The following is a 104763-nucleotide window of genomic DNA, read 5'->3' on the forward strand; positions in this document are numbered from 1 at the left end:
GGCATGCAGATGTGCCGAGGGCCCCACATCAAGATTTGAGCGGCATCAGTCAAGGGATCTCATATCGTGTATCTGAGATGGGTCTGAGGATCGCCCACAGATTTGAGATATGATGGATTTAAATGCACCCTGAGGGCACATTACATTGGGTCAAGCGCCACTGTGTGTATGTGCGTGCACCCGTGCCTGTTTTGGGGCTAACACATTAGTGGCTAACTTACAGCAAAATTACTACTTACAGCACCAAGAAACTTAATCAGTGGCTGGGCTGAAATTAAAGATTTTGAAGTTGAAAAGCACCTGTACCAAGGTTGCCAGACTAGGAAGCGGAAGCGAGAAGCAATGCATTTTGAAATGTATATAAAATGGGAAGCGAGAAATAAAAAAAAGAAATATAATAATTAAATGTGAATCATAATGAAACACAAATAAAAACTAAAATAAAAGTAACTAATATTAAATTTCATAATTTTTTAGTGTAAATTAAATTTTTAACAAAATCTAGAAATGATGATTACCAATTTAAAGAAAGCACGTGAAAGTAAGTGAGAAGAGTGAAAGAAAACACATAAAAAACATGAAAAATTGAATAAGAGAACATATAAGATGAATAAATGAAGTGTGTGGAAAGCATAGGAGAAGCGTGAGGGAATCGAGGTTCTCATCAAGTTTCGAAAGCAAGAAGCATCGCGCTTTCGAAGCAAGTTTCCGGGAAGCGAGCTTTCCACCTATCTAAGAAGCTTCCGTCAACTCTGACCTATACAATGGCCCAGCAGCTCATGTGTTAAGCATGATGTGGTACTACAGCCCATTATGGCATGCTCAGACTGCAAAGATCCAACAGGTCTTCCCAATAGATATGTATACCCTTTTGCACATGAAATTAATAGTATGAACCAAAATTGTCGCCATACAAATTATGACAATGAATCCTAAATTTTACAGAAAAAACAGCTGAAACTCACCCAACTTAGCTACTTTCTCTTAAAATGTTCTCGGATGATTTTTTTCGCATAAGATGGATACTTCTCACGAATATAAGCTTGGATGTGATATGAAAAGTCGACCCATACACCATCTTTCCGTACAGAAAACAAACACCTTTGACTGCCTGAATTCATGATGCCTATCAACCATCATTCCAAATACACACTCTAATTCATAAATCAGTGAGAAACAAGGAAGATCTAGAATTCAATGCACAATCTTCGTTAAATGCTACAATGCAATGTAATGTAATAATTTCTTACACTTTCAAGAATGATTATCACAAGATTCTTTTCATCATTTTTTTTTTTGGATAGTCGAGGATTCTTTTCATCATTGATAATACTATATTTTTAACTTTTAAGCAACATACCAGGAGTCTGAATTCAGAAAACGGGCATTTCATAAAGTTTCTGCATGAGATACTAAGATCCAATGACCGAACAAATAACAAAGCAAGAAATTTGTCTTAATAAATCTGAAAATTTAATCATCCAAATTGATGGGCTCAGATAGGTTTCTTGACTTGAAGTGTTGGATCTTGGTACCAGATCCGGATATGGCCATAGGTCTCACAAGAGGAACACCAAGAGCCATTGTATGGTGGGCTCATTGAGGATTATAATGAGCCATTAATTCTAGTTTAATGAGCCTACCTAATGGTTATAGAGGGATTATTGGGTTTAATGGGGCATATCTTTAAGTTAGCGGTGGAATACATTCAATCCTCTATGATCGCGATGAGACACATGTCCTGTGGCACTGAGTGCTGCACTTATGTCGGACCAGCATCTGCACCCACTGGGTGCATCGGGTTATATGAAGAGTCCATATGACATAAATCTGAAATTGTCGTGCGTCCATTTATATTTTGCCAAATCATGTATGACATGGGGAAACAATAGATTTAAGTTGGTAACTCCTTGTCACAACCCAATCGATAGAAACAATCTGTCCAAGAACCCTCCCAATGCCTTCATTGTCTTAGGTGCTGGCCATTCCACCGTAGCCTTAACCAAATAGAGTCATCAAATATTTGTAATAGCTGTCATGTGTTTGGAAGGCAGTCTTTAGCATATCAGCCTATGGACACAAATTAGGTGGTACTCTAAACATGAGTCTAGCTTTGAAAAGTAATGCATACCTTCAAACTCATCAAGCAATTCATCCACAAATGGAATTGGATATTTATCCTATTCAGTTGTTTCATAGTCCATGCACATCTTCCATGTACCATCTTTTTTCTGAACTAGTGAGACTGGGAAGGTCTGTTGAGTAACAGTAGGTCCAATGACACCCATATCAAGCCTTTTTTTTAACTGTCTTCTTGGTTTTTGCATTTTAAATGTAAGAGTACTTGTAAGGCTTAACATTTGCTGACCTGCTTTTAAGTATATGCAGATCCAAAATTGGATTTACAAAGAAATCTATTAAAACTACCTGCTCCCATGACTAATATAAGAAAATTTGAAAATAGCAAGAAATTTACTAAAACAAAAAATAAACTAAAAGTTAACACATCTTGAATTCCAACTCAACTGCGATCTTGATTGTATGCCCTCTCATCTATATATAAATGAGATTACAATCCCAAGTGATTCAGGTTTCCTATCTAGGTAAGCACCTTACTAGGAAAGAAAATCTAAATCCTATACTAAACTGTTAAAATGGGATATGAACCAATTACCTAGATCTAATATCTATTACAATGGCCCAAAATGAGAAAATATGGATTGTAAATTATTCAATGAACCATGTACATCCAGATATGTGTAGCTACGCTCCTGCCTCATGGTACTAGTGATACATGGCAGTCATGTGACCACTGTGGAGGCAATGCTCTCGGTTCTTTGAATATGTTAAGAAATTTCACTACAAGTTTCTGTGAATATTTTGGTTGTCTGGAGCTATGATTTGGGATGTTTATCCCTCTTAATTGCACCATGAAAACTTCTAAAAAAATTCTTGATATTCATTACATTCTATGTCTAGACACCATTTGCACCTTTCTCTTTTAACTGTAATGTCTATTTGTTTCTCTCTAACAATGAAGCGCACAACCATGATACAAAATTCCCAAGTGATGTCACCACGAGTTCTCATCCATTGGGCTCTTAAGACTAGATCACAACCATCTAATGGTAGCAGAAACATATTAGTCTTCAACCCATGCTCCTGTATACAAATTCAAACATCAAAACACCTACAAATGCGGGTTATTGATCTCCTATGTGCTACTTTCACTTTGAACTTGAGATTTGTTCGGTCATGCAAGCCAACCGTTTTACTAAATATCCAAAAAGTTGTCAATACACTTTCAATCAACTAAAATTACAAGAAGTTGTTTCACAAACTCTTCCACCCTCATGAATTGTAGACTGGAATACCCTTCTAGTGCATGAACTGATATCCCATTGTATCATTGTTGGTGGGGATGTCGCCTTCTACTTGAATTTAAACTAGATCAAGCACACACTACAATCTTCTGAGCTTTCATCCCTTTCTTTAGATTAAACCAGTTCATCTACTGGCTCAAAAAGTAATTGTTTTTGTTTGCATTGGTGACCCTTGTGACATTTTTTGTCACAAGCAATGTTGTGAAAAGTGTTGAGGCGTAGCAAGACGCTCCACCAAATTTTGATTCAAGGCGTAAAGTGTAAGCCTCAAAAAAAAATTTAACTTAAAAAAACTATAAAAAATATCTAAAATTATAAATAAATAAAAAATGCTTTATTGATGAAGAAATAACCAACAAAAAATAAAAAATCTCAAATAAATACTAAAAAAATATGAGATTAACATATAAAAGTAACATTAATGCAACAACTTAATCTACGTAAGTATCTAAGAAATAAAATATGAGCATTCATTCAATAAAAAATTAACATTAACAACAAAATGCATATTAGCATTAACAATATCATGTCATAATTAGAAAATGCATGTTAGCATTAACAACCAAATGTTAATATATTTGTCCAAAACTCTTGAAAATGAGAGTGTTAACATTCACAATTGCAAATGAAAGACCCAAAAAAATATATAAATGGCCATAGCCCTATAATATGAATTAGGGCCTAGGCTCTTCTTATGTCTCGTCATCATCAATATCTAAGTCTTCAGTGGCATCATCTGAGGAATCCATATAAATAGGTTCTCCTTCATCTTTATTCTCCGATTCTTCATCATCTGCACTTTCTTCCTCCACGTCCTCTGTCACTTCTTTTGCTTTTCTTTTTTCTTCAATAAAAAATCATGTATTAAATACTTATTTTATCTAATTAAAAAATATATTTATATTTATAGCAAGGTAAAAGGAATATAACTTTACCCCGATCTCTTAAAGACTTGTTTTGCCTAAAACCACTTTGTGAATCATGAGGTGAAGTAACTTTTTCAATAGGCACATGCTCAATGGCATTTATGTCGAAGTTCGGATCCAACCATGAATTCTTCAACCAATTAGGATCACTAGGCAACACTTGATATTTTTTCTTCACAATCCACTCATCGTCTGAGTCTGCATGATCTAGACATATAGGGTCTTTGGTAGTCCTCATCTTGTTTCTCTCTCTTAATTTCATATTGTACATTACAAAAACCAATGCATTCATCTTCTCTTCTTCAAGTCTAAACCTCTACTTTGAATGCACCTATAATTATAAATAATTGGTAATCAATTATAAAATAATTATAATTATAAACATATATTTCAAAAATAAAATACAAAGTCACAAACCAATGAGAAAGTATACCAATTCTTCTCACAGCCCGATGCACTGCACGTCAAACTTAAAATTCAAATTACAAAATTCATCAATTCAGGATTTTTTTGCCCAAATGAACTCCACCAATCAGCTGCATTCAAATAAAACAATAAAAATTTGATAAAAGCATTAAAAATGTCATAATTAACAAAAACATAAAGAAAATATTAAAAAATAACAACATAATTGCAAACTTACCAGGACTTTTTAATTTTCCTGTTATAGTGTCTGCCTTTCTACCAAACAACCCCTTTGCCTTTTTAAATGCACTCATTTGTGTTGTAATTTTCAACCAAACATTTGCATCAAAAATCAATTTTTCTAAACAATCATAAAAGTCACTCATAACTTCTCCATTCGAGTTGAAGTTGTCAACATAATGAAAGTGAGGACTTAAATAATAGGCACCTGCATGCCAAGACTTATGAAGTTGCAAGTCTCATCGTTTATCAATGATATTCCAAATAGGTTTATATTTTTTTTCAACCTTTTCAAGGTTTGAGGCAATTTTTTTCTTTGCTCTATCCATTGCCTCAAACAAAAAACTCATAGCAGACTCATCTGCATCCACAAATCGCAACACTTTCATGAGAGGCAATATAATTTTTATTGCATATAATATGGCATCCCAAAACTTATGATTATAAATAACAATATAAGAAATGTTCTTAGCATTAAAATTTTTATAGTAATTAGATGATCTAAAATTTGAAGACAAGAACATCGACTTCAACTTTTTTTATAACATCCAATATTATGAAGTGTGAGATATATTGTGGCAAAATGAGTGATGGTTGGACGTAAAAGTTCTTTCTTCTTTGTGAACTTTCTCATCAAATTTAATACATATGCATGACTATAGATATATCTCGTATTTTTTTTTGTCTTTTCCACTGTATCTTTAAAAATTGATATCTTTCTAATATCTTCTAACATCATATCCAAGTAATGCGTCATACATGGTATCTAAAAACATATTTTTCCTGCTATTAAAATATTTTCAGCTGCCACATAATTCGATATATTATCTATAATGAATTGCATCACATTACTTTCACCAACTTCTTTAACAACTTTTTTAAACAACTTACACAAATTTGCACCAATTTTTTTCATGTTGTTGATGTCAACGGACTTCAAAAATGCAGTCTCAGATGAGTTGGTTATAAGAAAATTAATTAGGTTTTTTTCTTTTTCATCTGTCTAACCATCTGTCATAATACTGCAACCAATTTTTGATCATTCTTTTTTTAACTCTTTTAAAATTTCATAAGTACAATCTACCTCGTCCTTCAAAATCTACGTTATGGTCTCGTGGTAAGAAGATGGTTTGAACCCTTACCCATGATTTGCAATAGCTTCCACCATTGCACCAAAATATGTACTGTTGTAAAGATTAAATGATAGGGCATTTGAATAAAAAAATTTATCAATGACATGACATATGTTTTTTCTCTTATCCCGTTTGAAAGCAGTGTTTATTGTAGTTTGTCATTCTTGTGTTTGTTTTTGCAACACTACCTGATTCACTGGTTTCTTTGTTCACATTATCGCCTGTTGATGATCCAAAATAAACACTTCTCCCAATTTCAAACTTATTTTATTCATCCTCTTATTTCTTTTGCTTCTGGTCCCTTAGATGATTCTGAAAAAATCTTTTCACATTAGGTGGAACCGCTTCGCACATGCTTACACCATGTTTTGTGCCAGCGAAGTGATGTTTCAACATATATATGCCTCCTGTAGTCTCTTTATGATAGTAATTGCAAATTACATGTCATGTGAGTTTGAGATCTTTAGTGAGATTTGAAACTTTAGCTCTATGATCATATCCTACATCTCTTTTCATTATTCAGATGCAAAAATGCATATAAGAAAATATATATTAACATAAAAATTTACATTACAAATACCATTCTTTGATAAAAGACACATTCAACAACTTAAAACACTCTACCAAATATGCAACAATCACAATTGCATCAATTATTTAGATAAAAATAACATGTATACATCTATTGAGAATGGTACATCTATGAAAAAATCAATATAAAAATCTAATAAGTGAAAATCAATATTAAAAGTATAGCATGTCATTAATATTGTGATCTATGAAGAAAACTCAGGTCATCTGACAACACCTTAGGATGATTTCTCATTCAAACAATAAATAACATCCAAATGTGATCTCAATGTCCAAACAAATATTCTAAATCTTAAAGACTAGTATGCCTTGTGTTGATGTCACCTACATTTAGATTATCATGTATAAGGAGGAAAGAGGATACAGACATAGCACCATATAATTTAATGTAACAAAAAAAAAGATTTAAAATATGATTCAGTCGGACATCACTAAAAAAGAGTATCAAGCATGATTAATTCTTTCATATACAAATGCTAAAGGAGAGTAGAACTCAACCAAACTGCAGACTGCTATTTCGCACAAATATGTTAGCAAATCATTTTTAATTAAGCAACTAATAAAATTATCATTGAGGTATGTTGGTTGATATGCACTTACATAGTTCAAAGATGTAAAAGTGCAAATTCTATGGTGAAGAAGAAAAGAAGCCCAACAATAGAACAAAAAATTTATTTGGTACTACAAAAACTATTTCTAGGAGAGTATCATGAGAATTCCATGATCATTCTTTTTGAATTATTACAATATTTTGGAGCTCTTTTTAGAATAACCCTTTAATAATGAAATATAATTAAAACTATTGCATTTGGTGAGTATGGTATATAATATCTATGTATGGTCCCACATGCAAATGTTTGCATGTCCACACACATAGACACACATACATATACATGTATGTATAATGCATGAAGTACAACATAAATTCTATCTATTTCATGTTGTATACCAGCCCAAAATTGCGATCATAATTTCTTCACCCAAGCTAATGCAAACTACATGCCTCCTTATTAGAATTTCTTTTCCCAAAGCTGATGGAAGCTATTATATGCCAGTGGAGACAAAATACATTGACCCTTTATAAGAAAGGATAAGTCAAGTATATGTTGAAAGTTCAAGAAACGAAAATCAAGGATATGTTTAACGCTAAAGGAGAGTAGAACTCAACTGAACTGCAGACTGCTATTTCACACAAAAAAAATAACAGAAAAGAAAAACATATATAAATTTCTTTCATATATTTATTGAGAAAAGACACAGAATGCAAAATTAATTCATATACTAGTAGATTATGAAATTTTGTAAATGAAGAGGGGGAGGAGCATTACCTAAATAAAGAATCCCTTTGGATCGTAGGGGCAAGAAGGAGAGGTTGTGTGGCTGAGAGGCTCTTCAACAAATGGAGAGGGGGTTCGACCATGAGAGAGAGACTGCGTGTGAGAGACGAGAGAGAGAGAGAGATTGCGTGAGAAAAATATGAGAGAGAGACTGCATGAGAAAAATACGAGAGAGAGAGAGACTATGTGAGAAAAATACAAGAGAGAGACTACATGAAAAAAGAAAAAAATAGGGGCCTCGACCCTAATTAGGGTAGAGACCTCTTTTTTTAAACACTATTTTTTGGTCAAATGGGGGCTTTGACCCTCATTTGACCAAAATTCTGAGGCGTGCACACCTCACCTTGAGGCATGCCTTGTCTCAAGGCATGCACATGCCTCAAAGCTTTTGCGCTTTATACATGCTCCTCAAGGCATAAAGGCCTTTGCCTTGAGGTAAGGCATGCTTTTTACACCTTGAGGCACATTTTTAATAACACTGGTCACATTTTTAAAGGATAGGGAGATGTGTGGGGCTTTCTTTATAGAGCCTCATTAAATGTGAAAAGGGAGATGGAGATGGATGGGTCTCTTCTTATAAGTCATTGAATTGACTTTTTAATGTTCATTTTCATTATTTTATTTATTACATTTGCTTTATTTAATTTCTTATTTCTTATTTTAACTCCTTTAGAGTAGATGAATGGTCGACCCACCTTTTTCTCTTCTTCTCATCATTATTCTCCAAAAATGTGGGTCCTTACTAATTTTAAGGTGGAGCCTACTAGTGAGAGAAGGCCCACTCTTATCTCTTTTCCTTTGTTTTGTTATTTTACTATTTAGCTTAGTTTATCTATTAATTTAAAAAAAATCATTAAGATAGTTTGTTAGCTCTTAAGTGATAACACTAAATCTTAAAATATTTAATTAAAACTGAAATTTATATATTTTATTGAATCCTATATCTATATTGGATCCAATTCTATTTAGATTAAATCCATACATTATTCAAATTCAAAGTGAATTTTAGATTCTCTTGAGATCCGGATCTAAATATCAAACCCGATTATTTTTTCTAATAGATTTTAGATCGTCTTGAGATCTAGATCCAAATACTAAACTCAATTATTTTCTTTAATAAATTTTGGATCCTCTCACGATCCAAATTCATATACTAGGTCCACTTAACTTAGATAATGGAATTTGGATCTTTTTAGAATCCAGATCCAAAATTCCAAATCCGAATGGATTTAAAATTGCGAACTTAAATTTTAATTTTTTTAAAAATTCCTTGAAACCTTTAATTTCACTCAAATTGATATTTCAGATTTTTATTCAGCTTTGAACAGTTGATAATTCAGAAATTGCAGTGAAATCATCTTTTTATTTATTAGATAGATAATTCACGAAAAGTTCACAGATTTTACAGTTTGTATTCCCTAATCACCTCAATATCATGTCCGACCTAGTGTAATCCTGGGTGAGGGCCCCGAATTCACACTATCATGCATCATTATTTTATATTGCTGATCTGCCTCGATGAAGACATTGAATGCTTGTTTATTAAGATGCGAGAAAGCAGCCAGTGGCCATAAAAGATTTGCACTAGGCCCTTGGCATATTGTGCAGCCAGGGCTTGAATTAATTTCCCAAGCTCTTCAATCTGTCTATTGATTTAGAATCTAATGCAGATTTGGAACCAAACTGCCCAGTTTGATTATGAAAAATTAGCTGATTCAATTCGCCAGGTATTTGCTCTGGTACTAAATGTTAACACCAACCTATAATATGCAATAAAGATTATGTGCATATGGTTATTCAACTTAACTTGGCCTCCAAAGGATGCCATTACATACTACAAGCATCCCCTGTTACATACCTGTTTCACCCCCAACCCCCCAATTTCCTCCTCCAATTGAGCCAACCGTTCCAGTCTCTAGTTCAAATTCACTCTTGAACTACCCTTGTCACATCTTGTACAACTTTTTTATAACTTGCTTTATCTTGCTAAGTGATATTAACTCTACTTTTTGTTTTTTCTAGACATAATTGAAATTCATTCTATGTGTTAGGGGCCTACTTCTTTCATAGGCCAGTATGGCGTGACGGTCCAAGCCTTCCGATAGCACTGTGAAAGCTTTGATAATTGAGAGAGCGAGAGAGAATAGAGAGAAAGAGAAATCACAATCACTCGAAAGCAATTACAACCAGGATGAACAAAAAAAAACTCAATGCATTTGCGAAAAAAAACGTACAACCTATTATCTATATTGAATTAAAAAAAAAACTATATTGAAAAACGAAGAAAATCTAACAGAAATCAAGCAAAGAAATAAGCCACTTTCTAAGTTCGCTAATAATCTCTATAAAATTTTAGCCAATGAGGTGTGAAGTGTGAACTAGGAAGGATAACATACTATACTTTATTGTTGTCATAATCCAACGGAATCGAATCAGCTATTTTTTTATTTCGGTTTGATATTGGGCCGATTCAGGCCCTCTTCGGCTGTTTAGCCCGAATCAGCTCGATAAAGCCTGAACCAGGATTTTTTTTCATTTTTAAAATGTTTATTTTTTTTTATTCGATTTGGTATTGGGCCGATTCAGGCCCGCTTCCGCTGTTTGGCCCAAATCAAATCGATAGGGCTTGAATCAGGATTTTTTTTTTTCATTTCTAAAATGTTTTCAATAGACTGACTCAAACTTATTTGATTTGCTTCAAGCTGATTCAGTCACTTCTAAAACCGATTCAATTCAGAAACCAATTCCGGCAATATCGCGTAGATGGATGGATGGTCACACTAATATTAACCAACAGGTATGGAGTTCGACTTCCACCATCAAAGAAATGAGAGAGTCTTTTTGCACCTCTAAAGCTGGGGCTTCAAACGAAGGGGTTCTGGTTGAGTTTGGGCGCAGGAGGAGCAAATTAGACACACGTCTCTGAAGCAAACTTGCACATTGAATATGGACCGGATTAAGATACATCCGAATCTATATCCAGAGCTGAATTGCGTACGACAAGGTAATGTTGAATCTGGATCCCAATGTATGTGATGATGCTATATCTGATAAAAAATATTAAAATGAAAAAATGTAAGGTAGTTTTGTACCATGATACCATACGGTTAGGGATTTATGTGGACAAGGGGAAAATGGGGCCCGCTCCACCTCGCCCCATTTGGACCGGGGATGAAGGACAAGAAACGGGGATGGACTTACGCTTTCCCCCACCCCGTTGTGTCCCCAATCCTTCTTTAGGGATGGCAATGGATCGAGGGGAAATGAAGCCCCGTTCTGCCTTGCCCCCATCCCCAATCCTTCTTTAGGGATGGCAATGGACCGAGAGGAAACGGGGTACCGCCCCACCTCGCCCCGTTTGAACTGGGGATGGAGGTAGAGATGGAGGTTTAAATCAAAATCGTACGGGGACGGAGGGCAGGATTTTGAGATTTTTTTTTTTGTGTGGGGGTGGGGGGGGGGTGTTATCAAATACCATCCCTACCTACGGTGGTATTGTCTGGATCTAGCTATCATATGGTAAATCTGACAGTACAAATGTGTTTAACATAGTTTATTTAGTAGGTTAGAAGGTTTTATCATGTCCATCAAAAAAAATAAAAGATTAATATTTGGTCATGTAGGAAGAAGTCATTGGCATGGAACATGTCGACCCAATCTGAACTCAGAGATGGACTTGGCATGATTCTCGAATCATATTTTTTGATGAAAAAATATGACTTTGTAAGCCGAGAAATTGTTGAATGTTGTAAGCCTTCGACTTTTAAAAGCTCATAAGATCAATGCCTACTTGTTGTAATCCAACGGTTCAGGAGAAGCTGATTCCAACTAACCAAACCATGGAGATCATACTTGTAACCATAGGGGAAGCTTGGGGGGGGGGGCTGCCTCCTGGCCCAGTTAATTTTTTTTAAAAGCCCAGCCCTGATTCCATATGAAATAGACTTTTATCCATTTTTGTAGCCCAGTCCTGCCTCCTGGCCCAGTTAATTTTTTTTAAAAGCCCAGCCCTGATTCCATATGAAATAGATTTTTATCCATTTTTGTAGCCCAGTCCTAGCCCAGCCCAGCCCTGACTGCAGCAAATAGTTTGATTTGTCCCTATGAAATAGATTTTTATTAATAATTGTAGTTATTTTTTATTTTATCTCAAAAAAAAAAAAATTGGGGGCGCTGCCCCCGAACCCCAGACTATCACACAAATTATTTTTTCGCTACACCCCTGTTTGCCACCCCCACCCCCCGCGTCCCCCTCACATGAATCCTAGCTACGCCCCTGCTTGTAACGTTAGTTTCATGAAAACAACAACAAATTAAAAAATACAAATAAAAACTCGTTCAAACGTCATGATGACTTGATTATATATTAACTCAAAAAGGAAAGTAATCCAGATCATATTTTGATCAGAATTCAAATTAGAATCGACCTAAAATACTCATCTGAATCTGATCTAAATCCAAAAAGGATCCATGTAAGCAAATGTGAATACTCATCTGGATCATTCTTTAAACTTCCGAATCCAGAAATTTCATTTTTGGATTTGAATGACTTTTGACCATATCTTATTTGTTTTCACCCCTAATATTTTGAGCTGGATTTGGTGTGATGATAGTGTTAGGTGTAAGAAGGAAGGGAGAAAGAATTCAAATGAGAAACTGGGTTGTTTTGGAAAAGGTGGTCTTGATGAGGTGGAATAGTCTCATATTGCTTGTGCTTGAGTTTTTTGTGTGCTTTATAAGCCATATGTAAACTCATACACTTGTTCTTGAGAACAAGAGGGTGAGATGACTATCACACACATGCGCGCGCGCCAGCCCGCTGGGCCGGGCCGGGCTGGGTTCGGGTAATTGGCCCTTTAGGGTCATATCCAATCAAGACAAAAGTACATTTTTACCCAAAGTTTCTTTGGATATTTGGATTTACAAACATGCTGAGACAGATCCGTCGGAGTGACACGTTTCATAACCGTTCGTCTGCAATATTGGTTCGTTGAGGCTGTTTTCGAAGGACGATTCGTCGGAGTGCACCGTTCTGAGATCGTCGTGGCTATTGTATCCTGGGGGAAGGACGCCGAACCCTGTTTTGCACTGTATGTGGGGGCGAATCTTCTCTAAGGGGAGTACTTTCGTATGCCTTAGCCTGTTACATAATCTAAACATGTTTTTGTTCGTATGCTGTTGTCTGGATTTTAGTTGTATGCGGAAACCAACATGCCTGCTTCCTGTTATTGTTTCGATCGTATGTTGATCATGTTGTATCATGATGGCGATTGTGAAACTGTGTGATCCAAAAATTGATCCAGTAGATCAAGACTGACCATGGGTGTTATGCTATGCTCTCCCTTTCTTCGAAAGGGGAGCAGCTTTACAGGTGGCTGTTGATCACCATGATTAACGTTGATGATGCCAAATCACCCATGATCAATGATTTGACAGATCACCTGAAGTGTTCTCATTTCTTGAAGTATCCGATACTGGTTCCGGACTTGAGTGGCTGCACACCCTAGCTGAATCTAATTCGCATGTGAAGTGATCTGCTGGGTTCGGTTCAGGTTTGTGCAGGGTTTCACCGGATCTGATGCCAATTAATAAGTCTCTCAAGGCACTAGTCGAACATGTCTTCTATAAATTTCGTGGTGACATGCCATTCTATTATGGGTAGAAGAAACGCAGATGCCGTGAGCTAGAGATTTTCTTGTGAAGCTTTATTTATTTATTTGTATAGTCGAGGGTTCGTATAATGATGCTCTAGCCAGTTTGGTATAACTGGCTATGATAATAATATCAGCATACAGGCTGCCTTTGGATCGGATCACGATTGATTTGATTCCTGTCAATGCCAAATTTGGTTAGATCTGATTTAGATCCAATCTCAATATGCATGTTCTATGATAGGAAAATTTATATTCCTAATATTGCATACGATACTAAATATTAACTAAATAGATGTCCAAATGCAATCCAAAGACATAGAGGAGATCAGTTCATCTGGCAGAGGCAACTCGCAAATGGCACCAAGCTGAAAGGATGGCACGAGTTCAAAAACCACATCGGGCTGCAATGTCGAAGCTGGGTGTGCTCCCTGATGAGCAGAGGGGGAATCTCAAGGGCTTTACCAACCGGGAGGCCTGCCAACATGAAGTCGGTGATTGGGTATTTTTTTCCCTGGCCTAATCAAAAACAGGAAAGGAAATAAAAGATTGAATCTCAAACAGTGTGATCTGGACCACAATAATGGTTTCAGTCATAAGCAATGCTCGCTATCCCATCCACTATAACAACCCGGTAGCATAAGCATGAGATCCAATCCATTGACATCCCTTACCCAAACCAACATAGAAAAATTCAACTACTCCTGAGACACTTGGAAATCTAATTACCTCTGTTTGATTTATAAAACAAAATTAGTTACTTAAACCTTGATAACAATATAGTCCAAGTTAGATTTTTAATACATGGTAGATCAACCTTTATCTTTAAACGGGACCACTAGTATTTTTAATCAATACCACATTGCACCATCTTTAAGCCAATGCTTTTAAAAAACTAAGTCTGAGTGGTCCAATATCATCTACCACTTCCCATGAAGAAAAACTGATGCAGGTTTTCTCAAAATTTATAAGCATGTCCTCTGTTTGGCTATCACCACCTTAGGCAAATGCTAATAACTTTACGTATGCGTTGAACCAGCTTTTTCTATCCAAAAGGGCAATGTCTTCGTATCTAAAGCGCTGTTATGGTTTGCCACATGCTGATAACCTGTTTTCTACCTTGATATAAATTCTTAATTTTTGCGGATCCAACTTTGCGACAAGTTGGCAGGGGAGTGCAGGGGGGTCATGCCCCTTGCTCGTAAGGTGGAGATTGGGGGCATTAGCCACAAGGCAAATTTTTCGAAGGATAGTTATATAATTTTATCTTAAACTCTTTGTTATATTCAACAAAACTAATATACTACTTGTAAAACTCGTATACTCCTATTTAAAGGAGGCAATTCGGCTCTTGTATTGTATGGCAATTCTTGCCGAACCATGTAGGGTGGTAAATAAGTTGAAGTGTCCAAACTTGGCTCATTGTGGCAAGCTAAGCTGAAATCGAGCTCATAATGAGCTAGACTTAAATGAGCTGAGTTCGAGCTAGCTTGTTTATAGAAAAAGTACATTGCTTTAAAATTGAAGTAATAAGATTATAAAAAAAATACATGTAAAATATATCTAAAATATATTTATTAATACGAGCTTATACAAGTCAAGCCGAGTTGAATACCTATTGTTCATATTCTGCTTGCCGCCTATTTACGAGTTAGAACGAGCTCTTTGTGAGCCGAGCAGGCTTGTTTGCCTATTAGGAGTTGTTTACCGCAATATGAAAGTTAGGCAGACTCCCCAGTGGGCAAGAAGACCTCAAGAGCTTTACCAACTACATGATTGCCAATGTGAGGGATATTTTCCTTGACCTAGAAAAAAAAATTAGCTTTTTCTTCACACGTCTTCAGCAAACAAACTAGAACATGCTTGTTTCATCTTCATTTGATACACGTGGAGTCAGCAGTTCTAATTTTGGTTGCCAATACAAACAACTATGAATTAGATCCACCACATTGCAGCACTAATCAAAACCATTTTGTGATCAACACAATTCATATTTCAATGAAATCAAGGAATGAAAAACAGGAGAGAAAGCAGTGCAAGTGTGTTGAAATGTCACTGCTTTTCTGCTTTTGCAAGTCAATAGTCGCTTATAAGAAAATGACTATAACAAATCTTTGAAAAACGCGCTTCAAAGAGATAGAATGAAAGTGAAAACGAGAGGAAAAAATTTAAATCAACAAGAAATCTGTTGTTTGGTATGTGTCTTCTTATGCTTTCCTTGCTTTTTAGCTTCATTCATGGGAAGATATTGACTCGGTGTAATTGGGGTGGAGTGGTTGGAACTTGGATCAAGTGGGGCTTTACTGTCATGCTGAGGTTTGAGTTCAACTTGTAGATCCTTGAAAGAATATATATTATATATATATTGGCCTGCGTTTTTTTGTGTTGTAATAAATTTCGAAACAAATAATTTATGACAATAAGTTTTGAATTTTATATTTTGAATTGTTTTAGGGTTTATTTTGAAGAGTCGTGACGTTTGACCATTGGGATTATCATGAAAGAGTATAATCCTTCTATATCGGAGCAGATCCATTGATCATGCCTGAGTACTTTACAAAGTAATTGCGCCACACAAAACACAGAAAATAGTTGTCCGTGTAGTGATTTTTTATATTTTTATTTTACACAGAAAATTGCTACACTGTAGTGATTTTGCGTGGATGCCTGTTTGTTCAAAAATTGGTGTCCTTTTACAGCAACAATTCAATGATATTTTGCTGTGCAATGGTGTTTTATATATATTAAACTATTGATTATAATAGTTTTCTCATTATAAGATATAGTTGATTAAATTTTATACCTTATGAAGGTCTCATTTAGGGTAAACTGAGTTTTATTAACATCCGCATTGACTCATTCGTGGATGATGTGAAAAGACGGTCTAAAACAGACTGACGACTTCTTATGTCCTACTAAGTTATCAGACCTCTTTGTTTGGCAATGGGGTTTTTTTTTTTTTTTTTGGATAGGCAAGCTTGTGTAGATGGCAAAATTGTAATGCACCTTGAGTATGGTTGAGGATTCTCTCTCTCTCTCTCTCTCATGGATTTCAAATCAAGTTAAATGACATCAGAACCCAAATGTAGTTTCTGATCTAGGGCAAGATGAATATAGGTAATAATGGATCATATATGCATTGTTAAAGTTGCCTATGTGGGTATGAACCTAGTATCGTTCATCTATTACCTTCGCTTTTGGAAGGAAACTACACCTTTTTCAAAAAAAATTACCTTAGATTAAAAGGAAGAAGGTCCTTCACGTGGTTTATAGAGAGTAGAGTTGCTGTTTGAACTTTGAACATTAGATTTGAATTTAGATTTGGATTTTGATTAAACTTACGGTTCAAAGAAGGAGTCCTAGCCTTGAAGTTTTACATTGCCGGGCACGAAGACCGTAGGTATAGCAGGCTGAGCCAGTGTGAATGAATCAGGTGCAGTTTCTTTGGGTTATAAATTAAAAAAAAAAAAAATTTGGTTCTGACCGCCCTAGCTCGGTTTGGTTTGGTCTTGGTCTTTACCATCTTTTTGGTACTTGAGATATTTTTATCTTCAAAACCTTGATTGACTAATTAGTGATTGTTGATCGACCATTTTTAACCTGTTCATAAGTAAAACAACTATTGTTTGAAAGATAATGCATGCAAGTGCCGCCAAGCTTACCTGATTCAAGCTTAGTTGCTATAGTCACCTATTTTTCTAAAAAGCATTATTGTACAAATTGCAATTTTCACTAACCATATTGAGACAGTGCCTAAAGGATGGATCTGATTATGGTTTAAACCCACTAGTTTATAAAAGAATCACGATTTAAGGGTCCACATCCAATTAAAATCCAACATTTTGATGCCTCTTCTTTGATTCATCCTTCATAAGAAAAAGAAATAAAAGAACCAGTAAAGCTGGTTAATGGCTTACAAGTTAAATACCGAGCTATGCAAACCTTATAGATATTTAGTGAGCCACAGATAGGCCCTGGAAATCGATCCAATAGTAGTATGATGACAATATACGAGTTTGGATCAGATAATCTAATTGATCTAAGTCCTTACCTATCTAAAAAATAAGAAGAATATCTACTCCGACAAAACTAGATACAGGCTCGATTGCCTTATTGGTTACTGAATTCTACAGCAAAATCAGAATCTCTCTCCAACTCTTTTTACAAGAAGATCCATATCCAACCAGGACAGAATGCTAATTGGATCCATGTCCAATAAAGGCCTTCTTGATTTGTACCCAAAATCCGACTTCAATCCAGTTAAGCTACATCGAACTATGTCCAATCCGGATCTGACCTGATCCATTTGCTGAAGCTCATTGGATTTGGAACCCGAAAAAATCATGGCAATGAAAAAAAAAAAAAAGGAAAAATATGAGCACCAAAGTTTAAAAGGATAAGAAAGAGAGAGCGTTCTGTCATTTTTTACAGAGAAAAGTAAATTCCCAGCCGTTGTATTGTTGGACAAACTTTGGCCATTACATACTGTACGGACAGCACAGAGTCTTAAATGCACTCTTCTATTACCATTATGCTCTCCATCCACCCACGTTGACTGCTCACTAGGTCAATTCTACGCACCAGCCGACACAGAGCAAAATAGGGATGCACATGGATCGGATGCATGACTTGTAAGATCCAACCCATATTATTAGATCTGGATGATATGTATCTGACCTGACGTGAATCGCATCCGATCCTTTGTCATTTGTACCATAGACGATGGAGCAAGGTTTGATGGTGATTATGACGATGATAACCACTCAATCTATTAGTTGAATCAACACTAGGGTGTCAATGGGTCGGGCTTGACTCGAACCAAACCTTATAGAGTCAGGGTTTGGTGATTAATAAGAAGGTCCTATTAGCATCTAGGTCACACCCGAAGGATCTAATTAATATATGAATCTGGTGAAATTGTGAGGCATCGTCATCATCATTGATTCTAAAATGTGAACCTTTCTTATGTTGGACGGTCCTCCTTTTATATATATATATAGTCACTAGAACATGAGAACTAGAAATATAGGCATTTTTAAAACTTTTTTTTGCAAATACAATCATCTAGCTGTGCTTGTTACGGTGAATTCGCTAGCTGTGCTTGTTACGGTGAATTCGCTAGCTGTGCTTGTTACGGTGAATTCGCTAGGAATTGACTATTGGGTTTGTATATTTTTCATGAAAAAAATACAAATTTTGAATGCTTGAATATTTATAAAATTATGAGCCATTGATTTTAAAGCCTCAACCGACATGATTCAAAGAGCTGATTCTTATCAAACCAATCATGTAGATCACGTTATAACGATTACATTTGAGAGAAAACAACAAAAAAACATTCCATATCCCGTCGAACGACACTCGTTTGTTAATTTGGACAATTGTGTTAAAAACCACCTAATGATTTTGGCAAAAAAAAAAAAAAAGGCTTTGACGGCAGTTGCCACCGCTGCTAAAGCATGTTTTTTGGTTTAACAGGTGCTTGCCACCCACGATCAGCGGCGGGCGTGCATTCAACACAACACTGGACGTTTGTTTGTCTACTGTTGCAGTTTACTATATATGTATTATGCATTTCTCTCTATATATATTACACAAATTATCTAACAAGCTCACCCAAGTTACCCCAATGGGGTTTGGTGTAGTCGGATGGAACCTAGGCCACTAAGCTGGTGGTCTATGTTCAAATCCCATGGGCATCAATTTTGTGCAATCCAAAGCAATGGCTACTCCTTGAGGGCAAGGAGCTCACCAAGTTTTACACTGACAGGATAGCGAGTGTAAGCTGCCATCTTATGGGTGGTTTCTCCGTGTTAACATAAAAAGAAAAACTCACCCGGTTATTCGAACTGATCACAAATTAGTTTGTGACGAGCTGAACCAAGCCCAGTCACTAGTTAGTTTACTACCTCCATCTAGACCATCAAATCAAATCTGGGCAACAATCAACACTACATTTCCTGACCCGCATTTCCGGCCAAGCATGGTACAACCAATGCCTTGTCCAATCACCACCTACCATCTCACGCTCCATCTCGCAAGAACGCCCACGCTCTTCCCTCCCTAACCAGAATACGCTACAAAAAAATTGGAAAAGATCAGTAATATGCTATGATTCTTCAAAAGTAAGTGCAGAATAAATTTGCTGCCACGTGTTGATTGTAAACTTCTATCCAAAAAATACCCTTATTTTCTTACAGCTGGAAGAAAGATTTTAGTTTTGCTTTTTTATAAAATGCTACCCGAAATCATCTAGCCAGGAGACAAACGCACCCCATCCGTAAGGATACATCGGTCATTTTCATGAATCCATAGTGCCAAAATCAACTAATTTGTCCCCATAAAAACCGAGTCACTGAAAAGAGACAGAGGGGAGAGAGAGAGAGAGAGATGTGTGGCTGTGGTGGCGGTGATAGACGACGGAGGACCACCAAAAACTGAACTAGAGAGAGGGGAAAAGAAAAATCTCATCAACCCAAATCCCCAAACACACCTTCAATATATATAGAGAGAGGGATGAATTGGTTATAGGAATTGGTGGTGGTGGTGAAATTGGTGGAATTGGTGGGGGAGTAGAACGTGAATGGGACAGGCGATGTCGACCACCGGAATCTTGTGGCCGGACCGGCGGGATTCGTCCAACCGGCGCTCGATGCGAAAGCGAGACTTTCCCGGGATGGCGGCACCGGCGGCGGTGGCAGCGACGGCGACAAAAGCTGAAACCGATCCCGGCGAAGAGGGGCCCCGGGACTACACCTCCGATCTACCGGACGAGTGCCTCGCGTGCATCTTCCACACGCTGCCGCCCGGCGACCGGAAGCTGTGCTCGCTCGTCTGCCGGCGGTGGCTCCGCGTCGAGGGCCAGAGCCGCCACCGCCTCTCCCTCGACGCCCGCTCCGAGCTCCACCCCTTCGTCCCGACGCTCTTCTCCCGCTTCGACGCCGTCTCCAAGCTCGCACTCAAGTGCGACCGCCGGGCCGTCAGCATCGACGACGACGCGCTCGTCCTTGTCGCGATCCACTGCCGGAATCTCACGCGCCTGAAGCTCCGGGCATGCCGGGAATTGACGGACACCGGCATGGAGTCCTTCGCCAAGAATTGCCCCACTCTGAAGAAGGTCTCTTGCGGATCCTGCACCTTCGGCGCCATGGGGATCAAAGCCCTCGTCGACCACTGCCCCGCCCTCGAGGAGCTCTCCATCAAGCGCCTCCGCGGCCTCACAAATGGCGCCGGCGAGGCGGTCGGTCCCGGATCGGCCGCCACCAACCTCCGCAGCGTCTGCCTCAAGGAGCTCTACAACGGGCAGTGCTTCGTCCCCATGATCGCCGGATCGAAGAAGCTGCAGACACTGAAGCTCTTTAGGAATTCCGGAGATTGGGATCTCCCCCTCGACTCGATCGTCGCCAGGGCGAAGGGGTTGACGGAGATCCACCTCGAGCGGGTGCAGGTGAGCGACCGAGGGTTGAAGGCAGTGGCTGAATTGGAGGAGCTCGAGGTTCTGCGCCTGGTGAAAACTCTGGAGTGCACGAACGCCGGCCTCATCGCCATCGCCGACCACTGCAGGCTCCTCCGGAAGCTCCACATCGATGGGTGGAAGACGAATCGGATTGGGGACGAAGGGTTGATGGCCGTCGCTCGGAAATGCCCGAACCTGCTGGAGCTAGTTCTCATAGGGGTGAATCCGACTTCTTTGAGTTTGGGGATGCTGGGGAGCAATTGCTTGAATCTGGAGAGATTGGCTTTGTGCGGGAGTGATACCGTCGGAGATCCGGAGCTCTGCTGCATCGGGGCTAAGTGTGTGTCTTTGAAAAAGCTGTGCATCAAGGGATGCCCTGTTACAGACCAGGGGATCGCGGCGCTCGCCGGGGGATGCCCCAATTTGGTGAAGGTGAAGGTGAAGAAGTGCAGGATGGTTACGGTTGAAGGTGGAGAGTGGTTGAGGGCGAACAGGGGGGCGGTTTTGGTAAATCTGGATGTGGGCGGGGGCGAAGAGAATCTGGACGCAAGCACAAGTGATGGCGGAGGAGTGGCACAGGAGAATGGGGAGCAGCCAGTTTTGGCTGCACCGGAGATGACCCCCTCGAGCTGCCACTGTGGAGGAGGGTCGAAATCGAGGTTGGGGCTGTTCACAGGCCGGAATCTCATAGCTTGCACCTTCAGAAGGTGGTCTAGTTCTCACGGCAATACGTCTTAGTGGAAGAGAAAGAGAACGGAATCTGATTGTAGCAATGAAGACCACCAGGTGCGCTTGTAAGCGATTTGTTTCCTGATGATTGTGAGTGTGGTGTTTTCTTGTTTTACTTAATTGGCAATAGTGCTGCCCTTAGCCCATCTTCATATAAACAAATGTAATTCTCCTTTTTTTGGTTTACTGTAAGTGAATGAATATAGATAGGCTTTTCGTTTTCCTTTGTGAATGTTAACATTGGATTGCTTATTGATGACGGGGATTGTAGAATGGAGTATGAAAGGCAGCACTTGGTGATTCTAAATGGGTTGTACCAAGAACGTGCTTATATGTCCGTGTGTGGCATTGTGGTTTTGTCCATCCAGCTCTTAAATCTTAGCTCCAACTTTAGTTGGATAAATGAAGAAGGTTGGAGCAATTTATGATAGCTAGTCAAACCTCCTATTGTGCTTCTCATTCTAACCTTCCAACTGCATATGAGCCTGTTCCCTTCCATAATTTTTTGTAAGCGACTGCTTTAGATTTGAGAAGTTCCTGTGTATGCTCTCACCATCTATTTGTTGGAGACTTGCTTTAGCCCTTGTTCTGTGTTTTCCTCCAAGATTTCACTGTCCTAAACGCCCTGGTGAAACTTGATTACATCATCTCAAGTGTCTGATATAGAGGCAATTGCTGTATTAATAATTTTCTCGTTGCAATGCACTGCCTAGTACTCGGATTCACTTTCATCAGCCTTCTTTAAGAAAAAAATTATTTGTATACCTGCGTCTCCTGTGGTTTGCAGAAACACACCTGAATTACTCTTCTTTACCCTGCATAACTGCTTATATTGGATGTATTCCAGTGATGACGGAAATCTGGTAGAACTATACCTAAGCTGGAAGTTGGCTAATCAACTACCAAAAAGATGTGAGGCGTGATACCATGATCAGGAGGAATTGTATCAAATGTTAATCAATTCAACAGAACGGTTGATGAACGTACTTTGGTATGACATTTGATGTGAAAGCATTTGTTGGTTGAATATGGTGACGGCAACGATATCACTAATAGGTGAAGCTGTGTGTACGAAGCAACAAATATCTGTTCTGCTGCTATGAAGCACCCTTCACCCTCTTGCCCTTTATCTGGTTTGTCACTACTTCAGTACAGAGAACATGTGCTGATGTTTCGATTGGTTCTACGTACTGTCAGCTGTGTTTAATCAACTACGTACTGTACTGGCATTTGTTTACTTTGAGCATCATCCCATTTGTTTTGTATATATTTCTACGGTTGTCTGGTTGAGTCGATTAACTTGCTATTTTTGTTAGGTAGATTATCAATTTATGTAAGAGGAAGTTCCATCTCTGTCGAAGCACTTGACTTAGCAATAGTAACAGTGATGCAGGTAGACCGTCTTCACATTCAGAAACAGGAATCCTAGCGTCACTTCCTGAGATATACCAAAGACTTGGTTAGGCCATCATTTTTGTTCTCACAATTAAGTTGATGGGCTCTGAAAGTTCTTAAGAAATGTAACATGTAAGTTTTTATCCTCATTCAGTTTCTCTGTCTCCAACATCCTGCTGCTCTTTAGATATGAAATCTCCTGTCACTTCTCAGTTTTATGGATTTCTCAGATATTCAGACCATTCAAGTTGAAATGAAAACTCCTTGTGAAATACTGTGCACCCCTAGGGAGAATCTAGCTTGGCATCACTAGTGATTACACTGTACCACTTAGTGGGCATTACAGCTTCTCCTTGAGTGAAATTTCCTTTTCATCACCCCCAAACAGCATAGTGTCTTCTGTTTGTCTTCATGAATGCTTGAAAATTTGATGTCTAATGTGGATGGTACCACGCTATCCTTGCTTCAAACGGCAGACCACGTTTCATGATCTGTTCTGTTTCACATTTTCTAGACCGGGAACCTTTGCCCCTCCAGGCATTATCAAGAATCTTGTTCACACGTCAAGTCATTTGGTTTCTGTTTCCAATGCTACATGGCCGTACCTTTGGATTCTAGCGCACGTGCATTCACATTGTCATTCGTTGGGATGCCTTGAAAACCATAATTTTTTTTGTTTTGGGGCTTTACAAGTCCACTCCACTCCATTCAGGAGCGTGCATTTTGAGGTGCTAGTTTTTCATTGAGGAGTGCAAGTCAATGGGTTACTGCCTGCCCTTGCTCTTAAATACCCCAGGTGGCAGGCAAGGTTCAGCGTGCTCAGAAAACAAGCAATTCTGTCCTGAGAAATCGTGCAGAGATTCTTGGTTTGATGTGGATTTGCCATCAGCTGCTGTTTGGGGTCCCCTAAGGGGGTGCTGAACTCCTGTGTGGCCTCGTGACTGGTGGCTTTTGGTGAATCGAATTTCTCTGTCTCGGTCATGGAGAGAACACGAACATGAACCTGTTTTCTTTCCCTCTCTAATGAAGGTACCTGTTGGAAGAAGCGTGAAGATATGGTTGTGTGCTTCTAGCCTCTTGACTATAGATAGCAATGATTTTTTAAATAGTAAAGCTTGGTTATCCCCTCTGTAGGATTCGAACCTTAGACCCCTCGGTTATGACTCATTCACCCCCCTTACTGATATGATTAAAAAAAATTAAAGAATGAATGCATGATTAAAAATGTTAGGTCTTGATTTTATAATATAAAATAAAGAAAAGGCGTATATTGATTTTTTTTCCTTGAAAATCAAGCTTAAAGGGTGTATGAAATTAGAGATTTGAATCCAATATGGAACGCATTTTGAACTCAAGATTCGGTGTTAGAGTTTTTTTTTTTATATTTTCAAGTATAATTTTCATGTTATAGATGTTCTTTTCAAAAGATTGAGTTACTTGACAGCATTCTGAAAAATACAGTTACAAATTCAATTTTTCTTTTTTGGTTTTCAAAGATTTATCAAAAAAAGATAGGTTTTGAATGGAATTTTGCCAACTGTGGTATTGAATTGGACGGCAATGACTGTTTGGTGGGTCAAGCCGTAAACCATTCATCTTTTGACAAACATCTCTTCAGAAATTGCATGAGTAAATTTAGCACCAAGTCAATGGGCTCATTAAGAATCAGATGAGGTGTGCGGAAGACTTGCTCAGGTTCTACACATAGTTGGGTAGACTGGGTCTCCCTTACGACTTTGGATAGAATGTGCAAGGCTTGTATGTCTAAAAATAAAAGAAATCATTTTTTTACACCAAAACAAAATTTTATGCACCTAGTCTAAGGGGTGTATTCAAAGCTGAAGCCTAACCGTTCAACGAATGAGCATCTAAAAATAAAAAACATTTTTGTAATACCAACACAAATTTGTATGCACTTAGTCTAAGGGGTATATTGAAAGCTGAAGCCTTGAACTGTTTAACAAATTGGTCTCTAAAAAAAACATTTTTGCAATACCAGAAAAAAATATTATGCACTTAGTCTAAGGAGTGTATTGAAAGCTAAAACTTTGAACAATTCAACAATTGGGCGTCTAAAAATGAAAAAAGCGTTTTTGTTACATCAAAACAAAATATTGGACACTTTTTTTTGTGATAGTCCAAGGAAGAAACCCATCCCCCCTGCCCACCGTGGAGTACACTCAGCTTCGACCTTGCAGCAAAGGATGCTGCACCTGTGGGTTTCAATTTCGAACTTGTGACATCCCGTCGGCTTGGTGACATTCACAGGTCGCCCCTACCATATGAACAGAGCCCTTTGTGGGCAAAATATTGTATACTTGAGGGGTATATTTTTTTTTATAGGCAAGCTGGGGTTCGGCAGACCCCTACCCCGTTGGAACCTTCAACAAATGGGTACCAAAACAAAATAAAAGAAAGCATTTTGGTTGTTACTTGGTTTCTTTCTCAGATCATTTTTTATTTCAAAAGCAATCAAGGGATCCAAAGCAGAGGATTTAGAATCTGTTAATCCTCTTTCTTGCTATGAAGGTGAGGATATCAAAAACCATGGCAATTGGTCCCATTGTGGCATGTTGAAAATGATGGTGGGCTCCCCCACAAAAACAGTGGGTTTTGGTCCAAATCCAGGAGTGACAAACGCTCTGCACATGGTTTTTCAACAGCTATCTTCTTAATTAAGTCGTCCTGGCTTAGGCTTGATGGCTTCTGCCCTTGTGTGCATGTAAGTTTGCATAATAATGCAGAAGTGTTGGCGTGTAAGACTCTAAGTAATAGATGTTTGGCTTTTCAAAGCACTCAATGTCATTATCGTCATAGGCATCAAAGGGCTGTTTTCACTCTCACCTTTATTTGGGCAGCCCTGCTAAGTGTATTCCTGCACTTTTCTTTATTCCAATAATCCTAAATATTATGTGGAGAAGGCTTAAAGGTTTGGTTGTCATTTTGTAGCTTATCTTGTATACTTTTCTTAGGATGCGTTTGAATGGCCACAGACCCACAGAGATTTATAGACATATTGCTCAAGGTCTGATCTGGCGTGGGCTCCCATGCCAGATCCGGTCTTACATGCAAACAAGAGATTTGAGATCTTTGGATTTGGGAGCCCCTAAAACAACATAAATCCATGGTTTTGGTCAGCTTGGGTCTGGACAAAAGTCAGATATGAGATCCTGGGCTATCAAATCCGGATCATCCGATCTTGAAACTCTCGAGCTTCGCTTTCTTTTGAAGGATCGGTCGACTTTTCATCTACGCACTCTACGCTTGCTTCTACAGAGCTCACCTTCATTAGATCCAAAGCAATTCAATCACACTAATGTCTGGCTGACCTGCAACAACATGACCAGACTGAACCTAGATGTAGGCTGTCTTTTTTTTTAAAAGCCAAGCTGGGGTTAGGCACACCCCACCAGTTATCATCCAACGTACCACTTGGTTTTGAACCTGCAACGTCCCACCACAAGGATACGTGCACTGACAGCTACAACCAAACCATGCGGAGCCCCAGTTGGTGCCTAGACGTCGTCTCTGGTTGACCACAACAGCATATTGATTGGGTAGACCTAAAATGAAGCCCCACTTTCGGATGCTTTCCAAGATATTAACATGGTAGAACACATTCACATTCTTTAGGGAAAACAGAAGCAAAATTTCTGGATAGGCTCGAGCCCTTGACCTTTATCATGCCCAATAGGATATGGGAACAAGGAAGCATTTTGAGGGCTAGACTTACTTTTTGAATCACCAGGATCTCAACAAGACCTTGAAGTCAAATCCTACTTTAACACGTTTGTTATAAATATCTGCGATATTTTGAATTTATTGCAATAAATTGGCACAAATGTAGGGATGGAAGTGGACCGGCAGAAACCGGGGCCCCCCTCCGCCCCGCCTCATTTGGCCAGGGGATGGAGGACATGAAACAAATGGGGATGGAGGTTAAAATCAAAACCGGTGCCGGGATAGAGGTGGCGGGAATGGACTTATGCTTTCCCCCGCCCTGCTCCAGCCCCATCTTAATCCCCGCCCTGTCCCCAATCCTTTTTTAAGGATGGCAATGGACCAAGGGAAAACGGAGCCCTGTCCCGCCTCGCCCTATTTGGACTAGGAATGGACATGAAACGGAGATGAAGGTGAGATAGACGTTAAAATCAAAACCGATGTGGAGATGAAGGGCAGGATTTTGAGACTGGGCGGGGTTGGAGACCTTGGTCCCCCACCCTGCCCCCGGTCCACTGCCATCCCTACACAAATGATATATTCCCAATAAAAGCATGTTATTTTAAAAAAATTGTTTTTCAGTATACCATAATTTATTGCAATTCTACATTTTCTTGATTTTTATTTTTATTTTAGTTTTTTATTTTGCCAAGAACCTCCCGTTATTTTCTGAAACAAAAATTAGTCTATCGCCAAATTTTTCTTGCCAAGAGTTGTGACTATGTGTACACGGTCTGCAAAACTCCAAAAACATATATTTTTCAATATAACTTTGAAAACAACGAAACAAATGAACATCTTTTTCAAAAAATGTCGACAGAAGAATCCCTTTCAAGAAAAACACTTTTAGGGTACGTTCGGCCCCTAAACTCGCACTCTGATTTGAAATCAAAATTATTTCTCAGGGCCGTGATTTCGAAAATCATGGCTGCTTGAAATCTCATGTTAGGTTGAACATGAGATTTTGTTTCTTTTAGAATCACTTTCTCAGGGCCCTGAGAGAGTGATTCTAAAAGATGCTAGGAAAAAATTTCTATTAAAAACTACTTTTTAAAAAAAAAAACTAACACGGATATAATTATCATATTTCTTATACCCTACCTTGATTTTCAAATGAATTTCTTTATGTATCTCTTTTTTCCATGTTTTATAAAATAAAAAACAAGTTAAATTCATTTTGATTAGGTCATTTGTCATGCCTTTCTTTTATTCATCTATCTAATGCAAAATACTTACAAGCACTCTTATTCCTTTTGAAAGAAAGAGCAAAATCATTCAGAGAAAACTGGATAATATACAAGGCCGGGAGATGAGAAACTAGGGGTACGTTGGGGGTGCCTCAACTGGACGAAATCATTCTGTTTCCAAATCCCAGGGCAACCCGTGAGATTTGAAATCTCATTCAAAATCACAGGTTGAACATGAGATTTCAGGCTTTTAGAATAGCTTTCTCATGTTTACTTGAGAAAACATGATTCTGTGGGAAAGAACCGAACGTTCCCTAGTTTTCTTACATGGCCCCTCTTCTCTCTCTCTCGAGGGAGATGGAATAGAAATAATCTGTTTTGAGAATAATAATAATAGTTCTTTTTTAATTTGTTGATGTACAAACTTTGTCTTTGATAGATCCACTTACTAAAAGTCGGATTTAACTCTTGCAGTGTACCTATCAGACTATTTACTATTATGGTGATTTATGTTGTACGATTCATTTTTTGAAGAAAGAAAAAAGTTGGTGATTATGATTGCATCAGATTATTTACAATTACGGTGATTTATGTTTTACAATTCATTTTTTAAAGAAAGAAAAAAGTTAGTGATTATGATTGCAAGAACATAACTGTGTCAGAGATATGTCTTGGCTATAGTATGATTCAACTTAGCGAGGCTTGTAACCAGTTGTATTGAAGATCATGCGGATGCGCGCAGTTGATCGTGCATATCCAAATGGATGATGAAATCTAGGCTACAGAAAATTAAGGAAATGTAGACTTCGTTAAGTTGGAACGTCTATCTCAGCCAGGTATGGAAAGCCATAAAATAAAGGATGTTGTAACTTACTTTTGATTTTGTATCCCTACAGTTAAGGATCAGTTTTACCTTGTATTTTCTATTTCAAGTATTGTATTTCAAATGATAATGAAGAAATTACCACATCAAATTAAAACTTTTCTGTTTTCACGCTCCAACTCATTTCAACACGGTATTAGAGCAGTGAAGTTCCTTGGAGCTGTCGTGATCATCATCGCTGCCCGTCTCCACTCAGGTTCACCATGATGTCAATAAAGAAAATGCAACACGTACCCAACAATGGTGAGCAGACCAATAACCCCTATTTCCTCCATAACTCTAATAATCCAGGTCAGATCCTTGTTTCAAGCTCACTCACTAGCAAAAACTATGCTTGTTGGAGTCATCATGTTGTAAATAAGATGGATATGTGATTAAACCAGAAGCATTGTTCTCATGCTTGTTGGATGAACCCGATGTAACAATATAGTTCTTTCATGGTTACTAAACTCTCTCTCTCACAAAAGTAATTCGAGAATGTGATTTTCGATGAAAGTATGAAACAACTTAAAAGAACAGTTTTCTCAATCCAATGGAGCACACATTTTTCAGATCAATCCGGCTATTGTAACTCTTCACTATAAGAAAAATGTTAATTAGCGACGGAAATTTGCGACAGATTTTTTCCGTCGCAAATTAGCGACGGAAATTTGCGACGGATTTTTTCCGTCGCAAATTAGCAACAGATTAGCTAGAGAAAACTTTCTTAATGAATTTGTCGCTAAGTAGCGACGGATTAGCGATGAAAGTTGTTTCATCGCTAATCCGTCGCTAATTAGCGACGAATTAACAACAACAATTATTTCATCGCTAATTCTCAATACAAGAAAAATATTTTAGCGAGGGATTTAGCGAGAGAATTTTTTCGTCGTTAATTAGCGACGGATTCGCAAGGGAATTTTTTCGTCTCTAATCCGTCGCTAATTTTCGATTTAAACTGAGCGCAAAATTTTCCCTCTCTCCCCGTTCGAAATTTAAATCGATCGCGCTCGATTTAAACCGAGCGACGTCGGAGAGCGCGTTGGAGAGCATGTACATGAGAGTGGAGGACGACGACGCCGGAGGACAGTCGGCGATCGCTGGAGGACGTCGGCGCCGGTTCACGGAGGACGACAACGCCGATTCACGGAGGACGGCGACGCCGGAGGACGGCGACGCCGGAGGACGGTCGACAATCGCTGGATGATGTCGGCGCCGGTTCACGGAGGACAACAACGTCGCTTCACGGAGGACGGTGACGGCGGAGGACGGTCGGCGATCGCTGGAGGACGTCGGCGCCGGTTCACGGAGGACGATGACGCCGGTCCATGGAGGATGACGGCGACGCCGGTTCACGGAAGATGACGGTGCCAGTTCATGGAGGACGGCGACGCCGGTTCGCGATGAGGCAGAGCGATCGTTCTGTGCATGCAATGCCTGTCGGGTGCGGTATAAGTCCGGCTTAGTGCTGCTGGAATACCGCCCGACAAGGATCAAATTTTTTTTTTTTAAATTTAGCGACAGATTAGCGACGGATAATGTCCGTCGCTAATCTGTCGCAAATTAGCGACGGAATTAACGACAAATAATTTTTTCCGCTAATTAGCGAGCAAAAATTCGCGATGGCCTCTATCCATCGCTAATCCGTCGCTAAACAGTTTAGTGATGGCTTAGCGACGGATTAGCGATGGATAGAGGCTGTCGCTAATCCACGGTTTTCTTGTAGTGCTTCATCAAGAAAACCTCTCAATCGCTACCTATTATACGAAGATGAAAGTATTTGTTTTAATTTTTAAATTCAAGAAAATTCAAGTTAAACTCAAGTTAAAAATAAGTTAAATTCGAGTGAAATTAAAGAGTTATAATTGAATTAGGACTCTAGTTAGATTCGTTATGAGCCGTAGATCTCATAGGAGATCCGATTTAATGATTTTGAATTTAGATTGGTTTGAAAAAATACGTTTTTCAAAATAGACCAACATCTAATTTAGGTTTTAAACTTAGATTGAACCCAGGATTTAATTTTTCAAAATTGATCTGGCTGTGTTTTGGACACAACCCAGAGTCCTTGTGGGGCCCAGCAGGTCACGCCTAGCCCAGTGGAGCACCAAGTGTTAATATGGGGGCCCACAGGGATTGTGGAGGTAGCCAAAGGTATTTTTTTATGGATTTTGGATAGGTCAAATATGGATTCAAACCTTAGCATTTAGATCTAATATAAATTAGAATTAATTAATGTATTTGAGTCTTTAATTTAAGGAGTTTGGTTTGGTTTTGTTTATGGTTTATAGATTTAATGTCGATTGGATTTGGACTTATAGGGTGAGATGGCTTATATGGGACCCACCTAATGCCTTAGAGTCCACATAAATGAGACTCTCAACCATATGAGAAGGGTTTAGAGGGTGTGACATCCCCACCTCTCTAGCACTAATAATTAATTAAGTAATTAGTTAGTTAAAACAAAGATAATTTAGAAAAAATGAATGGATTAACAATTTTAAAACTAATAGGAAGTGTATATGAGTCAAAAACATAGGAACTTTAAAAAAAATAGGAGACTCTCTCCCCCATCCACATGATTTGGGGGAGAGAGACCCAATTAATTAGAGTTTGTGGTGGAGAGGGTTACATAAAGGTACCTTCCCACACACCCCTCATAACTCTTATTTTCTCTCTCTTTTATTCCAAACCTGGTTCTTTCTTCCTATATCTTTTTTTCTACCTCCTCAATTTTAGAGTTTTTTCAGTAGCCATTAAAGTTGCTTCAAGGTGCTATGATCGACGACAAAGGCGGTAGCATATTCGAGAATATGATTACGTTATGATTCATCTAACTCGTAGTTGTACATCGAATGCAAGTGCATAGATCATGCGCCTTGTCAATTCTATGAGTTAATCAATGGTAAATCAAACCTAAAACGAGTTAGAAAAGTGTTTTAAAGTTGTTTTTGAATCAATATCATGCTTTGAAAAAGATTGAAAATACATTTTTGGTAAAACTATATACAAATGCCCAAATTGAAAAATGCATAGTTTTGTGTTCCTATGTGATTTAAGATTGGTATGTCATTGTTTTCAGCATTATCAAATGAATATGTGTTTTATTTTAGGTGTTTATACTGTAATTTATATTTCTGCAAATTTATCTCATGCGTTCTACGATGATTTAGCATGCTAGTATTATAAACTAAGTATTATATGCATAAATCATGAGTTATATAGATAATTTAGGATCTGATGCATATTTATAGTGCGTAAGTACTGTGTATATGGTCAATGCATGAATGAAAATTAATATTACACATTGAAGCTTGTGTTTTCCTTATATTTATCATGTTCTTTATTATGATATACACACTGTCATGATTTTTCTTGCCGACTTATTGCATTAGAAAATTTGTAGCTCTCAAACTGAATCACTTCTAGCCAAATCTCTTTATAGAGACCTTTTAAAGGCTGAGATTCTTACAGGATTGGGTTTGGTGACTACTTTCTTATGAAACAAAATTAACATACTCATACACACTTAAGCCTTAAGAGGTATTGTTGGCTCTAGGATATTTATATAAGGTATGATCACGAGCTCATTCTTAAATAGCTATAAATTATGGTGTTGTGTTGTAGTCCTCGAAGGAGGACTAGGCTAAGATAGCCTCTGGAAGCACTTAACAACCTTAAATAAAGAACATCTAGTATCCTATTTAGATCATGATTATTTTGGAGAGGGTGATCGATACACATGGTCAAAAAATATGTTGTTAATACTTTTGAAGAGCAAAGATGTCTCTATGGGTTTTTCATCTTCAAAAGTAAAGATCGGGGCTACCAAAAAGGCCTAGGAAGGTAGTCCATTACTCTGCGAAGTAGGAATCAAGATTATGCATGGTTTATTGTGAGTTCTCACATTTACAGGTCACCTCAATGAAAGTTTGCATATTTTTAAATTATTGAGATAATTAAACTATATAGAATAATAAACCCTTCTAATGGTTGTTGAGTGAGAGTTAAGCACAAAGAAAAAAAAAGTAATATAATAATGTATTAAAAATATTCCCAAGTACATAAGTATCATGTGTTACATATTTTTATGATTACTAGGTGGTGATATTGACATACTTTACTTTGTAATGGTCTATAGTCAAGATTTCTAACATGGTTGCAGGTGTTCTTATTTATAGGTAAGATTCTGTGTGCCTATTGCTTAATATAAAATCTTGGTTTCTGTTGTGTGTTTGTAAAATATTAAATTATCATGTTATAAATGTTTTGGATTATGCAAAGAATACTTGTATTCTTGATTATGTTATGTAATTTTTTTTATTGAGATCGTTGTTAATGTTTTTACTTTTTAACATTTTTAGGTAGTTAGTAGGTGACAGCAGGAGATTCGGATGGTGCCAATAAAGTTATTTTTTTTAAGCCTCTTAAAAGACTTATTTATTTGATTTAAAATTTTTATTGAACTTGTAAACTCTTACAAAATGAGAGTATTTCTTAAAAATAGTGTAAAATTAATTTTAAAAAATTCTTAAATTTTAGGTTTAAAAAATTAGAGAGTGCTCCACCGCTACCTCAGGGAACCCATTTGAAGTGTTGAATGAGAAAAGAGGAAAGAAAGCAAACCTATCTCAGTGCTCCCCCCCATGAAAGAGATACGCCTAGGAGGCTCCAACATGCAAGTTGATGCCCAAGAAATCCACCAGCAGTCGACAGTGTATGATAGCCACCGCGAGACACAGCCCCACCTCCCGCAAATGCCCACAACTCAAGCCCAACCTCAGGAGATAATGATCCACCCAAGCGCAACGCCACCGTCCCCAACCCATCATCGATTGGATTCGTTGAAGAGGAAGGCAAATCGGCAATGGCACTCGACGCAGTTGCAGCGGACACGATTTGCTCGATCACGAGGCACCACAACAAGACACCACCCGAACATGTCTTCTACATGGCAGGAACCTGGACATGAATCCCCAAGTCCTTCCCCTCCAGCCCACACCTGTTGTACGACCTTCTACACCTGTCTATGAGGCACCAAGTTAAAAAAATCCCTCCCTAGCCTCTCTCAAAAGATGAGCCAACTAACTCATCCTTTTTAGTTGTAGAGGAACCAAAATCTCCTCCTGGTTTTAATACAGTTAAATTCCTCTCCTCCACCCGATTACTCCTCCCTTGATGGACCCTAAACCCAAGCCTTCGGCCTAGACACCCCGACCCTGTACCTATCCGCAATGTCTTCTCACCTGATGGGAAGGACAATAGAGGGCCTAACAATGCCAATCCGGCGGTCTTCAAGAAGAAGGGTTCCACAAACCGACATTTCAAAAACCCAACGTCGAATGGAGTCTATATGCGTAAGTTCCCCAGTACCGCGGAGGGGTCTCACTCCTCGGATGGCTCTGGTGGCACAGAGAAAGATGGATGCTCGGAAGATAAGGAGCTCGGAAGCTAGTGCACCGTTCCGGTTCTCATACCCTCCCTATCCCCAATGAAATTTCTGACCCGACAAATCTGCGAGGTGTTGCAAAAACAGCAGGTAAACATTGCATTTGACGGACAACAGGTTGTTCCTTCAAAGCTGCAAGTGCAGATGAGAAAAGGTGTGCGGACGTGGCCAAAGATCTTGGCGCTAGCTGGCCATGATGACAGAATTTTGATGGAACCAAGCCATTCTGATTCGATTGCGATTCATCTCTTCACAAGCTGTGAGATATGTTTTGTATTGTCATAGTTGTTTATCTGCTCAATTTTCAAAATTCAATTTTAATTGTATAGCCAAAATAACTTGCTAATTTTGTAAAGGAGGGAATACATAAAATATGGAAAGACCACCCCTTGTTGGTCCCCTTTCCAGGGAGAATTATAGTTTCTGTAAGTTTTTCACAGTTAATGAATCTGGTAGGGGTCTGCCTAACTCCAGCTTGCCTTTAAAAAAAAAAAAAGTAATGCCTTTTCATGAAACAAACACCTTCTACTTGGGCTATGGAGGAGAGATGTAGCAATCACTAATTGAAAAGCCTTGGTCAATTTTGTGGTTCCTAAACAAGTGGGTTTTAACTTCTCAGCTGACCTTTATATAAAAAATCCTTCATTATTATTATTATTATTATTATTATTATTATTATTATTATTATTATTATTATTATATATATATTGTTGGATGTGATGGCCGCTGTTGGTTGAAGACTACAAATTGCTTCACTTAGATGGTAACTATTAATATAATCATTTTCACAGACATGGTCCTAGCGTAATGCATCAGTTGGAGTCTTTGGACCATTCATAAGGTTGATGTTTGTTTCTAGTAGTGCAGCCATTTAGAATACTCAAGAAATGGTGCCAGGTGTATCAGCTAGCGCTGGCTTATTTATGGCAATTGGACTCTTTAAAAGCTCAAGCGCCAAAAACTCTGTCCACCATTATTGTTGTTAACATGGAACCCATCCACATCAGTAATCTCTCACATTCATCCAAATTGGTTCGAAGTTATTGGCATTATGAAGGATTACAGATGCATCGAACCATTTGCTTTTTAGAGCAGAGAACAAGAAATCTATTGGGATTGAGTAAATGTGCTACTCTTTTGAGGGTCAGGAGATCAAGCTGACATGCCAGGATCATTGGCGAGCCAACCGATGTGGACAGTGCCTCTGATGACTTAGAGTCTGGCCTCGATAAGAATGAATATGAGTTGAGAGAGCTCCCTCTGACTTAGACAAGACCAGACCGGGTTTCATCAGACTGTGTCAATCCAGCCAGGACTCAAAATCAGATGGACTCTGCAGAAGCATCTCTGCTAGAGCCATGTCGACTATTGGTAATGACTTGAAAGGGATGTAAGTGGGATACGTATCTGCTACGGTCGATTTTATGCACATACAGTTTTTTTTTTCTTTTTTAATTTGGCATATCTAATCATGCTGATGCGATCTACATGCACCTGGATAGGAGAGAATCGTCTCTTGAATCACTGAATTCCACATATCAGCGGGTCGCTTTCCCGCGATTCAAAAATCAAAATTTTCAAATCCCATGCTACAATCACGTTGAACTTTGAATTCAAATATGCAGATTGATTTCCAAAGAAGAATATCATATATACCTCCCTTCTGGTTTTGCAAAATTGTTACCAAATTAAGCCTCTCTCTCTCTCTCTCTCTCTCTCTCTCTCTCTCTCTCTCTCTCTCTCTCTCTCACACACACACACACACCAAAATTGTTACAAAAACTAACCCCTCCCCCCTCCCCCCCCCCCCCCCCCCCCCACACACACCCACACACACACAAAGCTAAAAGGTCATGTGCAAGGGTCTTGCCAACCTAATCCGACTTTAGAGATGGATTTAGTATGGTCCAAATTCTAGCAACCATCTCTTGAATTGTGTTTTTTCAACAAAAAGAATGCAATTTTATGAACCAAGAAAAAATCACACATTATAAGCCATTGATTTTCCAAGTCTCATAAAATCATACTCAAGTGTCATAATGAGATGATCCAAGATTCTTACTAACCAAACCATGTAAATCACATTTGTAAGGATCATTTTATGAAAAATAAAAAACAAAAACAAGAGCAGAGGTGATCTATCAAATCACAGTCCATTGCTTCATCCCACAAGGACACAATGTGGAAGGTGAGGATACCAAATCACTTTTCTAAAAGTAATTTGACATCTAAAAGTGATTTTGATCTGCTCTCCCTGAGGATAGAGTTGACAAACAAACTGAGGAGCTCATGACTTTGCTTGGTTCAGCTTGTCACAAACTTGTTCATGATCGGTTTGTGTCGCTGGCGAGCAAGCAATGAGCAACTTGTTTAACTTAAACGAGTCGATTAAAAATAGATGTTAGGCTCAGCTCAACTTTGGCTCAGGTGAGCACATTTAGATAAAAAAAAAGATACAAATTTTAAGTGTAATCGCCAAAAGCAACACAGTGATACCAGTTAGGGGTGTCAATGGGTTTGGTTTGGTTCGGATTCTGATGAAATATGCTACTAAGACCCACCATAAGAGGAACCATACCTGGATCCTATAAGGATTACATGAACCAAGCCCGGACCATACCCAGTAAAATAATAATTTATATCATTTTTACATTAAGAAATTACGGATCTTAGTCGGAACTCAGGTCATGCCTGGGTCTGGTATGAAATTTCAAAAACCATATTCTTCTCCATATATTAATTGGACCCTTCGGGTCTGACCCTGATTCTAATAGGGTCTTCTTATTTACCACCCAACCCTGACCCCATAGGGTTTGGTGCGGGTCGAGTCCAGGTCAAACCCAACCCATTGACACCCCTATTACCAGTTAGAGGAAGTGGTTTTCAACCTTGATGTTTATGGTTCAAATCTCGCTGTTTGCATTCTTTTCACATAATTTTTTTTTCGCAAGCCATCTCATACTCAGCTCAACCAGCTCGGGGAAAAGCAAAGCTCGAGTTCGGCTCAGCTAGACACGAGAGCCCAAGCCAGTTTTGTTCAGCTCGTTTACCAGCCCTACTTAGGGATGCTAAGATGTCGACTGCATTGAAAAAACCGGATTAAAAAACTGCATAATAAAATGAATTACAAAAAGTTGACAAAATAATATATACAAGTTTAATTCAATCTTAATTTTATAAAAGAGGGTCATATAAACAAACATATATACGAAAATTTTCCTTGAAAATCAGGGGTATAGGAAATGCTGGATACAAATTCAGAACTCAATGTGATCCAATCACGAGATCCGGTAAAATTAGATCCGCAATCTTTTTTTTTTCAAAATTATTTTTCATGTTCTAAAAGTGTTTCTCTTAAAAGAAAGATCTTTTGCTGATATTAAAAGAAGTTGTTTCTTTTTTTTGGTCTTTAAAGTTTTCTTGAAAATACGTATTTTCTACGAAGTTTTGCTAACAATGAAATAAACAAGAGTAGCCATACAAAGTTTGTTATGCATGTTGTGAGGTTCTTTGAAAAAAAAAACAAAAAACACAAGGGAGGTTTTTGGAGAAAGTCAGATACAACTCTACAGATGACGGCAAAAAATGTCCCACACACACATCAACATGCTCCGGTGGTATCCCATGTGGTAAGCGGGGTCCTGTGTCAAGCTGAAGGCCCAGGATCGAATCCCTCTCTCACATGGGGCGGCCGTTGTTCTGGTAAGGGTCCGCCTAACCCCAGATAGACTTTAGAAAAAAAAAAATGCTCCAATGCCATGCAAATTGTTTTGAACGGTTTTTTTCTTCTGAAATCATAAAAGCCTGCAACAGTCCTAAACGCAATAATAAGATAGGTGCAATAAAGAGAAAGCAGAGTTCTTGTTTGTGACAATATCATGCATTCATGCATACATCGAAAGCTCTGTCTAAGAAAAATTCTTCCCAAAGCAATGACTACAGATTTCACAAGTTGGTGAAAAAAATCCTTGAATTTACTGCTGGGAGCTCCATGAAATTTGGTCAACTGTGTAAGTTTTGTCAACCCCCAATTGCAGAACTTTTACACTCGAAATGACGATGTGAAAGCAGAACATAAAGTACAGCTCCTTATTCATCGACAATATCAAACTTAACAAGTGTAAAACTTGGAAAATACAAACTATGGAGTTGCATAACAACTAAAGGATCCTACATTGAGTGAAAAACATGGATTAATGGACCCTATATGCAACTCTGTTCTGATACATAAGAGTTGGTCATACTTCCTTTCTGAAAACAATGTTTTGATAATGAAATAAAGAGAGCCATCGGTTGGCAGCATACCTCAAAGGATGCCAGTGTCAATTGAGGGTCTCCGACTAGTAATCTTGGAAGATCCAATGAACAATGATATGCAGAACCTCACCGCTTAAAGTCATCAACATTTTGCTTCAAGAGCCAACAATGCTCAACTCTGCTTAAAATAGACTGTCAAGTATTGTTGCATGTCAATGCCCAGAAGAATACATCTTCACAGGTCTTTCTTCTCCTTTTTAACAGCTAGTTTTAGGTACATAAGAATCTGACTCATTAATGTTTCATTCATCACAATACCAATTACAGATCCCAAGATCACTTGATCAGGTCAAGGACATAAGTGTTTGCCTTTTCATTGAGCAATAAAATGTTTGTGGATGCTATATTGGGCGTAATAATAAAGAATGCAGATTTAACACATCAACTTTCAGGTTGGAACTTTCCTACAAAAGAAATGTATATTGGAAGGATAACATAAAACAGGAAAGCATAGGCACATACTCACACAGTGGAATGGGAAAGAAGGCTTACATAAGCTAATTGAACAGTAACACAGCTATTAAAATGGCAAATTCATCCAGTTGCCTCACTTGGCCCATGTTCTAGAGGATCTTGACTACAAGAGTATCCCTAATGAATCGATGGAGAGTACCATAGGGATTAAAAACGCATTAAAATTCATCAGCAGTCGCAAGATTAGCCAGGGAAGAATGGAACGGCCAACGAAGAGAACTAGTAATAAGAACCAACCAGCATTTATGTCAGGAAGGCCAAAGTCATTAAATTACTTTTCTATTGAGATTTCTTATTAACTTATAGAAGTCTTAGAATAGACTCGAAGCAACTGATCTAAGATTGATGGCAAGTAAGGACATTCCGAATGGATGTACAAAGTCTATCTTAAAGGCATATGTGAAAACATAGAAAGTGTGAAAATCATGTTCAAGTAGATGATTTAACAAACTATAACTGTATCAAAGGTTTTCAACTTGCTTATTATTACTATTTCAAAGTCATAGACCAATAAACAAGAAGAATGCAAAAAGACATCTTATGGCATGTTGCGCTTATAGGTAATATTGCATAAATCATTTAGTCTTGATGAAAAGCAAATAAAAAAATGCGAAACAATGAAGGAATTCCCTTAAACTCGGCTCAAAAGTATGCAACAATTCATCAGGCAAATGAGTGAATATGATGTTATGGTTGAAGTAGATCTTGTGTTGTAGTGAAATTAAATAAGCAATACTATGCAAATTGGGTATAAGATTGATGAAGTTAAAAAAAGAGAGCAGGTTTATAGAGTAGGAGAATTCCACCAAAACGCCTATTAGTAAAGACAAATGCCAACTCCACATCCCTTCAAATGCTATTGATTGCTTGCCAGTCGAAATTGGAGGTTTTTTGTCTTAGTGACACTCAGGATGTCAATACCCAATTGACGTATCCAATTGCAAACAAATAGTTTCTCATAACTATTAAATCCTCAGACATTCTAGATGGCTATCTTCATTTGCAGTCTATTGACATGTTAGGGCTTCTTGCTTGATCTGCAAAGTCTAATCGGGGCAGAGGAAGGAGTCAAGGGAGAGGAACACGCTAGATGCTTGGTCTCCCTGAGGTTGAACGGAGATTTGGTGGCAAGCAGAGTTCTGGTTCCCATATTAGGGTTCTGCTGATCTGGGGAGATTTGGACCTTGAGAGACTATGGACTTGTATGTCATAATCGCATGATTCAAAACTCATTTTATACTGAACTATACTTATAGGTCACATCTATAAGGTTAATTTAAAATAAAATTAAAGAATATTAAGAGAAGGTGATTTTTTTTTTTAGAAGTAAGAAAAGAAGGTGATTTATACTATATAGTTTTGTGCCTTCTATAGCACTAAAATATTAACCCATTTGAATTTGTATAAGTATTTTAATAAGTACTTTTTAAAATATAAAATTATTGTATTCTATTATAATCTCTGATTTGCTTTTTGGTTTTTGAAGTTTTATTAGAAAAACGTGTTTTGTAGGCAGAGAGAGAGAAGGCCATCTTGTCTAATTAGTTTTTTTTTCTACAGACAAAAGCTGGGGTTAGGCAGACCCCTACCCGTTATACAACTATACCATTTGGGGTTCGAACTTGCAACGTACACTAACTGCTTCTGTCAGACAAGCTGAGCGCCCTCCCCCCCCCCCGTTGGTTGTCTAATTAGTTTATTGCTTGAAAGGATCTGCACTGACCGACCAGACCCCACTCCTCCCAATCTTTGAAATTCAAACGATCCACACCAAATAGTGTGGGGGGCATCATCTACCTTTGGATCCCACGATCCAACGGTGCGAACGTCCCCGACCTCATGACCGTTACGAACCCCACAATCCCATTTTCAAAACGACAGCAGAACCGATCGACTTCTCTCTCTCTCTCTCTCATTGCCACTCCACACTTCTGCACGGAAACCCTAATCCTGAGGAACCCAGCAAACCGATCGTCTTCGTTTCCTTCTTCCTTTTTTTTCTTTCCTTCGATGCGATCGCTCCCCATTTCCTCCATCCGAAAACCCTAGGAGGAAGAGAGATGCAGGATATTTTCGGATCGATCCGGCAGTCGCTAGTCTTCCCGAGGTCCGCGTCTGATGCCGACGAGGATGGAGGGCTGATGAAGGGGATCCGGAACTGCGTGAGGCGGTCACGGATCGGATTCCTCCAGAGATCTCCGCCACAGCTGCCGCCACCGCGGCGCCTCCCCGACGACAATGCGCCACCGATCCGGTGGCGCAAGGGGGAGACCATCGGGTGCGGAGCGTACGGGCGCGTCTACATGGGGATGAATCTCGACTCTGGGGAGCTTCTGGCCGTTAAGCAGGTCAGTTCTTCAGGGCATTCTCAACGGTTCGCATTTTTTCTTGAAATTAGGGTTTTCATTGTTTCCGATGTTTGCTTCTTGATCCCCACATTTTTTCTGTGTTTTATAGGTTTTGATTGGGGCCAACAATTTTTCCAAGGAGAAAGCGCAAGTAAGAACCTTACTTGTTCTAATTCCCCTTTTGGTTGCTCCTTTCTAAATATATATGTTTTTTCGATTGATTTCCATGTTTTCTTTTTCGCCATTAGTTCATTGTGTCATAAAATTTCCGATGCCTGAACACTCTGTATACAGAAAACATATTTTTTTTTGCATTATAGATGAATCAATACACTGCAACTCTTGTGGAGTTTCTTGCTTGCTCTGCTTATTCCATGGTCTGAATTAAAATTGGTCTTGTTTTTTTGAAGGAATTGTTTCAAGGACACATAATCGCTTTTTGAACACCAGTGTTTGTGTTCATTGCTCATGTTTTTCAGTTGCTACAAGAGGAGGGGATGATTGTTTTTCCTTGAATTTTGCAATTCATTCCCTATTGAATCCTTGGATCTTGTAATTCCCTCTTTATTTTTCTTTTAGTTGCTGGGTTTTTATTTTTCCCTTGGATTTTAGGCTCATATTAGGGAACTTGAGGAAGAAGTTAAGCTGCTGAAGAATCTCTCTCATAAGAACATAGTGGTGAGTGTTGCACTACATGGTGCTTTTATTTTTTTCATGCTTATTATCTAATCTGCCTTCCATTAATGGTTCCTTCATGTTGGGTTCATCAGCGCTATCTGGGGACAGCTAGGGAGGAGGAAGCCTTGAATATTCTTATGGAATTTGTCCCTGGTGGATCCATATCGTCACTTCTTGGAAAATTTGGCTCTTTTCCAGAACCTGTAAGTGGTTATTCCTCCCCTATGTCGCTCGGACACTCCATTTTTTCCTCCGTACCCTTGTCAATACACACCTACATGCATCGACACCTGGACACTCCATTTTACCCTCCGGACATACAAGTTTGTATTCAATTTATAATTTATAATTTATAATTAATAATTAATAATTATATTTTCAGTATATAATATATATTTTAGATATAGAATATATATTTATATTATATTCCATTTATTTTTAATATATATATATATATATATATATACGTATCCCCTTACCCACATTTTTTGGAATTGCTGTGTCCTAATCCGTACCCAGGTGACATAGTTCTTCCCTGACAATGAAACACAAAGTGTATAAATGTTGGTGCTTTAGCTTGTTTTTGTTTTTGCACACATATGCAGGTTATAAGAATGTACACAAAGCAACTGCTTCAGGGGTTGGAGTATCTCCATAGAAAAGGAGTCATCCATAGGGATATCAAGGTTTTAGTTGTTTCAAAATGTGTTTGTGATGAAATATCACATTTCTGTTGTTTGTATCTTTTGACTCTTGAGTTGGCTTATCGGTCTTTGAATATGTCTTTGTATTTCAGGGGGCAAATATTCTAGTTGATAACAAAGGCTGCATCAAGCTAGCTGATTTTGGTGCTTCCAAGCAAGTAGTTGAGCTGGTAATTTTATATGTTGTTTCCTATTCTTTTTGATGTGTGCATGCACACTTACCCCTTTTTATATACCTTTCTATGCTAACTTTGCTATTGCGATTACAACCTGTGGAGCACTAGCTCATTGGCACTTGTGGGTTATGACAGGCGACTATATCAGGTGCCAAGTCAATGAAAGGTACTCCCTACTGGATGGCTCCAGAAGTTATTCTTCAGACTGGGCATGGCTTGTAAGACCATTACTAAACCTCTATAATATGTGGTTTAATGTTTTGTGGAAATCGTACTGTTGCATGAGTTAGGTTCATCTTTTAACGTTACTCTTACTTGTAGATTTTTATCCTTATTAATGTTAATAAATTGAATTGAATGCTTTAAATATGTTAATGTTTAAACCTTCAAAAAATTCAAGTCTAGAAAGAAGATCCACTCCTTGGCAAGAGTTTTTCTTTTCCTTGGTTGGCCTGTGCATGTGCATGTGTTTGTGTGTATGTGGTGTGTGTGCATGTGAGTGCATACATGCATGTTCATTTTGGAGCTGGCATTCATAAGAATATGAGCCATTCTCTTGTCCATGTGCAGATGATTATGATTTTCACTATCTCATACCTATTTTTCCTGGCATGCTTTCACAAATAAGTAATTGGTTATGCCTAGGTAAACATGATCACTTTTAAGTCCAAATTTTCTAGGCAAAGTAGCTGATGGTTGCAAATAACACAATGATGAACGTAACACTTCAATTCAAGATCCTTTTGCATTTCCCTTTGAAACAAAACAGTGAATTTTGTTAGCAGCAAACATGGCAGGAGCAGAAAGGCAAAGCTCTATGTTGAGCCTTAACATTTGTGAGTCTTCAAGTTAATTTTGAAAGTGTGGACTATAGAAATGCGAGTGATATTTTGCTATATTTGAAAATGTAAAATATTTGTGTAATATAAATTACTTCCTTTGTGTAATATAAATTACTTCCTTCCATGAATCTTATAGCCCTGTGTTATCAAATACGCGCCTTGAGGCGCAAAAGGCGCGCCTTGCCTTGAGGTACGGCCCTCTGTGCCTCAAGGCGCAAAAAAAAATTATATATTTTTGTACAACAAGATTTCAGAGACATAATCAACAAAGTTTTTGTAGGTTAATCTCATATATTTTCCAGTTATTTCAGTTATGTAATAAGTTTATTAGTATATTACTATATTTTAACTTTTGTTGGTTAATCTCATATTTTTGTTGTTGTTGTTGTTGTTGTTGGTTAATCTCGTATATTTTTCAGTTATGTCAGTCATGTAATTACTTTCTTAATATATTTTAACTTTTGTTGGTTAATCTCATATATTTTTCAGTTATGTAATCAGTTTTTTAGTTAATTTTATATGTTAATCTCATATTTTTTTAGAATAATCTCATATATTTTAACTTAGGTTAATCTCATATATTTTTCAGTTATGTAATGAGTTTCTTAGTATATTTTAACTTTTGTTGGTTAATCTCATATATTTTCCAGTTACGTAATCAGTTTTTAGTTACTTTTATATGTTAATATCATATTTTTTAGAATAATCTCATATATTTTAAATTTTGTAGGTTAATCTTATATATTTTCCAGTTATTTCAGTTATGTAATCAGTTTCTTAGTATATTTTAACTTTTTTTTGGTTAATCTCATATAGTTTCCAGTTATGTAATCAGTTTTTTAGTTACTTTTATATGCTAATCTCATATTTTTTAGAATAATCTCATATATTTTAACTTTTGTTGGTTAATCTCATATATTTTCCAGTTCTGTAATCGGTTTCTTAGTATATTTTATCTTTTGTTGGTTAATCTCATATATTTTCCAGTTATGTAATCATTTTTTTAGTTACTTTTATATGTTAATCTCATATTTTTTAGAATAATCTCATATTTTCCAGTTATTTCAGTTATGTAATCAGTTTCTTAGTAAATTTTAACTTTTTTTGGTTAATCTCATATATTTTCCAGTTATATAATCAGTTTTTAGTTACTTTTATATATTAATCTCATATTTTTTAGTACTTATTTGAGATTTTCTATTTCTTATTGGTTGTTATTTCATCAATAAAGCATTTCTTTATTTATTTGTATTTTTAGATAATTTTTTATAATTTTTTTAAAGTTAAATTTTTTTTTGAGGCTTACGCCTCGCCTCTGTTTTTGGTGGAGCGCCTCGCTACGCCTCAACGCTTTTCACAACACTGTTATAGCCTCAGAACATGCTCCTTCATTTCTTCCACTATTGAATTTTATGTTGCACTATGTTTCTTATGAATGGATGGAACCATGCCCCCTATTTATATATTAACGGAAATCAATTTTGTAGCTCGGCTGATATATGGAGTGTTGGGTGTACTGTGATTGAGATGGCAACAGGGAAGCCTCCTTGGAGTGACAAGTACCAAGAGGCATGTGTTTTGGATACTCTTCCAAGTCATGTATTTCTTCTTATTGTGTACCAAAACAACATTGCATTGGATGAAAATTATTTCAATTAAAATTTTGCATATTTTGTTAACTTATTATTTGTGCTCTACTTCAGGTTGCTGCATTGTTTCATATTGGAACAACTAAATCACATCCACCAATCCCTGAACATCTTTCTCTAGAGGCGCAGGATTTTCTGCTTAAATGCTTGCAAAAGTATGTGGAATTTATAGTTTCTTTTGTTTCATACCTAGCCTGTAATTATATTAGTTTTTACTATCAATTCTATCTCATGCCTTTCTATGATATTCCTTATCAATTCAAAATTTAGCAGCATCAAAATTAGTTCTATCTTGACATGGAAACATTTTTTATAAATACTTTTTCTTCAATCATGAAATAAAGATTGTTCCTGTAACACCACTCATTGTTCATTAGAGTGTAAGTGTGTAACATCTCATTCTTAAAAATGTACTCTATTTTATTTTGTTTTATTTTTTTTAAATTGTAGGGCCCCTTCTTTTATTGCATGTGGCTGGCCATACTTCCCACATGCTTTTAAAAACTCATTGATGTGTTGAAGCCATGAATAGTCAAAATTATTTTTAATCATTTTTTATCTCTTGACAAACATGTTAATTCACTAAAAGTGGGTCTATAATGTTAGGGAATGCACAAAACTATATTACCCATGTGTGCTACTGCTATCCCTTTCATATACATAAACATTGTTTATGGGAGTAATATTGTATTTTTTCAACCTTGTATTATTCCAGGTTCGTAAGGGTACTTTAGGAATATCAATGTTAGGGTATGGAGGTCGACCCCTTTTATTATTGTAACCTTTTCATTTTGAAGTTGATGAAGCTCTTTGAAGTTTCTCTCGTTCTTCTCTTTATTTGCCCTAATCTCTTGGATTTCTATATGGCATCAGAACCATAGTCATATCTCGGTTTGTGTGCCGCTTGATGATGTCAGCTCAGTTGAAGGGGGTATGCTTGAGTGAGGTAAGGGATTGTTTGCTAGTGATTTTATAAGGTGTGAATAAAATTTTTTGATGATCGGACATATATTGGAATTATTATAGGGTTTTCTCTGAATTTCTGAAAGTGGTGGTAGATAAGTACCAGTTTTGAAGATTTGATGTTTCTGACCTAATTGATGCATGTTAAAAGGCTGTCTTTACATGGATTTTGGCCGTTTTTGTCTAAGAAACTAATTGGTACCATTTTTGTGTGGTGTTGTGGTTTTGGAGGTGTTCCAAGGAGATTTTGGGTGTGTATGTCTGACGGTAGGGCTATTTTGGGGTGATATCTCATTGGGTCTGTGCTGCAGTGTGTTGATTGCAGCAAGGTTGGTAGTAGTTCTTGGTTACTGCTTGAATCGTGTCATTTGGATGCGTCTTTGACATATTTAGGTAGGCTATTGCTTGTTGATTGAATACATTATTGGTGTTGACTATTTGTTTGCAGTTGATATTGTGCAACTCCTTTGATTGGAGTTGTTTTATAGTAGTTTGTATTGAGTATTTGTTCTCTTTGGTGTTTGTGTGACCATGTTTAGCATCAAATTGTAGTTTGGAGGATTGGGTATGAAATGAATAAAGGAGATCCTATTCAGCTTACTCCGTGAAACTCGACGGGACAAGCTATGCATTTTGGTCCAATTTCATGACAACCATCATTGATGGAAAAGGCTTGGGAGGGTATCTCGATGGTACCAGTGTGAGGCCTAAAGAAGGTGATCCCAATTATGAGACTCAGACAAAGGAATGAAAAATGAATAATGCAAAAGTGAAGTCATGGAAACTTGGTTCTGTTGAACAGAAGATTGCTATAAATATCTCTAAGTTCCAAGAATCCAACGATGCATGGGGATACTTGAAGCAAATTTATATGCAGGAAAATCGGGCAAGATAATATCAACTCATGCAAGATCTGAGGTTTCTAAGGCAGGGGAACAAGTCTATTCAAGACTTATTTTGAAATGCAACGACTATGGGATTCTCTTGCCTTGATCGAAAGAAAGTAGCAAGTGTGAGAAATGCAAAGATTGCAAGGCATGCGTGGATGCCCAAAATTAATCTAAGGAAACTATGAGATTGATTGAGTTGCTCATGGGACTACATCTTGAATATGATAATGTGAGAAGTGCTATCATTCACAGGACTTGTCTTCCTCCAGTTACAAAGGCTCTCTCCAAGCTGATTGCAGACGAGACTAAGATGAAGTCTCTTTAGTCCTATCCTATAGGAGATTCTGTTATGATGGCATCCAAACAAGGAGGGAGTTATGTTGGAGCTAAGGTTGGGACATCCAAGTTTGACATGAATGGGGTTATATGTCAATTATAAGGAGATGGGGCACATGAAAAAGAATCGCCCAGTGCTGAAAAGGAAGATTACTAAGATTGGTGGGAGTGCTTCTGTATCTAGTGCTTTGAGTGGTGAAAATAGCATTGGAAGGGATGACAAAGCAGTGATGGCAGCAACAACTTCTTCCACCTCTAACACTTCGTAATCTCTTCGCCCAAGGCTAGACCAATTGCAACAACAAATTCAACAACACCTCTCCTTATCCACAACTTCAATTGTTTCCACTTCTTTGGGTACCTCTGGATGTGCTTTTGTAGGTATCTCTGGTATTGACCTTGGTTGGTTAATAGATTCAAGAACGTCTTGTCATATGACTGCTAATGAATCCATATTGACCAATTGTAAACCATGTTGTGGTACCTTTCATACCGCATATGGCTCCCTTATGGATGTTTCTAAAGTGGGATAAGTTACTTTTGCTTCTAATCCTAGTGAAAAACTTAATGTTCTTGAAGTTTTCTTAGTTCCTTCTCTTACCATGAATTTGATATCTGTTGGCCAAATCACCCAATACAATTGTGATGTTGTTTTCACCCCTAACCATTGTTTTGTGCATGATCGATCGTTAGGGAAAAAGATTGGGACTGGGCATAGGCGAGACCATCTTTATTTCTTGGACCAATTGGATCAGTGTTATTGAGGTGTTGATAGACATAGTGTTGGTGCTGCTGTTTTGGAGACTTCTGTCTTATATCCTTGGCTTGGTCATGTGCTTGTCTCTATGTTAAAGTATGTGATGTCTTCTGGTATTCTAGGTAGTGATTGTACTTGTGAGGTATCTGAAGAGGTCCAGTGTTGCTAGAGCTGTAGGTTGTCTAAGAGTCATGCTCTTAGGTAAGTTGAGTATGCTTGTCCTTTGGACAATGTTTAGGGTCTATTCCCGGTTGTGTCCAAATGAGGGTCCATGTACTTTGTGACTTTTATTGACGACTTTACTGGATATACATTGATATATTTTATGAAAAAAAGAAGAGAATGGTTTGAAATCTTTACAAAATTCTATTTGTATGTTGAGACTCAATTTGCAGCTAAGTTGAATTCTAAGTTCATATTAAGGGGGAGAATATGTGGGGCATAATTTGCATGAATTTTTGTTGGAGAAAGGAATGGTGCATCAGAAATCATGTCCATATCAATGTTTTAAAACCCGGTGACTTGTCACTCGGCTCATCCATGAGTGACTTGTGACTCGGTCGGGTCAACTCGGTGACTCAGTTGGATCATGTTAACTTTTATTTTATATAAAATATATAAATATATGTATATATTATCTATATTTAATAGTATTTTACCAATATATAATATATAATATATATTATATGATATTTGTTATAAAACATTTAATGTAAAATTATATTAATACATGTATAATCATATTTTTACATACAATGTACATAATATTTATATTATATTTCATATAATATATTTAATTATATATAAAATACATTATATTTCATATAATATATGTAATTATATATAAAATATATTATATATGTATATATAAGCATGACTTGCCCATGACTCGGTTGACTCGCCCATGACTCCTTCAGTTTTGTTAAAGCCTGGTCACACCTGGTTTTTGACCTGGTGACTGGGAGATTCGGGTTGAGTCAACCGAGTCATTATGTCAACCTAGCGAGTTTTTAAACCATGGTCCATATACGCCAAAACAAAACAGAATGAAAATGGAGTGGCAAAGAGAAAGGACATTCTTATACTTGAAACCATCAGAACCTATGTCACATAGGTGCGGGTGCAGCGATGCAACACTTTAAAAATACTTAAGTGTAGGGGTGCGAGAGGGTGTGTGTGTGTGTGTGTATATATATATATATATATATATATATATATATATATATATATATATATATATATATATATATATATATAATGTCACATGGGTGCAAGTGCCGGTGCCGGGGCGGGGGTGCAGCACTTTCAAAAAACTTGGGTGTGGGGGTGCGGCAAAAATATAAAAAATTATATATATATATATATATATAGTCCAAAAATTGGACATAAATGACTCTGGGACCGTTGACTGCACCCAGAGTCAGGTCGACTGCATCGGGTGCGGGTGCGACGCGGGTGAGGCACCTAGTTGGAGAGTCCCTGTGACATAGTATATATATATATATAATTTTTAACAGTTAACGATAACACTAATAAAATAAAAAACAATTATCATAATATCATCAAATCAATTCATCACACATGCAATAAATCAAATTAACAATCTACAATTCTATTCTTTATCATAAAAACTAACACCACAATTAAATCAACCTAAATATATTATAGAAACAATCAAATAAGTAAAGCAAAAAATAAGTAAATTATACAATATACTAGTAAAAGAAGTGAACAATGCATAATTATATACCAAAAGTATATCCTACACAATGTATATGACGATGAGGTAATAGATCCTAATAATTTTCTACTTCATCATCAAATGCATCATAAGAAGGAAAACTAGGCTTAAATAAGTCTATGTTTGTAATGTTGAAATCATGCTCTTCCTTTAAGTCACACTCTTCTGGGTTTACATCTCAAAATTTGGATGATCCTTGTCTACATTACAAACCTAATTTGAAAATGTTAAATATAAGTATATTTAAATGAATGAATTAAGAAATAATCAAATAACTAAGAGCACAATTAGTACCTGTATTCATCATTAGTTCGCGAAAGTAGTTGAAAATTAGAATGAACATATACTAAATCCTTTACACGCTTGCTGGTGAGTTTTTTTCTCTTCATATTATGGATTTGAGAATGTGTGCTCTAATTTCTTTCACAATAGGATGGACTAGCAGGCTGGGATAACAATCTCAATGCAAGACATTAGAGAATAAGTGTTTTTTATCCAAATATTGACCAACATATGATAGAATCTATATTCTCCTCCTCTCTCGCTATTAATGCATGTCCACTTGTGTGACTTGATTTAAAATATGTGATTCTCGATAAAGTCTTGTCGTATAGATATTTCTATACTTTGATAGCTTTGAGTCTAAATTTGGAGGGACACGACCAATACTACCTTCCTGTCACTTTGCATAATATTTGGGATTAAGAGAATGTGCCATGCAATGTAAAGGAGTGTTGCTTTTATCTCATCTTCTGACTAAAATTGAATGAATATGATTAAATTTTTTTTAATCATCCAATGCATATTTTTTTTCTCATGCTTGAAAATTGATGGAGATGTAAATCATAGGATAAAGGTTGGGTGGATGAAATGGAAGAGTGCAACTGAAGTGTTGTGCGATCATAGAATGCCATTGCGGTTGAAGGGAAAGTTTTATAGGACGACTATTAGGCCCGCTTTACTATATAATACAAAATATTGGGCTACCAAGAGACATCATATTCAAAAAATGAGTGTAGCTGAGATGCGTATGTTGAGATGGATGTGTGGAAATACAATAAAAAATAAGATTCAGAACGAGGAAATACGTAAGAAGGTAGGCGTTGCACCCATTGAAAATAAGATGAGAGAGAATCGTTTACGGTGGTTTGGACATATTCGACGAAGGCCTAATGATGCTCCAGTTAGAAGGATGGAGAAATGGGAAAATATATTAGTTAAAAGAGGTCGGGGTAGGCCTAGGAAGACATGGATGGAGGTGATAAGAAAGAATATGAATGCTTTGAACCTCATCGAGGACATTGCATTGGATAGAAATGAATGAAGGAGAAGGATTCATGTGGAAGACCCATAATGATTTTCTTTGTTAGTTTTAGGATGAAGGCGTAGTTGTTGTTGTTGTTGCTTGAAAACTACAATTTGTATTTTTTTAATCATATTATCCCATATTTCATAGACTTTATGAAGTATGAACTCATCCTTATCAACTTCTCTCAACATTTCTCAAATAGGTCGCGTAAACTAAAGTATATGATTCTATCCCAAAACTCATCATCAATAATTAATTTCTTAATTTTTTGAGCCTTGACAGAATGTTTAATTCTCATCAGCTATGTCACAGGGATTCGGCTAGCAGGGTGCCGCACCCGCGTCGACGCGACTCGACGCGGGTGCGGGTGCGACACCGGGTGCGGTCAACCCGATCCTGGGTGCGTTGACCGCACCCAAGATCATTTAGGTCCATTTTTTTTTGGATTTAAAAAAAAAATTGCCCTATGAAATGGGCTGCGAATTTTTTTTAAAAAAAATTCTGCTGACAGCAGTTGCTCCTGATCCTTCTTTTTCGTAAAGGATTTTCTCTCTCCATAATAAATGATAGACAGCAACTGTTGCTCTTAATCCTTCTTTTTCGTAAAGGATTTTCTCTCTCCATAATAAATGATAATGATGGTGGTAGCCTTGCTGGCGATTAGTATTCACTGTTCTCCTGACGAGATGGGTGCGTGCAGCTGTATATAAAATGAAATTTGAAAAAACCCGCGTCGGGGGAACGCCCCGACCCCCCCTATATATATTTTACATTTTTTCCCCTGCCGCACCCCCGCACTCGGGTTTTTTGGAAGTGCTGAATCCCCGCACCCGCACCCGCACCCATGTGACATAGCTCATCAGTCACCATGTTAACCAAAGCATTCTTCACTTTCTTAATCCTTTTCACCATCACAATGATGGACGCAAAACACATTTTAGCAACCTTCAACAATTTCAGATCAAAATGCCTATTAAATGTAGCATTAGCATGATAGTGGTTGACAACAAAATTTCTAGTGCTTTTGACATTTTTTTCTAATTCTTCGATCCATAAACATAGAGCATATGCTGGTGAATTTTCTTCTTCTTTGGGGTTACAGACGCTCTTAAGGGCTAAATTAAAGTTGTGTGCTACACAAGGAGTCCAAAAAATATAAGGATACTCACTCTTCAAACTCAATGTTGTACTTTTACAAACTGGAGTGTTGTCTATGATGATTCGCATTACTTTTTGATCACCTACTTCTTTTATTACTTCTATAAACAACCCCTTCAAATACTCAATATTTTTATATTGCTCAGATGCATCGACTGCTTTCAAGAATACTGAACCACTAAGCGAATAAGTAATGAAATTAATTAGTGGAAGCTTTTGAATATCTGTTAATTTTGTTTCCATGAATATTTCTTAATCTCTAGCAATTTCTCAATTTTTGCCCTCTCTTATGCAAGAATTGTCATTCGTAGTTTTTCTGAGTTTGGAGGGACATAGCCACTCAAGTTTCAATTTACCAGTGAAATAACTAAATCCTTCCAATAAGAGTTTCTAGCTGCATTAAATGAGAGTGAGCTAGAATAAAAATACCTTTTTACTTTTCTATTCATCTCCTCCCTTCCATATGTATTGAATGATGCTTGTATCGTTCTTCTTTCTCTATCCTACATCTACTTTTTTTTTAGCATATTCTTGGTGTCTTAAAAAGGGTATACTAATTATACAAGAATCACTCATTGTCTTCCTTTTATCATATTCATCTTGTATTTTCTTGTATTGTTTTCGCGTTTCCTCATCAACTCTTTTGCATCCTAAAATTCTATGTCATGATATCTTCAACAAATGAGCCTTAACCCTTGTGTAAGACCCAACAAAATCTCTCTCACAAAGCTTACATCAAAATATTTTGTTTCTACTATCTTCTCCATTTTTTGCAAGCTTATCCACATGTACCCATAGTGGCTCTCCATCATCACATGTTGCAGCTAACGAACTTGAATCAACACTCTCACTATCACTACCAACAACACTAGTTTCAGAACTTACATGTAGGGATGAGGATGACGTAAGTCCTTTCTCTTTATCTGTCATTTTTGTCAAAAAAAAACTATATTAAAATCAATTATGCACACAATCAAGATTGATAATATTGAGTGTAAGGTCAATAAGTTATACATTTTGATGCATTCACAGGAACACACTTGTAAAACTTGTCAGACCTTTCTTCTAAAAAATATAGCATGTAAAATTGTGTTTTAGCAATAATAAAAATATGATAAACAAAAACTAATCGAAGGATCTTTCACTTGTGTTCACAGGAATAATTAAAAAATTTGACAAAATCAGTACCCAAAAAGAACACAATCAATTAAAATCCCTCTATTGAGTGAACCAATTAATCATAAAGATATATATTTTTCTTAGAGGGCATTTTTTATGCAGTAGCACTGCCGTTGCTTACAGCCACCCATCTTAACATTTCTTGAGATGGAGACCATGCCCATCTCGAGAAATGCCAAGATGGGTGGCTGTCAGCACCGCTGCATATGATGTGAACACTTTCTTCTAAGGCTAAATCAACAATCTTTGATATGCACTTGTCTGGGTTCCAAGATGAGGCCCACATCTATTATAAATAGAAGAAAGCAACTAAAACAAGATACTTTGATTAGCTATTGCAGGGGAATAAAAGCTCCCTTCCAGATTGCAACTTTACATTTGAGCTTCAATAGGTGGCTTTCTATTTCTTAGCCTTTCTTGGCAAAACTGGGCCATATCTTGTAGGAGATTTTAATGTGAATGGGACCCAAAGGTGGCATCACCATGGTGCTTTTGGCTAAAAACCAAAGAACTTCTGAAGGGACTAAAATAAAAATAAGTAAATAAAGAGCTCAATTCCACAAATTATACAATCATCGTGATAGTAACCTCTGTGATTAGCACCACCACGACATGGGTAGGCCTAAACAAAACACTACCAGCTTTTCAATAACAGAAACCATGCTTGTGTCTCCCACCATGCATTGCAGTCCATTGCGAAAACTGACAATGGCCGATCCCCTCTCTCTCTCCCACCCAATAAAAAAAACTTTTCATTTTATTGCATAATAAAACTTTTTCTTACATTGTTCATCATTCATAACAGAAGAAAAGCAATTACATCATTTTCAATGACAAGGAAAGTAGAAATATACCACTGCTCTGCTGAAGACTGAAAAAGAACTGCTCACAAGCGACTGATTTAATACCTGGAACCTACAGTTGTAATTAAACACAAATGGGGGTGAGTCTACAACCCAGTAAGAGATAATCATAAGTAATTAAACAACAATTTACAACTGTAGTGGGCTCTAAGCCCCTAGTCTTATTTTAATTCTCGATACACCACACATGTTTGTATATTTTAATTTCCCCCATCATCATTCTCAAATACTCTCTTTCACACAACTATCACTAGGCTGGCTATACCGGTAATAGTCATCTATGGGCGTAGCAACCCTGTAGAACACCCCAATTCCACATGTTGGCCAGACAACGAACCATACACTCCCAGTGGTCCTCGGACCACTAGGCACTGCAGTGTACCACCACGGGGACCCCACCGGTAGCTAGCCGGGAGGTCAAGCTCTCAATCTCGGCATGGTTCATGCTACATCCTAAACATGATGGTTGATCCTCTAGAGTCCCAAACCAGTGTGAGTGAAATCCTAAGTCATAACTAAGTTCACATATTGAACAAATTCTCAATTATAAAGTTCACTCGTTCCCTCACGAGTGGTGTCATGAATAATCACAACAATCTCATTCTTAATCTCATGATGACGTTAGGACTCACACCGCTCTCACTTAGCATGCAATGATGTAGTGTCTCTACATCATTAAATCACCGGCGGCCCACTCTTCATGGTGGCTGCACTCTGGCCGCGAACCAGGTAGCCCTTGCCACAGGTCGCCACTTTCGGGATTTAAGGGGTCATGTATGCTGATCTCAAAATGTCCATTCATACAACATGAATAGACTAAAAGGGACTCTAATCTAAATATAATCTCATCACAATGCATGATATTAATCAATGATCTAGACATGCAATCTCAATAAAATTTCTGTTCATCATGCATGACTTACCAAACTAACTTGCATAGTAAATATGTATAAAATTTTAACTCATAATGTCAAGCATGGAATTTATGCATGTCATGGTCTCTCAAAACTATCATGCTTAATAAAACACAACATATAATCACAACAAACGTAAAAATGTTTATTTACATCTAAGATTACTTATAATATCCTTTACCTCAAGTGCTGACTCTGTGCTCTCTCCGAAATCGAGCCTCACGAAGCTCTAACACTAGGATCTGGTCATTAAGGTAATATACTTTAATCAGTTCACAAACTTCTTACTAAAATTATCAAAATACCCCTCCCGAATCTTATTAAAGAAACCACAGTTTCTGTATTTTGAGTTTGACTGAATTTCATAGACTATTGGATTCCCCTCTTCAATACGAATCCAACGCACCAAACCTCACTCGATTCCGAGTTCGGAGTGCGAATATATGTCCATTTTACTGAAATGGATCTCACGGATCCAAATGGATCCCTTAGTACATTTCGGATTCGGGCCACTTCGAAACTATTTTCAGATCCAATCCTGATCTGGATCCAAACCCTGTCTGTTAGGATTCAGATCCTTCTCATAACTGGATCCAAAGATAACTCCTTGTTTCTGAGCTTTTGCACTTTAGTGTCCAGGATTTCGATGGGCTTTTCTCTCATACTCAGATCATCTTGCAAATCTAATACAGTCTCGATTGTATCCAATATATGGGAGGGATCTGGCACGTACTTTCGCAACATGGAAACATGGAACACATTGTGAATTCGAAATAAGGAAGGAGGTAGAGCTAACCGGTATGCTGCCTGACCAACCTTCGCAAGTATCTCAAAAGGTCCAATATATCTGGGGTTCAACTTTCCCCTTCGACCAAAATGCATTACTCCCTTAAACAGAGATATCTTTAAAAACACGTGATCACCTTGCTCAAATTCTAACTCACGACGTCTTTTATCCGCATAACTCTTCTGACGACTTTGTGCTGTGAGAAGACGCTCTCGAATGAATCTCACTTGATCTGCCATTCGCTGAACCATCTCTGGTCCTAACAAACTCCTTTCTCCGACTTCATCTCAACTCAATGGAGTTCGACATCGTCGACCATACAATGCCTCAAATGGAGCCATGCCTATACTTGCTTGAAAGCTGTTGTTGTAGGCAAACTCCATTAGTGGCAAATTATCATTCCATGAGTCGCTATACTCCAAACTACATGCTTGGAGCATGTCCTCAAGGGTCTGAATGGTTCGCTCTGACTGACCATCTGACTGAGGGTGAAAAGCTGTACTCATTTTTAATTGTGTCCCCATAGCTTCTTGAAAACTTTGCCAAAATCGCGATGTGAACTTCAAGTCTCTATTTGAAATAATTGAATCTGGTACTCCATGAAGTCTCACAATCTCTCTAATAAACATTTGAGCCAGTTGATCACACGAGTGAGTTGTCTTACAAACTAAAAAGTGAGCTGATTTAGTTAGCCTGTCGACAATCACTCATACTGAATCCATCCCATTCTTCGTCTTAGAATGCCTTGAAATGAAGTCCATTGATATATCCGCCCATTTCCACTCGGGTATGGGAAGTGGTTGCAAAAGACCACCTGGTCTTTGGTGCTCAATCTTCACCTGGTGACATACTAGACATTTGCTAACAAACTCAGCAATGTCTCTCTTCATACAATTCCACCAAAACGTATCTTTCAGATCTCGATACATTTTAGTGCTACCGGGATGGATGGCATATCTAGAATGATGTGCCTCTTCTATCAACAGATTTCTAAGTTGATCATCCTTGGGAATGCAAACTCTCTGACGATATCTAAGAAGTCCTTGATCATCAATATTGAATTCTGATTCTACACTTTATGAGATCTTCTTTCTTACTTGCATAAATTCTGTGTCTAAGAGTTGCTTTTCCTTAATTTGATCCCACAATTCTGACTTCAATGTGGTTTGCACAAATAATAATCGACCTGGTAAGCATTGAGCTTCTGCCTTCTGATGAGCCACCGAAGAAAATAACTCCCAGTCTGCAAGTCTAGCTAGAGCTCCTGCCTTTCTGCTAAGAGCATCAGCGACAACATTCGCCTTACCCGGATGATATTTTAACTCAAAATCATAATCTTTCAGAAATTTCAACCATCTCCTTTGCCTCAAATTCAATTCTTTCTGAGAAAACAGATACTTAAGACTTTGATGGTCGGTAAAGACTTCAAATTGCTCACCATAGAGATAGTGCCTCCATATCTTAAGGGCAAAAACCACTGCTGCTAACTCCAGATCATGCGTCGGATAGTTGACTTCATATATTTTGAGCTGACGAGATGCATAAGCTATCACTTTTCCGTGTTGCATCAGAACACAACCCAATCTCTTGTGAGAGACATCACTATAAATAGTGAAACCTCCAGATCCAGAAGGTAAGACCAACACTGGAGCAGTGGTCAAACACTTCTTTATCTCTTGAAAACTTTGCTCACATTTATCGTTCCATTCGAACTTATATCTTTTTTTGTGAGCTTCGTCATAGGAGCCGCCAACAACGAGAATCCTTCCACGAATCTCTGTTAGTACCCAGCTAATCCCAAAAAGCTGCGAATCTCAGTAGGATTCTTGGGTCTTGACCAATTGGTGACTGCTTCAATCTTTGCAGGGTCTACCATAATCCCGTCTTTAGAAACAATATGTCCAAGAAATGACACTTGTTCTAACCAAAACGCACACTTAGAGAATTTGGCATAGAGCTTATGTTCTCTAAGTGTCTGCAGAACTATCCTTAGATGCTCTTCATGTTGCTCCTTCGAGGTAGAGTATATGAGGATGTCATCGACAAATACCACGACGAACTTGTCCAAATAGGGTCTGAAAACTCTATTCATCATGTCCATGAAGGCAGCTGGTGCGTTGGTCAGACCAAAAAGCATGACCATAAATTCATAATGGCCATATCTTGATCTGAATGCTGTCTTAGCCACATCTTCTTTCTTAATTCTCAATTGATGATAACCTGATCTCAAATCCAACTTCGAGAAGCATGCCGCTCCTTGCAGTTGATCGAATAAATCATCGATTCTCTGCAAAGGGTATTTATTCTTTATGGTTACTGCATTCAATTGACGATAGTCTATACACATACGCAGTGATCCGTCCCTCTTCTTCACGAACAAAATTGGAGCACCCCAAGGAGATACTGAAGGTCGAATAAATCCTTTCTCCAACGCACCATGCATGTGTCTCCCACCATGCATTGCAGTCCATTGCGAAAACTGACAATGGTGATTTGAACACAATCAAATCTCCATCGTCGAGTTTCAAAATGGATGACAAATATAAGATTAGCCACCAAATTTCAGTGCCTCTGAAATGCAGCATCATAACAAAACTGAAGACCGAGCTCAGCCATGGAGGCCCAACCTTGTCAGAGTCAGGGGTGGGGCTTTAGCCGAGAGAGGTAATTTGCAGAGAGAGGTACACAGGGAGAGAGGCGGGGCAGGGGTTTAGCCGAGAAGAGTGAGGGACGCGAGGGGAGAGAGATTGAGAGAGAATGAAGGAGACATACCTCGCCGTGCCGCTGGGTTGAAGATGGAGAAGAGGAGGCGTCAGGGTCAGGAGGGATGGGCAATTTTTTTTGCCCTAATCCCCCTCCCAGCAAATTTCATCGATTTTTTTTTAAAGTCCAAAATTGGATACTTTAAGACCCTGGGTGCATTTGACTGCACCCAATGTCGGTTTGACTGCATCGAGTGATGCACCCGCATCCGCGTTGCATCGCGTCGTGTCGATGCAGGTGCAATACTTGGTTGGCCGAATCCCTGTCACATAGATTAGAACTCTTTTATTCGATAGTGGGACTCCCAAGGAGTTTTGGGCAGAAGCTGTGGGAACTGCAGTCTAATTGATAAATCAGATGCTAGGAGCATTTGCAGTACTTGTTTTGTTCATATTCCTTCTCAATTTAGGGATAAGTTGTCTTCTAGATTAGTTAAATGCTGTTTCATTGGATCAGTGTTGTGAAAAGTGTTGAGCCGTAGCGAGGCGCTCCACCAAAATTTGAGGCGAGGCGTAAAGTGTAAGTTTCAATTTTTTTTTAAACTTAAAAAAACTATAAAAAATATCTAAAATTATAAATAAATAACAAATTCTTTATTGATGAAACAACAACCAACAAGAAATAAAAAATCTCAAATAAATACTGAAAAATATGAGATTAACATGTAAAGCGGCTAGAACATAATAACAATAGTGCTCCTAAGGGGCACTACTTATTACAGAAATAAGAAACATAAAAAACAAAACAAAATATAAAAAATACATAAATACCTAATATATATTAACACATATATACACATTTAATGTATATGTTGTTAAAATATGTGTACTCCTACACATATTTGTTGAAATATAATCCTTAATTGTACATATATATATATTTATATATATATAAAGATACGTATACATATATATATATATATGTATATGTATCTCTATTTATATATATATATAAGTATATATATTTTATCTTCCTAAAATACCCTCAAGGGTATTCTTGTAATTTGTCATTTTACGCATATTCCAATTGGAATATGCATTGTAATTTTTCCTTTAAATTTCTGTTTTTTATTTTTTATTTTTCGTATTCGTACCACATTGGGGGCCTCTCAATAAAGACGTTGGGAGCCCCCAACGGTCACAAATGTGACCGTTGGGGGCTCTCCAACGTCTCCCTTGGGAGCCCTCCTGGTGGTCCCTTTTGTGCTTATAAATAGGGGCTTGCCCCCTTTGTATTACTCACTCCTTGTAGGAGCTTATGCTCCATTGTATATGGTTTTTACCCTCTTCTTCCTTTTTCCTCAATAATATTCAACTTATGACTTTAAGTCATATTTACCCCTTTTATGGGTTTATGTATTAGCACATGATGTGCTTGTGTTGTTCCATTGAGTGGGTATATTTGCACTTCGTGTGCATGTGTATGAGTTCATTATTGAACCCAATGTATTCAAAGTCACTTTCTAACATGGTATCAGAGCTCGGTTGAGATCGAGTTGCTCTTTGGTGCATCGGGAAGCGTGGTATTCAAGAAATTTTTAAAGAAAAATGGTGAAGTATTCATTTCTCTCTCTTTTCTTTCTTAAAGTTATTTGGTATGCATTCTATTTCTTTAAGTATTGTATGAAGAATTTAATATGTTCTTTTTTTATGTGTACTCTTTGACATTATGTCTTTTTATAAAAATTTGAGTTACTTGATACGCTATTGAATTTTTTTCGTATACATACTTTTTCGTATGTTTTTCTTTGAAAAATTTTAAATGATAACTTGTTTGGCGAAAAATTAGATGTATGATTGCTCAAAACTTGCTTTAATGAGTCGGTAAAAATTTATGACCATTGGAGCTTTGAATTTATATTTTAAACCTAACTTTGTTTATAAGAATACCTTTTATATGAATGGTAAGTCTTTAAAGAAAGGTATGTTAAGATTAAAATGTTTGTGAGGTGTAGTTTTTTTGAAAAATGCTTGACATATATGAAAAATTTCTTAATAAGTTTTGATTCACTTTCCTAATGTGTCCTTTTTATATGAGCAACATTTAATTAAAAAGGTTTTTTTCCGGTTGAATTAAGTTTTAAAATGGTCTTATGGAATATGGTGATTTTCTTTGCATCTTTATACTCTTAAAAGATTTTTCAATTTGATTTAAAGAGCTTGTCTCATTATAAAATTTATGGTCTTCACTAATGTTTGTTGCGTACTTGTTGCATTAGAAGTTGGTAATAACTATTAAGTCATGTTTTTTGATAAAACTTAAGAGTTTTGAATTTTTTCTCGATAAATGTTTAATTTTATAGATTTATGCATAGTACAATCTTACTTTATCATAAGGTTTTTTAATAAATCTATTATTCTTCTTTGTTGGGATTTCTCCCACTTCTGTGGAGTTTCCCCCTTTTTTGGGAATTTTGTGTGTTTTTTGAGCTCTCTTTAAGGAGCCTTTCGGTCCTTATAATCTTCTTGTGAGTATATACTCTTTTATGAAGATTTCATGGTTGTTGTGAGAAGATTGGTTGTGAGCATCATTTTTTAAGTTACAATAGTGGATTTCATAAGATTTTCAAACTTCACCATCTTTATGAATGCCTATATTGGCCTAAGTTTGTTATTTGCTCATTCAAGATTATTGTCATTTAAAAATCTTGCATTGCATAAAAGTGTGTCTATTATCATTTGGTGTGCATTTAATTGCACTTTATATCTATCATAGTTGAGGCTTGTTTTTGACTTTTTGATTATTCCAAATCAGTTCTTACGCATGATGTTGCTTAATATTTCATAAATTGTGTTAGTTGCATAATAAGTCTTTTTTGTATAAATGACTTCTTTTGAAGATTAAGCATAATTCGGATTTATGCAAAATTGTTGTTATAAAGCATATTATTGTGATTGATTATATTGGACCTTTGATTCAATTTTTAATCGGTCCTCTTTTCTTTGAAAAATGATTCCTAAAGTGTTTATTGCCTTTTTGTGGCATTTATATTTGTCCATCACATGTTATTTAATGCATCATTTGTTTGGCCTTATTATTGTTTTATTAGAGATGTTTGTTGAGGTGAGTTATGGGCACCTCTTGTTATATCATTCTAAATTGTTCACTTGCCATATTGTAGATGGTTGTTGAGGTGAATTATGGGCACCTTGGGACTCTAAAATGATTTGTTATATGATCTCTAATTATGAGTGTGTCACTCATTTTTTTCTCTTTTGGCCATTGATCTAATGGATGCTCTTATTTATATGTAAATGTGATGGATATATGGTGTTTAAAACCTTAAATGTTTTAAGGCATATTAAAATCAAGGTTTTGGGGATTATTGCCCAACCTTTTATTGTTTATGAATCATATGAGTGCATTTGCACATTTATGTTTTGTGCTTTTGTGCACAAGTGTTCTTGGTGTGTGTATATTCACACATTTATTCCAAAATGATATTGTTATGGGTATTCTTTTTGAAGAATATTGTTTCAAGGTTTTATTTATATGTTTGTCATTACAAGTTTTATTGCCTCAAAAGTCTTCTCCTTTTATGCCCCTTATCTAAGTGTCATCATATGTAAACAAGAATTTTATTACACCTTCGTGTGTTGGTAGCCCTTTGTTGGCTTTTGCTCTCTTGGTCTAGTAGCTAAACACACTTGTCTTGAGTGTTATTTTATGTAGACAAGGCGTGTTGATTCACACCATGGTGTGTGATTTTAGTCCATGTTGGCGTTTGTGTCCTTGTTCTAGTCGCTGAGATGTATGTCCATGGTTGGCTTATTTCACTCATTTCAAGTGCCATCTTATGTAGACAAGAGATGTATTGTGAGCCCATGGTTGGCTTGTTGCTCTTGTTCTAGTAGCTGAACATACTTGGTTTTGAGTGTATTTTTACGTAAACAAGAGATGCTTTTGGTCTATGTTGGCGTGTATTCTCTTGTTCTTGTCGTAGATGCACTCATTTCAAGTATTATTATATGTAGACAAGAGGTTCTTTTGCACACCTTTGTGTGTCTTTGGCCTTTAATGACATTATATTTATATTCTTGATCTAGTAGCTTATACACTTGATTTATGGGTTTTGGAGGACTAATGAGGTAGTTGTTTGTAATGGATGAACTATTGTTGAAATTTGCAAAATTTCATTCATGACTTGTGTTTTAAGATATTCAAGTGAATCATATTTTTGATATGCATATTTTAAAATCAAGTTGATTTTTTTGGCATTTAATCTATATATTAAGTGCTTAAGGTTTATTTGGCCACTTTTGTATGCAAAATGTGTTTTTTGTCAATTGAGTGAGATTTTCCTAAATGGGTAAGATTCTCTACTCAAATAACACTCTTCGTTTTGCTTCGTAAATGGATTTAAAACCTTGTGAACTCTTGTGTTTATTTTGTCTAAAGTATGCTTAGAGACTTCGTTTCTCTTATTTGACACTTCATTACATGTTTTAAGCATGTTCATTAATGATTCCTTTAAGTATTAATTCATTTCATGATAATATATACATATGCTCTTTATGGCCTTTTAGAATCTCATTCAATAAATCATATGTAATTTATGTCTCTTCGTAGGCTTACTGTGGTGTCCCTTAAGAGACCATTGTGTTATTCCCCATTATGGGGTTGTGTTTGTCCAATGTTGGACCTTATGAATGCATTATGCATTCTTGCAATTCGTTTCCGCTCACTCTTTAACATGATATTTGATTTTTGAAACTTTGGTTTTCTAAATTTTATTTTCATGCTAAAGTAATTATCCTATTATGCATACATTTTTGCACCTTGTTAGGAATGTTCCATTTGAGTAAAGTGCAAAGATATTTTTTACTTGTTCTTTGTTGTTATTCCACAGGATCTTGGAGATAGGACAAAGAGAAGTACCCTGGATGGTTCGGGAAATGTGTTCACCATTTGAAGACTATTGGAGGAAGGCATTTTCAAGTTTCAATTGCATCCTTGCCGAAGCCTCTTGGAGTCTTGCCCTTTTTTCAATCTTTTCGTTTCCCCGCAAAGATTGAGGGGGGGTGTTAAAATATGTGTACTCCTACACATATTTGTTGAAATATAATCCTTAATTGTATATATATATATATATATATAAAGATACGTATATATATATATATATATATATATGTATACGTATCTCTATTTATATATATATATATAAATATATATATTTTATCTTCCTAAAATACCCTCAAGGGTATTCTTGTAATTTGTCATTTTACGCATATTCCAATTGGAATATTCATTGTAATTTTTCCTTTAAATTTCTGTTTTTTATTTTTTATTTTTCGTATTCGTACCACATTGGGGGCCTCTCAATAGAGACGTTGGGAGCCCCCAACGGTCACAATTGTGACCGTTGGGGGCTCTCCAACGTCTCCCTTGGGAGCCCCCCTGGTGGTCCCTTTTGTGCTTATAAATAGGGGCTTGCCCCCTTTGTATTACTCACTCCTTGTAGGAGCTTATGCTCCATTGTATATGGTTTTTACCCTCTTCTTCCTTTTTCCTCAATAATATTCAACTTATGACTTTAAGTCATATTTACCCCTTTTATGGGTTTATGTATTAGCACATGATGTGCTTGTGTTGTTCCATTGAGTGGGTATATTCGCACTTCGTGTGCATGTGTATGAGTTCATTATTGAACCTAATGTATTCAAAGTCACTTTCTAACATATGTATGTTAATATATTAACATATATATTTACAAAGATACTATAATTTAACAGTAGTATGCTAACCTAAAGAAAAGTATCTTCTATAACAGAGAAAGATTTTGCTGCATTTTATGATTCAATAATTCAATAGTCAGCAAATGCACAAACAAACAATAAACTAATAGCAGTTGCAATCTAAATAATGAATGTTGCAATCTGAATAATGAATGCATGCATGCTTGTGTATATGAGAAACCAATAAGTGCACAAGATCTTCTTTAACCAAAAAATGTGAACTAAGCCGAACCAAAAGAGTTAAATGGAACAAGGCTAATCAATTCAAACTTTTGAAGCATAATACCAAAAAGGAAACAAATCCACGTAAATACATGCAAGTGCACTCCATAAAATCTTAGAATAGAAAAGAAACAATAGTTTTGGAAGGATGACATACACTGCCATGCCCAACAGCTTCATCTAGTGGCAACAAGTATTTCCGGGCATATTCATAGTGCACAAGGCTCATCATAGCATCAACAACTTCACATAGTAAGTCAGCGCAATCATCAACATGTGTGTGAAAAAAAAATGAGAGAAGTTCACATGTTTTCATATGAATGAAGTCTTAGAGAAGTTCACATGTTTTTTTTACACGCAGACTCTGAACATTGAAAATTGTAAAAAAAGCTTCTCTCCAAAGTTTCTGAAATCATCAACTTATGCTAAAGTAGGAGTTCAAATCAAACTACACTAAACACTCAACATAGTCATCAAATCAACATGCGAACTTTTCTTTCTAAGACTGCGTGTGGAAAAAAAAACGAGAGATGAGAGAGACAATACCAGTTTTCGGTGAGAGACGAGAGAGAGTGGCTGCGTGAGAGACGAGAGAGAGAAGCTGAACGAGAGACGAGAGAGAGAGCGGTTGCGTGAGAGACGAGAGAGAGAGGCTGAGTGAGATACAAGAGAGAGATAGGCTATGTGAGAGACGAGAGAGAGGCTCCGTGAGAGCTCTATAAAAAAAAATAAAAGGGTGTAGGCTCTAAATTTTGGTCAAATAAGGGTTTTGACCCGTATTTGACCAAAAGCAATGAGACATATGCGCTTCATCCTGAGGCGCTCCTCAAGGCCTATGAGGCGCATGCCTCGAGGCTTTTACGCCTTATACTTGCGCCTCAAGGCATAAAGCCCCTCGCCTTAAGGCAAGGCATGCTTTTTGCGCCTTGAAGCACGTTTTTAATAGCACTGCATTGGATACACTGAAGAACAAAAAGGATATAAATGTTAAGATGGATGCTCTTTTCTTTATATATATTATCTTAGTCAACCTAGGTTGACTTCTTCTTTGAGTGTTTGTAGTGAGGTTGTTTCTAATTTTACATTTCTTTATGTATTATTTCAATTCCATTCTTGTTGAAATTATTTATTTTATAATTCTTATGCTCCATTGTTACTTCTATGGTGAGTATGTATTCAAATACATTGTATTTTTAGTTTTGGTATCCATTATGGAGTGCATCGGGATTCGTGCCATTTCATAATACGATATTAGAGCGAGGCATCATGGTATTAGAAAAGATTCGTATGGTATGGATTCAAGTTCTTTGCATTCCGGTATATACCTTTGGCTCCTTTTGGTTTCATATATGTGGTAGCTATGTTACCGAGGTACGGGTACAAGTACAGAGGGTATAAGGACACTGCTATATATATATATATATATGAATATATATATATATATATATATATATATATATATATATATATATATATATATATATATATATATGAAAATCGGTAGTTGCTCACTCGTTAGGTGCTTAAACGAAGGTCACTTACGTTGAGTGTCCATTGTATGACCTGATGGATGTTTTGCGTCATTTTTGCTCTAAATGACTTTTAATGGCGCTAAAATAGTGTCAGTAAGTCTTTTTGTGCAAAAAAGATGTTGAGTGTCAGTAACTTGCATGAGGGAAAAAACATGCTGGTTGGGACGAAGATCAAGGTGCTTATTGTAAGAAAGTATGCAGAAAGGTATAACAAGAATGCTTAATGCATTCACACGGTCCAATGAATGGACAAGCACAAACCCACGATGGGGAATATAGAAATAGTCTACTAAGGGACAACACAAAAAGCCTTCAAAGAGGCAACACATAAAAAATATATGAAATTTATTGAATAAGGGCTTGAAAAGCCATAGGAATACGTGGGGTAGATACCCTTATTTATACAAGAAATGAGGGCTGAAAAAGGGGAGCCATTGGGGGCTCGGGAGCCCCCAACGACTCTATGTGGGGCCCCTTATGCGTGAATCCCTATTCATTATAAAAAAAGAAAAAAAATAAAAGAATTAAAAAGAATTATTTAAATAAAATAGTTGTTTCTAAAAACAACTATGTAAAATTTCAAAAATACCCCTATCGAGTATTTCACACATATTTATACATTTTATAAGTATATATATGTGAGTGCATATATTTTAACACTGACCCTCAAACTTTACGTGGGGAAGACGAAAAGTTTGAAGATACAAAGAAATGATTCCAAGTCTTCAAGGAAAATCTTCATCTTTATGACATCTCAACAAATATTTTTAAATATAAGTCTTCAAAAATGCCTTTATTGGTGATCACCCCCAAGTACCTTCATTGGTTGAATCCATGATGTTTCTAAGGCACCACATCTTAACAATCCTTTATAGAAAGAATAAACCAAAAGAAGACTCCAAGTACACAAGAGAAATATTCTAGCCCATGAATTGCAAAATTTTTTAACCACAATATATTGTAAAGCAAGAATAACATGGTTTAAACCAGAGTTACCGGAAGCGCCCCTATAGAAGGGGAAGCACGCTTCCCCGATACGCGCTTCGGAAGCGCGAAACGTCGCGCTTTCGAAACGCGTGGGGAAGCGCACATTTCAAATGGGAAGCGCGTACCACTTTAAAGGGAAGCCCCCCCCTTTAAAGGGGTACACGTCCCCCTTTAAAGGGGTAAACATCCCCCTTTAAAGGGAGACGCACTTCCCTTTAAAGGGGTACGCATGTCCCTTTAATGGGGGACGCGTACCCCTTTAAAAGAGGACGCTTTCAAGGTTATGACTAGTTTGCCCTTAAATATTTTTTTTTACACGTGTGCTTTAAAAATCAACACGTGAATATGCCCTTTAACTAAGGGTAAAATCGACATTTTACAAAACCCGTGAAAAAACAAAACCCTGAGGGCTTAGGGTTTTATTTTTTCACGCATCCGAGCCCCCCCCCCCCCTCTCTCGAGTTTTCAGCGAGTTTCGAGTTCCAGCGACCTCCGACGACCTCCTCCCTATTTCTGGCGATGAATCCATTCAGGTACGCTCATTTCTCTTCTCTCACTCTATTTCTTCTTTCTCCTCTCTCTCACGCTCTCTCACTCTCTCTGCTGGGTCCTCGGTGAAAAGGGGTCGGCATGGGTTTTCTATCAGACTTGCCGATGTGTTCCCCTTTATTCATGCTGACACCAGGCTGGCTTTTTGGGAAGCTCATTCCCACCTTGCTAATGGCCATGCTAGTATGCCAACAGCTAATCGGTCAGGTGGGATTGACTTCCCACCTTGCTCTGCTGGCCTGCCAACAGTAATCAGTTAGGTGGGATTGAGTTCTCACCTTGCTAATGGCCCTGCTGGCCTGCCAGCAGTAATGAAACTTCAGCACATTTATGGCTGGTATTAGAGTATTGTGTTGGTGAAGATCTTATTGTTAGAAAATGACATATATATGTATATACTTGAATATATATATATATATATTTATATATATATATATATAAATACTTTTCGTAATACAAGAGTATGTATATGTATATAACTATATATTTAAAGTATATACTTATATTCTTGTAATACTTTTTTATTTATTTATTTTTGTAATTTTATTTCTTTCTTATTTTTTGTCTTTTTGTCAAACAATCATAATCGACTAGAGCTGTTGGACTGTCAAAACAGCCAACAACCTTTTTGTCAGGTTCTGTCAAACAGTCAAAATGTTGACTTGTTTGAATAGAGTTGTTGGGCTACTCCCAAGGGCTCTAATTAGAGCTGTTGGGAGTAGCCCAACAGCTATCCCAACAGCTATTTTAATAGCTCCTCTCATGTAACCTCTCTATAAATAAGGGCATGCTGCCCATTGTAATTTATATACAAAGGTAGAGGGTTTTACCTCTCACATATTCAGATTCAAGTGCATTTATGCACTATTCTTATGTTTGTGCTGTGGAGCATTTTGTATGCTATTTTGGTTTACCATATTGGGTGAATGTATGTTTTGTCAAGTTGTTTGTAGACTTGATTGTGTGAAAGACTCTTTACATGGTATCAGAGCTTGGTGTATGATCAACCGTGCATTGGTGAGCTGCCTCGTAAAGCGTGCCTTCTTTCTTTCGTGATTGGTGGTTCCTTTTTTTCTTTGGATTCATCATGGGTGAATTTTTTCCGCACAATACAAGCAACTCCAACTTCATTCCGCCATTCAAACTTGAAGGAAGCAACTATAACATTTGGGCGGGACCATGGTTGCCAGTTGAGGAAGCGGGAGCGGGAAGCGATACGGGAAGCGGGAAGCGAGGCACTTTCAAAATTTTAGGAAGCGGGGGACCACTTAGGAGCGATTCGGGAAGTGTCTCGGAAGCGACCTAGGAAGCGTCTCGGAAGCGACATAGGAAGCGTCTCAGAAGCTAGGGGGAAGCGAAAAAAATAAAAATAAAAAATAAAAAATACAAAAAAATTGAAAAAAACAGGGGAAGCGTGGGGAAGCGAGGGGGAAGCGTGGGGGAAGCGAGGGGGAAGCGCGCTTCCCGTTAAAGGGAAGCGCGTCCCCCATTAAAGGGAAGCACGCTTCCCAAAAAGGGGGACGCGCTTCCCAAAAAAGGGGGACGCTTCCCCCCACGCTTCGGAAGCACGACGTTCCGCGCTTCCGAAGCGCGCTTCGGGGAAGCGCGCTTCCCCTTTTAGCTAGGCGCTTCCGGTAACTCTGGGCGGGATACTTGGAGACATTCATCAAGGGTCAAGGTTTGTGGGGATTTGTAAGAGGTACTATTCTTGAACCCACTCCCAAAATTACATTAGGTGAAAATGACGTTGAGACTAGTCTTGAAGAAAAAAACAAAGCCATGGAAGAATACTACAAAAAATTAGATGAATGGGAAATGAAAAATGCCAAAATTCTTTCATGGATGCTTAGTGGAGTTGAGACAAAAATTGCCTCAAACCTTTTGTGTTACAAAAAGGCAAATGAAGCATGGGAATATCTTAGAGGTATGTTTACCGAAAAAGATATGGCTCACAAGTATTATCTCCAAGAAAAAGTTAGAAACATTAAACAAGGAGATAAGAATATAAGAGATTATTTTATGGAGTTATCTTCCATTTGGACCCAACTTGCCCAATTTGAACCCAAATGGGAAGGAAAGTGTATAGAAATGCGGAGAGTTCAAGTTGAAGAAGAGAGACTTTTCGCTTTTCTCTATGGTTTGAGACCCGAGTTTGAACAAACAAGGGCCTCCTTGCTATCATCTTCATCACCTCCTCCTATTCATGAGATTCTCACTAAACTTAGTGGAGAAGAGACTAGGCTAAACATGAGTAAAAATGTTAGTGTGCTTGCTACTTCTAGCAATGGTCAAGAAGAGTATTGTGCACTTGCCGCATCAAAACCAGGACACTATATCAAGCCATATAAACCTCCTCATTTTAATAAGAATCGAGGAGAATAAAAAATCATTTGCCATAATTGTAATGAGCCCGGTCATATTAGGCCTCAATGTCCTAGATACAAATATAGGCCTCAAGAAAAGCGTGTTGCGGCTGCACCATCAAAACAAGATGAAGATACTTTGAATCTTAAAGACCTCACCAAATCATTATCTCAATTGACGGAGGCATTACAACCACTGCTTAAAGGATCTACCTCAGGAGCGGCCATTGCAACCTCTTCTACTCCTGATATGTGCTCTTGGCTTCTTGATTCAGGAGCTTCTTTTCATATGACCCCACATAGATCTATACTATCCGAATGTCAACCTAATTCAAATGCATCATTTGTTTCCACTGCCGATGGTACTGCCTTGGAAATAGAGGGTGTTGGAATTTTTAAAAATGATTTGTCAAAACATAACAACTTTTATATTCCGAAAATAAGACTTATACCAAAACTTCATCTTAATCTACTTTCTGTTTCTCAAATCTCGGATGATGGATGTGATGTCATTTTCTCATCAAGTAAATGTTGGGTGCAGGATCGCCAATCCGGGAAATTGATTGGGGAAGGTTCTAGGCAAGGAGATCTCTATTATATGGATTTCCTTTGTATTCCAAAGGAATCATTTTGCAACACTGCCCAAACAAAAGACATACGGACTTGGCATCATAGACTTGGGCATCCAAATATAAGAAAATTAAATTTTGTACCTATTACCAAGAATCTTTGTAAAGATAATTTTGAATGCAAAGAATGTTTACTTGGTAAAATGAAAGTCTTGCCTTATGGTCAAAGAACTTTTTACTCCTCAATGCCTTTTGAATTAGTTCATTCGGATGTATGGTTTCCTGCTCCTGTAGCCTCTAAAGGCGGATTATCCTACTATGTTGTGTTTATTAATGACTTCACTAGATATTGTTGGATTTACTTTCTTAAGTATAAATCAGATGTATTTGCAACCTTCAAAACATTCCATAACATGATTAAAAATCAATTTGAAAGTAAACTCAAAATTCTCAGAACTGACTCTGGAGGAGAGTACTTGTCAAATGAGTTTAAACAATTTTTAGAAAATGAAGGAATTTTACATCAAAGATCATGTCCTAGAACCCCACAACAAAATGGAGTTTCAGAAAAGAAACACAAACATATTATGGAAACTACAAGAACTCTTCTTATTGCTAAAAATGTTCCAAAAAATCTTTGGGCTGAAGCTGCATTAACCTCAGTATATCTTATAAATAGGATGCCTTCCAAAACTTTATCTAATGAAATTCCTTTTGAAAAATTATTCAAATATCAACCTGACTATCAAAGACTGAGAATCTTTGGTTGCAAATGTTATGTTTTGAATGATAAAGGAGATAAACTATCTTCTAAAGCTATTTCCTGTGCATTCATTGGTTATTCAGAAACACAAAAAGGATTTAAATGTTATGATACCAAAAATGATAAACTTCTCATTTCAAGGAATGTTAATTTTGTTGAAAATGAAAGTGGATTTGAAGAAAACATGTCGGAAGACATAAACTCTGATTATTCTTTCTTGTTCAAACTATTGTCTAATGATGAAAATATTTATGTAGAACCTCTTATTGAAAATAGAACAATAGTTGAACCAATAGTATACACTAGAAGAAATCGAAATGCATTCAATGAAGGTGTAAATCAAAGTAATCATGAAGCATCAGAAATTCCTTCAGAACAAACCACTATTCGTAGATCAGAACGAACCTCAAGAATCCCAAATAAATTTGTGTCTTATGATTCATTCTCTCCTAAACATAGAGCATGTCTTATAGCTATCCACTCATATTTTGAACCCTCATGTTACAATGAAGCAAAAAATTTACCTGAATGGATAAAAGCTATGCACATAGAATTAGAAGCTCTTAAAGATGCTAATACTTGGGAAATTCTGGATTTACCTATAGGAAAAAAGACAATAGGTTGTAGATGGGTTTTTAAAGTAAAAACCAAAAGTGATGGATCCTTGGAAAGGCATAAAGCCAGATTAGTTGCCAAAGGATATTCTCAAGAATACGGAGTAGATTACGAAGAAACTTTTGCTCCTGTTGCCAGGATGACCACTGTTCGAATGCTTGTAGCTATTTCAGCTATTAAAAATTGGAATATATTTCAAATGGATGTTAAAAATGCATTTTTAAATGGGAATCTCAATGAGGAAGTATATATGGATATTCCACCTGGATTAATAATTCCTTCAGGTAAAGTGCTTAAATTAAAAAAGGCATTATATGGCCTCAAACAAGCACCTAAAGCTTGGTTTGATACTTTTAACAATGTTATTACAAGGTATGGTTTTAAACCATGCTATACTGATACAACTTTGTTTATCAAGAACTCTTCTGCTGGTATTATAATTTTACTTTTATATGTTGATGATATGTTAATTACAGGTAGTGACAAGGAGGGAATCAAGAAAGTAAAACAATTTTTGAAAAATTCTTTTGAAATGACAGATCTTGGGTTTCTAACATACTTTCTTGGTATAGAAGTTTCATACTCTAACCGAGGATACATATTGTCACAAACAAAGTTTGCTTCAGATATTATTGACAGGTCAGGACTTTCAGATGATAAAGTTGTTGATACTCCAGAGATTGTTGGAATGAAAATGCGAGCCGATGATGGAGTTCCTTTGGACAATCCAACTCCCTTCAGACAGCTAGTGGGATCTCTTATGTATTTAAGTATTACAAGACCAGACATAGCCCATGCTGTACATATTGCCAGTCAATTTCAACATGCTCCAACATCAGCTCATATGAGTGCAGTCATGAGAATTATTAAATACATCAGAGGCACTATAAATAAGGGAGTCTTTTTGTCCTCTTCTTCCTCCTTAGATCTTTTTGCATATTCTGATGCTGATTGGGGAGGAGATCCAAATAACAGGCGCTCAACAACTGGTTTTTGTATATTTCTAGGTGAATCTTTGATTTCATGGAGGTGCAAGAAACAACAAAAGGTGTCATTATCATCTACAGAAGCTGAATATAGAGCAATGGCAACTACTACTATGGAAGTCGTGTGGCTCAAACAACTGATTTCAGATATGAGGATTCACCTTCAGAATCCTACAAGATTGTGCTGTGACAATAAGAGTTCGATATACATTGCTCGAAATCATACATTTCATGAAAGAACTAAGCATATAGAGATGGATTGTCATTTTGTTCGTGAAGAATATTTGAAGAAGACTATTGATCTTCCCTATGTGACATCAAAATATCAACTTGCTGACTTCTTCACCAAGGCACTATGCTCACCAAGATTCAACTTTTTACTTGACAAACTTTCGGTGATTTCACCATAAGTTTGAGGGAGACTGTTAGAAAATGACATATATATGTATATACTTGAATATATATATATATATATATTTATATATATATATATATACATACTTTTCGTAATACAAGAGTATGTATATGTATATATATATGTATATAACTATATATTTAAAGTATATACTTATATTCTTGTAATACTTTTTTATTTATTTATTTTTGTAATTTTATTTCTTTCTTATTTTTTGTCTTTTTGTCAAACAGTCATAATTGACTAGAGCTGTTGGGCTACTCCCAACGGCTCTAATTAGAGCTGTTGGGAGTATCCCAACAGCTATTTTAATAGCTCCTCTCATGTAACCTCTCTATAAATAAGGGCATGCTGCCCATTGTAATTTATATACAAAGGTAGAGGGTTTTACCTCTCACATATTCAGATTCAAGTGCATTTATGCACTATTCTTATGTTTGTGCTGTGGAGCATTTTGTATGCTATTTTGGTTTACCATATTGGGTGAATGTATGTTTTGTCAAGTTGTTTGTAGACTTGATTGTGTGAAAGACTCTTTACACTTATGACCCTACTAAGACAGATAGTTCTCTTCTCCTATTCCTATTTTCACCACAGAATTCCGCAGAATTAAATATTCCATTAGCAAAGTTTTTTTATTATACTTCCTAGGTCCATGTCGTGCTTCATATTTTTTGCTCATGACCTTTTAATGGTCATTTTTTTTGTTGGAATAGGTAACAAGACACACAGACATGATTTATATTGCTCCTCATATTGGACAAGAAAATCATGCCATTTTAGTTAATTTTTATTGCTAACATTCTCAGAAGATTCCCCCTCTCTCTTGTCCTTTTTATTTCATGTAACTGATAACAAGAATATTTAATGTAGTTTTACATTTTGTAGTGGAAATTATATAGTTAATCTTGACTCCAATTTTAGCCAAGTGAAACTCGGTGTGGTAGCCAGACAATAATATTGTACAGCATTGTGAATATTAATTTTGACCAAATGCATAAAATGTTTATATCCCCTAGCCATATCCATGTGACATTGAGATAAATGTAATCTCATTGTCTCAGCAGTTTGTGGAAACAGGAGCTATTTAAATTTTGAAACACATGCCACGGGGTAACTTATTTGGTTTTAAATGTAAAGGCCTCTCAACAAGAATTTGTTTTCATAATTTAAATGGTTGAGAGTGTCAAAGATAATACCTATTTATGTAATTCATACTTAATAGTGTTACAAGTTGATGGGCCTTGGTTAAGCTGTCTATAGTTCAAACTTGTGACCAAGTCTTTTTTTAAACCACATTTACCAAAACCCATCTTCTTTATTCATCCCTCTAGAATTTTCTAAGCATCAATAGCAGAAAGGTTAATCAAAACCATTTTCTAAGCCCCATTTTTTTCATTTTTTTCGCTTCCCCCTCGCTTCTGGTTCGCTTCTTAGGTCGCTTCCGAGACGGTTCGTAATTTTCTTCTAAGTGGTCCCACGCTTCCCCGCTTCCTAAATTTTTGAAAGTGCCTCGCTTCCCGCTCTCGCTTCCCGCTCTCGCTTCCCGCTCTCGCTTCCCGCTCTCGCTTCCCGCTCTCGCTTCCCGCTCTCGCTTCCCGCTCTCGCTTCCCGCTCCCGCTTCCTTGAGTGGTAACTTTGGTTTAAACAAAATAGTAATAACTTTTTGAATCATTAAATATTAAGAAAGACAAGAGGAACATCCCTCAAGGATGAGATTAAATCATAATCAGCTTATTTTTAGAACATGATCCATTAAGACAAGATAATTACTTATGCATAAAAAATGTTTTTAGAAGAAATAGTGGTCTTCTAAGAGTCATACTAATCTCTCAAAAGAGTGTCTATTAGAGATATTTCAAACAAATCCCATAAAAGGATATACAAAATGGAAGATCACAATAAACAAATGAATCTTTATTTATCCAAAAAAAAAATTAAGCATTTTAATCAAGCACTATTTGATACATTCTCTATATTCTTAACGAAAGATATGTGCACTCAGGCACAAGAAATTGCTCACAAAGGAGATCACATGCACAAAGGCCTGAAAAATAACGAATCTTTATTAAAAGAGGATGAGCAAAGGTTCCATGCATTTGAAATGTCTTCAGATAGACAATGTGCATATAAACACTAATCCTCACAAGGGATGTGCACAAAGGCATAAAAGAGACTACACATTATATAGTTAAAGCATGCTCAATATACATAAATCAATAATGAAGAGATAATTAATTTTATCAATAAAAGATGAGTTAATAATGACTCACACTTCTTAGAATGAAATATTGGAAAAATACGAAAGCCCACTAGAAAGCCGAAGAACCACAAACACTTAATATGCAAAATACCCAAATTCCCTATAGGGTAAATACCAAAAAGTAAAAGTGATTTCCAAATATGCATATCAATGATATGAACTTTTATCGATAAATATTTTTCTATGCAAGGAAGAAACAAGTAGTAAGGATTAAAATTTAGAAAGAAATCCCATATGATAAATGGAATGATACATGCAAATCAAAACCAAGTTAAGAATTCCCATAAATATGGAATTTTGCAAATCTCAACAATAGTTCATCCTACTACAAGCAATCACCTCATTAGACCTCTAAAACCCATGATTCAAGTGTATAAGCAACTAGAACAAAAATATAAATATAATGCCACTAAAGGGCCAAAGGCACACACGAAGGTGTGGATAAACACCTCTTGTCTACATATAATGATACTTGAAATGAGTGTATCAACGACTAGAACAAGAGTACAAAAGCCAACCATGGGCTAAAAATTACACGACTCTTGTCTACATATAATGACACTCAAAATCAAGTATGTTCATCGACTAAAAGAAGAGTACAAAACCACCAATGGGCAAAAAGAACACACGAAGGTGGGACTAAACATCTCTTGTCTACATATAATAACACTTAAAACAAGTGTATCAACTACTAGAGCAAGAGCAAACAACCAACAATGGCCTAAAAATATACACAAATGTGTGAACAAACAATTCTTGTCTACATATGATGACACTTAGATGAGAGGTATAAAAGGAGAGACAATCGAGGCAAAAAAGCTTGTAAAAAAATATCAATTTTTTAATATATCTAGAAACACTATGGATTCAAAAGTTAGACATCCATCACAAGTACATATAATTAAGAGTATCCATAATAAAATCAATGGCCAAAGAATAAACGAGTGATACCACACACTCACAATCAGAGATCACATAACATGTCTTTTAGAGTCAAACTACAAGTTGACAATCTAAAAAGACATAACACAAGGTGCACATAACTCATCCCAACAAACATCTCTGTAATAATAACAAGGCCAAGAAAATTGATGCATTATATAAAGTTTGTGATGAACAATACAAATGCCATAAGAAGGTAATAAGCACTTACCAAAATCATTTTTCAAATAGGTGATTTTATAAAGAGAGCCGATTTGAAGAAGTCAAATCAAATATCCAATAATGGTAGATAACTAATTTTAAATAAAGCGCAATCATATGCACAACAATATGCCTTATGACAACAATTTTGCATAAATACGGATCATGCTTAACATAATCAATTCTTCAAAATGAAGTTAAAAAAGTATATTATGAGACAAACACAATAAATATTAAGCAAATAATGCATATGAAGTTTTTAGAAGGATCTCTTATAACACAATTATTACTAATCATGAATAATTGAAAGATAATCCAACAATTTATATAGAGGCTATGAAATTATGCCAATCATTTATTCATAATGCAATCTATTTTGTGTGATTATGGCACATTTTTAGAGGAAATTGAGTTAACATTATAAAATGTATTCAAGACATCCAAAAATCAAACTAGAGATGAACAAAAATCTAGGATCATTCTCAAGCATTATCAATCTAAGAATTAGTTTTGTATTATGAAAAAGCATCTTAAAGTTATCAATTGTAATGAAATATACAAAAATACTCATTACAAAAGATAACACAAGAGAGTTTAACCGAAGCATATGAATAGATAAAAGAAACCATATGAGAGACCAAATGCATACATTCTCATAGAGAGATCAAAAGCACTCATGCAAAAATTAAAGCCACATGTCTCATACAAAGGGCATGCTTCCAATCAAGTTTAAGTATATATGCGAGTTTAAGCATGTAATGAGTCAAGGGGTTTAAGCATGAACACACATGTCTATCAAGAATGAAATACAAATTGTAATTGACGACTATCATATATATATATATATATATATGTGAAATGCAAGTTAAGCGAGAATATATTTTGTGAAAGCGGACATCATTATCAAATTATTTTAAGATAAGAATATGATTGACGAACCATCTAGAATTAATAATTCATGATTATATATATATTAGAGTTATTTTCGAAAAAGCTTTGAGATTCAAACATGATACATATATTTCGTTTCCTTAAAATAAGTTCAACAATGATTAAAATACTAAAATTTTCAAAAAACATACAATTTGTTTTTTATTTTAATCATACAATATATATATATAATGATAAAGAAAAAACAAGTGTTTTTCTCATGCGTAATGCATGTGCTAAATACTTGAAAAATGTAAAAATACATGCCAAGTAACTCCAAGGAGAAGAGAGAGAATACAATACAACGATGCTGCTTTGCAAGAACAAGGTTACATACCTTTGCAAATGAAGCATGAAAATCGAGGCGAAAGCTTTTCAAAATCTAAAAAATTCCGTGGCTCTAATACCATGTAAGAAAGTATGCAGAAAGGTATAAAAAGAATGCTTAATGCATTCACACGGTCCAATGAATGGACAAGCACAAACCCACGATGGGGAATATAGAAATAGTCCACTAAGGGACAACACAAAAAACCTTCAAAGAGGCAACACATATAAAATATATGAAATTTATTGAATAAGGGCTTGAAAAGCCCCAAGAATACATGGGGTAGAGACCCCTATTTATACAAGAAATGAGGGCTGAAAAAGGGGAGCCATTGGGGGCTCCCCATAGAGACGTTGGGAGCCCCCAATGACTCTATGTGGGGCCCCTTATGCATGAATCCCTATTCATTATAAAAAAACAAAAACAAAAAATAAAAGAATTAAAAAGAATTATTTAAATAAAATAGTTGTTTCTAAAAACAACTATGTAAAATGACAAAAATACCCCTATCGGGTATTTCACACACACACACACACATATATATTTATACATATATACATTTTTTAAGTATATATATGTGAGTCTATGTCACATGGGCGCGTGTGCGGGTGCGACACAGGTGCGGCGCAATTTTAAAATTTTTGGACACGGGGACTCGGCTATATATATATATATTATTTTTTTAAAAAGTGCACAGACACAGACTCAGTCTGTCTGTGACTGTGCACAGTCACAACACTGTGCACTGTGACTCTTTTTATATAAAAAAATCATTTTTTTAGGGACAAATGAACATTTTTGGAATCGGTCAAAATTGACCAAGTCCAAAATGTGGACGGACTGAGCCTCGACTCGTTGACCGAGTCTGACTCGGCATTGACCGAGTCCGGGCCGAAGCCGCACCCGTGTTGGGGCGTGTCGACTCGGGTGCAGCACCTCCCTAGCCGAGTCCGTGTGACTTAGATGTGAGTACATATATTTTAACACTTATTTTAGGCAATTGGAAGGGGCATGATTGTACAAGTGTTGGGTTAAATCGACATAAAGCATCTTTTGTTAGAGTGAAAGAAGCAAACCCTTGATTGCTCTTAATATTATTGCCTCATATTTCATGCATCCATAGAGTTATAGACTTCTCCATAAAATAAGAAATAGCACCTCCTTTTTTTCAGACATTATCTTTTTTGTCATCTTTTGATGTTCTTGACATGACTTGCTGCTAGTCTAGTTTCACGACTCATGACATACTTAAGCACAAATTGATGTAAATCTTCTGAGGTTTTTTGATATTTTATGAGTACTTTGTTTTTTTTAGACTATTTTGGCCATAAGTGAGCATGATTATGCGTAAAAAGAAAACTACCTGCTGTGGGTTATGTCAATTTTATGTAGTTATTTGTTATAGCAGTTCAGTGGTGTGCCTTTACCGTGTCCAAATCTGATTCACATTTTCTTTTAATTGCCTGAAGTATGTTTGAATTCCTGTATGACTAACATGGCACGATGGCAGGGAACCAAACTTGAGGCCATCTGCTTCTGATTTATTGCAGGTAATTTCTCAATCTAGTGCACATTACAACATATTAGTCTACTGTTTGAGTTCATGCACATTGTTCTCTTGCTTTTGCAGCATCCATTTGTTGTAGGTGAATGCCAGGATGTTCATCCTTTTGCTCGTTCATCTGTTATGGTGAGTTTTAAACCTCTTCATTTTGCGTACAGTGAAAGTAGTAAAGCATCCACTCCTGATCCAATGGAATGTTGTTATCTTAGGAAGAATCCATGAATTTTTTGCGGCAATCAGGGTCTTTTCTAAGAAACTCGTAAGTTGTTATTCACGTGTTACCTTTTTGTATTTTCTGATACTTGTGTGCTATTTGATATAAACATAAGAATCTTTCCCATGGCAGATTTAACCTGATGAACAGGTCAAGCACAACTGGGAGCCTTCAGGACGTCCCAAATCTTGGAAGTGTGAGGTTCTCTACCGTATATCCCGAGAGGAAAACCAGAGCAAGTCCTATTTGGGAGACCAGGACAAGTGGTGATTTGTGTCGGCTAGGTGATGAAGAGGAGGATGTGTCAGTAAGGCTTGATCCTGTCCCAGCAGATGATCATTTTACAAGGGTAATAGGAATTGTAAATTTTTAATGAACAGTTACTCGGTCATGAACTTTAGAAGCTTACTTTGTTGGTTTTGACTCCAGAGCTTCAATCCTATGTCTGAGCCATTTGATCATTGGCGGGATGATGTTAATAAGTCTAAGAACGAAACTATTAGTAGGCTCAGAATGTCTGCAGATGTTGAGAATGAAGGGAATACTTTCAGCTTTCCTTGTGGTCAGTCAACATATGAGGATGATGATGAAGTGACAGAGTCTAAAATAAGAGCTTTCCTAGATGAGAAGGTGTGTACATCTCATTTTCCATAGAGCCAAGCAACATTTTCTGCAATTTCTCTGTATTGCAACATGAGAACTTAAGAGATAATTCTAATAAAATTGATTTGGTAAATTAACTGTGGTAATGTGGGTCAAACTTGTAAAAACCTGAGCAGTGGCTTACATGGCATTATTTGCCAGACTGCCACCCCGAAGGTGGTGAATATGTGTAAGCTTGTTCACAGCTTTTGATCATAGTGATGGATTTGAGAAAACAACTTTAGTGACTTTGAATCTCTCATATAGATTGAATGTTTTATTCTTGGAATTCTATTAAAAAGTCTGTAAAACATTGCAATAGGAAAAGTTGGAAAACAATGATCAAGTTGTAAAATAATAAAATAAAGATTGGGAAACAGCAACTTTGATTACAATCTTCTAGTAAGTAATGTGAAAGTTAACTAAGACTAATAATCAACTTTACCCACGGGGGCTCCACTTGTCTGGTAGGAGCAGTTAATGCACGTCACCTTGTGTTGGGACGTTGCAAGTGTGAATCCCAATGGTATAGTTGTATAACTGGTAGGGGTCTGCCTAACCCCACCTTTCTCTGTAAAAAAAGACTGATTATCAACTTTTTTACTCAAAATTACGCTGAAAAGATTCTTACATTGAAGAATAAAAAATGTTTTAAATTTTCAATTTTCAATTTTCAATTTTCGATTAAAAGATAAAAATTTCATAAAAAAGGGCAAAGGGATTAGCGTGAAACCTAAAAATTCTTTAAATATTTGAAGAACCTCTAATGCAAAATAATAATTGAACTTGAAGCAAAAGCAATGAAAATTTGCACTTTTTCTCTTCTGCTTTTCCTTTTCCTTCTTTTTGTCGTTTTACAATTTTGACTATTCTTGGGTGTCCATTCTTGGATGGGTTCTTTTAAAGAAGCTGATATTCATGCTTTCAGAAAAAGAAAAAAAGAATCTGATATTCAAAATAAATGAAAAACCAAAGCTGTTTCCTGCCTCTATGAATTGAATATATTGCATAGGAATCACAATATGTTTCAATTGAAGTCACAGTAGGTTCAATCTTTCATGATTCTAGTGAAATGTTACAGTGCTGCGAAGCTCGTTTCTCAGGAAGCTTGCTTCAGAAGCATAAAACCATGCACTTTTTTATGTTTCTGTTTTTTTTTGAGAAGCTCGCTTTCCCTATTATAAAATTGAACTTTCTTTGATGTTAGAAATGCCCTTTTCATGTTAGAAGAACTATATTTTCTTTTTACAACTTATTTTTTGTGATAAAACTTACATGAGTACTTTTGGATGCTTCCTATTTGCTTCCATTATTGCTTTTTATTTGCTTCCCTTATTTTTTTAATCACTTAGAGCTTCATATGTTAAGTATTTTTTGAACACTCACTTCTCGCACCCACTTCATACTCCGGTAACTGTGTCAGACTGCTTTTGACCTTTGTTACCACAATCTCTGAACAAACACCACTAATATGAACTCTTCTCCTGTTACTAGGGGTGGGCAACGGGTCGGGCGGCTTGATGAGTCAAGCCGACTTGGCCCATCATGGGAAGGGTTTGGTGGGCCAAGGTTTTAGGCCAGGACCCGGTAGGTGAAAAGATGCTGTCATTCACGTTTGGGTTCTAGACCCAATTCGTTTTATTTAACTCTTGTTTTATTAAGAGTTGTATTTAAAGTTTAAACACATGCTCATTAATGGCATGTTGTAATTTTAACATATCATGTAATGGGTATTTTCGTACCCTAAATATTGCTCATGTGTATACTTAATGTAAAAAGCAAGCAACCAAATACCCTATTGGGTTTTCTGCAGCCATCGACGCCTCTCTCCCTCTCTACTCTTCTTCTTCTTGTGATTGACGGTGGAATACCATTTTCTAACATGGTATCAGAGCTTCAGATCCTTCATTGAAGATCGTGACCTCCTAGAGCATTCAGTCCAACCCCTTTGTTCTCTTATAAGGTATTTTTCTCTTCTTCTTTTCCCTTTTTTCACTGTTTCTTCTTATAAGGCATTCAATCCAATTTCGATTCCTTCTTCTCCTGTTTTTTTTTTTTTTTTGTTCTCTCACTTTTTTCTTTTCTCTTTCTGGTATGCTGCATCTTGATTTCATCCCTACCAAACTCTTACCTAACCACGCAATACCAAAATCCATGTTTGCGTCATTTCAAAGATTGAAATCACGTCAAACTCGTTTTTCAGAATCTGATTTCTTCTATCCCATATTGACGTCAGTACAGACTTGTTGTTCTGCCTTGATTGATTAACACCACCCTATCTCTATTCTACTTTGACGTTTTCCCTTTTAGAAAGAAAACACGTTATTTTCGTATTAACGTGTTTTCTTAGTGATTGAATATTTATTTTTTTCTCAGAGTAGTTTTTTCTTTTCTTTACTTCATATTCTGCCTCGGGTCAACAAATTAAAAACAAAAGGCAGTCGAGTTCTCTGAAATTCATTGTTCTAAATTTTTATTTTGTTTACTCTAAAGTGACTTCTCTTTCCGGTCTCTTAATCCTCCTCGTTTTTCGCTCCCTATTGACTATGGATTCATTCTCTTCTTCGCAATGTAGCCTTTCTTTCAACTTTCTCAGTCAGCTTGTGTCTGAGAAGCTGAACAATTCCAATTTTCTAACCTGGAAAAGACAAATCATCCCATTCATAAGGAGTCAGGATCTTTCTGAACATCTGGATGACTCTGTTCCTGTTCCTCCAGAGTTCATATCACAAGAAGGCAAGAATGGGGAGAAGTTTTACCATAACAAACATTCCCATAATTCGGAATCGGTACGGGATTGGTTCAATCAATGGAATAGTATTCCATATTTTTTATTGATCTCTTACTCTATTTTTTTATTTTATATTCTCCACGGATGCATATGTATATCTAACAAGTATCCAGTTTGACCCCAGATTCATTCTAGCGTATGAATGAAATACATTTTTTTCATAATTTATAAGAAAGATGAATAAACAAGTTAGTTAACAACCTGATCATTTGTGTGACACTTCAATTACCTTTGTTAGAAATCCAGAGTACGTATCCTGGATGAAGTGGGATCAGGCTTTGGTTGCCTACATCACTTCCACTCTGTCACAAGAGGTGCTTGTGGCAATCCCATATGACTACTTAGCTATGCAGTTGTGGCATAATCTTGTTCAGACATATTCTCAAGTTTCTCGGGCTAAAATTTTATTTTTAAAGAAAGAGTTTCAAATGTGGAGGAAGGACTCCATGACTATCATGGAGTACTTAAACAAAATGAAGACTATCACGAATCAGTTATCACATGAAGGCAACAAACTTTGAGCGGGTTGGAACCCAATTATCACATGATGGTTACTTCTTTGTTGTGTTTGCCAGAATTATCTATATTTGAAGACGTTCGTGCTAAACTCTTACAATATGAGATTGTAATGAAGTGCCAAATGAAAAGAGCAACGTCTCCAAGTGAAAGCACGGAAGCACGCACATACACAAGATGCCACTAAAGGGCAAAATAAACCACAAAAGTGGTCAAGCACAAAAAGAAGATAAAAAAATATATCTCACTTCATAGAATGCTTCAAAAGAAGCTTAAGGAATACATGGGGCTGAGCCCCTTATTTATACACAGCAAGGGACCCAAGGAGGGGCTCCCATAGAGTCGTTGGAGCCCCTCCAACGGTCATATTTATGACCGTTGGAGGGATCCAACGACTCTATGTGGACCCCTCTCAAATGTAAAAAAAGAAAAAGTAAAAAATACAAAAAGGAAAAAGAAAAAAGGAAAAAGAAAGAAAAGAAAAAGCATATCAAGGATATGCGTGTACAGGTGAAATGACAGAAATACCCCTGTGGGGTTTTACAAAATATATATATATATATATATATATATATATATATATATATATATTTATATATAGATAGACACGTAGACATATATATATCATATATATGTATATGTGTCGTAATCGATATATATATATATATATATATATATATATATATATATATATAATATACATCATATTTTAACACCCCCCCTCAAACACACGGTGAAATCACCGAGAGTTTGCTAAGGAGGAAATAGAAGCGAGGCGAAGGCAAGGCTTTGGTGAAGAAGTCCGCCAACTGATATTCGGTAGGAACATATGGGAGTTGAATGGTGCCATGTAGGAACTCATCTCGAACATAATGACAGTCCATCTCAATATGCTTCGTTCGTTCGTGAAAAGTGTGATTGCTAGCGATATAAATGGAGCTCTTGTTGTCACAGCATAGCTTTGAGGGAGTTGAGAATGAGACACCCATATCTTTAAGTAAGCTTCTTAACCATATAATCTCAGTTGTGGTAGTGGCCATCGCACGATATTCAGCTTCAGTAGATGAGAGAGAAACTTTACGCTGCTTTTTACACCTCCAGGAGATAAGTGACTCCCCAAGAAACACACAATAACCTGTGGTAGAAATACGATCATCGGGGTTACCCCCCCAATCAGAGTCAGTATACGCAAGTAAAGTAAGAGGTGAAGAAGAGGATAAAAATACTCCCTTAGTTATGGAATCTTTTAGATATCTGATAATCCTCATTACTGCTGCCATGTGAGTGGTGGTAGGAGCAGTATGAAATTGGCTTGCACTATGAACTGCATGGGAAATGTCAGGCCTGGTAATAGATAAATATGTTAATGATCCAATCAATTGACGATAAGGCGTGGGATCTGCTAAAGGAGTGCCATCATTGGCTCTCGTCTTGGCATTGATCACTTCTGGAGTCTCCACCCTTTTGTCATCTGTTAGCCCAGACCTAGCAATAATATCAGAGGCAAGCTTCATCTGAGATAGGACATACCCCTTGGGGGAGTATGCAACTTCAATTCCTAAGAAATACCTCAAAAAACCCAGATCAGACATATCAAAATTTTTCTTAAGAATATTTTTAATAAGATCAATACCTTTCTTATCATTACCTGTGATAATCATATCATCAACATATAATAAAAAAATGGTTATGTATTCATTAGAGGATTTAACAAACAAAGCAGTATCAGTGTAACATGAGGAAAAACCATTATCAAGAACTACTTTGCTAAAAAGATCATACCACGCTTTTGGCGCTTGTTTTAACCCATAAAGAGCTTTGTTTAATTTTAGAATATTGCCTTTCCCAATTTCAAGACCCGGAGGAGGATCCATAAGAACTTCTTCACATAAAGTTCCATTTAAGAAAGCATTTTTAACATCAAGTTGGTATATAGGCCATTGTTTGATGGATGCTAATGCAATTAAGGTTCGTACACTAGTCATTCTGGCCACGGGAGCAAAAGTTTCTTCATAATCAATCCCATATTCTTGGGCATAGCCTTTTGCTACCAAACGAGCTTTGTATCTTTCAAGAGACCCATCACTTTTAGTTTTGACTTTATATACCCATCTACACCCAATTGCCTTCTTCCCTAAAGGTTGAGGAATAATGCTCCAGGTTTGGGCCTTGTTAAGAGCCTCTAATTCGATTTTCATGGCTTCAATCCAATGTGGGTGATCTTTAGCTTCCTTGAAAGATGTAGGTTCGTGATACGAATGTATTAACATAAGACAGGCCCTATAATTTGGAGAAAAAGATTCATAGGACACAAACTTTTGTGGTGGCCTACTGGTACGAGAAGATCTCCTAGGTAGATTGTTGTCAGTAGATTCTTCTAAAGAGAAGTCTTGAGAGTATCTGTCAATAGCAGGTTGATGTTCATTTCCTATCCGTCGGGTATAAACATTTATATCATTAAGGTTTTCATTTTGGGAGGTATTGTCATGTTGTTGTATATTATAATGTGAAATTCCATCACAACTAGTATCACAAGAAATAGCCTCAGGAGACTCAAATCTAGGAGCTAAGTCAAATAGAAAAGAATAATCGATGTCTTCTTAGATGTGTGGATATCGAAACCATTTTGTTCTTCAATAAAGTTTGCATTTCTCGACACATATAATTTATTGTTTCGAATATCAAAACATCTATAGCCTTCTTGATTCTCACCATAGCCAATGAACACACATTCAATAGCTTTAGGTGACAACTTATCTTGTCCTAAACTAAGTACAAAACATTTGCATCCAAAGATTCTTAATCTATTAAAATCGGGAGTACTTTTAAATAATTTTTCAAAGGGCGAAACATTTTTCAAAGAGGAAGAGGGCATACGATTCACAAGATATGTTGCGGTAAGAAGAGCTTCGGCCCAAAAGTTTTTAGGAATACATTTAGACACAAGAAGAGTTCTTGTGGTTTCAATTAAATGCCTATGTTTCCTTTCCGCAAGACCATTTTGTTGCGGAGTTTTAGGACAAGATCTTTGGTGCAAAATTCCATTTGTTTTAAAATAATTTTGGAAGTCTTTAGACATGTATTCTCCTCCTGAGTCGGATCTAAAAATGGCTATATTGTGTTGGAATTGATTTTGAACAAGAGCGTGAAACTCTTTAAAATTAGTGAAGACATCAGATTTATTCTTGATAATATAAACCCATGTGTATCTAGTAAAATCATCAATAAAAGAAACATAGTAAGAGAAGCCTCCTTTGGACATAACGGGTGCCGGTCCCCATACATCGGAATGCACAAGTTCAAAAGGCCTTTTTGACACAAAATTGCTATGAGAATATGGAAGAGAGTGAATTTTCCCAAGAATACAATCATTGCATGTAAATGTATTTGTATTACAAAATTTTTCCAAAAATGGAAAAAGGTACAATTTGGAAATACTAGGGTGCCCAAGTCTCTTATGCCAAGTCTCAATATCTTTGGATTGAACATGATTACAAAATGATTTGGATGGCAAAGACAAAAAATCCATATAGTAAAGGTCCCCTCTTCTATGGCCTTGCCCAATCCGCTTCCCGGACCGGAGATCCTGCACATAGCAATGGGTTGGTGAAAAAGAGACATTACACTCAAAATCGGTGATTTGAGAGACGGAGAAAAGATTTAGATTAAGTTTTGGGATGATTCGAATTTTGGGAACAAAAAATTCTTTGTTTTGGTCATAAATTTTCTCAAGGTTTCCAATACCCTCAACATTTAAAGAAGTTCCATCGGCGGTGGATACATATGATTTAAACTTATTGAGACTTGGTTTGGGCAAAAGTGATGCATTTGGAGTCATATGGAAAGAGGCACCCGAATCAAGAATCCAAGAAGACATACCTGGGAATGAAGAGATGGCGGCACCGGAAGTGGAAGGTGAGGATGATGATGTAGAGGCGTTCATCTTCATAAATTGTTGGAGAGTTTCGGTTAGATGAGCGATGGAATCCTTTATGTCACCATCCTTCTTTGAATCTTCATTGATGATTGAAGGAGTTTCTCCCACGGAAGCGACCTTCTTCTTGAATTTAGGGCAATCGGGACGAATATGGCCCGGTTCATTACAATTATGACAAATGATTTTCCTTCCTCCACCATTGTTCTTCCAAAAATGTGGTGGTTTATATGATCTTACATTGTTGCCGGGTCTAGACACGGCATGTACTTCATCAACATCCCTTTTTAAGGCCAAACGGGTTTCTTCTTGACATAAATCGGCCAAAATATCGCTTAGAGGAGTAGAGGCTCTATGAAGTAGAGATCCTCTAAGTTGTTCAAATTCGGGACGAAGCCCATGAATAAATTGAAAGAACCTCTCTTTTTCCATTTGCTCTTGTCTCATAGCAATAGCACTTCCTTCCCATTGAGGTTCGAGAAGGACAAGTTCATCCCATAAAGAGGATAGAGCACTATAGTAGTCCCTAATGCTCATATCACCTTGCTTGGTAGCTCTTACCTTTTTTTGAAGAAAAAAATGCCTAGCAAGGTCTCTTTGAGTGTACATACCTTTCATGAAAAACCATGCTTCATTAGCCTTCTTGAATTTAGCAAGATTTGCACAAATCTTCAATTCGACGTTATTCATGAACCACGCTAAGATTTTAGCATGTTCACTTTCCCAATCTTCCATTTTAGAAGAGTAATCAAGAATAGCCTTTTCTTTTTCTTCTTCATTCAAGGCCTTTTCTTCACCTCCTTCAAATTTAGTTAACTTAAGTTGTGGTTCCGGAATGGTTCCACATACATAACCCCAAAGCCTTTTACCTTTGAGATTATTCTCCATAGCGGCCGCCCACATACGATAATTGGTCCCATCCAATTTGAATGAGAGATCGATTTTTGCATCTTTGTTGGCCATTAGAAGAAAAATTTATAAGACAAGAGAGAGGAGAGGTATTACTTGTCAATGGAGGATCCAATGAAGCCTTCTTAGCCAAGGCTCTGATACCATGTAATGAAGTGCCAAATGAAAAGAGCAACGTCTCCAAGTGAAAGCACGGAAGCACGCACATACACAAAATGCCACTAAAGGGCAAAATAAACCACAAAAGTGGTCAAGCACAAAAAGAAGATAAAAAAATATATCTCACTTCATAGAATGCTTCAAAAGAAGCTTAAGGAATACATGGGGCTGAGCCCCTTATTTATACACAGCAAGGGACCCAAGGAGGGGCTCCCATAGAGTCGTTGGAGCCCCTCCAACGGTCATATTTATGACCGTTGGAGGGGTCCAACGACTCTATGTGGACCCCTCTCAAATGTAAAAAAAGAAAAAGTAAAAAATACAAAAAGGAAAAAGAAAAAAGGAAAAAGAAAGAAAAGAAAAAGCATATCAAGGATATGCGTGTACAGGTGAAATGACAGAAATACCCCTGTGGGGTTTTACAATATATATATATATATATATATAGATAGACACGTAGACATATATATATATATATATATATATATATATATCATATATATGTATATGTGTCGTAATCGATATATATATATATATATATATATATATATATAAATATACATCATATTTTAACAGAGATGACCTTGAAGGGATTCTCCAAAGGCATCCATAACCCCATTGGAGCACACGATGTTCTTGCCACAAGAGTTACCTATGGTCGAGGACGTGACAGGTATGAATCTCGGGAAAGAGGAGGTCAAGAGAAGAATGGACAAGGAGCTCATGGAATATTACCTACTCTCAGTATGCCTCTTAATCTGCAAAGGCAAAGGACAATCAATACCTACCTGCTTTCTCTGCAACAAAAGAGGGCACATTAAGGCAAATTGCTGGTATAACCCGCAAAATAGAGGAAAACAATTGGAGACAAGAAAGGGCACAGATACATTGAAGAATACTGGAGAAGTCAAAGAGTTGTTATTATCTGTCTTAGCTGAATTGAATATCAAACAGAATGATCAAGGTACTTGGTATGTTGATTCTGGTGCAACCACTCATGTCACTGATGCTGCTGGTAAAGCTCCTAAATCTTGTTCCTTATATTGGTAGAAATAGTATTGTCACTGAAGATGGGTCTCATCACCATATTTCGTACATTGGAAATTCTGTAATTCCTATTTCCAACTCTTCCCTTACTCTTTCAAATGTCATTCATGCTCCAAATATCAAGAAAAATATTGTTTCAATCTCTAGGCTTGTCGATGACATTAATGCTTCAGTTGAATTTACTCATTTTTTTGTTCATGTTAAGGACCCTGCACATGAGGGAAACATTCGTTGAAGGAAAACGACAAGGAAATATATACGTGTTCCAAGAGAATCCTTCATCTCGTGTTCAATCTGTTGATTCCATCTTGAAGCTCAAATCATCTTCATCATCTTTAGTTCCTCCTAAGAGTGTTCTTAATATTTCTGAATATATTGAGCCACATCTTTGGCATGGTCGTCTGGGTCATTGCAGTAGTCATTTTATTGATAAGCTTGTTTCAAACAGTCTTATTCCCAAGTCAAGTCTGAATTTAAGTGTCGATAATAAAAAATGTTCTTAGTTGTCTTCAGAGTCATGTTCTTCCATTTCATTCCATTAATAAAAGAGCTTCAAGACCATTTGAAATAATATGTTTTGATGTTTGGGGTCCGACTCGAGTTCCTTCCATGTTTGGCACTAGATATTATCTCATCTTTGTTGACAGCTATTCTCGATATACATGGATCTTCTTTATGAAAAGTAAATATGAAACCTTTAAATTGTTTCAGAATTTTCATTCTTTTGTTCAAAATAAATTTTGTGGCAGGTGTCTTGCCCTCGTACCCCTCAACAGAATGAGATTGCTGAACGAAAGCATCATCATATTGTTTAAAGTGCCATGAGCATGATACATAATAGTAATGTTCCAGTTAACTTCTGGGCAGAGGCTTTTCATACAACAGTCTGTCATAAATCGCTTGCCCATGAACATCTTGCATGGTGTGGATCAAAATTATCATGATTTGCGTGTATTCAGGTGTGTATGTTATGTTCATGTTGACAGTTCAATGCGGCACAAGTTTTAGGATAAGGCCTTAAAGTGCAGATTTGTGGGGTATGCTGATGATTACAAAGGCTACAGATGTTATGATTGTGAAAATATCTCAAAAAGGAGATAAAGTGTGCGATAAGCACAACACCACCAATGTGCACAAATGCACAAGAACACTTAGACCAAATGTACACGAAGGTACAATAAAGAAACTCAAATGCACAAAGGCATACAAAATATAAAGAATTTTATTGAGAAGAATGGAGAACAAAAGCTCCAAGAAGTGGTTTTTACAAAGGGGGAACTCCCCTATTTATAAGCAAGCAAGGAGCCTTGGAGGGGCTCCACTAGCTGTTGGAGCCCCTCCAACGGTTAGAATTCTAACTGTTGGAGAGGCTCAACAGCTAGTGTTGAGCCCCCTCCAAGTTGACTTGAGTCAAACAAAAAGGAAAAATAAAATGAAAAGAAAAAAAGAAAAGAAGAAAAAGTAAAAGTACAAAAATATTGCAACATATTCATAATTATGAATATGCGCAAAAGAAGGGAAATGACTATAATACCCTTGTAGGTTTTACAAAAAGAGTGAGAAAGATATATATTTACATATATATATAAAGATAGATACATATACATATATACATCATGTATATATGTATATGTATCTCTCTTTATATATATATATGTAAATATTTACATAAGAGAGATACAATTTAACACCCTCCCTCAAACTTAGGGCATAGTGACCGAAAGTTTGCTAAGGAGAAAGTTGAATCTTGAAGAGCAAAGCGCCTTGGTAAAGAAATCTGCCAACTGATATTCTGAAGTCACATAAGGAAGGTCGATGACTTTTTGTAGATATGCCTCTCTGACATAATGGCAGTCCATCTCAATATGCTTTGTCCGCTCATGAAAAGTGTGATTCTTAGCAATATAGATTGCACTCTTATTATCACAACACAACTTTGTGGGTTCTTGAATTGGAATTCCCATGTCTTGCAACAACTGATGAATCCGGACAATCTCCATAGTTGTAGAAGCCATGACTCGATATTCTGCTTCGGTGGACGATAGAGACACCTTCTGTTGTTTCTTACATCTCCATGAGATCAGGGATTCACCTAAAAAGATGCAAAAGCCTGTAGTGGAGTGACGATTATTGTTAAAATGTATCATTCAATGTTTGTAATCTTATATATATTTTATATATATAAAGGATGATACATATACATATATGGTATATATGCATATGTATCTTCTTAATTATATATATATAATATATATGTCTCTATTATTAGGCATAAGGGTAGTTTAGTCATTTTCCCTTTTTACGCATATTCCATTTGGAATATGTTTGTAATTTTATTTTTATTTTTATTTTTTTATTTTATTTATTCTTGTGGTTTGCACCACCTAGGGAGGCTCCCCAAAGAGTCGTTGGGGAGCCCCCAACGGTCACAAATGTGACCGTTGGGGGCTCCCAACGACTCCTTTGGGAGCCCCCTATGTGGCTCCTCTCTTGTTATAAATAGGGGTCCCCCCCTTGTAATTTAAGCACTCCTTTGGAGGAGCTTTTGCTCCATGTAATGGGTGTTACACCCTTCCTCTTTTCAATAATATCAACTTATGCCTTATAGGCATTTTTGCCCCTTTGTGGGTTTAGTGTTAGCACATTATGTGCTTATGTTTTCCCCTTTAGTGGGTATATTCACACTTCATGTGCATGTGTATTGGTTCATTATTGAACCTAATATATTCAAAGCCGTTTCCTTACAATTATTTGGGTCACCTCCCCAATCAGAGTCAGTATATGCAATTAAATTTAACTCAGAAGATGAGGAAAGGAAAACTCCCTTGTATATTGGGTGTCAGAAGTATGCCACGACCTCTATAGGTGTTTCTCCTTTGGCCTCCTTTTCCTCGAAAAGAACTTCCTCTTCCTCAGTCATAATTCATTCCCATGGCCAGCACATCTTGTGTTCCTGAATTCCCATGAGAATCTTCAGAAGATCCTTTCAGAGTCATCTCATATTGCAATAATTTCGCACGAAGATCTTCAAACTTTGGAAGTTCTGGTAAACATAATAAGGTAGTCGTCATAACATGATAGTCTGATCCCAATCCACTCAAGGTTTGTTGTACTTTATCCTTTTCACTGACAAGACACCCAACAACAGCTAGCTGGTCCGTGATGCCTTTCATTTTGTTTAAGTATTCCATAACAGACATGGAATCTTTCTTCAGCATTTGGAACTCTCGCTTAAGATACATAATTCTTGCCTCAGAAATTTGTGAATACGTCTGAACTAACTCATCCCACAGTTCCTTGGCCGAACAATCATCAGGAAGAGCAATGACGACTTCCTGTGAGAGAGTTGAAGTGATGTAGGCCACTAACGATTGATCCCTCTTCATCCAAGTAACATATGCTGGGTTCTTAAGAAGAACAACAGATTGTTCTCCTTTATCGTCCGCCTTTTTCTGTGAGAGGAATTCCGGAGGCGGTGGAACAGATCCATCCAGATGACCAGAGAGGTCTTGACTCTTTATAATTGGAATGATCTGTCTTTTCCAGGTTAAGAAATTGGAGTTATTCAATTTTTCAGAGACTAGCTGACCGAGAAAGCTTGAGGACAAGCATGACTGTCCATAAGAGGAATCCATGGAAACCTGTTCCAGAACTCACGAAAACAACAGCAGAAATGGGAGAGAACTGCTGGTTTTTTTTTTTTTGGAATATCACAGCCGAGATCTCGGCTGACAGGGCACTTGGCGTGAATACTTCTAGAAAAGGTCGATTTCCAGAAGCCACAAAGCAGCAGTTTCAGAATCACGAACTCAGAGACATATATTTCAGAATCACGAACTCAGAGGAAAAAAAAATTTCACACAGCAGGAATACTTCCAGAAGCCACGAAACAACAATTTCAGAATCACGAACTCAGAAATATCTTTTTTCAGAATCACGAACTCAGCGTGAATGCTTCCAGAAAGGGTCGATTTCCAGAACCCACGAAGCAGCAGTTTCAGAATCACGAACTCACCGTGAATATTTCCAGAGAGGGTCGATTTAAAATCACGAATTCACCGTGAAGAGGGTCGATATCACGAACTCACCGTGAAGAGGGTCGATATCACGAACTCACCGTGAAGAGGGTCGATATCACGAACTCACCGTGAAGAGGGTCGATTTAAAATCACGAACTCACCGTGAAAAGCTTTTGTCTTTTACCGTGAGATCGAGCCACCGTGAAACGAAAATAGTTCTTCAGGCACACTCGTCACGCTGCTCTGATACCATGAAAGAAAGGAGCCTTCGATCTCACCTTGCCTGTCACAGAGAAAGAGATGGAGGAGAGAGAGGGAGAGAAAGAGAAGAGAGAGAGGTTTTAGAGAAAGGGGTTCAGTCGATCATCGGCTGACCCTATCGTTCTATTTAATGTATTAAGAAAGTAAAACCTAGCGTACGAAAATACCCCTTTGAACATGTTAATATACATATACACTAATTGGGTCTAGACCCGATCCAATATATAAATGGATCGGTCAGACATATACACCGTGATGACTTCTTTTCAGAACGTAGGTCAGTCTTAGGATACTGTGTTTTTATTGACCTAAATCTTGTTTCTTGCAGTAGTAGAAAACAAAAGGCTATAGCTAGGTCGAACACAGAAGCTGAATATGGATCAATGGCAACTGCTACAACCAAAGTAACATGGATCAAACACCTGTTGACAGAAGTAGGAGAATTGATTTTTAAAAGCATTCTCTTGTGTGACAATCAAAGTGCTATCAACATGTCATTCAATCCTATCTACCACAGTCGTGCCAAACATATTGAAATTGATTAACATTTTGTAAGACAAAAAGTCGAAGAGAAGGAAATTGAACCAGAATACGTACGGACTGCTGATCAAGTTGCTGACTTGTTTACCAAAGCACTTATCAAGCACAAATTTTGGATGTTAAAAGGCAAGTTGTTCATGGTTTAAAACCATGTACAACTTGAGGGAGGGTGAAAAGATGTTGTCATTCACGTCTGGGTCTGAATCTCAGGATCCAGACCCAATTCATTTTATCTAACTCTTGTTTTATTAAGAGTTGTATTTAAACACATGCTCATTAATGGCATGTTATAATTTTAACATATCATGTAATGGGTATTTTCATACCCTAAATATTGTTCCTGTGTATACTTAATATGAAAAACAAGCAACCGAATACCCTATTGGGTTTTCTGCAGCCACCGACGCCTCTCTCCCTCTCTACTCTTCTTCTTCTTGTGATTGACGGTGGAATACTATTTTCTATAGGTAGGCACCGGGCCAAAACCGGCCGATTACATTCATGGGCTGGGCTACCGAGCCGGCCCAATGGGCCTGAATTATTTATTAATTTTTTAATAATATAATTTTTTTAAAAATTAACTATTGCATAGTAACTTGATAACTACCACTATTTACCTAATTAGTTACATTAATTTTATGAAAACTAGAAAGATAATTAATTGGGTGCATGGGAAGTTGAAAACTTGTTAACTATTACTATTTACAAATGGATTTGGGCCGGGCCGGGCCATGGGCTGCTCTTCAAACCCGAGCCCGTTAAGAACCGGGCTGAGCCATGGGTTGCTCTTCAAACCCGAGCCCGTTAGTAAACGGGCCGGGCCACACTTATAGCCCAGTGGGCCGAGCTCTAAACGGGCCCGGGCCGCTTCACATTAGCCCGTTGAGCCAATGTACCGTGCCATGGGCTGCTTTTCAAACCCGAGCCCATTAAGAACAGGGCTGAAACCCAGCTTAACAGTAAACAGGCCGGGCCACACTTAAAGCCCGGCGGGCCGAACTCTAAACGGGCCCAGGCCGGGCCTGGCACGGTCTGATGCCCACCCCTACGGTCCTGCCTGTTACTGAAACCTCATCTTTTTGTTTGGTTATATCGTGGTATGTGTATGCAGGCCTTGGAGCTGAAAAAATTGCAGACACCTCTATATGAAGAATTCTACAATACCGTGAATGCTGTTTCTCCAACTACTGATGGAACTGGACATGAAACAAATGCAACATCTTGGAATTTGCCTCCGAAGAGCAGATCACCCTGCAAGTTGACAAACAGGGAGTCAGTGGTAGTGGGGAATGCTACAAAAGGTAGTATGAGTCCAGTGAGAGGCAGTCATTGCACTTCAACTGGTGGAAACTGTCAGAGTAGCAGTCCTTTGTGGGAAGTTCCTCCCTCAAGGCTGAACGAGGGGAGATGTCAGGCTCAAGATGGCCAGCACGAACCGACCATTCCGAGGTTAGTATATAATTGTCAACTATATGGGTCATTACTTCTCATGATATATAGCCATCTAAAATTGCATCATTGTTGGTGTTAGCTGTTATGAGCGACAGAGATTGTGGAAAGAGGAGTTAGATTGGGAACTTGAGCGGGAACGAGGTATTGGCGTACAAATTTCTAGCAATTTACTTGTTGGTTAGTGTAAATAGTTCATAGCATTATGATTCCCTATATGACTAATGTCAAACTTATGGCAGAATAAGATCTTTTTTCTTGTGGGGCCAGTTCGTTTCACAAGAATTTGCTTAGCTGGCATCCCCCTCTCTTTATTTTCCAACTGTCACATGGATACGGCTGCAGATACAGGCATACAGCCATTTTTATGAAATTTCCAATACTAGTATATAAAGGGATACTGAACGGTTATCAAAATGGAGTATCCATGTGACATAGCTTTCCAAGATCAAACAAACATTCAACCATCATAGTGGAAAAGTGCCGTGTGGGCACCAGAATTCTCCAGTTTTTCCCACCACCTTCTCTTCATGTGTAAATCTTCATACCTCCCCTCCTATGAAAGATCTTTCATGGGAGGGCTGAGCTGGCAAGAGTTTTTAGAAATATGTGCTCTTTCTCCTGAAAGACTTCCTTTCCATGGGAATAAAGCAAATAGTCCGTTTCCATAGGGAGTTTTTAAAAATATGTGCCCACTTAACAGGGCGTTTGTTTTGTGCCCCTTCCTATGAAAGCTGTCCTCTTTCATGGAAAAGAGGACCTCTTCCCTAAGAGGAGTGGAAAAATACATATCCATAAATAATTATGTGGTGATGCCTATAACAAATGCAAAAAGTCATCTTTCCTGTCAAAATGGGTTCACATCTCGCTCCATGGGGAAGCAGTTTCTCTCTTGGGTGTTCCTTTCAAGGAAAGTGGGGTTGCAACAGAGACCCCACAAGTAAAATCTCTGAATGGAGTGAAATTCACTGGCAGAATTCTTGTAATTGACTTTTTCTATTAATTGAAACGTGTGGTGTAATAAAAAGGGACTGTAAAGATGGTGCCCCTAGTTATTTGGGCACAAGCAATGTCATAAAACTCCTGAAATGTGGACATGTTTATGCAGTCTAATCATATGATCATTCTTGTGAATGCATGCAGAAAGAAAGAAGCTTTTGGCAGCCAACGGCAAGCAGACATCTTCTCCAAAGGACAGTGTTCCAAACCGCCAAAGAGATCGCCTAGGGTCATTTGGCTCTCCATGAAATAACAATGGGGCACATCTGTTGTGTTCCAACTTCCTATACAGTCTCACACAGTATCGTGGAGTGGTGAATGTGTGCTGGTCTTCTCCTAGGCAGTTTTAGCAAACGGTGGCACAGCTTGTCATGCCTTGTGTTTGCTTCATCATCCACCAATCAACGAGGATCATTGTGTAACAATTTCCAATGGGCACAACCCTTAATGTTACAGGTAGCATGCAATGCTACAAAATTTTTCTTTATAATTCTCTCTTGTAGTATCTGCAGACAGCTTCTATGTCAAAGGTTTGTGAGTTGTCTTTATTTGAGAAAGTTGCAGAGTTTCGAAATGGGAAAAGGATTGAATGACTAGGGACGCGTGGCTGAGAAAAGTTGCCATCTACTGTTACTCTCCAAAAGCCATTCAGATTTCTTGGTTTACACCTACACTGCTCCTTGCCAATTGCACGCTTAACAAAGAAGCAAAGTTCCAATCGACTTGTGTACCTTTCGTGGTCGGCTTATCACATAGAGTCAATTATTTCACCTTTTACATACATTTCTTTTTCTTTTTTCATTATTATCTCATGAGACTTCGAGACAAATCTGTTCCTCATAAACTCGTTCAACGTGGTTCATTTAGTGGGGAAACGTACTTGGAATAACTTGTAATTTAAAACCCACAATTTTTTACAGTTGCGCATTTTTGGTGCTTTGTAAATTGTCAGAGTTTTGAACCTCTTGACGCAGGGCTGGTAAACTAGTTGACCTTGAAGTGTTCAGACTTGGTTCATTCTTGTGATGAGTCACCTAGAGCCAAACGAGCCAATCTCGAATTGGATTGTTTACAAAAAAATACATTGTTTCAAAGCTAGAATTTATGAGATTAAAACATCTAAATTGATTCAAAGCTGAATGCAATAAGATTTCATTTCGTAAGGTATTACTTGCAAGCCAAATGCTTTAATCACTTGTTCTTTGCTATAATATATTTAAAAATATATCTATTACTGCTCGACAGCAGTGCCATGCCAAACACTTTCCTTTTTAATGTATCGCATGCCGAGCCTTTTTTGTGAGTTCGAAATAGCTCTGGATGAGTCAAACACGAGCTGAGACATGAGTGGCTTTGCATATTTCCTTGCCCAAGTTGCAATGTCATGATTCAAAATAGATCATACTGGCTGGACATGGCCCACCAAACATTTAACCAGCACAACCTACTCCATAGTATGGTACTAACTGCATGACCAAAATACTATCCCCAGAAAAAGTCCTAGTTGGATTGCAAATAACTTCAATTACGATCGTCCGTTTTCTTCATCTAAAATCAGTCAAGTGTAATCATAGAATTGAATACTAGCTGTTGTTGATATTATCAGCAACCTTACGGAAAGATTCTCAGGATTATGATCAAGTAAAACCTGTTAGTGGGGACAAAAGAATGATCAAGTAAACTCCGTTAGTAGGGAGAAGAGAATGTAACATACACCTGGAGTGATGTGCACTAACTGCCCCTACCATTGTGTTGTGGTGTGCCATTGTAGAAACCATTTAGTATGTGGAGGACGTAGGAAGGATCTCATTCCTGACATCATCTTCCTCAGCAGATACTATCTCCAGCTTCTTTCACATTGAGGTGTGGTCCCTGGTTGGATTGGAACCTGCAAGTCTAAATCCATCCTACACGTTGGTCCCCATCTAATGATTTCATTGTAAGCAACTTGGATATTAAAGGGTCACTATGAACTTTTGTCAACTTGTCTGCCGTTATTTGGCTCTTGGTTGCTTGTAGGAACTAATGAGGTTGCTTGTAGTGACCCCTAGTAATACATTATAAAATATCTGCATGTACATGACCCCTAGTAATAGTACTTCCTGATAGATAACAAACGAAGGCACCTTCAATCCAGTTTCCAAATACACAATGGAGTTAGACAGATGAAGCCATCATTAGTCATCTGACTAATAATTCTCCAAACAATTGTAATATAGATCTTGGCCATTTGGCTTATTTGCCAATCTCGGGTGTCACAAGAAACGTCCCAATAGCTGTGATGTAGCATCCTCTCTCTTTTTTCTAATGACAAAAGAAGAGTAAGTTAATGGGCCCGCCTCCCCCCACAAGGTAAAACTCCAGGTTGATGACACGACCACCCAGCCCTCCATGCCTCAACCGTGATAAATCAACAGCAAACTCTATGCGCCATCGGGATTTGATCATAGGCCTTCAGCTTGACACAGGACCCGGCTGATCACGTGTAACCACTGCGATTGTACGTGGCATCATCTTTTAACATGGATGTGGGTGCCTCTAAAATGGCCGGGCTGAACAAGGTATCAAATTGGTTCTTGCCTAAGGACTCATTACAATACATTGTGTTTCTTCATATAAAAGCCAATAGTTGAACCATAGGAATTTGACTGTGTTCATTTTTGGTTGTTGTTTTAAAAGCACCCACCCGAATTTTTTGATCCAAAGAAGCATGAAAGATAAAGGTTAAACTCGTTTCAACGACATGCCTTTGTTTTCTTTCCACCAGACCATTTTATTCGGGTGCATGGGCAAGACGACCAATGTTTGATGCCACAATTATTTAAGAACTTTGTAAAAGTAGCACTAACAAACTCTCCACCTTTGTCACTAGGAAAGATCTTAATTTGACCACCAATTTGCTTTTCTACAATATTTTTGAAAATTATAATGCATGACAAAGCATTTGATTTCTTAACCAGCGGGAACAACCATGAAAATTTTAAAAAATTATCAACAAGCAATAAATAAAACTTGTATCCTTCATGAGATGACACAGATGCAGTTCCCTAAAGATCCGCATGGATAAGTTTTAAGAGAACCTTAGCTAAAAACTTTACCAAAAAGACAACTTATGAATTTTGCACACAACACAAGAGGAACCCATCTCAAAATCATGATTGTTCATATGCAATATAGACTTATTTTTCTCAAGTTTTTCCAAAACCTTAAAGCCAGGATGACTCAACAGACAATGCTAAATTTCATTAGCGATTCTAAATTGATTATTATTTACACTAGGAAAACTAACTTCAAGAGTGGGGTTCACTTTACCATGTTGTCCAATCGATCATGAGTATAGGCCTCCCTTAAACGGTCATCTTAGGAGAGTAGTCTTGCTCCGTAGATCTTTCAAACAAAACTCATTAGAAATAAATTGAAAGAAGCGATGATTATTACTTGAGATCTTAGCTATCGACAAGAGGTTTCGCTTAATGGAAGGAACATGAAGAACTTCCTTTAACATAAATGATTTATTTCATGGTTTAAAGAAAATTTACTTGGGTTGTCAGATATGTGAACCACTTTCTACCATGATGCCATCCGATCTACGGTACTGATCGCTTTTGCTAGTCATACTATGATCTTCCGATGTAATATGATGTGTGGCTCTTGTATCCAGGTACTAGGAAGAATCCTGCATGTTGTTAAGATCCATGACAACAAATTAACACTTTGAAAATATCATAACAAGTATGAACAATATGGTTACGACGCTCGTAGAACTGACAAGTAACTTGTCCCTCTTTCTATTGGGCATGAGAACACAACCCTTGGTTGTCCTTATGAAATTTTAAATTTTTTGAAAAAAAAGCGTCCAACACTTTTAGAACGTCCTAAATCACAAAAACCACCTGGCTCAAGCCTTCTTTGAGAAAAGAGGGCAGTGGTGAACGTGTCTCCCTGAGAGGGTTGCATATGAATCATTTGCAACCTCTTATCTTGATTTAAAAGAAGCTCATAAATTTCAACAAACGTTGGTAACTTCTTGCGATTGGACACATATGTAAAGAAACTCTCATAGTCTCCTGCATGGCCATTCAAAGTATAATGAACTAGATTATCATATGAAGCTGAAGCTGGTTCATTAATTGCACACAAGGAATCTACTAAAAATTTAATATGGTTCAGCTACTATGTTTTTGTCCTCATTTATGACGTCTTGAAGATCCTTCTTCACCTATAGGATCATAAGGCTGGATTGAGAAGCGTAGACGTGACCCATGCTTCATGTGTAGTGGATATGAGTATGATTTGCCCAAGAATGAGTTTTGTCACAATGGCACAGATCCAACTTAGAGCTAGTTGGTTGGGTCGTTTTCACACCATGTACTTTTGGATTTGACTTCATATTTTCTTCTTCTTTGACGAATTGACTCAGGAACATAAAAAAAAATCCATCTACATTTTTGATGAGATTATAAGAAAACATCACGGACTCTATCTATGACCTCTATATCTGCTAGTTGTGTCGATCAATCTTTATAGAAGCTAATGACAAAAAAACATTCCATTGAACAAATAAATTTGACATGAGTGAAGAAGGACCATACACAGATGAAGTTGAACCGGAAGCCATGAATGGATATACCATGTAAAAGAGGCAATTACACAAAAAAATGCGAAATACCTAACGCGGTTCGGTCAGTGATGACCTATGTCCACAATCTAAGGCTCTCTCCATCACACACGATATATGAAAGCTTGTCTCTCTTCATTAATATAATGACGTACACGCCCCACCCGATCAGGAAACTGAGAGAGATTCCTAATCCACTTGGATCTCTCAAGAGTACAATCTGTTTTGGAAAAAGATTTACAGCCAAACTTGGAAACTCATCCTCAAACCGGTTAGTAATTTAGTGGCTTGAAAAACCAGTTTAACTTCTTCTCTTCTTGATTGAGATCTAGAAATTCTTCACACTTAACCTTAATTACCCGATTGAGTTGTTGGATCCAGCTCACTTGGATATGGATCTGCACTTGCTATCTTAACAGTAATTAGTCCTTGTGGATTTTGGATAGACAATACCATTCATTAGCCAAGCCAAGCTAAGCTAATGAACCAACCATTGCTTCCCAAGTTAACCATGATCACTAATTAATTTATCATTTCAAAGAATGTTGTACAAATAAGTAACATTCAATGTACCAATATTTATCTTGTGTTGGCCTTCCTTACACTTGACAAATTCACTTTATCCCTCACAAATAGCAAATCCGCTGAATCCAAAACTTTCAAGCAATAGACTTTGATAAAGACGTGGCTTCATTTCCCACAAGTTTTATTTGGAAGAGAATCCCATGTCCTCAAATTGTAAACAGATTTACTAGTGCTTGGGCATCAAGAGTGCTTTCAACTTTCATTCCACATCCAATATTGTATAGGATTTTCCCCAAATTTTCTGGCTTCATTACAACTGAAATCAAGAACAAATGATGTCAAAGAGCACTTTTCAGCACCACCCAAATACAGGAACTTCCCAGATTTCTGTGGCTCCATTGAACAGCCAATGTGAACAGAATATCAAAGGGTATTATGGGTTCTTCCCCACATTCCAAGACCTTCCCAAGATTAAAAAAACAAAGAAGGTCATGGATGATGTTGGGCACCATCTAATCTAATGTGGGTCCAACCAATAACCTAGCATGGCAGCACCGTAAATGTCATTAATGTCCAAAACTCCAAAAAATGCCATAAAGATCTTCTTTAGGAAGGTATAGATCTTTTCACCATCCAACGGCTGTGGACAGCAGGGTCCCAACGAGGGTGGGTGGCCCAAAATTCCACGTAACCGCAACCGGTGCCAACAGTTGGCATCTTCTGAATCTTGTCACCTTCTGCGGTCTTGGACCACCACCTTTCCAGCCACATACTTCCTTCTACCTTGGGCTGCTGAATCTGCTTAAGTACATCGTAGGGCGTGCAGTCACTTTGCCCCGATCCATTGACAGTCCAACTTGTAAGCAGCTAAAAAAACCTTGCTTCTTTGGCTAATTCAATAGGAACTGTAAAATTAGCTCTTAAGCAGTGATCAGGCTTAATCTTTCCGGACTCTTGGAGCTTCAAACTAGGACCGAATTGGTGTGTGGTGCTGGTCGTTTGGAATGCTTAAAAGAAAAACAAAAGAATAAAACCATGAGCTGCAGACGTTTTTCTGGCATGAAATCTTGGATCCACATAATAAGTGTATGGACTTTTTCCAAAAATTTCAGTGGTGCTATTACTTAATTACATGCCTTCCATTAATTTGTTTAACTTGTTCTGCATCCGATGCAGAATTTGCTGAACTCTCTGCTGCATTGGAAATATGATATCTCATTTCTCTATATCATATTTAAAAGATGTGACATCACAACCCCATGCCTTTGCATGTTGATTGGAGGCACTCCCATGAAACTCGTCAAAAACCAAACACTAGATTAAGACCGAACTGCAATTTCCAAGAAAAGATCTAGACATGTACATAATATGTGTAAAATCTAGGGGTCAACGAGCCTGGTTTACACGGACCCGATCCAGACCAAATTCTATAGGGTCCGGGTATGGTGACAAATAAGAAAACCCGATTAAGACCTGATTCTGGACCCAAAGGTGCGATTAATATATGGACCCGGGTATAATTTGTGAAATTTTATACCAGACCCATGCCTGACCTGAGTTCTGATTAAGACCCATAATTTTTCAATATAAAAATATTATTTTACCAGGTCATGTAGTTCTTATCGGGTCCGTGTATGTTTTTCTCCTATAGTAGACCCAATTAAACTCGGGTCTAGACCTGATACCATACCCAAAATTTTGGTCTAAGTCTGGTTCCACCTGAGTCCGAACCAAACCCGACCAGTTGACACCCCTGGATAAAACAAGTGTCACAATAAAATAAAAAGTTCTTAGCTTAAAGATCAGATTAGAACTTGGTTAAATAAAAATAAATATCAGATTATTTTAATCCTTTGTTTTACAT

General features: G+C 37.2%; 1 protein-coding gene and 1 pseudogene across 2 annotated transcripts; both read left to right on the forward strand.

The window, feature by feature from the left end:
• The first annotated feature begins 19934 nt into the window (after positions 1-19934).
• LOC149841709 (F-box protein At1g47056 pseudogene) lies at positions 19935-22078 on the forward strand (annotated as a pseudogene). The gene has a single exon (XR_016430728.1). The product of XR_016430728.1 is annotated as an F-box protein At1g47056 pseudogene (transcript).
• A 19126-nt stretch (positions 22079-41204) lies between these two features.
• LOC149841710 (mitogen-activated protein kinase kinase kinase NPK1-like) lies at positions 41205-98392 on the forward strand. The gene is made up of 17 exons (XM_089998661.1): positions 41205-41603; positions 41713-41754; positions 42216-42281; positions 42374-42484; positions 42887-42967; positions 43078-43155; positions 43297-43379; positions 45491-45572; positions 45707-45807; positions 80223-80262; positions 80343-80402; positions 80486-80535; positions 80623-80839; positions 80920-81120; positions 96420-96757; positions 96840-96901; positions 97901-98392. Exons 1-17 carry the CDS (start codon positions 41316-41318, stop codon positions 98002-98004), a joined length of 2004 nt encoding a protein of 667 aa, XP_089854787.1. The 5' UTR covers positions 41205-41315; the 3' UTR covers positions 98005-98392.
• The last annotated feature ends 6371 nt before the right edge of the window (positions 98393-104763 follow it).

Source organism: Nuphar pumila, chromosome 3, assembly GCF_984573655.1.
Source record: "Nuphar pumila chromosome 3, dmNupPumi1.hap1.1, whole genome shotgun sequence".
NCBI classification, from domain to species: Eukaryota; Viridiplantae; Streptophyta; class Magnoliopsida; order Nymphaeales; family Nymphaeaceae; genus Nuphar; species Nuphar pumila.

Excerpts from the sequence above, each read along its gene's own strand:
- LOC149841710 (XM_089998661.1), top strand. The coding sequence starts at position 41,316 with ATGCAGGATATTTTCGGATCGATCCGGCAGTCGCTAGTCTTCCCGAGG. Across the intron at positions 45,808-80,222 it reads CTGCTTAAATGCTTGCAAAA|GGAACCAAACTTGAGGCCAT; the intron begins GTATGTGGAATT and ends GCACGATGGCAG. Across the intron at positions 80,536-80,622 it reads GGGTCTTTTCTAAGAAACTC|ATTTAACCTGATGAACAGGT; the intron begins GTAAGTTGTTAT and ends TTCCCATGGCAG.